This window comes from Hemiscyllium ocellatum, chromosome 33, assembly GCF_020745735.1.
Source record: "Hemiscyllium ocellatum isolate sHemOce1 chromosome 33, sHemOce1.pat.X.cur, whole genome shotgun sequence".
Classification (NCBI taxonomy): Eukaryota; Metazoa; Chordata; class Chondrichthyes; order Orectolobiformes; family Hemiscylliidae; genus Hemiscyllium; species Hemiscyllium ocellatum.
In genome coordinates this window covers 39,977,886-40,122,064 of record NC_083433.1, presented here as the reverse complement: position 1 = coordinate 40,122,064, position 144,179 = coordinate 39,977,886, and positions in this window count along the sequence as shown.

The window sequence follows — 144,179 nt, the reverse complement described above, 5'->3', positions numbered from 1 at the left end:
TCTCTCCCAGCTTTCTCTCTCTCTCCACACTCTCTCTCACGACACACTCTCTTACTCCCCACACACGCTTTCTCCCGTCCACACTCTCTCTCCTGACTCTCCTTCTTCCCACTTTCTCCCACTCCCCACTCTCTCTCGCTTCTCACTATCTCTCTCGCCCCATTATTTCTCTCTGTACACTATCTCTCTCTTTCCCCACTACCTCTCCCTCACCACCATATCTCTCACCCCATCATCTCTCTCTCTACCGAGTCTCTCACTCTCCCCACTCTCTCTCTCCCCACACTCTTTCTCTCCCCACACTCTCTCTTCCCAACTCTCTCTCTTCCAACTCACTCTCTCCCAACTCTCTCTCCCCACCCTCTCTCTCTCCCCCTCTCAACCCTCTCTCTCTCGCTCCACCCTGCATGGCCCCACTCTCTCTCCACTCCCTCTATCTCTCTCTCCACTCTCTCTCTGCCCACTCTCTCTCCCCACTCTTTCCCTCCCCACTATCTCTATATCACAATTATCTCTCTTTCCAACTCTCTCTCACTACAGACTCTCTCTCCCCGACTCTCTCTCTTCCCCACATCTGTCTCTCCCCACGCTGTCTCTCCCCACACTGCCTCTCTCTCTCTCTGCACACTCCCTCTCCACACTCTCTCTCTCTCCACACACTCTCTCTCTCCACTATTATTCTCCCGACTCTCACTCTCCCCACTATCTCCCTCCCCACTCTCTCTCACCACTATCTCTCTCGCCCCACTGTATCTCGCTCCTGCCCCTTTCGTTCTCCACTCTCTCTCCCCTCTCTTTCCCCTCTCTCTCCCCTCCTCTCTCTCCCCTTCCTTCTCCCCCTCTCTCCCCTCTCTCCCTCCTCTCTCTCATCCTCTTTTTCTCCCCTTCTATCTCTCCCCAATTCTCTCATCCCAACTTCTCTCTCTCCCCACTCTCACCCCACTCCTCCTCTCTCCCTAAACTCTACCTCTCCCACTCTCTCCCCACTCACTTTCTCACTCACAGACCTTTGTCTCCCTCACCCTCTCTCCCTCGTTGTCTCTCCCCCTCTCTCCCCTTTCTCTCACTGCTACTCTCTTCTCCCCCTCTCCTTCTCCCACTCACTCTCCACTCTCTCTCTCCACCTCTCTCTGTCCCCTCTCTGTCCCCACCCTCTCTTTCCCCCTCTCTCTCCTCTCTCTTCCTCCACTCTCACTCATCCTCTTTCTCTCCCCACTCTCTCTCTCTACCCACTTCTCTCTCTTCCCACTCTCTCTCTCCCCACTCCCTCTCTCCCCACTCTCTCTCCCCACTATCTCCCCCTCCCCACTATCTCTTCCTCGCCATCTGTCTCTCTCAGCTATCTCTCTCCTAACTCTCTCGCTCCAAACTTTCTCTCCCCCATGCTTCTCTCTCCACATTCTCTCTCTCCCCCACACTCTCTCTCCCCGCACTCTCTCTCTCCCCACACTCTCCATCTCCCCACACTCTCACGCTCCCGACTCTCTCTCGCGCTTCCCAATCTCGCTCTCCACACTCGCACGCTCTCCTGACTCTCTCGCTCTCCACACTCTCTCGCTCTCCCCATATACTCTCTCCCCACACTTTCTCTCTCCCCACACTCTCTCCCCTACACTCTCGCTCTGCCCACACACTCTCACCCCACTCTCTCTCTCCACACTCTCTCCCTCTCCCCCTCTGTCTCCCCACACTCTCTCTCCAACACTCTCTCTCTCCACACTTGCTCTCTCCCCACAATCTCTCTCTCCCGACTCTCTCACTCACCCCACATTCTCTCTTCCCCACAATCTCTCGCACCCCACCCTATCTCTCTCCACTCTCTCTCCCCACTCTCTCTCTCTCGCCACTTTCTCTCTCCCCACACACTCACTCTCTCCTGCACACGCACACTCTCTCTCCCATCACGCTCTCTTTTCCCTCACACACTCGCTGTCTCCCAATTCTGTCTCTCCCAATCTCTCTCACTCTGCCCACTCTCTCTCCATACTCTAGCTCTCCCCATTCACTCTATCTCCCCACTATCTCTCTGTGTCCACTATCTCTCTCCCCACTATGTCTTTCCACCCGCTATCTCTCTCTACCCAAAATCTCTCTCTCACCACCATCTCTCTCTTTCGCCTGTCCCTCTCTCCTCACTGTCTCTCCCCACTCACTCTCTCTCCCCCACACACTCTCTCTCTCCAAATTCTCTCTCCCTCCCGACTCCCCCTCTGAGCACTCTCTCTCCCCCACACTCTCCCTCCCCACAGCCACTCTCTCTCCCCACTCTCGCTCTCCCCACTTTTTCCCTCTCTCACCACTACCTCTCTCTCCCCAGCACCTCTCACTCACTCCCCACCATCTCTCTCTCCCTACTCTCTCTCTCCCCACTCTCTCTCTCCCCACTCTCCCTCTCTCCCCACTCTCTCTCCACACTCTCTTTCACCACTACCTCTCTCTCCCCAGTACTTCTCACTCTCTACCATCTCTCTCTCTCCCCACTCTCTCTCTCAACACTCTCTTTCTCCACTCTATCTCTGTCCCCACTCTCTCACTCCCCACTCTCTCTCTCTCCTCAAACTCTCTGTCTCCTCAATCTCTCTGTCTCCCCACTAGCCCTCTCTCCCAACCTTCCCTCTCTCCCCATTATCTCTCTCTCTCCCCACTATCTCTTTCTTCCCACTAACTCTTGCCCCCATTATATCTCTCTCCCTATTACCTCTCGCTCGCCATTACCTCCCTCTCCCCACTATCTTTTTCTGTCCACTCCCTCTCTCCCCACTCCCTCTCTCCCCACTCTGTCTCTCTCTCCCCACTCTCTGTCTTTTCATTCTCTAGCTCCCCACTCTCTGTCTCCTCACTCTCTGTCTTCCAATTCCCCGTCTCCCAACATTGTCTCTGCCCACTATTTCTCTCTCCCACTACTCTCTCTCCCCACTCTGTTTCTCCCCAACCTCTCATTTCCCCACTCTCTCTAACCCCACACTCTCTCTCCCTGCACTCTCTCTCTACAAACCCTCTCTCCCTGCACTCTCTCTCCAAACCCTCTGTCTCCCCACTCTCTCTCCACACTCTATCTCTCTCCATTCTCTCTCTCCCCACTATCTCTCTCTCCCAGTCCCTCTCTCTCCCAACTCTCTCTCTCTCTCCAATTTCTCTCTCGCCACACTCTCTCTCCACTCCCTCTCTCCCCACTTCCTCTTTCTGCCCACCAAATTACTAATGGGAAGGTCTGAATTACTGACAAAAATGTGTCGTAAACCACAAGAACCCCTCCCTCCCTAAACACACAGATATGCATCCATAAGAACGGATGGATTCTAGAACATTCCCACGCAACTGATCACTCGAGAGCAGACACAGGTCACTCCTTCCCAGTTCATAATATGGAGGGTGGAAACGTTGCTGTCCTGAAGAATTCTCTCCCTGTTTCCTGAAGACAAACGGAATTTGGGAATTTCTATATTTTGGTTTAAATTGAGGTCGATCCTGTTTCATGAAGAAATGTGAATGCAGTGAAAGCATACTCACCCCTTCAACTGCCTGAGGGGCATTCGGAACAGTGTCTCCCTTTACCTCGAACGGGATCGCTTCCCTCGGGATCTTATCATTTGTTCATTTCACTGACGTCCAGCCATTCACAAGCAATGTCCGGGATAGAATGTCCCAGGGAATGTTAGTTATAGAATGTTGGGGAAAGAATGTTCCGAGGAAAGTTAGTTACAGAATGTTCGGGACAGAACTTTCCGTGAAACTCCTTGACCTGTCCATTACCTTTCCTACCTCTCCACCCTACCAACATGATGTACTGTGAACTGGTAATACTAATGAAGTGAGAGACGAAGTTCCAATCACAAGAATGGGAATTAAAGGTATTGCCAGGCCAGCTGAAATGGTTCGATATACCACATTCTCAATCCACCTCACAGAACCAGACCTGACACCATGAACCCAGAGGAGATATCTGTTCACAATGAAGCACTGTGTAGGCCCGGCCAGAGTACTGCTCAGTACAACCCAGCAATCTATCCAGATCATGTCCAATCAGTCCACACCGTGCAGATCATTTCAGGGCACTTATCTTCAATCACAGATAAGACATCTGTGCACTGTGGAAAGCTGAGATAGAGGCAGAAAAGCTCCAGATGCTGGAATCTAAAATAGACAGGCAGGAAGCTGGGAGAGAAAGCAAGCCAGGCACCATCGGGAGGTGGAGAAGTCGCCGTTTCGGGTGTAACCTGTCTGCAAGAGTCCTGAAGGAGGGCTGTCCCCGAAACATCAAATTCTACACCACCTGATGCTGGGTGAATTGCTGTGCTCCTCCAGCAAATATTCAGCATGGGAAACAGTGCAGACCACAGTAGTGCATTTATCTATAAACCCGGATTAGATATCTGTCCAATACGGGAAGATATGCAGACCAAAGCACTGCGTTGATCTATAATCCAGACTAGATATCTATCCAGCACGGGGGTGCGCGCAGAAAACAGCAGTGCATTGATATATAAATCCAGATTAGATATCTGTCCAGCACGGGAAGCTATGCAGGCCACAGCGCTGCATTGATATATAAACCCGGACTAGATATCTCTCCATCACGGGGAGCTATGCAGACCACAGCAATGCATTTATCTATAAACCCGGATTAGATATCTGTCCATAACTTGGAGCTGTGCAGGCCACAGCAGTGCATTGATCTATAAACCCGGACGAGATATCTGTCCAGCACAGGGAGTTGAGCAGACAACAACACTGCATTGATCTACAAACCCGAACTAGATATCTGTCCAGCACAGGGGTGTGTGCAGACCTCAGCACTGTATTGATCTATAAACCCGGACTAGATATCTGTTCATCACCGGGAGCTATGCAGACCACTGCAGTGCATTGATGTATAAACCCGGACTAGACATCGGTCCAGCACCGGGAGCTGTTCAGAACACAGCCGTGCATTGATGTATACACCCGGATCAGATACCTGTCCTGAACCGGGAGCTGTGCAGACCATAGCAGGGCATTAATATGGAAACCTGGAACAAATATCCATCCAACATGGGGACCTGCACAGACCACATCATTGCATTATCTATAAACCTCAAGCAGGTAGTCTGCCCAGTACAGCAAACTGTGTAGTGATCACCCGTGAATTTATCTTTAAACCAGAAGCAGTTACCCTCCCAGCATGTAGGACTGTATACAGCACCCCAGTGCATTGATCTGTAAACTAGGAGCAGTTACCCTCCCAGCACATAGAGCATGTACACTACCCCAGTGCATTGTTCAGTAAAACTGTTAGATCACTGCCCAGTGGGGGGAAACTTGCAACCCATGCTGGAAGTGACAGGATGTGCAGCTCCCATCCATTTACAGCTCCATATCTCCATTGTGTCATGACAAGCAGATGCTGAGGGAATAAACACCACTGCCAGAGAGAGATGGCGGTTTAAATATAAACACATGGGAGCGGTTTAGCAAAGAGACAGAGAGGGGTAGACTGTGAGACAGTGTCATGGAAGGATGTGTTCCCAGGTTTCAGAATATTGAAATGTAGACGCTTCGATAGCATCCTGTAACATGAGCCACTCTTCCCAGGAAAGATGGGAAAAAGGGATATTGGTGTGAGGTCAGATGAGCATTTGTTCTGCAGCTTTGCAACTAGAAGTAGTTTCAACAGAGTCTGTGAATCATTGAGCTGAATTTAACAACAATTTATCTTGTGTGATTTTCATTGAGTGCGACAAAAGGATGGTCTGATCGAGGCTGAGCTGGTTTCCTGGTACTATCTTATCGAACTCACCTTATTAATTACCCACCCACACCATGGCGTCCCACTCATTCAATACCAGTCCGATTCTCCCATCCATCATGGCTGGAACTACTCATCATCGCCCGGATGTTCCTGCATAGTCCGTGATCCCTGGCACTGGTGGCATCTCTAAAAGGCCAATGGGCACACGGTTGAGCTTTCTCAGTTCGGAACTGCCCTGCATTGTTTACCCCGATCATGACAGATAAGGGACAAATCCACGACGGTTTGTCGACAGGGTTACAGAGGTCTTGGTGGATGGGCTAATACAGAAGGGGAGCATTCTCTTGCAAGAGGGGGCCACACCACCAGACCCACTGAGGATGCTCTGAGCTCACCACCCAGCTCAGTGCATTATCTGCGGTCTGAAGAAATGCCCAGCAATACAGGAAAAGCATCAATAACCTACCCCTCTGCCAGGAAAAGGGTCTCCGTCTTCTCCCTGCTCCCACACACTCACTGGATATCTATTAAAGCACCTACCCCCAAACAAGGCTGATGCTCCACCACTCTCACTACTCCATGCAGCACCTTCCCTCTCTCTCTCTGTCTCTCTGTCACCCCTTCCACTACACCCCCACACTAATAACACGCCGTGGATACAACACTGTGGACTGACTCTCCCCAGACACCTCACCATGTCCCCCCCCAACCCCACCTACACCAGCACTATCAGCAGGGCTACCCACTCCCTCCCTCCCTCACTCGTTTTCTCCCATTCCAGGAGAAAGACCCTGGAATTGGACAGAAAGGGCCAAACCTGCTTGTGAAGTGCCCAATGTCCGTTCTCTCACCTCCTCCCCCCGCCATGTGGGGAAGACCTTGGTACGAGCTGGAGAGGTCCGGGGTGCTTCGTGTGGAGATTCTGAAACATTCACGTCCCACCAACCGAGTAAGAACAATGTTCAGTGAAGGGTAGTTTTCACTTTAAACGCACTGACAGTTCCATTGCCCCCGGTACAACTTAGAAGCCGTGGCCCTGATGCCATCTCCCTTTTGTGTCGATCTGGCAAAAATGGAATTCCGACGATCTAGATGAGCAGGAGGGTGGACTCATAACACATCGTCACCACCACCTCCCAGGAAGGGAGCATGGAGGCTCCCTCTTGCACCTCCTCGTGTAAACAGCACAGATACTGAAACTGTTCTGTGATATTTACTGCTCTCCTTACTTGTCCTGATTTCTTCACTAATCTGTGCTTATATACACTCAACGCTCTCTGCTCCTGCACCCCCTTTATAACGGTGCAGCCTGTTTTATTTTGAGTTTCAATGTCCTTCCTACCAAATTTCATCACCTCACACGACTCTGCATTGATCCTCATCTACATGAAGACTGCACCAACACATAATTGTCCTGTTCGAGTTCCACACTATCCTCCACAGACTTCACAGTTCTTCCAGGTTTCGTGCCATTTACAAACTATGATGTTGTCATAGCTTCACTGTCCCCAAGAAACAACTGAAATCCTGCCACACTCACGAGTGTGAGCAGATGAAATACTGCTATATTCCCACGGAGGGCGTCAAATAATGAGATGCTGTCAACAGACCACAAATATCCTGACACACACCAGACACAGTGAGTGAAATATTGACAATTCATGGAGCAAGAGAAATCCGGATAGGCTCTGCTCATCATCATTGACATCGGGGCATTAATGTAATGAAGTTGAAAGTGTGTACTGTACCTTAAAGAGAGTTCTGAACTGAGAGCTTCCAAGCTCCTGTGATATGAGAGGATGGCAGACCCAGAGTGTCAAGGACAACTGAAAATCTGTCACATTTGGCTGTAAAATAAATCCCTGAGTTGGTTGCTCTTTGGCCAACAATTCGAATTTTACCAATCAGTTTAAATTATGCCCCAGGAAACTAAAACCAAATCAAGTTTGAGTTTATTGGTTTTCGAAATTTGAACCAATGAGATGGTCCGATGTAGTGGATATTAAGAATGCAGGCATTTTGAAAATTGCAGACAGAGCAAATGGCATCAACACAGATCCAAGAAATTGGAAAACACTCGCTATCAAAGGTACCTTTTCATATCAAACATATTCACAGTAAAAAGAAAGAAGGTGACCCAGGGAGATCAATAGTCAGAAGAAAACACCGAAAGCAACAGCTGCTGTGTGGTTTGGAAATTAAATTAGTGCAATTTTTAATAAGCACCTTATTGAAACAGTATATTGTTATAGAGCTGGAGTCGGGTAATAGGCAGTTAAGTGTTTGGGGGTCTCAGATTTGTGAATACTTGATGTAAAATGTTCACTTTCAGAGTTATAAACTAAACTGATGTTTTTATTTAAACAGTGGAATTTGGGAGTTCACTGGCATTCATATTTCAACAGTTTATGAGGCAAATTGAGCTTTTCTTGGTGTTTAGAACAAATTACCAGATGAGCTTCACACCGTATGCTAACAATTCCTTTGTGTGTATCTGTGTGCCACTGTGTGGGGCAGGTCTGGCAGTCTCTATGGTGCTTAAAGTGATGCAATGCCACCCTCTGCTGGCCTCATCATTCCACTGGACAGGCATTGGCATACGATGAAAACCAACAGGGATTAATTCAGAGAGGGGGAGGGAGAGGGTAAGTGCTCACAACATCATCCAAATTGATTTTTTTAATTATCCACGTACTGACCTAACGTATTTTAAACGTTGTAGCTGTACACACTTCTACCAGTTCCTCTGGAAGTTCATTCCACACACAAGCCAGCTTCTGTATAAAATAATTACCTCTCATGACTTTTGTAAACCTTTCACCTCTAACCTTAAAATATCCGTCAATCTTGAATCCCCCACTCTAGGAAAAGAAATCAGCCCTTCAGCTTATCTGTACCCCTCATGATTTTATAAACCTCCGTAACGTCAACCTCTCAATCTCATTCTCTCCAGTGAATAAAGTCCCACTATCCAGCCTCTCCTTATAGCTCACTCCCTCCATTCCCAGCATAATCCATGTTAATCTCTTCTGAACCCTTTCCATCTTAATAATGTCAAGATCAATAATATCAAAGTGAATAGTCTAGGTATTTTCTAAGGTTAGGGAAGACCAAAACTAGAGGGTATAGGTTTAACGTGAGTGGGGAAAAATGTACATGTGACCACAGGAGCAGCTTTTTCACACAGAGGGTGGTGTGCCTATGGAATAAGCTGGCAGGATGACCAGACTGGACACAGTACTCCAGAAGAGGTCTCATGAATGTCCTGTACAACCACAACATGACGTCCCAATTCTGATACTTAAGGTCTGACCAATGAAGACATGTGTGTTAAACATCTTCTTAACCACACTATCTATATGAGATGCAAATTTTAATGAACTCTACATGTCGGCCGAGGTCTCTGTTCTACAACACTGCCAAAGGCCCTACTTTTAATTTTACAGGTCCTGCTCTTGTTTGACTTACCAAAACCAATACCTTGCATGAATCCAAACTAAGCTCCATGTGCCACCGCTTAGCCCAGTGTGTGATATTACCACGTCATCACGCTCCCCCTTCAATTTTAAAATGTCCATCCCCTCTCCAGGAGGTCGGCATACTCCAGCCTTGATTTTCACGAAGACCCTGAGCTTGGTTTTCCTTGTGTGGTTAGGGAGAGGAGGGACGGATTGCAACATGAGTCAGTGGGGAGGAGAGTCTGAACAGTAATCAGCTGCCTTGTATCATTTCATGGTTTTAGATTAGATTAAATTACCTACAGTGTGGAAACAGGCCCTTCAGACCAACAAGTCCACACCGACCCTCCGGAGGGCAACCTACCCAGATCCACTCCCCTACATTTACTCCTTCACCTAACACGACGGGCTACTTAGCATGGTCAATTCACGTAACCTGCACATGTTTAGACTGTTGGAGCACCCGGAGGAAACTCGTGCAGATATGAGGAGAATGTGCAAAATCCACACAGACAATTGCCGGAGGCGGGAATTGGATCCAGGTTTCAGGCGATGTAAGGCAACAGTGCTAACCATTGTGCCACCGCGCCGTTTTAGGAAGAGGGTAGTCATACACGTTATGGGTGGGTAATACTGATCGTTGTTTTGGGGCCAGGAATTATGGTCTTTCTTTGTCTTTGGTGTTTAGTAATAAATATCTATTTGAGACCCTTCATTGTGCAGAGTATGTCTGCAGGATTTAATTCCCTAATATTGCAGATTGCAAATAATAGCACTTAACGATGTTTATGGTTTATGAATCAAATACCTTACATTTGTTTAACAATGAGAAGCATTTTGTGTAGTTCAGTAATGTTAACCAAATTTTAAGAAATTCATGCTGAGCTGAAAGCTGGCACTTAAAATATGACCCAAAGTCTGGGCATAGTTTAGATGTTGTGGCATGGGTAGTACCCGTAACTATGAGCCAGAACCCTGGATTTGATTCCAAATCCAATCTTTTGTGGCAGTGTCCCTAGCTCTGGACCAAACGGTCTGGATTCACGTCTTGCCTGTTGTGGAGGTGTGTCACAACATGTCAGAACAGGCTGATGAACAAACTCATAGGAGAATCATGTTGCACATTTAGGGAATTTTGCTGAGTGGTGCTCGTGTTCCTGTCTTCGGGCACAAAGTTCAGGTACAAATCCCACGGAGATGGTTCATAATGCGTTTAGACAAACTGATGGAAATGGTGTTAGAATTGTGTCTTGATGGAGAAGGAAGAGGTGTCTGTAATGAATTTCAGAACTTAGGCTCAGGTAAAACTGAGAGCACAGACATTCTTGTTGCTTCGAATCACATTTCGCAGCAGTAGTGGTTTATAAAATCATAACAACCATGGATAGGGTGAGTAGTCAAAGTTTATTCCCAGGATAGGGGCGTCCAAACGTAGAAGCCATTGGTTGAAAGGGAGAGGGGAAAGATTTGGAATAGGCCTAAGTGGCACCATTTCACGCAGAGGAACGAACTGTCAGAGGAAGTCGTGGAGGCTGGTCCAATTACAACATTTGAAAGGCATCTGGATGCTGAGTTTTTACAGCAATTTCTGCATTTGTTACAAAATAAAGTGTCTTCATTTTAATACAGGTACTCTGAATGCATAAACATTTAAACATTATTAAGTGATGCAGGCATATATAAACACATTTCAAATTGACTATTTTCTGCTAAGGAAAAAGCAGCAACAATACCTACATGGTGCAGGGAATGTGATGCAGGAATAGTTTGGGCAATGTTCAAGGAAACCTGATATGGTCCACTTTGGGCGGGGATGATACTATTGTATGACTCAACTCAGAGAGGAAGAAAATGTGATTTGCCTGAGAAGGAGTGGCCTATACTGCACTCTCTCCCCCTCATTGTTTCTCGTCACAGCAATGTGTGAAAGCTAAAAATAAGTGTGCACGAATAGTCTGAATAGTTAACGTCTGTTTCCCAGGATAAGGATTCCATAACAAGATGCTATAGGTTGAAGACAAGAGGGGAATAACTTAGAAGGGGCCTTCCGGGCAAATGTTTCATGCAGACAGTGATGTGTGCCCATAAAGTGCTGCCAGAGGAAGTGGTGAAGGCGGTATAATTTCACGTTTAAAAAGTGTCTGAAAGACGAGGGATACTGGCTACATGTTGGCAAATGGGACTAGATCAGATTTGTTTATCTGGTCCGAGTGGACAAATTGGTCTAACGGGTCTGTTTCCATGCTGCATGGCTCTCTGATTCTACAAGAGGGATGAGGAGAATTTCTGAAACGACCTTTCAAGTCATTGGAAGTTTGTCGTGCCTCTATGTTCACATTGATTCAAGGCTGAGTTACTTAAACACTTGACGGGAAATTGTGTTAAAGATAGTAGGATATAGACAGGAAGGTGGGGCTGAGACGACAACTTGATCACCTACAATCTTAGTGCCTGGTGGTGAAGGGTCAAACCATCTAATGACCACTCCTGCTCTTCAGTCCCATGTTTCTGTGTTCCATTCAGTCCCCTCAAACCTGCTAGACAGGAGCAGTTGGAGGCCACTTATTGCTATCACCTGGTGCACAGAAACAGGGAAGACCATTCAGCACCTCAGTGTTGTCACAGATGCTTTGAGGTGATTTGGGAACTGTAATTTGAAAACCCAGGCTGGGAAGGAAAGAGGCCTCTCATCTCCCTTTGCAGAGCTTCCACTCTCTGCAAGTTGTGTTTCATTTGTTTTTCACGTTTTAGACCCAGATTAACTGTGAATACAGCTCCCATATCTCACCCAGAAATGGCTCACATCGCTGACTGAAACATTCAATAACCGACTTTCAAGGAAAATAACACCCACTAACCTTCCAATAACAACGTGAGAACATCAGAAACAGGGGCATGACGCTCATTTCCCCCGTAAGCCTGCCTTTCCCTTAACTGAGATCATAGCTGATCTGCTCTAGGTCAGAAATCCTCTTCAATGTCCAAATCTTCTTAGCCCGTAACTCTCTGTCAGGTTAAATCCATCTACCCCATCTTTAAATAGTTTTTCATCTAGCTCTCCTGACATGATGGAAAAATAAATTGCTGACATTCAATACCATCTGTTTGAAATAAGCACCCCCTGCTCCAATACGATGACCTGTTGCTATGAACATATGACATGAACACAAAGTTCCAGAAAACAGTGACTGGCCCTGATTTCAAGGCAGTGCTTGACTGAAGATGACGTCAATGAGTTAAACACAATTGGATTTGATTGGGAATCAGCGTAAACTCCGCACTGATTGGAGTCAATTACAGGAAAATGGAAGGTGTTTTGTGGTGTGTGGATGTCCATTATCTCAGTCTCGGGTCTTCTCTGTGGGATTTCCTCAGGTTAGCTTCCTCTTCACAAACACCTTCTGCTACTTCATCAATGTCATTCCCCCATCATAAGATCAGAAATGGGAATGTTTCTTGAAGATTATTTCATGTTCCCAACCGTCAGCTCCTGAAGCAGTCGGTATCCATGTGCAGCAAGCCCTGGACAACATTCAGGTTTGTACTGTGAAAGTATAGGTAACATTCATGTAACAGTACTGTGAGATGCTGCTTAATTCCACAGGGAATGGAGGAACTCATTCAACATCTCAAGCTCACTTCACAGGAATATGAGGAAGCCATTCAGTCCATTGAAACTACTGAACAAGAAGACGGATAGTCCATTCAGACCCTCCCAACTATTACACAGGAAGCAAGGAGTCCAGTGTTATGGACCAGGCCAGAGCCCCTTAAATATATTTTGACGCGATAGTTTAAAACCGACCATTATGTTATTCTACAGACAAATATAACATTTGGTTCAAATGTAATGCGATTCGTGAAACTGCTCTATGTTAAGCAAAACAGTTTATTTGAGCACTATCATTAAAATATAATCAAAGAAAGAGGAAATTTGAATAACAACACGATTCAAAAATTTAACAGAATAGTAGATACAGTCCTACTACCAATTAACTGCGACAATATAGTCAGATCCATAAACACAACCACTTGGCAAAAAATAGCAAATTTTCACATACAGGAGGGAGAAAAATAAAGCAGCGGCCATTAAAAAAAGGTCAGAGAGAGTAGCAACCAGGAGATACTCACTGCAGCTTATAAATCTAGAGACCTCAATAGTTTCTGATGTTACTGAGAAAACAAAACCAGAGCTCCTAATCTGTGAAAGCTGGCCACGCACATTCAGGCTGCATTAAAATAAACAAGGCCTGTTTACTCAGTGGTCTTAACTAATCATATTGGTAACGATTGTTCAATCTCTCGCTTAAAGGAAACAGAAAAAGATAATATCTCCAAGCTGCAGCATCATCAGACTAGTCAGCACGTCGAGATGTCAAACAGGAAGCAGGGGTAACCCAATCAGGCCCTTCGCCCTGTCCAATCGGATGAGGAAGAATCCATTCAGCCCCTTGAGTCAATGACACAGGAACAGGAGGAGGTCATTCATCCCCATGAGTCACTTACACAGGAACCGGAGGAGGCCATTCAGGCCCTTGAGTCACTTATGCAGGAACTGGAGGAAACCATTCAGCCACTTGAGTCATTGACACCAGAACAGGAAGAGACCATTCAACCCCTTGAGTCACTTACAGAGGAACAGGAGGAGGCCATTCAGTCTCTTGAGTCACTTATACAGGAACAGGAAGAGGCTATTCAGCCCCCTGAGCCACTTACACAGAAACAGGAGGAGGAAAATCAGCCTCCTAATTCACATACACAGCAACAGGAGGAGGTCATTCAGCCCCTTAATCACTTACGCAGGAACAGCTGGAGGCCATTCAAACCTTTGAGTCATTTACACCGGAATAGGAAGAGCCCATTCAGCCAATTGAGTCACTGACACGGGAACAAAAGAGCCAGTAACTTACACAGGGACAGGAGGATGCAATTCAGCTCCTTGAGTCCGTTATACAGGAACAGGATGAGGCAATTCAGCCCCTTGAGTCACTTACATAGGAACTGGAGGAAACAATTCAGTCCCTTGAGTCACTTACACAAGAACAGAAGGAAACCATGCAGCCCTCTGAGTCACTTATACAGGAACAGGTGGAGACTATTCAACCTCTTGAATCATTCACACAGGAACAAATAGAAGCCATTCAGGCCCTTGAGTCATTTACACAGGAACAGGAGGAGGCCAAACAGCGTCTTGAGTCACTTGCACAGGAGCAGGAGGAGTACATACTGCCCCATGAGTCACTTACACAGGGACAGCAGGAGGAGACCATTCATTCCCTCAACTCTCTTACACAGGGACAGAATGAGCTAATCAATGCAGATTCCTAATTAAAAGCTTATGCCTAAAGCATCGATTCTCCTGCGTCCCAGATGCTGCCTGAATTGCTGTGCTTTTCCAACACCAAATTCCCGATTCTGATTTCCAGCATCTGCAGTCCTTACTTTCTCCTAATTGATGCTCTAGCATGATGAACAAGCGGAGGAGAGGCTGCACAGACAGACTGTTACATTATGTTCCCCGTGGCTCCGTTGCTCATGGATATACACTTGGGACTTTAACGTGTTTTTTCGCAGTGAGGAGGGAAGCGAAATGCTTTGTGTGAAATCTCAAGGAGGCAACTTCCATCTCCGAGAAGACAGCATGGTGTTCTCTATGGAGAGCAGAAGCTGATGGGAATGTCTACCTCTTTCAGAAGGGAGGTATTGTGGCTGCTGTTAGGGATTGTGAACAACATGATGTTCAGTGCAGGGTCTCATACTGACTGCGTATTAATGTGGGGGAATTTAATTGAGGCATAGAAACATTTAGGAAAGCCATGTTAGACTGACGAACGGACTCTCTCAGTTCAAATAATGCTGATCTTGTTCATGGTGATCTTGTCTAGTGCATGTCCTGTGCAGTGTAACCTGTATGCCTTACTCTGTCCACGTGTATGATCTGTCTGACCATGCTTACTATGATGTGTTCCACTGCTCATAAATAAAGTGTGTCCACATACTGATGTACACAAGACAATAAATCAAATCAATCAACCCTGGGTAAAGTATTGAATTTCTCACCCGATCAATGCCTCTTCTGGAAATAAGTGATCGCATCCAATCCTCAAGTTTCAGTGCCACCATCTCTATTCACTCATAACGCTACAGATTAAACACTCAGTTTCTTCCCTCTCATTTCATGGTGCAAACATTTGTGTCTGTGGTAAGGAGATTATTCCTTACAAAGGAGATCAAATTTGTAGAGATTGCCCCAAATGCTGTCTTGGCAAGGATTCATAATTATAGGAACAAGGCTTTACTTAGCTTCTTGAATAAGTAGACATAGAGAGCAGTAGACGTAGTCTGTATAGATTTCAGTGAGGCCTTTGATTAGGTTCCACACGATAGGCTGCTCTGGAAGATTCGATCGCACAGAATGCAAGGAGAACAGGCAAACTGCATACACAATTGGCTTGATGTTAGGAAGGAGAGTTTAATAGTGGAAGGATGCTTGTAGGACTAAAGACCTGTAACATGTTTTCTTTCATTTTCCAGATGAGGGCATTGCTGGATAGGCAGCATTTATTGCCCATCATAATTGTCCACAGGGTAGATAAAGGTCAAGCACATGGTTTTGGATCTGGAGTCACATGGAGGCAAGACCAGGTAAGGATGGAATTTTTCTTACCTGAAGAATATTAGTGAACTAGTGGAGAATCTGAGGTTAGTGCTGGGCTTATTATTATTTGTTATCTGTTATCAATGATTGGAATGAGGTTGTAACAAGCATGATGATTAAATTTGCAGTTGACATTAAAATATTCAGTGTCGTGGACAATGAAAAAGGTAATCAAAAAATGCAGCAAGATCCTGATCAACTGGGGAAGAAGTGGGCCCAGAACTGGCAAATGGAGTTTAATACAGATAGGTGTGAGGTCTTGCATTTTGGAAAATCAAATTAAGGTAGGTGCTTCATGTTGAATGGCAGGGCCTTAAGAGGGGTAGTGGACAGAGAGACTTTAAAGTTCAGGTTCACGGTTCTCTGAAAGTAGAGTCACATGTAGACAGAAGGCTTTTTGAACACTGGCCTTCATTATTCAGGGTATTGAGTATAGAAGCTGCGAAGTTATGTTCCAGATATACAAGACTTTGGCGAGGCCACACTTGAAGGAGTGTGTTCAGTTTTTGTCACTTTATTATAGGAAGGATGTGGTTAAACGAGAAAGAATGCAGAAGAAATTTACGAGGATGTCTGAGCTGAAGGGAGAATTTGGATATTCTCGGACTTCTTTAGAGCAGAGGAGACTGAATGGGGAACTTACAGAGGTATATAAGACCAGGATGGGCATGGATATGGTGAATGGTGCCAGTCGTTTTCCAAGATTTGGAGAATCAAGGACGAGAGAGCATCAGTGTAAGGTTAGACGGAAGAAGGAAAGGGAACCAGAGGAGCAACGTTTTTACACAGAGGCTGGTATACTAATATAAAGAGCTGCTAGCAGATGCGTTTGAGGGGGGTATATTAACAACATTTGAAAAGCATTCGGACAGATACATGAATAGAAATGGACTCGAAGGACATGGACCAAGTGTAAGTAAATGGGGTTAGAGTGGATGGACATTTACGACGTGGAGGTCGAACCCATTTGTTAATTAAAGCAAACACCCAGAAAAACTCACTTTGCTGTGTAATGTGTTAAAATATGAGTGACAAAACTCCGACATTACAGTATGTAAAGAAAAATAACAATTTAGTTTCTTAACTTTAATAGTGATCACTAACAGCAACTATTCACAAATACCAGACCCTCTCTTCTTAACTGCTGTCTATCGGACTCCAACTCGGAAAAAACGCTGTTCCTATAACCTACGTATGAAACATTACATTCAATTAATCTCAAGACCACACAGTCTCTGTCTCCTTCGCTGTATTCACTCTTCCAACTGCTGGTATCCATGGGTCATCATCCTTTTTTTTCCAACTGCAACTTGGTTTTATATGAAAAGGTATCTTTGATAGCAAGTATTTTAGATGGCCAGTTACCTTTCCGGCTCCACAGAAGTTGTTCTGCTGTACAATGGCAGTTATTCTTTGTCTAGTGTTCAAAATGCCAGGTGTATTTACTCCCGATGAAACATTGAATTCTCATAATTTGATTGGTTTCCACGTGTCAAAATGATGATATTTAAATCCATTGGCTTCTGGTATCCTGGGCATTATTTAAACTAATTATTATGAACATAGCAATCAAAACTCAGGTATCCATTTACCAGCCTATTGTTACATTTGGAAAGTTTTACCATTAGCTGACAGCTCTGGATGTACATTATATTCAGCAAAACCCGTTCTGTCTTAAAGTGACCAGGCATGCTTTCAGCTGCATAACCCTCTCCCTTCAGGAAAACAAAAATGCAGCATCAAAATGAAAAGATGGCTTCATTTCTATTCCTGTAATTCTGAATCCCAAAATTACGAAATGCAAAAGTAACGAATCTAACTTATACCTTTCATATTAACTCTGCACACATATGTAATATTAGAATAAGTAAAATCTTACCTGCAATTCTGCGATAACACATCTGCTATCACAATTTTACGGCCCACAACATGTATATTTTGACAGTTAAAAGTCGGTACCATAAGACTCCCTCTGCATTCACCTCTCTCTCTCTCCCAGCCTCGTGATCCTACCAGCGACCACTCCCTTTCTCTCTCTTCCTCCTCCATCTTTCACTAGATCACCATCCAACTATCCTCCCTTCGGTCTGTCTGCCTTCCTTACCATCTCCTCCTCTCCATCTCTTACTTTCTTCCCCTCACTCTCTTTCTCGACCCTCTGTCTCTTCCCTCCCAATCTCGTTCTCTCTCCCCGTCCCAATTTCTCGCTCCCCCTCCCTTGCTCTTTCCACACTCCCTCCGTATCTTTATATCACCTCCCCGTCTCTCTCTCTCCTCTTCTCTATCTCTCCCTCCCTCTCTAACGCTCCTTCTCTCTCTCCCTCTCACCACCGCTCCCTCTCTCCACATTCCCCCCGCTCTGCTTCTTGTCTGTTCACCCTGCGTTCTTTCTCAACCCTCCATCTCTCTTTCCCCCACTGCCCCTCTATCTACCCTGTCTCTTGCTCCTTCTTCTATCTTTATCATCTCTACCTCACTCTCTCTCTCTTGCTTCCTCCTATCTCTCTCCGCTCAATCTCTCTACCTTCCTCCCCACTTCTCTAACTCCCACCGCCCTCTCTCACTCCCCTTCCTTTCTTCACTCACTTAATTTCCCTTCCCTCTGCCATCGTTCTTCCATCCGGTCTATATTTTTCCACCGTCTCCCTCTCTCTACACCCACCCTCTCTCTGCATCCCTCTGTCTCTCTCTCACACTTACCCCACACTCTCTCTGAACTCTTTTCCTCCCTCTTCTATCCCCTCTCTCGTTCACTCCCACTCTGTCAATCCTCTCTCCAACCTATATCACTCTGTCCCCTTCTCCCTCTCTCCATTTCTATCTCTCTCCCCTCTGCTTCTCTATCTTTATCCTCTCTCTCTCCATTCCATCTACTTTCCCCCCTCTCTTTCTCGTTCCCAATGCCCTCTTTCACACGCCCTGCCTCTATCCTTACTAACTCTCTCCCCTTCCTCACACATCTCTCCCATGCTCTCTCACTCCCTCCCCCTCTTTGTCCACCTTCTCCCTCCCTGTCTATACGACCTCCTTCTCTCTTCCCTCTCTCTCTACCCCATCTCTCTCTCTCCCTCTCTCTCTCTCCTTCTCCTTCTCTCTCTCATTCTCCCCATCCCTTTGCGTATCCCCAACCTCCTCTCTCTCTCCCGTCTGCCCTTCTCTCTCTTGAAGCCTCTCTCTCTCTCTGTCTCTCCCGCTCACGGTCTCATCTCTGTCCCACCTTCCCATTCCCCCCTCTCCCACTCGCTCGCTGTCAATCCTCTCTCTCTTCAACCACTCTCTCTCCCCGTCCTGTCTCGCCCCCACCTCTCGCTCTACCCTCTAATTCTCTCTCCTCTCCCTCTCTCTCTTTCTCCGCAGTCTCTATCCCCACAGCCTCTCTCTACTTTCCACCCTCACTCTCCCACTGCCCTCTCTCACTCCCCATCTTTCCTTTCCTCACTCTCTCTCTTCCCTTCCCTATCTCTCCTACTTTCTCTCCTCTCTCCATCTCTCTCTCCATCCATCTCTCTTTCCCCTTTCTCTTCGCTCTCTCCTAATCTCTCTCTCTACCTTCCCTCACTCTTTCTACCCCCTCTCCTTCTCCTTCTCTCTCTCTCCACACGTCATATATCTCTTTAAGTATTCCCCATCTTCCTCTCTCTTTCCTCCCCTGTCTCCCTTCCATCCCTCTCTTTACATTCGTCCCTCGCTAACACTACCTGCTCACTTTCTCTTGCCCTTCCCTCTCACTCTCCAGAACTCCCACTCTCTCATCCCTCCCTCTCACTCTTATTCTCCAAACCTCTCCTTCCTTCTCTGTCTACCCTCTCTCTAACGTTTTTGCTCCCCTTGTCTCTATCTCTCCAGTCCCTTTCTCTCTCTTTCTCTACGCTCTCTCCCCCTCCCTGCCTCCCTTCCTCTCTCTCACTTCTTTCGCCCCCTCTCATTCACACCCTCCCTTCTGCACTTGATCTCTTCCCGCCCATCTCTCTCCCGCCTCTCTTTCCCACCCGCACGCTCTCTCTCCACTCTCCCTCTCACTATACAACTTGCCCAGACTCTCTGTGCCCTTTTTCTCTCTCGGACCACTCTGTTTCTCTGCTACTCTCTCTCTTTCTAGCACATCCTCTCTCCCGCTCTCCCATCCTCCCTCCCTCCCTCTTCACCTCTCTCTCCCAGGTTCCCTTTCATTCTATTTCCCCTGCCGTCTAACACTCCCCCTCGTTCTCACTACCCCCTCTCTCCCCATCCACTCTCTCCTCCACTCGCTCTCTCTCTTTCTCCTCCTCTCCCTCTCTCTCTTTCTTGCTCCAGATCTCTCTCTGTGTTTCACCCCCTCCCAGACTTTCTGTTTCTTTATCCTCAATTGCCTCCTCCTAATCTCTTTCACCACTCTCTCCCCTCTCTCTCTCCATACTCCTTGTATCTCTGTTCATCACAGTGTCCCTCTATATTTCTCAATCGTCCACCTCTGTATCTCTTCCCTCCTTCTGTCTCCCCACATCTCTCTTTTCATCCCTCTCTATAGCCTCATGCATCTCTCACCCCCGCATTGGCTTAATATTCCTCACTTTCTAGCTCCCTAAACCTACACTCTCTCCATCTGTTCCCCTTCTCTTTCCAGCTCTCCCTCACTCTCGATCCTCACACCATCTCTCTTCCCTCTCCCTCTCTCTCTTCCTCCCCACACTCTCTCCCCGCTTCTTCTCTCTCCCTCGCTCTCTCTTCCCTCCTGTCCCGCCCCCTCTCTTTTCTTCCTGCTCCCTATAACATCTCTCTCTCTCTCACCCTCTCTCTTATAAGTAAGCTCTTCAGTAGTTTTTCCGAACACAGACATGTTAAAAGAAATGATCGAAATCTTACAATATGAAAACAGGCTATTCGGCCCATCAAGTTAACAATGACACGAGAAACAGCACACCACCATGCACATCCATACCCTATTCTGGTAACTCGGCATTTCGTAAAGCTAATCCAACGAAGTTGAAAATCCCCGGGTACTGTGGGGGAATTTAGTATGGCCACTGCACCTAAGCTGCACATTGTCAGACTGTTGGAAGAAAGCCCAACACCTGGAGGAAACCTCACAGACAAGGGAGAATGCACAAATACCACACAGAGAGTCACCCAAGGATGGAATGGGCCTTATGTGTTGTGAAACAACAGTGTTTTCCACTGAACTAGCGGACCACGCCAGCAATCAGTTCAGAGTGACTGAGTTCTCCCACATTTTATGGAAAATTCACATACGTTCAGATTATGCCAAATTCCAGTTGTGTAACTCTGACATGCCTTACTTTTCCTTTACCTGAGGATTCACACACACACTCGCAAAATCTAAACTGCAGGCCCTTCAGCTGTAACTGTCTTGCACTTCTGCCCTCACCCCTTCCCCTCCTTCCCAGATCAAGTCATCCATTAACTGTGCAGTATGCACAGTACTTGCTGATCTAAAATAAAACAAAGAGTTGCAGATTCTGGAGATCTGAAACAAAACCTGTTCTGATGAAGTGTCCACATATTTGAAATGTAAACTCTGCTTTCTCTTACAGTTCCTTCTCAAATTCCTGTTTATGACTTGCACAAAACCACCCCTGCAGTTTTGCCATCGATATGTAACGACCACCAGTATTTGTTTCACCTTGATGCTTCTAAGCTCCAGTGAAACATTTTCCGTGTAATCTGAGTAATGTGGGCTGTGGTGAGATTAATAGTAGATTCTGCAATATGTTCTCTGAGGCCTTTCTTGATGTTCAGGTAACCTCGCCACTTGTTGGTTCTTCTCAAGAGGACTGATGAGATTCTCACTGGGTCTCACTTACACTCGCGGAGTGGAGAAGGATCTTCTTGAAATGCTGAACATTCCTCTTGATGGCTGAGACTGCTCCAACCTGGCCGGCAACTTTAGAGAAAGCAGGCATGGTCTCTTGTCACGACCTCCACTCTTGGTCCTAGGGCAAGGGGAAGTCCTGCCTGTCCCTCACACCCAGGACTAGCTCCATGCCCATGTCCACAATGTGGGTTTTGTAGGCATTAATGTCCCCCTCCACCCGCATTCTACTTACAGACTCAATATCAGGGGCAGTGCAGGGTAGCTCCACACACACTGTGTTTGTCCCATTGCGCTATGGGCTTTCAAAGCTGACAGTAGTTCCGAGGATGCTGTGTAATCCCAAGCTCTTCAGTGATTTGGGAAGTTTGCCCTGGTTCCTGGAATGCTGCGTAATTTCAGGGTCTCCCTTGAGTGGGGAGTTGGACCTTGTTCCCGAAATGCTGGGTAACCCCCGCTCTCCTGTGACTAGGGGCTTGGCACTGGTTCCCAGGAGGCTGGGGAATTTCAGACTCTCCGCTGAGTTGGGGGGGGGGGAGGGGGGTGAGCATGATTCCCGGGATGCTGGGTTATTCTGGGCTCTCTGATGAGTGGGTTTTTGCTCTGGGAATTGTGCATCGTAAAAAGTGGGGAGAGACACAACATCTCTCTCAACATGAGGGCTCAGACACCATTTAATGTGGGGAGTTTGGTGAGATTCACTCTGCCTCATTGTGGGAATATTTCCCCAAACTCTATTCAGCCGACACTTTGCATAAAAGAAAACCATTACGTATTAAGATTAATCCATAAGAACATAATGAATAGGAGCATGAGTAGGCCATCTGACTTCTCAAGTCTGCACCACCATTCAATAAGATGATGGCAGGTCTTTTCATAGACTCAGCTCGACTTACCCACCCTGTCAGCCTAACCCTTAATTCCTTCACTGTTCCAAAATTTAACTTTGCCTAAAAAGCATTCAGCGAACTAGAGTCAACTATTTCACTCAGTAGGGAATTCTACAGATTCAGTTGAGTATCTTGCCCCTGAATTTAGTCTTAAACCTGAACTCCCTCATTTTGACACTATTCCCCTCAGCTCGAGGTTCGCCCAACAGTGGAAATAATCTCCCTGTTTCGATCTTATCTATCCCTTTCCTAATTTTATGTTCCTGTAAGATCTCCACTTATTCTTCGAAGTACCAATCAGTATAGTCCCTGTCTAATTAATCTCTCCTTATTGTTCCGTGTTCTCAACTCTAGGATCAACATTGTGAAATTCTTCAGCTTCCACTACAGTACCGGTGCATTTTGTCTCAAGTGAGGAGTCCAGAAACTGTGCACAGTACTCCAGGCATGACCTCACCAGTACCCGATACTGCTACAGCATAACCTCCTTGTTATTTTTTTCTTTAACTGCATCCCTGAAGCAATTAAGGGCATTACTGAATTTGTCTTCTTAATTATCTATGAACGAACGTTTTGTGATTCCTGTAGAAGGACAACCAGCTCCGTCTGCACAGAAGCATGCTGCAATCTTTCACCATTTAAATAATAGTCCAGTGTGCTGTTATTCCTACCAAAATGGATGATCTCACATTTGCAAACATTGTACTCCATCTGCCATACCATAACCCACTCACTTTACCTATCTGTATCCCTCTGCAGACGTTCAATGACTCCTGCGCATTTTGCTCTCCCAGTCATTTTCTGTCATTTGCAATCTTGACACACTCGAAATCTTCTATACAATATCTTGATCATTTGATGTCAGATCCTCCATTACAATCATAGAGACGTCACCTTTTATTAGGAGATTTACGCTACCTCATATTCAGTTTTGCATAACATCCCTGAATATGAAATCTGCTGGATGTTCAGTTCCCAATGTTTTCCACACCAGCACGATGTCTCTCTAATGCCATTAAATACTATGCATTCCTCAATCCCTATTGAGAATGTAAAACACATTGAGATAGAGGGCCTTTTATACAGTTTTTTTTTAACCCACTATTCTGTGCTCCATTATCTGCTTTATTCCTCATATTGAACCTGTCAGGCAACAGTCTGACACCATCATACTTATTGAATCAGACCTGATAGTTCATGTTTCACGCAGTCCCTTCACCATTCCTGGGTATATTCTATCCCACCGGCAAGACATATCCACCTCTGTTGGGGACACCGTGGGATACAGACAGGGAAGGTGTTACCGTGAAATTTCGCCATATTTAAAACAGAACCCGGGAAATCTCATGGTAGAAGGTTAAAGGTGGTCAAGGAAATCGCCTCCTGATGGACATCTATTGCCTCCAAATCCACCCCTCGATGATCACTCAATTCCACTCGAAGTTGAAAAAAATCAGAGGAAGCATTGAGGGTGACAAGTACACAGAGTATACACTTGGTGTGGTACATTAATGTCCATTGCTAAGAGTATATCCACAGTCCCAACACTGACTAAGCAGGGCGAGGTCTCGAATACACAGCAGCTAGACTGGGGGAAGTGATGCACGAACCAACAAGAGGGAAACTCTTTCACCAAAGCACTTGACACAGATGGATGTGTCCCTAACAGTATTTGTAGGAACAGAATAGCACACAGTCCTAGCGCAGGGAAAGTATCAGTCTCATATTGCAGATACTGCCAATTTTGTCATGTGCAACTACCTCCTGACAAATAGGATATGTTTCTAAAGCACACAACAAATGGAAATTGGGCATCCATGAGGGACCGTGGGCTATCAGCAGCTGCAGTAAAAATGGCCGTCCCTCCACCATAAAGTCAGAAGTGAACTGTTCACTGTTGGTCACAAAATGTTCAGCACCATTCCCAACTATACCTCTCGCGAAGCAGGCTATTCAGCCAATCAAGAGATTTAAATATGAGCAGAATGAGGCCAGTCAGACATTAGCGCCTGTTACTCTGCAATTGCTTCAGATTTTTTTAATCTCTCATCGCTGTGAGACGGGAAATGGAATGGAATATTTAGTCTTTCAAAACTGCTACACGGGAATACTGGGAGGATTGATTACTGAGTCAGAAGCAGGAAGGAATTACGGATAAATCAGTATTTATTAGGTTAACACAAATTAAAGACTGCAGTCATGCAGTTCCCAGTATTGGGTCCTCAACTATTTGCAAACGATATCAACATTCTAGATAATGGAACAAATCTATTCTAACTAAGATAGGCAGGAAATTGAGTTACCAAGAGATGGTCGAGAATAGTTAATTGGGTATGCAATGGACAACAATCCGCTAGTTACAGAATAACGTAGGAAACCGTGAACCTGCGAATTTTCAGGAAGGATAAAAGGTTATATATTACATAAATGGGAGAGAGATTACAGGAATTAGTGGCATAGTGTTGACAGAGGCATCACTTTGAACCGTTCAGACATGCGAAGCGTTAACACATCTCCCTGATGGAATGCCCACTGATGTTCCCAGTAGCCCCATTGTTCTCAGTACACACCGGGATATTTGATGCTATTGGCTGGCGGTGGGAAGTTGTGACGGGGAGGGTGTTTTCAGCCGTTTATCAAGGTGGTGGCATTTACCCGAGAAGCAGTCCTTCCTTTCTACGTTGAGACCCAAAGAAGACGAGAATGGCTGGCTGCTTCTGGATGAAGAACCTGTAGCTGCTGCTGAGACAGTGGGTATTCACCAACATGATGTACTGTGCACGGTCATACTGCAACATTAATGGAATCATAAACGTAGGGTACAATCTCGAGAATGAGAACATAAAATAAATGAAGTGCATGTGCTAGTATTGGACTGGGTTGGACAATTTTAAAATCATATAACACCAGGGTTATAGTTGAGCAGATTTATATGGAAGCACTAACGTTCAGAGCGCTGCTCCTTCATCGGGGCAGGATCATAAGATACAGAATTTAAAGCGACATGTTACAGTGTGACGCAACGGAAATGACATATTGAAGAAGATCTGGGTTGCTGTTAAGTCTCTCATCTTTTAAAATAATCATGTTGGTTTCAATTTTTTTGCATTTGCTAATCCGAGAACATTATTTAAAGTTACATTCTCAAGTCAATTTTAAAAACGGTGTTATTGCAGTTCAGATAATGCATGTAAGTTGTGACTTTGAAGTCTACCTGTCTGTGTACCCAAATTCACACTGATCCAATTGCTAAAAGAAAAAATTACAGAAGTTTACATGCATTCACGTTTTTTTAACAAATGAAATGTAATACTGCAAGTATAAATTCACCCTACAAACGTGTGTGTGTTTGTGTGTGGGTGTGTGAGGGTTTGTGAGTGTCTGTGACTGAGTGTGTGCATGTGTATGTGTGTGTGTGTAAAGGTGTATCAGTCTGTGAGAGGCCGCGTGTGTGGGTGTGAGTGTGCACATGCATGTGTGAGCATATGAGACAGAACTTGAGTATGAGAGTAGGTCTGCTTGAGAGTATGTATCTGTCGGAATGTGTATGTGTGGGTGTCAGTGAGAGGTTTTGGAGTGCAATAGGGTCAACTGAAGTGTGGCATTAACTTCAAACGGGACTTTGAGTTCATACCACACTACAGGTTACTCCACTGCACTACAGTCTCACACACGCACATAAGGTTGAGAGTGGTGAGGTCAGAAACATGTTTCCGAGGTCGCAAGAGTGCACCAGCAAGCAGGAAGATGGTTTGAACTTCAATGCCAGGAGAATCTGGAATGAGGTGGCTGAGGTGCAGCATGAGTTGGTACCTGGGTCTTCGATGTTGTGGCCATTGGGGAGACATGGACGGAGCAGGGACAGGAGTGGTTGTTGCAGGTTCCAGACTTTAAATGTTTCTGCAAGAACAGAGAAGAAGATAAAAGAGGAAAGCATCGCATTGTTAGTCAAGGAGAGTATTACGTTAACAGAATGAACGATTGAGGACTTGTCTGCTAACGTAGGCTGAGGTTAGAAACAGAAAAGGAGAAGTCACCCTGTAGGGAATTTTCTTTAGGCCGCCGAAAAGTTCCAGGGAAGCTAGAATAACAGGATATTTGTTACGGGGGACTTTAACATTCCAAGTATTGACTAGAAATACCAGCGAAAGATTAGAAATCCTGCCCCGGTACAGTGTCTGGTTGGAGTTGACACGTTATCCCCGTGTTTGCAGGGGTTTCCTCCGGGTACTACAGTTTCCTCCAACTATCCAAAAATATGCAGGTCAAGTAAATTTGCCATGATAAATTGCCCATAGTGCCAGGTGCATTAGTCAGGGTTAAACGCTGGGGAATAGATCTGAGTGGTTATTCTTCGGAGGGTCAGTGTGGACTTGTTAGGCCGAACGGTCTGTTTCCATTTTTAGGGAATGTAATCTAACCTACTTCAGATGGGTCAGTGTTTGTCCAACATGTGCAGGAAGGTTTCCTGACACAGTATGTAGACGCAGTTGTAGACCGGCCAAAATGTGGTGAGAACAAGTTATAATTGATACGAGGAAATGACCCTGGACAGGTGTTAGATTTGGAGGTATCAGAGCACTTTGTTGACAGTGACCACAACTCTGTTATGTTTATTTTAGCGACGTGAAGGGATAACTGAATACCGCGGGGCAAGAGATATAGCCATGGGAAAGACAATTGTGATACTATTAGGCAAGATTTAGGATGCATAATATGGCGAGGAATCTTCAGAGACTGGACACAAATGAAACGTGGAGCTTACTCAAGGAACAGCTACTGCATGTCCTTAATACGTATGTACATGTCCGGCCAGGAGGAAGTGGTTAAGCGAGGGAACCATTGTTGACTAAGAAGTTTGACAAGAGGAAGAAGAAGGGTTATGTTAGAATGAGACGTGAAGTCTCAGCCAGAGCACTTGAGAGTCACAATGTAACCAGGAAACAGCGAAAGACAGAGCGAAGGAGACCGAGGAGGGGGCATGAGAAGTCATTGACCAATAAGATAAAGGAAAAGCCGAAAGATTTCCATAGGCATATCAGGAGTAAAAGAATGAAAAGAGTAAGATTAGAGCCAAGTTGTGGGAAATTATGAGTTGTTTCCTTTAAGATAGGAGAAGATCGAAATGAATATTGTTCGTCCTTACTCACGTGGAAAAAGACCATTCTGTCGAGGACAATTCTGAGATTCAGGCTACTAGACAAGAAGGGATTGAGTTTCACAAGGAGGATAGCGATTCTGGAAAATGGAAATTAGAGAAGTCCCATGGTCGGATGGGAATTATCCTAGGATTCTCTGCGAAGCCAGGGAGGAGATTGCAAAGTGTTTGGCTTTCATCTTTATGTTGTCATTTTCGACAGGAATAGGCTAGAAATCTGGAGCATAGAAAAATGCTGCCCCCTTGTTCAGGAAGGGGAATAGAGACACTCCTGGTAATGAAAGACCAGCGAGACTAACCTCAGTTGTGGGTAAAATGTTGTAAAAGATTATACAAGATACGACTTCTAATCAGCTGGAGAGAAATAAGTTAATTCGGGATAGTCAACACTGTTTTGTGAAGGGCAGTTCGTGTCTCACAAACCTTATTGAATTATTTGAGAAGGTGACCAAACAAGTGGGTGAGGGTGAAATAATTGATTTGGTGTGTATGGCTTTCAGAAAACTGTTTGATAAGTTTCCCCATGGTAGGCATTTGCACAAAATACGAAGGCATGCGATTGACGGCGATTTAGTGCATTGGACCAGAAATTGGCGAGCTGAGAACAGACAGAGGAAGTGATTGATGGGAAATGTTCATCCTGGAGTTCAATTACTAGAGGTGTAAGGCAAGAATCTGTTTTGGGGCCACTGTTGTTTGTCATTTTTATAAATGACCTTGATGAGGGGGTAAAAGGCTTTGTTAATAAGTTTGCAGATGACACTAAGGTCAATGAAGTTATATAGAGTGTGGAGGGAATTTGCAGATACTATCACGTTGCAGCCACGTCTTTGTGATGACCACCAAGCCATTCCTACCAATTTCGATCTGCGCTACAATCTCATTTACCTTATTCCTTATACTGCATACGTTCAGACATAACAACTTCAGTCCTATATTAACAGTCCCTCTTCTCGCTGTCATTCGTTTGTTCAGTGTGCTTAACGTCAGATCGCTAAAGCTTTCCGTGCAACCTCTCTGATTTGTGTCAGTGTTGATTTTCACAACTTCTGCTGAATTCTGCACTTTTACCTCCTGCTTTAATTTGGGTTTTCTAATTTCCTCATTAATTGAAACCCACCATCCCCGGCATTTCTTTTAAAGCCCTGTCAACTTCCCTAGTCATGCGATTTGCAAGGGCTCTGGTCCCAGCACGGTTCAGTTGAATACTATTCCATCAGAATATATCCCTTCTTCCTCAAAACAAAAATGCGTTTATTTAACGCAGAAAACGGGTACAATGACGTTCTGTTCACACAAAAGTATAGGAAGGAGAAAGATATGTGATGTAAAAATGCACTCATGCTTATTGATGTATATAAATTGAAATGCATATTACAAAACAATGGCAGTGATGTGCAAACTTTATCAAACATCATTTGACTCACAGCTGAGATCATGATTTCCCCTCTCTCAGCGACTCCTCTTCACTGATATTCTTTTGCCCAGTCTCTCACACAGTGCCCCGTAGAATTATCAGTTCTTGCTGTTGTTGGTCCAGTGTTTTTTAAATTAATCCACCTTTCCCGGGAAACAATCTATTCGTCAATTGAGTTCTGTTTAGGTTTCAGCAACCCAGCTCTGTGATATTATTGGAGATAAATAGTCTGGAATGACAGCCAGTATCAGCCTAGTCACAGCGTATGGCACAAGAGAAAGGGATTGCCGTCCATGGGATTTTCTAAATAAAATTTCCATCTTCTCTCTCTTTGTCCTCATGGTGTCTCCTGATCTAACTTCACAGTCAACTAACACTCCGTCTTCTGCCTCAGTCTGTCCCTCCCTTTCTCTCCACTCGGTTCATCTCCCTTCACTTTCTTCCTCTCTTTGTATGTTTCTCTCTCAGTCTGTCCACAATCAGTTTCACTGTCTCCAATTTTGTGGACGGCACGGTGGCACAGTGGTTAGCACTGCTGCCTCACAGTGCCTGAGACCCGAGTTCAATTCCCGACTCAGGCGACTGACTGTGTGGAGTTTGCACGTTCTCCCCGTGTCTGCGTGGGTTTCCTCCGGGTGCTCTGGTTTCCTCCCACAGTCCAAAGATGTGCGGGTTAGGTGAATTGGCCACGCTAAATTGCCCGCAGTGTTAGGTAAGGGGTAAATGTAGGGGTATGGGTGGGTTGCACTTCGGTGTGGACTTGTTGGGCCGAAGGGCCTGTTTCCACACTGTAAATAATCTAATCTAATTGTGTAGTTGGAGAGCTCGTGGATGCACTATTGCCCCATCCCCTTCTGTGCTGTAATAATTCTGAGGTTCTCTGACCAACAAGAAAAAAACTTAGGTGCCTGGAGAGACAAGCTGGTTCAGTGAAGGACACAGTGCACAGTCGTCAATTTTCTCTTCCTGTTCTCTGATATTCAACGGTCTCAAAATATCTGTTCAAATAAAGCAGATTGGAATTCAAGCATGCGGGAGGACGGTAATCGGGTGATTTTACAATCAGGATTTAATAAACAAGTTCCACATATCAAACGTGGATTTTCCTGACAACTGCTCCTCCCAGTTCACACTCCCTCACTCCTGCCTGGTATTGACGTAATGTGCCTTTCCCTAGAATCCTGATTTACCCAAGTTTATAGCTCGCTTGAAACTCAAGGAGTTGTGATCACTGTTTCCAAAGTCTTCTCCCACTGAGGGATCAGTCAACTAGCAAGGCTCATTAGCCAGTACGCGGTCCAGTATGGCCCCTCCCCAAGTTGGACTATCCACATCCTCTCACAAGTAAACCTCTTGGATAAATTTAAATTCTTCCCCATCTAAGCTTCTTACTCTAAATGAGTCCCAGTTAATATTGGGAATGTTAATGTCACTCACAACGCAACTCTGTTTTTAACACCCCTTTCCATAATTGGCCTACGTATCTTTTCCTCAATATCTCGTTGGCTGTTGGAGGGACTATACCATGATCCTAATGCAGTAAGAACATCCATCTTATTTTTGAGCTCTAATCATATTGCTGCAGCAGACGTCCCCTCCAATACGTCCCGTCTGAGTGCAGATGCAACATTCTCCATGATTGGTAATACAACACCTCCACCTTGTTTTTAACGTTCCTCTCTATCTCATCTAAAACAACAAAACACTGGGACGTTGAATGGCCAGTGCCGTCCCTCTCTCAACCAAGTCCCTCTAATGGCTGCATGCACTGATTCAGACTCCAAGTTCATCTGCCATCTTGTGTATATCCTTCTAACACAGGGAATCCCAATGATCGGCATGTCTGAAAGTCTGCCTCCTCTCCCAACTATTTGGCCATGTATTTATCTGTACTACCTTTGTATTCCTAACCTCACTGGCACGTGGCAGATTCTGATCTCTCAGAGATTCAAATACTATTTTTATGCAACTCTGGCATTTTTTCTTTAAAATTGATAGAATATACAATGAAATATATAGAGAAAATGAGATTTTGGGACTTTTGTTCAGATATATAAAACGAAGCGAAGCAAGAATGGACATTGGACCACAAGACAATGAGGCTGGCTAGATAGAAAAGGAACTGGGCCATGAATTGAATAGATAGTTCACATTAGTACGCACCACAGAAGCCAGTAGTAACATTACAGAACCCCAAGAGTGTCAAGGGTTGGAGTTGTGTGCAATGGTGCACTGTGAGGAGAAGGTACTCTGGGAAGCTGCAATGCTGAAGGTGGATAAATCACAAAGACTGGAAGGTCAACAATGCAAGTTTCTGAAGCAGATAGTGGAGGAGATTGTGGAAGCGTTGGTGGTGCATATTCAGGAATAAATGCCATCAGACAGAGTCGCAGAGGGCTGGAAAATGAGTGATGTAAAACCTCTGTGTAAGAGGAAAGGCAGAAGACAGGAACTCATAGACCAGTCAACTTGATATCGGTGATTAGAAAGCGTTTAGAGTTAATTATTCACATTGAAATTGCAGAGTGCTTGGAGGTGCGTTATAAAAGAGGGGTGAGTCAGCATGAAGGAGAGGTACCATGTGACAAGTCTGTCTGAATTCTTTCAGAAGATAATGAACAGGTATGACAAAGGAGGGCTGTGATTTAATTGACTAATAGGGAGTCTGCTAAATTTGATTATGTTAGATTGAATCTCGTTAATTTATTAGTTACACGTTGCATAAACAGGGGTACTAAAACAGTTAAAATGAAAAAAAGAACTATTTAAATATAATAAGTATAGAGGGTGCAGTGATGAGTAGTTTCTGCATGACGAGAGCGAGAGTGAACCCCACTGTGGTTCCCAATGTCCATATCTGTAGGAAATGTTGTTTGCTGGAAGAACTCAGCTGCAGAGCCTATGGGCTGGAGTCTGACCTTCTGAAATTATGACATTTCAGGGAGGAAGATTGTTACCAGGATGACATCTTTCAGGAGACAGTCACACATGTTAGATGAACTAAATCAAATTGAGCCAGTCGTCTGGAACATGAGGATATGGCTGTGTTTCAGGCAGAGAGATGGATCCAGGAGGTACAATTGCAGGAGCCATAGCCCCTGTCGGTGTCTAAAAGGTTCCACAGTTTTGTGAATGGGAATGAGGACTGCTGGGAGAATGAACGACAGTGCGAGACAGAGGGACTGGTCTTTTGTTCTGGATATCTTATCTGGGCTGCAGAGGAACTTGAAATGGGCCAGTCCACGTAAATAGCAACGAAATATATGAAACATAGGGCCGAGGTTCTGCTCAGGCATTTGATTCGTTAGGAGCTAAATTAAAGGCAGATCCAAAAATTTATTTATCCTTGGATTGCTGCCTGACTGATGAGCTAATTGGCACCGGAACAACAAGATTAAACAGGTAAACGGTTGGCTCAAAGATTTCTTGGTAGAATCCGATTTGAATTCACGGGACGTTGGCTTCGCTACTGGGGAAAGGAGGAAGTGTTCCCATGTTGTGGTCTTCATCTGAACCGTGCTGGGACCAGGGTCGTAACGAATTGCACAACTAAGGCTAAAGACAGAGGATTAAAACATATGTAGGGTGGGGGACAGAGTATGGAAAGGGTAAGCAATCAGACTTCAGTCACACTGGACAGAGAGATATCAACTGATGGTGTTACATCTGAATGCATGAAATATAGGGAATAGCGTAAACGATCTTGTGGCACAGATGTTAACGGGAAAGTATGATACGATGGGCACTAAGGAGACATGGCTGCAAGGGAATCAGGCTGGTGGGCAAAGGATCTGGGATTGCCTTATTCGCCAGAAATGAAATTAAATCAATAATAAGAAAGTATGTCAGGTTAGATGGTGTAGAATCTGTGTGGTAGAACTGAGGAGCCCAAAAAGTTTAACAAAAGAAACATAGTTGCAGTTATGTCCAGGCCGAGAAAATGCAGTCAGGGGTGTGGTGATTGCTGGATACGGTTCAGGTCTTTGCTCCAGGGAGAAGCGAAGAGCTTTGCGATCGTTCTCGTGAGGAATTTACGTGTCAAGGGATTTTAAATCCAAGGGAAAGAGGCAGGGACTAGATCCTGCAAACTGGAAATTTTGAAACTTGTGTAAAATGTGCGACGAATTACGGTCGTATGTGAGCAGGGACTGAACCGGGGAGAAAAGACTGAGTCAGGATAGAGGAGATGAGTTTTGTGTGACCGGAGCGGCTGAAGCAGCAGGTCTGACCTGGCCGTACTCTTTGTGGATTTTCAGGAGATAGAAGTAAGCTGTGCTTTCAGACGACGATGAGCTTGGCGGCTGTTGGTTGGGAGGGGGGATCTCAAGATGAAATGTGTTCAATTATGGTAGTTGATGCAATGGTCTGATGTGGCAAGGTGGTTCATGGTCCAGGGAGATAGGAGGCAATATGTCAGAGTCGGCACTCAGCCCCACCAACCCAACCTCCACTCCTGGCACCTTCACCTGCAACCACAAGAAATGCAAAACTTGCGCCCACACCCCCTCCTTTACTTCTCTTCAAGGTCCCAAAGGATCCTTCCATATCCGCCACAAATTCACCTGCACCTCCACACACATCATCTATTGCATCCGCTGCACCCGATGTGGCCTCCTCTATATTGGGGAGACTGGGCGCCTACTTGCGGGACACCAGGACCAACCAACTCAACCACCCCGTGGCTCAACACTTTAACTCCCCCTCCCACTCCACCAAGGGATGCAGGTACTTGGACTCCTCCATTGCCAGACCATAACAACACAACTGTTGGAGGAAGAGCGCCTCATCTTCCGCCTAGGAACCCTCCAACCACAAGGGATGAACTCAGATTTCTCCAGTTTCCTCATTTCCCCTCCCCCCACCTTGTCTCAGTCAAATTCCTCGAACTCAGCACCGCCTTCCTAACCTGCAATCTTCTTCCTGATCTCTCCGCCCCCACCCCACTCCAGCCTATCACCCTCACCTTGACCTCCTTCCACCTGTCGCACCTCCATCGCCCCTCCCCCAAGTCCCTCCTCCCTACCTTTTATCTTAACCTGCTGGACACATTTTCCTAATTCCTGAAGAAGGGCTTATGCCCGAAATGTCGAATCTCCTGTTCCTTGGATGCTGCCTGACCTGCTGCGACTTTCCAAAAACACATTTTCAGATCTGATTTCCAGCATCTGCAGACCTCACTTTCTCCTCAAAGTAAAAGTCAGTCGACCAGACTACAGCAAAAACACCTTTTCCGCACAGCCTTCATAAGTCAGACAGGGTTGGATCTAATTGCAGAGAGTGCAAACAGTTCAAATGGTGATAGGTAGGAATGGGGGATGCGGATGCAGAAAACTGAGGCAACCAATTTAACATCGACAGTTTTCAATGAATAGATTGAGTGCAGGTAAAAGACCAGCGTGATGAGTCCAGGTGGAGGGATTGTGTTGGAGTTGGGCGAAGGGGTCTGTCGGCTAGGAAGAGGACTCTTGCCAAAATAAATTGTCACGGAGGCAAAGACGGTGGAAGAAGACTTCAACTTCATGTCGGATCCGAATTTCATTAAGCTGGTGGTAGATGGATAAAGCTGAGACGTTTGCAGAATCTAGAATATTCAGCATCAGAGAGTTTAAAGTTAGTCAGGAGGGTGAAATGTATGACAGGCGGTCAGTTTGCAGGGAGTGGATAGAATCAGCAGGAAAGACAGGGATGGGGAGGATAATGTGCATCTCTAATTTATTGCATCGTGTGGACCTTGATGCCTGAAAGGAAAGGGAAAAGATTCTGGTCAAAATGATGAATGAACAGGAGGATGCAACAGAATTGTGGAGTGGTGCAGCCTTCAGCCACTGTAACACGATGCGCTGAGACGCAATGATCTTGTGGTGATGTCGCTAGACTGATATTCTGAAGTCCCCGATCGTGTTTTCAGAACCGTAGCTGCAATCTCACCTTGGCAGATAGTGGGATTTGAAATCAACAAATATCCGGTATCAGGATTTGAGCAATGGCCAGGAATCCATTGTCGATTGTTGGATAAAGACCATCTGGTTCACGAATATCCTTCAAGGACGGAAAATGCCAATCTTATCAAGTTTGACCGACATGTAATTTTAGACACGCACCATTATGGTTGATTATCAACTGCCCTTGGCCAGATAGGCATGCCAACAAATGCTGGTATAGCCAGCGATGTCCACATCGCATGAAAGAATATAAGAAAATGCTGTTGGACAGAGAAATTGTTGAAATCAGAGGCACTGGTATTGCATGATCATAACTCAGAAAGTGACTGATTGAAAATAATCTGAATCAAAAAATTATTGAAACAACATGAATTCACTGGAGTTACAGTCTACCAGCAAGGGCTTACCTTCCTGAACTTTAGACCAAACTGTGAAAACACAACACAATCACTCCATCTGGACTCATCAGGCTGGTCTTTTACCTGCACTCTACCAATTCATTTTTAAACAGGACACATGTATCCATGGTTTTGGAAGGCATTGGCAAGGGCAATCTTTACTTGTTATCACCAATAGCACTGGGAAAGGTGGAAGGAAACTGCTTTCTTGAACTGCCTCTGTTTAAGTGGTGCAAATACGCACAGGCATCTAAGGGGATTCCAAGATATTTTTAACAAATGATTGTGAAATAACAAGATATTAAACCCCAGTCAGAATACTGTTACTTGAAAGAGAACGTGCAAAGATTTGTTTTCCCATTGCTGAGTGAGGAAATTACCAGCCAGGAATATACTCCACTTTCCATCCACCACAGTTGACTGAGGGTACTTAATTTCACCTGATAAAATACTAATTTGATGGCAAGGGACGTTCCTGTGTTCTGACCCGAAATGGCATTGGAGCATCAGTTAAAACAATAAATAGCTCAAGACAGAATATTGCTTGTTTGAACAAAGTGCTCACTGTCCTCACAATGTGTGAACGTTAGAATCTGAGGAGAGGGTTGTCCTTTCTTTATTAGGCTGTTTGTTTTATCGTTGTGACACAGAGACTGAAAGAAGGTCCACATTGTACCATGGGGGTCAAAACCACCCCGTGGATTTGGTTCTAGGTAACATACCAGGTCAGGTGTTAGAATTGGCGGTAGGTGAGCACTTTGGGGACAGTGACCACAATTCGGTGACTTTTACTCTCGTGATGGAGAGGGATAAGTCTGCACTACAGGGCAAGAGTTATACTTGGGGACGGGAAATTATGATGCGGTGAGGCATGACTTAGGATGCGTGGCTTGGAAAAGTAGACTTCAAGGGAAGGGTGCAATCGATATGTGGAGCTTGTTTAAGGAGCAACTATTGAGTGTCCTTGATAACTATGTACCTGTCAGGCAGGGAGGAAAGGGTCGTGTGAGGGAGCCGTGGTTTTATAAGGAACTGGGATTGTTAAATGGAAGAGGAAGGCCTATGTAAAGAGGAGGTGTGAAGGTTCAATTGGGGCGATTGAGAGTTATAAGGTAGCCAGGAAGGATCTAAGGAGAGAGCTAAGAGCAGCAAGGAGGGGACATGAAAAGTCCTTGGTTGGTAGGATTAGGGAAAACCCAAAGGCTTTCTATAGGTATGTCAGGAATAAAAGGATGATGAGGGAAGGTATAGGTCCAGTCAAGGATAGTAGTGGGAAGTTTTGTGTGGAGGCTGAAGAAATTGGGGAGACACTGAATGAATACTTTTTGTCAGTATTCACACAGGAACAGGACATTGTTGCCGATGTGAGTATTGAGTCACAATTAATTAGAATGGATGGCTTTGAGGTATGTACGGAAGAGGTGTGGGAAATTCTGGAAAGGGTGAAAGTAGAAAAGTCGCCCAGGCCTGATGGCATTCATCCTAGGATTCTCTGGGAAGCAAGGGAAGAGATTGGCCTTGATTTGTATGTCCTCGTTATCTACAGGAATAGTGCCAGAAGACTGGAGGATCGCGAATGTGGTTCCCTTGTTCAAGAAGGGGAGTAGGGATAAGCCTAGTAACTATAGGCCGTTGAGTCTTACCTCTGTTGTGGGCAAAGTCTTAGAGAGAATTATAAGATATAGGATTTATGAACATCTGGATAGTAATAATGTGATCAAGGATAGTCAGCATGGTTTTGTGAAGGGCAGGTCGTGCCTCACAAACCTTATTGAATTCTTTGAAAAGGTGACTAAGGAGGTGGACGAGAGTAAAGCAGTAGGTGTGGTGTATATGGATTTTAGTAAGGCGTTTGATAAGGTTCCCCATGGTAGGCTACTGCAAAAAATACAGAGGTTTGGCATTGAGGGTGAGTTGGAGGTTTGGATTAGGAATTGGCGGGCTGGAAGAAGACAGACGGTGGTAGTTGATGGTAAAGGTTCATCTTGGAGTACAGTTACCAGCGGTGTTCCGCAAGGATCTGTTTTGGGGCCATTGATGTTTGTCATTTTTATAAATGACATGGAGGAGGGGCTAGAACGTTGGATGAGCAGTTTGCAGATGATACGAAAGTCGGTGGAGTTGTTGACAGTGAGGAAGGATGTGGCAGGTTACAGCGGGATATAGATACGCTGCAGAGCTGGGCAGAAAGGTGGCAAATGGAGGTCAATGTAGCTAAGTGTGAAGTGATTCACTTTGGTAAGAGTAACAAGAAGATGGAGTGCTGGACTAATGGTCAGATACTTGGTAGTGTGGATGAGCAGAGGGGTCTTGGTGTCCATGTACACAGATCTCTGAAAGTTGCCACCCAGGTAAATAGTGCTGTGAAGAAGGCATATGGCGTACTGGCTTTTATTGATAGGAGGAATTGAGCTCTGGAGTCCTGAGGTCACGTTGCAGTTGTATAAGACTCTGGTGCGGCCGCATCTGGAGTATTGTGTGCTGATTTTGTCGCCATACTATCGGAAAGACGTGGAGGCACTGGAACGGGTGCAAAGGAGTTTTACCAGGATGTTGTCTGGTATGGTAGAAAGCTCTATGAGGAAAGGTTGAGGCACTTGAGGCTGTTTTCATTGGAGAAAAGAAGGTTTAGGGGTGACTTGATAGAGGTGTACAAGATGATTAGGGGTTTAGATAGGGTTGACAATGAGAACCATTTTCCACGTATGGAGTCAGATATTACAAGGGGGCCTAGCTTTAAATTAAGGGGTAGTAGGTATAGGACTGATATTAGGGGTAGATTCTTTACTCAGCGAGTCATGAGTTCATGGCATGCCTGCCAGTAACAGTGGTGGACTCTCCCTTTATATGGGCATTTTAACGGGTATTGGATAGGCATATGGAGGAAAGTGGGCTAGTGTAAGTTAGGTGGGCTTGGATCGGTGCAACATCGAGGGCCGAAGGGCCTGTACTGTGCTGTATTTTCTATGTTCTATGTTCTATGTCCATGATACATCCGACAGTGACAGACATACTTTATGTTCCTTTCCTGTTGGACATTGATCAGCTCAATCCTATCATCCACTGATGGCCAATAACATCACAGGAGCCAGCAGATTCCATTATCCCTGTTTGAAAAAGGGAATGGCGTGGACCAGGAAGTGGGAGAAACTGGGTAATTTGTGTCACATACAGTGCGAATGGCAGAAGAAGATGTGAAGGGACATGGTCAGTGGAAGAGTGCGAAACAGCAGAAGGTAAGGTTCTAGGGAAGTAGGTGTGCAAGGAAAGAGTAGGAAGGAGGAAGACGTGGAGTAGCAGATTAAGTTTTAGTGACATGGTAAATTTTGCCTTTGTAAAGTGACATACGGCAAGAAAACATTGTCTCTGTAAAATCAGGATCTGGCTTCCATTGAGAATTAAGAAACCATAATTTGTTCTTTGTTTTTGATCAATTGATTATTGTTCAGATTGTACATCTAATCGGTATTTCTGCGTCTCGATCAAGTGCAGAACAAATGCTTTCTCCCCTAATACGGTGTCACAATATTTTTGACCGGATTTTACGCGATGTATAGCAGTGGGCGTTTGTTGTAATAAATTGTTTTTAATTCGAGGTTGACATGCTAATATGATATGGTCTCCTGCCGTTTGTCCATAATGTACAATTTAATTGAATCTTTATCCTCTTCACACTCGCCCTTATGAACAAATAATGAATGAGTCCGTGTCCATTCTGCTAGAAGAAAACTTCCTTAAGTGATGACTAATGCAGGGAATGTTATAAAGAAAATTGCCACGAAAAATGCAAATATTGAAATTTAAGTTGCCAAATTCCAGTCCACCAAAATTATGAATAAAGCATGCAGAGGGGCAAAGTATGAAAGGTGAATTCAGCTCTGTGTCGAAAATGCTATTTGTGGCTCTCTCACAAAAGATCTAAAGCGCATCACTCTGCAAATTCACGAAAATAAGAATAGCAAGAGACCGTTATTCCGATTTCTTCGTCTGTGAATAAAATCTGGGGAACAGGAAGGAAAGCAATGTTTGAGATATTCATAAATGATGGGGTCAGTGGAATGATAAATCATACTGTGGATGACACAAAGAAGCGTTAGGCGGTTCACAACGAGGAGTGAAGTTTTCGGTTGCAGGAGGGAACAAGCGGATTGTTCAGATGATATGATCAATGTCCAATAAACTATATTACTGATAAATGAAAGATAATGAACGTCTAAAGTCATCAGACAAGCGAGTACTCAAACTATGAAGGAGGGAGGCTACATTTGCTTGTTTTTCTTTTAAGCAGGGAAAGTTATGGTGGGAACCTGATATAGGTGTAAAGACCATAAGGGGTACGGGAAGGATGAAAAAACAGCAGATGCTCACCTCACTCGAAGTGTCAAAACCAAGAGGACACTCTTTTAAAGTGAAAGGCAGGGGATTAGGATAGGATTTGTGGAATCTGTTTGGAACGGGGATATAAAAATATGTGTTTGGAGTGCGCTTGTTCGATGGGTGATTGAGGCAGATAACCTCACAAACATTTAGAAAGTATTCGGATATGCACTTGGTGGCGCAGAGTCGATAGGCTTCTTTTTCAATGTATGATTCTGTGTGGTGGCAACCGTGATAACTCGGATATATTTTGAATCAATAGCCAATGACACTTGCTGATTTTTTTTCTCCGTTAGACTGTATTCATAAGTGACTATATTACAAACCAGCATCATCTCATCGATTATCAGCAGTTACTCAAGTAATGGCAGCCCAGCTATCTCTGGGAACATGCAGGATAATTCACATTCTCAGTGCAGGTCTTGTCAAACAAATGGACATATATTATTCCAACCACTTTCTACCATTATTTTAACTACAGAAACTAACACGGATACAGCTTTTTCTTTCATTATAATATGGACTTTAGTTGTAATGGTATTATTTCTCTGAAGCATAATAAATTTCTTGTCGTGCATTCGCTTTGACAAACAATACGTTTTCCTGTGTTTTGCTGCAAATTGTTCATCACAACATTCCCCACCGAACCTCTTTCCCCTTTAATATTTTCATGTACAACAGTTTCCTGACCTCAAACACCTCACTTCCCCATATCCCGCACACCCTCCATCCTTATTGTTAATCCATGATAAACCTGTGCCTTATCTCTATCATTTATTCCACCTTGCACCTCGCATCTTAACTAATATGGATCCTTGCCTCACCGTGGTCATCAGACAGACCATGCCTGTTGGCCTAGTCACCTCTAACTTCTGCTCACTTTCTGACCTGCTGCTTTTTTTATACTGTCATTGTTTAGTAGTTTAAATTCACATGAATTGCAATAGCAAACGTCCCTACAAGGATGTTGTTGCTCCTGTAGTTAAGACGTAATCTTTCTTTTTTGCACATGTCCGACCTGTTCTAGAAGAGATCCCAATGATCCAAAAACATGAAACACCAAACCCTGAACAAGCGTTTTAACTGCGTGTAAAGATATTCTATTTACTTATCCTCACCTCTTTACGACATGGTACGGGAAGTAATCCAGAGCAAACAAAGGATTGTTCTTTCTCTCACACACACAGACAGACATACAAACAGAGACAGATACCACATTAATTTGCAAAATAATATCAATAACTTCATCTATAATCAGAATGATAACCGAAATGAAATATTTAGTGAAAGGAACGTTGAGAGAAATTGGGCTTATTCAGGATTCAAGTTTGCTAACTGAGTTGTAAAATTGATTTTAAAATGTCCAATCACCATACTAGCTAACTTCATCAGTAAGCCTCCGCTGAGGTGTCGGTGTTATGGCCCGCTTTCCATTTATATGCTTAGGTTTCCTTGAGTTGGTGATGTAATTTCCTGTGTGGGTGATGTCATGTTCTTTTATTTGACTCAGAAGGTGGTTGGTGGGGTGTACATCGATTTCTGTTTTGGATTGAATTCTCTATGGAATGCCATGCTTCTGTGTATTCTTGTGAAAGTTCCTGTTTGGCTGGTCACAGGATGGATGTCCCAGTCAAAGCCATGTGCTTCTTCACCGGAATGTAAGGAGACTCGGGATTGTGAATCATGTTGTTTTGTTCATGAATGCTGGTGGAGAATTTTCCACCTGTTTGTCGGACGTATTGTTTGTTACAGTTCTTGCAAGGCATTGGGTTTATGCTTCCTGGAGCAGAAAAAGACAAAGATGTGAACTTATTGCATTGCTCAAAATTTTGCAAAACAAAATAGTTGTAGAGTAAAACAAGAGTACTCTGACTCCTTTAGTAAATTTTGCAGCATCGTAGAGTTCCGATTTCAAGATTGTCAGCAAAAGAGCGAGGTGAGAGATCAGGAAACGCTACTTTGTTGAGAATGTTTTTAGGTATTAGAATGGCTTGCCTACGAGAATTGGAGATGAAGATTCAAAAGAGAACTGGTTATATACTTGCAAGTTATAAATTACAAGGGCGGCTAAGATAGGGCTGCCAAATGGGAGGAGTTTGGGAGACATTTTGGGAAGTGTTGTATACACAATTGCCAACGGCTTCCTTCTGTAATTTAACGTATTGTACTCTATGGTGTACAGAGGCTCGTGAAAGTCAGTATCTGATCATTTTCCATTGTCGATGCTGGCATATATCTGATCACTTGTTGCAGCATAATCATTTAATATGTAATCTTTCCAAGGTCAGCTTCATTATGAAGTCTACTTATTACTCAAAACTTTCCATACTGGGAAAAAGGCTCTACCTGTCCACCATATCTCACCCTCTGATTATCATGTAAGTCTCTATTAAGTCACTTCTCAACCTTCTTCTCTATAAAGAGAATAGCCTCAAGGGCCTCAGCCTTTCCTCGTAGGACATTCCTTCCATACCGGGCAACATCCTAGTAAATCTCCTCTCCACCCTTTCTAAAGCTTCCACATCCTTCTTATAATGCGGTGCCCAGAACTGTACACAATACTCCAAGTGTGGCCGTACTAGAGCTTTGTAGAGCTGCAGCATAACCTCCTGGTCCCGGAACTCAATCACTCTATTAATAAAGGTCAAAACACTGTATGCCTTCTTAACAAACCTGTCAATCTGGGTGGCAACTTTCTGGGATCTGTGTACATGAACAATGAGATCTCTGTTCATCTGCACTCCCAAGAATCTTACCATTATCCCAGTACTTTGCATTCTGATTACTCCATCCTAAGAGTATCACCTCACACTTGTCCACATTAAACTCCATTTGCCACGTCTCAACCCAGCTCTGCATCCTATCTATGTCTCTCTGCAACCTACTACATCCTTCGCCACTATCCACAACTCCACCGACCTTAGTGTCGTCCGCAAATTTAGATAACCCACTCTTCTAAGCGCTCATCCAGATCATTTATAAAAATGACGAACAGCAGTTGACCCAACATCAATCCTTGCGGTACACCACTAGTAACTGGACACCAAGGTGAACATGTCCCATCAACTACAACCCTCTGCTTTCTTTCAGCAAGCCAATTACTGATCCAAACTGCAATGTCTCCTACAATCGCATTTTATATAATAGCCTAATGTGGGGAACCTTATCGAACGCCTTGCTGAAATCCATATACACCCCATCAACTGGTTTATCGCATCTCTCTGCTTGGTCACTGGTCGGTAATCACCAGAGTTGTTTCTACTACCCTTTTTGAACAAGGGAACCATATTTAATACCCTCCAATCCTCAGGCACTATTCCTGTAAACAATGATGATTTGAAGATCAATGCCAAAGGCTTGGCACTCTCTTCCATTGCTTCCCAGAGGATCCTAGGATAGATCCCATGCGGCCCAGGGGACTTGTCTATTTTCACACTCTGCAGTATTTCTAATACCTCTTCCTTGTGAACCTCAATCTCTTCTAGACTAGATGCAAGCATCTCTGCATCTTCCTCGCCAACATTTTCATTTTCTGAAATGAACACTGTCGAAAAGTATTTACTTAATAATTCCCTTACATCCTTTGACTCCGCACACAACTTCCCACTATTATCCTTGCTTGGCGCTAATTTAACTCTCGTCATTCTATTATTCCTGACATACTTATGGAAAGCCTTAGCATTAATCCTGATCCTATCCACCAACAACTTCTCATGTCTCCTGCTTGCTCCTCTGAGCTGTCTTCTTAGTCTTTCCCGACTTCCTTGTAACCCTCAAGCCCCCTAACTGAGTTTTCACATTTTGTCCTAATATAAGCTTTCTTCTTCATGACCAGGGATTCCATTTCCTTAGTAAATCACTGGTCATGCGTTCTGTATCTTCCTCCCCGCCTGACAGGTACATACTTATCTAGGACACAAAGGAGCTTTTCCTTGAATAAGTTCCACATTTTTAATGTGCACATCCCCTGCAGTTTCCTTCACCATTCTACGCTTCCTAAATCTTTCCTAATTGCATCGCAATTTCCCTTCCCCCAGCTGTAACTCTTGCTCAGTGGAGTACACCTGTCCCCTTCCATCACTGAAGTAAACCTGACAGATTTGTGATCGCTGTCTCCAAAGTGCTCACCTACTTCTAAATTTAACACCTGGCCGGCTCGTTGCCCAGTACTAAATCTAAAGTGGCTTCGCCCCTTTTAGGCCTGTCTACATACTGTGTCAGGAAGCCCTCCTGCACACACTGGACAAAAACTGACCCATATATCGTACTCGTACTGTTGTGATCCCAGTCAATATTTGGATAATTGAAGTCCCCCATGACATCTACCCTGTCTCTCTCACTCCTAACGATAATCATCTTTGCTATCCTTTCCTCTGGGACTAATCGGAGGCCTATAGAAAATTCTCAGCATGGTGACTTCTCCTTTCCTGTTTCTAACCTCCGCCATTACTACCTCAGTTAATGAGTCCACAAGCATCATTTCTACAACTGTAATATTGTCCCTGATCAACAATGCCACACCTCCACCTCTTTGACCATCTTCTCTGTTCTTAATGAAACATCTGAATTCCGCAACATTCCTGCCCTTGCTCTATCCCTGTCTTCGTAATGGCCACAGCATTGAAGTCCCAGGTGCCAACCCACGCTGCCAGTTCATCCACTTTATTTCGGATGTTCCTTGCGTTGAAGTACACACACTTCACATCCAGCAGAAATTTTCCAGCACATTCAACCACCTGATCAACCAACCCTGCTTTAGATCTGTTTACATGTTCAATGCTGGTTCAAGGCCCGTGTCTCAGTTGGTCAGCGCGTTTGTCTGAAATATTGGTAGTCCTACCACAACCAGACACACAGACTGAAATATTTCATATCATGCATTGAGACCAACAATGTAACGACACTGCACCTACGAGGACCTATGCTTGATTCACCCTGAATCCGCACACAGGAAGACAGGAACATGCAGCAGGATGCAGTCCCACTCTTCAATACCAGTAGAATACGTCAATTGCAGCTTCAAACATTGGCTTCTACCCAGCCTTTTGGCACAAGTTACAGAAACGCCTTGCTCAGGAGTGGCTCTGACGGTGCAAAAAGGTCAAAGCCGTTCTGTTTAATTTGGTAACGGCTGCAGAGGTTTAATCCTGTTCTTACAGCGATTTTTAACCAAACCTCCTATCTCAAAAATGAGGACTGGTAAAAGTTTAAAGCAGGCAGAACAAACAAAATGTTGAAAGTATAGGTTGTATCTCTTCAGACAGATGGGATTCCCTATCGTCTGTAACAGAAAAGACTTGGGTTTAGTGAAGTAATTGTCCAATTAATTCACTGTCTGTCAGAGTGACTGGGAATCAAATTGACCGCGTAATAGATCAGGTTCAAATATTAATGTGGTAATATAGAATTTGAAATCCTGGAAAATGTGCGCAAATAAATTGCAATGTACTGAAGGAAAAACAACTGTGAATTGGAAGATTTCAATGATGTTATTTGTGATTGGGAGAAATGAACTGTCTCTTTGCAAATTCAGATTGCAGATGAATCATGCTCAGTATGAAATGAGAAGCTAATCGGCTAGCCAGCTAGATTAGTTGGTAGATCATGAGATTCCTGTCTTGGGTTCGATCCCGAGGCTGATCGCTTTCACTTTCGAATGATATCACAGATCTCCATTCCATTGCTAATGTTACTCTTTCATCTTGCTTTCGTTCACATGCCAATTTCAGAGGGTAATTTGTCTTCATTTCACTGGAAGTGGCAGAGACATGTTTATCAGTGTGGGCGAATAGTGATGGGTGATGTCACTTTCAACGATGTACGTTCTGCATCAATCAAAATGTTCAGAGTCGTCTCACAAAAATGACCAGTTGCTGGCGGTACTGTCCGTGACGGCAGAATATCTAATGGTGCTGAACTAAAATTAACTGAATCGAAAGATTTTGATGGAAACCTTCGAGAACACCGCATGACCGTTTTCCAGTTCACACAGAAAATGATCTTGTGAGCCTTTGCGGATATACAAAATACACCTTATTGCTTGCTGACCTTGTCAGTAAATCTTATACCTATTCCTGCTGTTGTGCTGAAAGGGAATATAAGTCCAATTAATTGCTGTGTAGTATTTATTTTTATGTTTTCTTCCTTGTTCTGAATAAGCGTGGATATTTCCACCACAGATGTTAACCAGTTTTAAGAGTGCAGTCAGCCGAACCTGATAGTTTCTGTTGAGAAGAAGTATCAGTTAGTGCAAAAGTGGCCCGTTTCAGAGCTGAGCAAAAACATTGTTGATCCCTCTTTACAGGCAACATGCTATTGAAATGTGGTGAATGGGGCTTTATTGCAGTGGCTTCAGCAAACCTCGTTTTGAAATTACTCGGCAATCACTACTCTAGTCGTGAAAAAGAGTACATTTCCAAATAACTGCTGCGTGAATTTCTTTTCAAATTTCTCGGCCGCATTGGTCCTGAATATATACCGATGTCAGCTACAATGTTATGACCTTCACTGAGTCCCGATACCCCAGATAAATTTGTCCCAGCCTAAGTTCACATCACACAAAACATCCCTGGTTCAAAACCTGGCAGAAACATGTGTTCCATTCTTACAGTCGGTAGCCTTCTGGATTGATGTGAACGGAGCATTCATAGTACATAGAATATAGAGAAATAAAGCGCAGAACAGGCCCTTCGGCCCTTGATGTTGCGCCGACCAGTAATCTATTCTCAGGTCGTTCCCCTACACTATCCCATCATCATCCATGTGCTTAACCAAGGATGTTTTAAATCTCCCTAATTTGGTTGAGTTGACTATATTGGCAGGTAGGGCATTTCAAGCCATTACCAGTCTCTGCGTTAAGAACCTGCCTCTGACATCTGTCTTAAATCTATCACCCATCAATTTGTAGTTATGCCCCTTTGTATAAGCTGACATCATCAAACCCAGGGAAAAAATCTTTCACTGCATACCCTGTTTAATACTCCAATCACCTTGTCTGTCTAGATCAAATCCCCCATTAACCTTCTTCTTTCCAATGAGAACAGATGCAAATCTCTCAACCTTTCCTCATAACATCTTCCCTCTAGACTGGGCAACATCCTGGTAAATGTCTTCTAAGCCTTTTCCAATGCTTCCACATTCTTCCCGAAATATGGCGACCAGAACTGTACACAATATTCCAATTGTGGCCGCACTAGCGTTTTGTATAGTTGCAGCATGATATTGCGGCTCAAGAACTCAATCCCTCTACGAATGAGACCTAACACACCATATACCTTATTGCCAGCACTATCAATCTGAGTGGAAATTTTCAGGGATCTATGTACATGGACTCCAAGATCCCTCTGCACATCCACACTTCCAAGAATCTTTCTATTTACGCAGTACCTGCCTTCCTGTTATTCTTCCCAAGCGCATCACCACACATTTAGCTGCATTGAACTCCATCAACTACCACTCATTGCCTTCTTTCAGAAAGTAAGTTTCTAATCAAAACTGCTATTCCACCCTCAATTCCATGCCTCTGCATTTTAGCCAACAGCCTACCGTGTGGAATCTTACCAAAGGCTTTACTTAAGTCACTGTAGACCACGTCAACAGCCCTAGCATAATCCACATGCTTGGTCACCTTCTCAAAAAACTCAATGAGGTTTGTGAGACACGACCTACCATCGATGAAACCATGTTGACTATCAACATTAAATTATTGCTTGCCAGATGAGCATAAATCTTATGTCTTATAATCCTTTCCGAAACCTTTTCTTGAATAGATGTAAGGCTAACTGTCTTTAATTACCTGGATCATCCTTAATGCCTTTCCTGAACAAGGGGACAGCATTTGCAATCCTCCAGTCCTCCGGTACTAAACCTGTTTAAAATCTGATTGAAGATTTGTAGCTCGGGTATCCGTTGTTGTGGTTCTGCTCGCCGAGCTGGAAGTTTTTGCTGCAAAAGTTTCGTTCCCTGGCTAGGGAACATCATCAGTGCTGTTGGAGCCTCGTGTGAAGCGCTGCTTTGATGTTTCTTCCGGTATTTATATTGGTTTGTTCTTGCCGCTTCCGGGTGTCAGTTTCAGCACTGAAACTGACACCCGGAAGCGGCAAGAACATCCATCAACAGACACATCGACCCGGACCCCACATACAAATCACTGCAGCTGAAACTGACACCCGGCAGCGGCAAGAACAAACCAATATAAATACCGGAAGAAACATCAAAGCAGCGCTTCACACGAGGCTCCAACAGCACTGATGATGTTCCCTAGCCAGGGAACGAAACGTTTGCAGCAAAAACTTCCAGCTCGGCGAGCAGAACCACAACAACTAAACCTGTAGACAATGACGACTCAAATATCAAAGCCGAAAGTTCTGCTATCTCTGTCCGACCTTCACAGAGAATCCTCGAATAAATCCCATCCGGGCCAGGGGACTTGCGTACTTTCACTCCTTCAAGTCTGATAACACCAGTTCACAACTAACCTTTATCACTTCTAGTCTAATATCTCATACCTCATTCTTCTCCTCTACAATATTCTCCTTTTCCTGAGTGAAAACCGACGAGAGCTGTTTGTTCAGCACATCTTCAGTCTCCACAGGGTCCACACACAACTTGCCACTTTTGTCTTTACTAACCAAGTCATCCTATTATCACTCTCATACCTATAGAAAGCTTTAGGGTTCCCCTTTATTCTATTCGCTCAAGAATGCTCGTGTCCATTCTTTACTCTTCTTAACTCTATATTTAAATCCTTCCTAGCTGATCTGTAACTCGTCATCGCCTCATCTGAACGAGATTGCCTCATCAACACATAATCCTCCTTCTTCTCCTTTACAAGAGATGCAATTTCTTTCGTAAGCCATGGTTCCCTTATATTATCACTTCCTTTCTGCGTGACAGCGACATTCCTGTCAAGAACACGCAATATCTGTTCCTTAAACCATCTCAGCATTTCCATTGTCTGCATCCCCTGCATTTTGCTACACTGTTCTATGCATCATAATTCGTGACTTATTTCATTATAATTGCCCTTGCCCCATCGATAAATCTTGACCTGTGGCATGTACCTATCCCTTTCCATCGCTAATCTAAATGTTACTGCATTATGGTCACTCTCTCCAAAGTGCTCACTAGGAGAAATTGAGGATGGGAGATGATGGAGGTCTTATGCCAGAATCGAGGATTCTCCTGCCGCTCGGATGCTGCCCGAACTGCTGTGCTTTTCCAGCAGCACACTCCCAACTAAAGTTCTCTCCTCCTAATTCCAGTGTATGCATCGAAGTATGCACCTTCCATGGCTGTGTTGTGTAAGGGCGCCATTACCGGGCACTGATCATTTCTCCAACAGTCATACCATATTTGCTTACCACTTGAAGGCGGCCTGGTTCAGTGTCAAGGAGAGCTCTCATTTGCTGGTGTCACAACGAATCCTGGATTCTGATGCACGGTCTCTCTCAAATTTTTCCCACAGTAGGTTCTGAAATGACTCATTTGGACGCTTCCTGCCGTTTCTTAACCCGTGTGAATCAAAACCAGAAATCCTCAATGACATTTTTCACATTTCCATTATTTGTTGAAGGAGACTGGCCATTGGCCCTCACAATCCGATGAAAGTTCGAGCGCATTGTTTACCGAATCTAATGGCGACTCTCAATCTTCACGTTCTTCCGTTCCATTGTTGTCCGGTTCTATTTTATGTTACTTGAGCACTTTCCAGGAAGTGGAGATGCACTAAGGTTCCACTATATTTGGAAACACAATTTGGAATTGCCTCGCTGCCTTTTGTGGAAGGAGTTCGTGACCCAGACAACTCGCACTGCCACACAAACAGCCTTCATGCTTCAGTATGCCTGTAAATTGGTTCTCCTTTTAAGATTTGCTTCTGCACCACGTTAAAAGCTGTCAGTTTTTGGTTTTGCTGAAGAACTGAGATGCTAACACCATTTGGGAGGCATTGTTCTGCAACCAAATTCTTTCACGGAGAACTCGGGAATGTATCAAGGAGAAATGTCAGTTGCATAGAAAATGGCGTCAGACTTCATTTGTGGGTGGTTTCGAAACATGTATTTCCAGAAAACTAGCCAAATGCGCTGACCAAGTAATGGGCGCCATAATCTTTGCAAATGGTCTATTACAAAGGTGTCAATCACTGGAGCGTCTCAGAGAAGCCAACCACTGAAACAGACCTGTGATCCAGCTCCTACCTGCTGAACTGATATCCGATTTTAATGTAGCCGTATTTGCCAACATTTGTCTCTTATATACCCATCCAGATGCATTTGAAATGTTGTGAGAGGATCAGATTCCGCATTTCATCAGATAATTCATTCCACACACGCAAAGCTTTCTGTGTGAATACCGTGTCCCTCAGGTCCCACTTAAATCTTACCACGCTCACTTTAAACCTTCCCTCTATAGTTTTGAATTCGTCTGCCTTATGAGAAACATACACCTTGGCATTCCTCAGCACTGAAGCTCTAGTGAAATTCTCCTAGCCTGTTCAGTTTCACGCTACAGTCCAAAACCAATATAACTTGCAGCACCCTCTTAAACAGTCGTGGAAAATGTGGGGCACTAGCCTTGTTGAGCCGCGTGGGCGAGTGGACTAAAACACTGGAATTGATCAAAGTTTGTGCGAAGATTTGTAGCTCGGGTGCTTGTTGTAGTGTCGTTATGAGTCCTAAGGGTCGCAGTAGTCTGGCTGTCAGTTCTGAAACGCTCCTGATGTATGGAAGTGTGGCTAGTCCTTTTGGTTATGGCATGTCCTCGTTCCGTGGTCTATCTCTTAGGCATCTGTTGATAAAGTTGCGCGGGTATCCGTTTTTGGCGAATACCTTGTATAGGTGTTCCTCTTCCTCTTTTCGCAGTTCTGATGTACTGCAGTGTGTTGTAGCTCTTTTGAATAGTGTCCTGATGCAGTTTCGTTTGTGTGTGTTGGAGTGGTTACTTTCATAGTTTAGGACTTGGTCTGTGTGTGTTGCTTTCCTGTGTACCCTTGTGGTGAATTCTCCGTTCGGTGTTCTCTGCACTATCACGTCTAGGAATGGGAGTTGGCTATCCTTTTCTACTTCTCTCGTGAATCGGATTCCTGTGAGTGTGGCGTTGATGATCCGGTGTGTTTTTTCTATTTCCGTGTTTTTGATGGTTACGAACGTGTCATCGACATATCTGACCTAGAGTTTGGGTTGAATTAGTGGTAGGGCTGTTTGTTCTAACCTTTGCATAACTGCCTCTGCTATGAGTCCCGAGATTGGTGATCCCATGGGTGTTCCGTTGATTTGTTCGTATAAAATACCATGCAAGGACTGCACAAAACACTATATAGGACAAACAGGAAGACAACTAACAATCCGCATACATGAACACCAACTAGCCACGAAACGACACGACCAGCTATCCCTAGTAGCCACACACTCAGACAACATGAATTCGACTGGGAAAACACTGCTATCATAGGGCAAGCCAGACAGAGAACAGCCAGGGAATTCCTAGAGGTATGGCATTCATCCACAAACTCCATCAACAAACACATCGACCTGGACCCAATATACCAACCACTACAGTGGACAGCTGAAACTGACACCCGGAAGCGGCAAGGACAGACCACTATAAATACCGGAAGAAACATCAAAGAAGCGCTTCGCAGAAGGCTCCACAGCACTGATGATGTCTCCTAGCCAGGGGACGAAACGTTTGCAACTAAAACTTCCAGCTCGGCGAACAGAACCACTACACTGGAATTGAGTTTCGGTCTTTATCTAGGCTTTGTGGTTTGAATCCCATTGCTACCGCAACCTTTCTCTTCCATACTGCATTTGTACACACGTCCATTTATTCGTGAAAAGTGTCTCCACTTCACTGGGAGTGCCACAGACAAGGTTGTCGCTGCAGCCAAATATGCATGAATGATGTCCCTTTCAACGCGTAATGTTTCAATCTAACCATGCAACAAATAAACTGCTCAGAGGAACGAAATGAAAATGATATTTTTCTAGGGTCAGTGAAGGATCCATGTCAAATGAATTTGAACAAGAAGTAAATGATTCAGAAGGTTCTGATACAAACCGAAGGGAATTCTGTTTGAACGTTTCCCAATTCACTCGGAAAACTATTTTCTTGTGTGCCGATGTGTGTTTACACAACGAACAGTTGGAAATCGGGAGTGGGGTTGGGAGTTCGGCAGAATTGTGAGGTTTCCGTTCTGGACAGAAGTTATCTGGGCTAACGAGAAGTCAAAAATTTCCAGAGGCGAGACTGATCCAGGATCACATCGTCTGCTTCGGTAGCATAAATACAAATTCTTGGAAACTTTCAGAAGGTCTGCAGCATCTGCGAATGAGAGCAGAGTTAATATTACAGTGCCAGTGACGCTATTGTTTTTCCAGGTCCATCTCCACCTGCCTTTCTGATTCCACCTTTTATTTGAATCTGAACTCTCTTCCATCTTCACCCTCAGTTTCTCTTTTATTATTTCTACTCCTAACACTATCCCAGTGTCTAGATTTGTTTCAGACTTGTGCCATCTGCCAAACTGCCAAGTTCTGACTGGAGGTCATTGAGTCAAACAATTAACCCCCGAAGAAGCAGAGGCCACAGACAGTAAGATATCGTCACTTGGACAGGTCTTTCAGCCCCTGAACCTTGCTCTGCCAATCGATCATGTTTGATGTGGTTCTCAAACCCATTCTCCAGTATTCTAACTGTAACACGTGATCCACCTCTTTCACAGTGATGATCAGAATCTGGCTCCATCCGCAGTACGTAAAACTGTTACACCGTTTATGTGTTTGACCGAGCTCGTTTTCAGTCCCACATTGGAATTCCGATCTCTTCTTAGTAAAGCAATCGCTGCTGGGGGACAACTCGATTCGAGCTGTAGCCCCACTGTGTTTGTATGGAGTCGTGATTATCATGTTCAGCTCTCACGGAATCGATCGCTGCTTCAAATAGCCGTGGTGCAAAACGAGGGTTAATGTGGATGAGCTCATTGCTTGCTGCTCTTGCCAGCAAACCTTGCTCACGATGATCCCGAACATGTCGACTGTTGTGGTGAAAGAGAATGCAAATCCAATTAATTGCTGTGAGCAATTTTGTCAGATTTCCCATCTTCTTCATCCTGCATATGCAAGCATGTTTCCAGCACATGAATTCATTATTTTTAAGTCGGCGATGCCACTTCTTTTTGCAGAGGAGATGTATCAGTTTGCCTTCTATGCAAAAGCGGCCCGTGTCAGATCCAGGCAGAAACATTGGAGTCTCCTTGTTACTTGCGACAGGCTTTAGGTCTGTGGTGTCTAGGGCTTTCTTGTAGTTCCCATCAGAAAACCCTCTTTTGAATTTTGCCCCTCATCACTGCTATCGTGTTGAAACGGAATACAGTTCCAATTATTTGCTCTGTGTGTGTGTGTGTGTATATATATATATATATATATATATATATATATATATAACCCTGGACAACACTGATCTACTTTGAACTTGTTTGCCGTATCTGCTGTAGTGGCGAAAATGAATAGAATTTCAATTAAGTGATCTAGGTTTCTCCCCTCCTGGGTCCTCAATATCCGCGAATGTGTACAACACTGATGACCATCCTGTTTGAGAGTCCAGTAACCCTGCACCCATCCTTTCTGTAAAAGTAGTACCGCATTTCCATTCTGTGTGAAGGTGGGTCTATTCAGTATCAAGGAGATCCCTCACTTACTGGTATCACAGTGAACATCGAATTGATTCTCTACGCTCTCTGCTAAATGTATCACAAAGTAGCCTCTGACAGGCCTCATTGGTCTGCTGTGTGCCGTTTCGATGTCGGAATAAGAATCAAAAATCCTCAATCATGTTTTGGAGCAGTTCACATATTCAAGTATCTAAGCACTATGAGGATGTCCGGCTCATTCAGTCAACGCCCTGAATAACTGGGTTTATACACTCAGACTAGCCTCTGGACTCGTGGCATTATACACTCACTGATATTAATATCTGCTCTGAAATCTCAGCCACAGAACATAGAAAAATACAGCGCAGTACAGGCCTTTCGGCCCTCGATGTTGCGCCGATCCAAGCCCACCTAACCTACACTAGCCCACTTTCCTCCATATGCCTATCCAATGCCCGTTTAAATGCCCATAAAGAGGGAGAGTCCACCACTGTTACTGGCAGGGCAATCCATGAACTCATGACTCACTGAGTAAAGAATCTACCCCTAACATCAGCCCTATATCTACCACCCCTTAGTTTGAAGCTATGCCCCCTCGTATTATCTGACTCCATACATGGAAAAAGGTTCTCATGGTCAACCCTATCTAAACCCCTAATCATCTTGTACACCTCTATCAAGACACCCCTAAACCTTCTTTTCTCCAATGAAAACAGCCCCAAGTGCCTCAGCCTTTCCTCATAGATCTTCCTACCATACCAGGCAACATCCTGGTAAACCTCCTCTGCCCCCGTTCCAGTGCCTCCACATCCTTCCCATAGCATAGCGACCAAAACTGCACACAGCACTCCAGATGCGGCCGCACCAGAGTCTTATACAACTGCAACATGACCTCAGGACTCCGGAACTCAATTCCTCTACCAAGAAAAGCCAGTACGCCATATGCCTTCTTCACAGCACTATTTACCTGGGTGGCAACTTTCAGAGATCTGTGTACATGGACACCAAGATCCTTCTGCTCATCCACACTACCAAGTGTCCAATCATTAGCCCAGTACTCCATCTTCTTGTTACTTTTAAATGTTGGAAATGAACCTGAGGAAATGACAGACAGGCTGCCGAATGACATTGCATCCATCATCTTTCCTTTATATCACAGAAGAGCAGGAAAATATAAACGGGGGAGGGGCGATAGGCAAGCTAGGCACATGCGGCTCTCGTGAACAATTTCCCTGACAGCTTATTCCATGCACGCATCTCCATCTGTGTGAAAAAGTTCCTTATGTCCCTTTTAAATCTTTCCCATTTCAAAGTACACATATGCCTTTTCTTGGACTCCCCAAGTCCGAGAAAAGAACTTCTCTATTTATCCTACCCATCCCTCATGACTTCAAAAACTTCAACAATGTCACGTCTCAGCATGACATTTTTTCGGGGAAATAGCCGGAACCTATTCAGCCCCTACCTGTGGCTCACATCCTCCAGTCGGTGCGCCATCCTTGTAAAGCTTGCATGAGAAATTTCAATATTCACACCATCCGATAGGTTGCAGGGTCTCCAGAATTGCACGCAGTATTCGAAAAGTGGCCGAATCAATGTCTTGTACAGCCCCAACATCTGAACTTCTAAGCACAATCGACTGAACAATGCAGGCAGGTATAATGATCGCCTTCGCAATGTTCTAGGTACTTGCAACTCCATTTCTAATGTGCTATGAATCTGCGCTTGTACGAAGATCTCTTTGTACTACATTGCACCAATTCTCCCACTTAGTACTGCACGCCTCAAACTCCTACATTTAGTACTGCACTGCCCCAATTCTACCATTATTCTACTCTGCTACAGTTCCCCAATTAGTACTGCACTGTCCAAATTCTCCCATTTAGAGCTGCACAGGCCCAGCTCTCCCTTTCAGATCTATATTCTGCCAAATCTCGCATTTAGTGCTACACTATCCCTTATCTTCGATTTAGTGTGACACATCTCCAAATCTCCCTTTAAGATGTAGACCACCACAAATCTCCCGTTTCCTGTTACTCTGTCGCAAAACTCCCAGTTAGTGCCACACTGCCTCAAATATCCAAATTATTGCTACACTGCCCCGATTGTCCCGTTTCGTTCTACTCTGGCTGGAGTCTCCCATTTATTGCTATGCTGCGCCAACTCTCCCAGTTTGTGAAACGCTGCCCAAATACGCCGTTATGAGCTACACTGCCCAAATTCTCCCATTTAGTTCTGCATGGCCCAATATTCACGTTTGATGAAGCACTGCCCATTTGACATTGAGATATCTCATTTGATGGTGCAGCACTGCCTCAGGCTGAACCTCTGACGGTGAGGCACTACATCCGCCTTACCCTCTGACGGTGAGGCACTACCTTCAGCTTACCCTCTGAAGGTGAGGCACTGCCTCGGGCTGACCCTCTGACTGTGAGACACAACCTCAGGCTGACCATCTGACAGTGGGTCATTGCTTCAGGACTAAAATTGCAGTGGTCGTTCAGGAGTGCGCTAATCACCGAGCTGCAATACCCACAGTGCTTATCCTCTCATCGTGAGGACCTACTTTAATTATCTAATCCCAGATAAGATCTCCAGGCATGGGTCACTTCCTCAGTTCTGGCCATCTGCCAGGAGAGTGTTACTCAGTCGGTGCTGGTCTTCGGACAGAGCTTCTGTACTACCTCTGTCCTCACCCTCCAGTAATGTGGCAGCCCTCGGTTCTGGCGTCATTGCACTGAGGCACTAGGGGAATGCATTAGTAACAATATTCAGCCAGTGGCTCTTTGCAATGTACTTGCGGGGAGCAGTACTAAGGTACTCAGACAATTTCGGAGGCTTGATACGGATGAGTGCTTCCGTTTTGGAGGTTCAGAAGTGAGGAAGTGTCTTATTGTCTAAGATTCACTCCTGAGCCAGCGGGTTGTCACAATGTCAGTGCTGTCGGATTACCTGAGAAGTGAGAGAGTGCCCTAGCCCCATTCTCCCACTTAGGGGTGCGCTCTTCTAATTCTCTCATCCATTTAATGACACACTGTGCAATTTCTCCCGTTTACTGCCAAACTGCACCAATTACCACATTATCTGTTGCACTGTTCCAAATGCTCTTACTGAGATAAACTCTTGTCAAATCCCGCCATTTCATCATTCCTTGCATTGATTCTCTAATTCATTGCTGCTCTGTTGAATTCTTAAATGTATGCGTGGATAAGGTGCAATGAAGGGTTTGTTTCTGTGCAGCACATTTCTATGATTATATTGAGGGTTTCACTGCACTGAAACAACTCTCCCATTTATCAATCCTGCACAAATCCTGAAGCTGCATCAACTATCCCTTTGTGTATTAGCATGCCCCAGTTCTCCCATTTCAAATTCAGCAGCAACAGCCTGAATTCTCCAATTATTGACCTTCTGTATCAGTTCATTCCATTTAATTGTTCTTTTCCATATTTGGGTGCCCTGCGCATTTTTGTTTTCATTTCGTGTTGCACTAATCCGAATCTCTAACTTTCTGATGCTTCCAACGTTTCTTGTTTTCACTGATTCCCTGCACCAAATCTCCCATGAAGATAAGAATTGCTCCAATTCTATAACATATTGGCACTTCCAACAATTTTCTAATATCCCAATAAATGATGCAAACCAATTCGCCCATTTCCTGGTGGTAACTCCATGCAGTTTTCCCATTCCCTCATACCCGAATACTAATTCTACAACTTCCTCATGCGACAATAATAATTCTCCCATTTCCACATGCCCTAACACGAATTCTCTCATTTCCTGATGCCCTAGCCCAAATTTCCCATTTAGGAATGCCCTAATGTAATTTTCTCAAGCATGAATTATCTAATTTAGATGCACTATACACCAATTATTCCATTACCTACGTCTCTACAAAGATTCCCCCATATAGTGGTCCACTGCTGGATTTCTCCAATTTTGGCTTTTGCGGCATCAAATCTCCAAACCTGCACAAATGCACCTTCTAGTCATAAAAGAAACAAACTTTCACATTGGGTGTTGTCTTGCCCCAGCTCTCCAATTTGGTTGTTTCCTGGTATATATCTTCCACATAATTGTACCCTGCCCAAATTATTTTCATCCAGTGGTCCCCTGTTTCGAATCTCCACTTTCCTGCTCTTTCCAACATTCTCCTATGTACTGATTCTCTGCCAGAGTTCTCTCGGTCACGTCTGCTCTGTTCTAGTTCTCTATGTTATTTGTAGCCCCACACTAATTCTCCCATTCAGTATCGCCGTAAAACAATTCTCATATTCACTAATACCCCAACTCAATTCTCCCAATGACGGGTGCGCTGCTCAAACACGGTGTGTCATAACACATCAGAACAGATTGATTAAAATTCAACCTGAACGGTCAGTTGTTCCCTTTATTGAATCTCCATCATTACTTCTTTGTAACATTTGTCCTATTTCCAGATTCACAGCCCGTGTTCTCCAATTTCCTCCAGTTCTCGAAGATGTTAGCAATCAGTTCCAATTCTTTCATTTCCTGATGCCCTGTGCCAGTTCTCCAGTTCAGGGCTCTCCAATACCAATTCCCCCATTTACTGACATCTGTAAGAGGGTCTCCATGCAGTGACGCCCAGTACCAATTCTCAGATTTACTGGTGCACAAGCTCAGTCTCCAATTCAGTGTTGTCCTGTCCCAATTCTCCCATTCAGATTTGTACTTCCCTTGTTTTCCCATTTAGAGCGACACTGGCCAAACTCTCCCATTTTCTGCTTCACTGCCCCAGTTCTCCCGTTTAGTGCAACAATGCCTCTTTGACATTGTGAAATGTCCTATGACGGTGTGGCACTGCCTCAGGCTGACACTGTGACAATGAGACACGGTCTCAGGCTGACTATCTGACAAAGAGGCACTGCCTCTGCCTGACCCTTTCATGGTGAGGCACTGTCTTAAGCTGACTCTCTGACGGTGAGGCAATGCCTCAGGATGACGTTCTGTTGGTGAGTCATTGGCTCAGGACTGAAATTGCCCTCCTTCTTCGGGAGAATCCTTATCCTCGAGCTGCAATACCCTTCATCGTGAGGATCTCCTTTAATTCTCTAGTGACAGGCATGTAACCAGGAATGGGGAACCTTTTTGGTTCTGGCCATGTGGCAGGAGGGTGCTTAACATTCGTTGCTGGCCTTCTAATAAGGTTTTTGCAAGACCTCCGTTCTCACCCTGCAGTAGTGTGGCAGCCCTCGAAATTTGTCTTACTACACTGAGGCACTAGAGGACTGCATTAGGAACAGAGCAGCAATATTCAGCCTGTGACTCTTGGTACTGAAGGTGGGGGGAGCAGTACTGTGGTGTTCGAAAAGTGTCGGAGTGTTGGTACGGGGGAGGGCTTCCTTGTTGGGAGGGTCAGAGTTGGGGAAATTCTTATTGTCTGAGTTTCAGTCCCGAGGGAGTGACGTTTCACGGAGACAATGCAATTGCATTGCCTGAGAACTCACGGAGTGCACTAGCTCCATTCTCGCATTTCGAATGCTCTCTTCTAATTCTCTTATCCAGTATTGTCCTACCTCGGTGACTGCTATACTTCACCAAATCTCCCAATTACTGCTACACTGCACCAATCCCCCCCCCCCCATTATCTGATGCCCTGTTCCAAATTCTATCAGTGAGGTAAACCCTTACACAATTCTTTAACTGCGCCGAGTTAGTGGTGCCATACTCCAATTTGCTAGCAACCTTCCACTGTGCAGTTTTTCCATCTCGTGGTTCGTGCAAAGATGCTCCCAAATGTAGCTTCACTTCCGTGCACCAATGTCCAATTTTCGAATCCTGCAGAAACCCTCTTTCAGTCAGCAACTGCATCTCCGGCCGCATTGAATATAATCCAGCACCATTTCTCCACTTCCTGCACCAATTCTCTAATTGAGTGACACTGGCACCAATTCTCCTATAACTGACATCTTCCATCAATTGTCCCATTTAGTTGATTCCTGATGCACTTTTTCCATGGTATGGCTGCCCTGCTAATTTTTTTTTTCATTTCGTGGTGGACGGACTCGAATCTCTAATTTATTGATGCTTGCAACATCGCTTCTTTTCACCGTTTCCCTCTCACTATTCTCCCACATAGACGTGTTCTGCACCAATTCTGGAATGAATTCGCAATTCATAACATTTGTTCTAATGTAATGGCACTGTGCAGTTATCCCATTTACTGACACCCACCATTTTTTCCAGTAACTGCGACATCCCGATGCTGCCTCAGTACAGAATAAGTTAAAGTAGAGGCGGTGATTGATCCTTGGTTGTGTCTGTAATGTGATCCCCCTCCAGCACTGTATCTATATCTTGTTTGCTGATGTTTGGAGCCCTCTCATTGCTCTTTGCTCTGTGCACTGTAAGTGATCTTACCTCACTGCAGGATTTATTGAAGGCTCCAGTTCACCCTGCCCTTTGTCTCTCTGGCTGACAACCCGTCCTGAATGTAGTGATGGACGAGACGCCCAGCAGCTGGGAAGTCTATTGAGTCAAGAACTTACTGAGTAACTACAGGAGACGAAGAAATAGACAGAATGAGAAATTGGATTGATGCAGTGAGGATTATACAGGTGGAATAGCACTGTGACCCACAGAGATCTTGAAAATCCCAGTCTCCATCCTTGACCTGTGCTGATGCGTCTCTCTGGAGTGGAGAATTCTCTTCACTCAGGAACTGGAGAAGCTGCAAGAGTGAGGGACACTGACAGAGGTTACAATTAGACATACACAGTGAGGGATACCACATGAAGAGATACTGAGTTATATCACCAGAGTTCAGGATGATTTCAGGATAAAACAAGTGTGGAGGAAGAACGGGTTTGGCTTCATGATGCACTAGTGCCGTCCTCAGGGATGAGCAATCAGTGAGCAGCCGAAGTGATGGCCTAATGATGTTATTGCTAGACCATGTACCCCAAAGCCACCTACCACTCTCTGTGTAAAGAAACAAACTCTGAAAACTCTCCATAACCATCCTACATTCGCCTTAAAGTTACAGTCCCTTGTGATAGTCATTTGTGACAAAAGGAAAAAAAAGTCTTTCACTATTCACTTTCTCTGTGCCTCTCATCAATTTGTTCGCCTCTACCAAGTCACCCCTCACCCTTCTTCATTCCAATGAGAAAAGCTTTAGCTCCCTCAAACTTTGTTCATAAGACATGCTCTCCAGTACAGCCAGCATCCTAGCAAATCTCCTCTTTACCCTGTCTCAAGTAATGAGGGGACAAGAACTGAATACAATATTCCAAGTTTGCTCTAACCAGGGCTTCATAGACCTGCAACATAACCTCATGGCTTTAAAACTCAACCCCACAACTAAAGAAAACCAACACAACATTTTTCTTTTTAACAACCCTATCAACATATGTGGCAACTTTGAGGATCTCTGGACTTCCACCCCAGGGTCCCTCTGTTCCTCCACACCGCCCAATATCCTGCTTTTACCCCATGTATTCTGCATTTATTTTCGAATTTCCAGAATGAATCATTTGATACTTTTCCAGATTGAACTCCATTTGCCTATTCTCAGCCCTGTCAATGCCCCGTTGCAACCTACAACAGACCTCCACACTATCCATCACTCTACCAACCTTCATGACATTGGCAAACTTACTTAACCACTATTCCATTCCCACATCCAAGTCATTTTTAAAAATATCACAAAAAGCAGAGTTCCCAGAACCAATCCCTGCACAACACCACTGGTTACTGATTTGCCGGCTGAGTGCTTTCCAGCTATCATCACCCTCTGTCTTCTATGAGCCAGGAATTCTGTATCCAGACAGGCAGGTTTCCCTGTATTCTCATGCTTCTGTACCTTCTGAGTGAGCCATAAACGTGTTTCGACACATTCTCAAAGAATTCAATGAGATTTGTGAGGCATGATCTGCCCCATACAAAGCCAGGATTACTGTCTCTAATTAAACTATGGTTTTCCAAGAATTATAAATCCTGTCTGTCAGAGTCATCTCCAATAATCACACCACAGGCAGACGAATGTGAGGTCTGTAATTCCCAATATTATCCCTATTTCCTTTCTTGAACAAGGGAGTAACATTTGCCACCCTCCAATTTTTTGGTACTACTCCAGTGGACAGTGAGGGTGCAAAGGTCATCGCCAAAGACGCAGCAATCCATTCACTGGCTTCGTGCAGTAACCTTGGGAACATTCTGTCTGGGCCAACAGACTTACCCATCCTTAGGTTTTACAAACTACTCAGTATATCCTCCTTTTTAAAATCAACCTGTTCACATACATCAGTTCTTTTCACCTTAACAAATGACAAGGTCTTCTCAGTAGTGAATATTGAAGCACAGAATGCATTAAGGACCTCCAATACCCTCTGTGAATCCAGGCACAAGTTCCCTCTGCCATCCCTGAACGGCCCTACCCTCACTCTGACCATGCTGTTGTTCCTCACAGAAGTAGAGAATGCCTTACGGTTTTCCTTAATCCTTCTCAACAAAGCCTTTTCATGCCCCCTTCCAGCTGTCCCAATTCCATTCTTCAGTTCCTTCCTGGCTACTTTTAGACTGTCCCCAGAGTGTGGAAACAGGCCATTTGGCCCAACAACTCTATACCAACTTTCCGAAGAGTATCCCACCCAGATCCATTTCCCCACCCTATCACTCTACATTTGCCCTGAATAATTTACCAAACCTACACATCCCTGAGCACTATTTAATATGGCTGATTCACCTTACCTGCACCTCATTTGGCTGTTGGCTGAAACTGGTGCACCTGAAGGAAACCCGCACACAAATGGGGAGAATGTGCAAACTCCAGACAGACAGTCACCTGGGGATGGAATCAAAATCGGATCCCTAGTGCGATGAGGTATCACGACTAACCACTGAACCACCTTGGTGCTCCATGTAACACTTAAAAGCTCTGTCTCATCCTTGCTTCCGCAATCTTATGTAAGCTTCCTTCTTCCTCTTGATTAGATTTCTACATCCCTTAGAACCTCATTAAATGTTTCGCTAAAGTCGATCTGGACAATTTTCACTGCTCTGCCTTCATCTATCTCTTAACTATCTCCTCGAAGTGTCAAAGCGGTTGGTGAAACACAGTTTTCCACTCACAGAGCCAGGCTAACTATCTCTAATTAGTCTTTGACTTTCCACTATACGTAGCTGTTTTCTCTCAAAATCTCCTCCAACAATTTACCCATCACTGGGTTCACTGGGCTGTAATTTCCTGGCTTTTCCCTGCAGCCCTTAAGTAATGGAATAGCAATATCCTCCCTCCAGTCTTCCGGTACCTCACTGCGTCTATTGATAAGATAAAGATCTCTGTTAGGGACACTGCAAACTCTTCCCTAGCTTCCCACACAAAAAAAACTAGTTTCGACCTCATGAGCTACTGAGGATTCGTCGACTTTTATTTGTGTTTAGATTGCAGCACTTTCTCTTCTCTGTTGAGGATTCTTCCCAAGACTTCATTATTTATTTCCCCAAGATCCCGAGTTTCCACGGCTTACTCCACAAGATTCTTTTATTTAAGATCTCACCCATCTCCTCTTGTTGCACACGTAGGCGACCTTATTGATATTTAAGGAGCCCTATCCTCTCACAAGTTACCCCTTAGCCCCTATAGAAACTTATATCGAGGTTCTGAAAATTCAAATAGAATATATACCCCTCAACTATATATATATATATATATATATATAATATCAGCAAATTACTGCGGATGCTGGAATCTGAAACCAAAAGAGAAAATGCTGGAAAATCTCAGCAAGTCTGGCAGCATCTGTAAGGAGAGAAAAGAGCTGACGTTTCTAGTCTAACTGAAGGGCCAGTTCGACTCGCAACGTCAGCTCTTTTCTCTCCTTACAGATGCTGCCAGACTTGCTGAGATTTTCCAGCATTTTCTCTTTTGGTTTCATATCCCCCATAACAAACGCATCCCTCCTACATCCTTATCTATTTTTCCATTTATATTCACACCAGCAAATAAAATACAACAGGTTCAACAACAAATGCTTTTTTATAAAATGTGTTTCTAAGGTTCCAATTATTGTTTATTGACTAACATTTCTAACACATTTCAGTATGCTACTGACTTACTGTCAGTCTAACACTATTTGGTTTCAGAAAGGCTGCAGAAACAGTTGTGGGAACTCTTGTTTATCAATCTGAAAAAGGTAGCTTACAGTGTCAGCGGGTAATAAAGAAGGCAAATCGAATGTTACCATCTGTTACGAAAGGAATGGAGTCTAAAAATATGAATTCTTGCTAAAACATTACAAGATACGAGTCAGACCACACCCAGAATGCTATGAACAGCGTGAGTGCCGAATGAAAGATATTCTTCTGTTGGAGGCAGGTCAGAGAAGGGACACTCGGTTGACCGTGGAAATGGATGAACTTTCCAATAAGAGGTGAACTAGATTGAGGTTGAACCCATTGAGATTTAGAAAAAAATTAGAGAGAAATAGAATGTAACAACAAAGACTCAGAAGGGCTTTGATCGGGTAGATGCTGGGAAGTTAGAACATAGAACAGTACAGCACAGAAATAGACCCTTCTATCCGCAATTTCTGTCATGTCCATGGTGCTATTCTCAACTCATGCCATCTGCCTGCACGTGGTCTGTTCTCTGCCTGTTCATGTTTCTGTCTGAATGTCACTTCAAAACTTTACTCATATTTCGGTTTCTACAACCTCCCTCGTTAAAGTCCACTCTCTCTGTTAAAAAAAAACTTGCCTCACACATCTCGTTTAAACAGCTTCCTTTCTCACGTTAAATCCATGCGCTCTAGTATTTGAAACTTGCATATTGGAAAAGAGATTCTGACTATCCACATCATCTATACCTGTCCCAATGTTATATACTTGTACCTGGTCACCTGTCAGCCTCTGATACTCTCGCAAAACAATCCAACTTTGTTTAATTTCCTCTCTCACTTAACACTCACTGTCATTTCCTTTCATTTCAATTACGTGAGAATCTGTAACCAGGGGCATAAGATCCCACCAAAGGCTCATCCATTTAAGGTGAAGATGAGGAGGAATGTTTTCACTCACAGGGTAGTCACAGGGGGCTGTCGAGGCTGGGTCATTATGAATATGTACAGCAGACTTGGTCAGATTTGAATTAATCAGGTAAAGAAAGGTTTTTTGGAAAAGACACGAAAGTAGAGTTGAGGATCATCAGATCGGCCATGATTTCAATGAAGGGCAGAGCATACTCAGTGAACCAAATGGCCTAATTCCGCTCTTATATCTCATCGTCTTAACTCAAATACCGTATCTACATTATCACATTAAAGGTCTCTGCTCAGAAAACTCCTTTATAATGGGATTATTAGATATTCATTATTAAACAGCATTTGATCTACAATACAGAATTTTGTTGAAGGCTCCTTGATATGAGTTTATACGAAACTATGTCGTATACAATCCAGGATTCCATCCATTACAGCACTGATACTCGTTCGTTATCCAGTCGGGATGGAGGCAACCGTCACATACGAATACTGTACTGTCCTTATTACAAGTACATTCAGCAACCTGACTATGACCATATTAACATTACCATCGCTGTCTGGTGCCTGTAAAATAATTCCTCCTAATTGTTACTGCTGCTTCCTTATTCTAAGCTCCATCCAAATACACTCCAATTTTTTACCTTGAATTCCACATAACTGTCTCATTAATGCATTAACCTCATCCTTTCTACACAACATGTTGGCTTTTTGCCTATCCTGCCTCGATCCCAGAACCCCTTGAGTATTCACTTCCCAGCAATGGTCATTCTGCAGCTACATCTCCGGAATGGCGATTCCATCATATTTATTCACTGTCATTCCATCTGCCTTACGGTGAATGCAGGAGGTAATTCCATAGTGGGGTGCTGAACAGATGGACAGAGATTACAGAGATGGAGTGGCTTACAGGGGACCAATGATGTTCGAGTTAAACAGCGTTATATCTGGTCAAGAATGTCAGCAAGACTTAGGGGTTATGGGATTGGAGGAATTTACAGAGTTAGAGGGAGCTCGATTAGATTCTGGAGAAAGGTTTATGGATGGATTATAGGGAGAGGCAGGCAGACTGAGAGGCACAGACAGTGGGTGTTCCAGGGAGTCGTGTATTGTGAATACTAACAGAGATAAGAAACATTGTAGTGACTGAAGACATTTACAAATATAAGAAGGCTTCTAGTTTCTGAAGGCTCCCTATATCAGCAGTCAATGTAGAATGCCAGGTTGCTGGATTAGAAACAGTTACACAAATGGGGTGGGTTGCACAAACAGAAAGGGGTTCCTGTGGTCGGGGGGATTGGGGAGGAGGGGGAGGTTTTAATAAATTAAGATCAAAGAATTGGAGAAGGATAAGGAGATTACAAATGGGTGCAGAGATTGGGTGAGCTGGCATTGAAAGTGAGTCTTATTGGTACTGGAGAGTGATTAAGATTGGGGTTGTTGCTAAGATCGGGAAATCGGTAGGGACTTCATGGGATTACCCAACAAGGGAAGCCTAAAGGGGATCCATAGATTGAGGGTGGTGTTAGGACTGGAAGAGGTTACACAGAAAGGGAGGGCTTTAGGGGCTGTAGATGTTTATGGAGAATAGTGACGGGGCTGGAGCAGTTAGCAGAGACATGAAAGTTTTAGGACAGTACTAAGATACACAGGCTTTAGATTATGCAACAATGGGAAGCTTATTGGGGCTGGATGAGCGAAGAAAGGTATGGACAGCAGTGGCGGCTGCTGATGATTACAGATTATAGACAGACCTGCCGATTAGAGAGAATGTGGATTTCAGATTCTGAAAGATATTGTAGGAACAGGAATTGACTTGCAAATGGACGTTTGCAGTTATAGAAGGTAGTGAAGAGACTGGAAGTGGTAAAAGGTGTGGGGAGGATTGGGGAGGCAGTTAGTGGTTAGAGATAGGGAGGGATGCAGAGACTGCAGGGGATCACACAGACAGGGAGATTTCAAAGATCCGGGAAAGTAACAGAAATAGAGAAAGTTAAAAATCACATAACACCAGGTTATAGTCCAACAGGTTTAATTGGAAAACACACTAGCTTTCAGAGCGACGCTTCTCCATCAGGTGATTGTGGGGGGTTCGATCGTAACACAGAATTTAGTGCCAAATTTACAGTGTACTATAAATTCTGTGTTATGATCGAGCCCTCCACAATCATTTGATGAAGAAGCGTCGCTCCAAAAGCCAGTGTGCTTTCCAATTAAACCAGTTGGACAATAAACTGGTGTTCTGTGAATTTTAACTTTGTCCACCCCAGTCCAACACTGGAATCTCCAAATCAGAAATAGAGAATGTGGTGTGCCTGAAGAGGGTTCAGCGATCAGGAGTTTTCAAGTTTCAGGACAATGTTACAAAGACTGGGACAGTTGTTGGGATTGGAGAACCATACAAAGATAAGGATGGCTTTCGACAAGGGAGGACATTTTATGACAGAGATGGGGAGAGTTTCACAACTAAGGGGAGTTAGGAAGGTTAGGAGTGTTGAAAGTTCTTGGAGCAGCTTTGACTGTAAAGTTTCTACAGAGAGAGTGAGAGTTGTGGAGACTTGAACAGGTGACATAGATAGGAAGGGATTTAAGAATACGGAGGACTTTTCAGAGAAACGGAGGAATGTAGGGATGGGACATGATGATAGCCACCGTGAGAATTACGGAATCTCATGAAGGTCATGGAAATACATTGTGTAGTCACATGAGGAAGACGTTGTAGGTATATAGATTTGGAGTAACTTAAAGCGATTCCATTCACAGGGACCAGCAGAGTTTACAGAGTTTACAGAGAATGAGTCTGTTTTAGACAGGGAGAGTTGTCGTCATCATTAGGATTGTGGAGACTAAATTACATGATAGGGACGGTAGAACTGGGTGGTATCCACAGACATGGAGGATGTTAACAGGTGGTAGAAGTTCCTAAATTCAAGAGTTCCTTGGTAGATTACACAGATAGTGAGATTCTCAGGTAGCAGCCTGACATAGTTACAACGACAGAGAGGTATTTCAGGTTTGGAAGGGATTAAACAGGTTGGAAAAATTCTGTGGACTGAAGCATTTTTCACAGATAAGACAGCGTTGTAGGAGTTGGCGAAGTTTACCCAGATAGGGACGGATGGAGAGGTTATACGCAAATAGATAAACATGAAGAGTGGTATTGGCAGGAGGATCTTACAGGGATAGACAGACTGTCAGGGTTTACAGAGATGAAGGAATTTAGAATCTACTAGAGAAGTTTAGTGACTGAGGTGTTAGGGATTAGATAACGTGACAGAGAGCAATGTGTGGACTACAGGAGATTCCAAACAGAGGAAGAATTATCGGGACTGGAGGATATTGCAGAGCACACTAGTACAGCATGTGCCAGGATTGATGCCTGGGTTTCCCTGTGCTGTCTCAGTGAGGACCAAACAGCAGAGGTGAAAGCTGGACCTTCACAAGATAGTGGGAATGAAGACTAGAATGTAGTTGTTCCTTGTCCAGCATTGTGTTTATATCCTGTCTTCCGGGTCTGAATATAGAAGTCGACTAACTCCTCCCTGTCCTATGTATTGTGATAATTCTGAACTGGCTGCAGGATTTACTGAAGGCTCCAGATCTCACTCTCCATCTCTCTCTGGCTGACCAACCGTCTTTGATGTGATAATGGACGAGACAGGAATTAAGTATTGGGCTCAGTCAGGAACATTCTGATTACCTACAGGAAACAGAGAAATAGACAGAATAGGAAATTAGAATGATGCAGTGTGGATGACTCATGTACAGTAACACTGAGGCCAACAGAGAACCTCCCTGGAGTGGAGAAGTCTGTTAGCTCAGGTTCTCAGACCAGCTGTAGGAGCAAGAGGCGCTGACCGAGGCAACAATTAGCCCCACACACTGAGGGATACCACATGGAGAGATACTGAGTGATACCACCAGAGTGAAATAAGGTATCAGGATTACACAATGGTATCAGCAGAAGTGATTTTGATTCAGTGAGCATTGCTACCAATACACAATAAGTGATATGCACTTTTAACTTGTGATTTCTTTCTGTGCGCCATCAGGAAGACGTGGTCACAGGGTGAACACAAATATGGGGCATTAATATTCACAGCTATGCAACATTGTGTAAAGCCAAGAAGAATGGGAAGCAGGATGGGGAACTCTCGCCTTTAGGGATAAAATTGGGATTACGAGGGAAATATGTAGCCTCAGGTTATGAATAATTACAAATCAAGATGCTGGGTAATAAGGGTCAGATAACAAAAGTGGAAGGGAACTGTTGAAGCCACATCACAGCATTATATTGTTATACATTGCATTACGAGTTAATTATTTGAATTTGTAACAGAGACACTGTGATAATTGTGAGAGGATATTCAATATTCCTCTCACATTCTCATTGGTGGTGGGTGACAGACGAGGCTGACTCTCTCTCACTCTCAGCAGGAGTCTGTAGGTGGCCCTACAGACTGATGTACCCTTCCAAGGACTCTGTTACACTTGGGAAAGAAGGTGGCCATGGGAAGGGGGTGCTTGGGTCATTGGACTGGTAGTGCACACCTTGTGATGTTTTCTCCTGGATTCCCCTTTAGCTGGTCAACAAGTTTTGAAGTTTTCGACACCTCCCCAATGCTTCTCCACAATTTGGACATTCCTAGTATAGGGAGTACCAGGAGTTACCAGATTTGACTAAGAGTTGCTTAGAAGCCAAAACAACCGATCAATTCCGAAGAAGGGAATGCTTTAGAAATATGGAAGCATTATTTAAAGGGATCGTTATGGGTCTACTAGCAGGAGGAGCGCAGTAGGAAGAGGAATCATTGTCAGCGTTTAATGAAATGATAGGAACAGGGAGACTACAAGGTGCTGGAGGTGGTGAGAGTGTTACAGAGAAGGGCAAGGGCCTGACCCGTGTTATAAAGCCAGTACGATCTGCTGCGGCTAGTGGTGTATGCAGAGGTAGGGATGGACGTATGTATTTTCATTTTTTCATTCATTCTGCTAATTTCCCAGAGGGTAGCACAAAGTCAGCCATATTGCCATGGGTCTGGAGTCACATGTGAGATAGACCAGGTAATAATGTCAGATTCCTTCCCTGAAGAACATATGTGAACGAGTTCAGATTTTTTCCAGATAATCAACAACGTTTTTATGATGGCCTCACTAATGTCCTGTCCAGAAAAAGCATGACATCACAACTCCTATTCTCAATGTTTTGACCAATGAAGATAAGAATCACAAACACCTGCTTCACCAGCCTGTCCACCTGTGATATCATTTTCAAAGAACTGTGTACCTGCAACTCTGGGTCTCTGACTGACAACACGACCCAGGTTCCTAACAATAGCTGTACAAGTCCCGCCATGGTCTGCTTTGCCAGAGTGCAACACTGTGCATTTCTCCACCTGCTATTCCAAAACTCACTGGCCGACTCTCAGGTAATCATCTTCATTGTCCACTTTACCATCAATTTCAGTCTCACTCACAAACGTGCTAACCATGGCTCCTGTATTATCATCCAAACCGATTATATAAATGATGCACAACAGTGCACCAACACCAAAACCCATGGCATACCATTGGTCACAGGCCGGCAGCTTTAACAGCAGCCCTCTACGCACACTCTCTGTCTCCTACCCTCAATCATATTTTGTATCCAGATGGTGAGCGCTCCCTGGTTATGTGTGATCTAAACTTTTTAACCAGCCTGCCGTGCAGACTCTTGTCAAAGGCATTGCTGAAGTTAATGTAGGCCTCGTCTACTGCTCTGCCTTGACCTACCACATGTCTACTTCCACAATTCAGTTCGTGAGACATAATTTTCCATGCAAAAAAAAACATGCTGACTATCGCAAATCCATCCTTGCCTTTCCAAATGCATGATGATCCTTCATCTCAGAATCTCCTCCAACAATTCACCCACCTCTGCCACCTGCCTCACTGGTCAGTAGTGCCTGCTGATGAAAGAAATGTCTCTTCGAGGGACTCTGTAATTTCCTCTCGAGCTTCTCACAAAGTGCTGGGATACATCTGATCGTGTCTGAAGATTTTATCAACCTTTTTGCATACATACAGCACCTCCTGTGCTCCAAAGTGAACACTGTTCAAGATATCACTATGTAATTGCCGAAGTTCCCGAGCTTCCATGTCTTTCACCACAGTAAATCCTAATGGAAAATATTTGTTTTGGAACTCGTCCATCAGCAGTGATTCCACAGAGACACTCTCATTGATATTTCAGGGGCCCTATTCTCCCTAGCAAATCTTCAGCCCTTCTTGAAACATGTCAAAATGCTTCTGAAATTTCAAATATCCCTCGACAGCTTCTAGCCTTCGCCACCCTTATCTATTCTGCCATTTATGGTCACACCAAAATATAGAATCGAACAGATTTAAAAATATTCCCATTTTATGTAACCAGGCGTCACCTATTGCATAGACTGGGGGTATGCTACGCAGTGGACGGGTTCACACTGATAGGGGTAGTTTTAGAGAGTAAAGAAATTTAAGAATTAATGGGGGTTGCAATGGTGAGAGCAGGTTTCAACAAGTTGGAGAATATAGACCTGAAGGAGGTTACACAGATAGCATGGTTTTTGGGTCTGGTGGACGCTAAACAGTAAATAGGTTGTAGTAATTGGAGGCATTTACACAGATACGTTCAGTACTAGTAATAGGCAGAATTCACAAAAAAAAGGGGAGGATTGTAGGGTATGCAGGGCACTACAGACATGAGAAGAGTTGTGTCAAATTGGACACAGGCAGGAAAGTTTGAGAGGTTTGGAGCAACCCACCATGATCGGCAGGAGCATGGAGACTGGAGATGTTATCGAATTGCAGAAGTTCAAAATCACTGCAGGCAGTCAGAGATCATGAGAGAATGACAAGGTCTGCTGGAGGTTCCGCAGAACGGGACGATTGCAGGGGCTTGATGATGTTGTATATGGAAGTAGCGTTGTCGGAACTGAACCTGGGAACCAAGATAGAGAGATGAGCAGGATATTACAGAGACATGAAAGCTAGTGGTCTTTGGTGGAAGTTCCACATAGAGGATTGTTTTGTGGAACTGAAGATTTGAAGGGGCTGGAGTGGTATGCAGAGGGATGGAGAAATGTAGTGACTGGAAGATACAGAGATGGTAAGGGCTGTAGGAAATGCAATAAGTTGGAAGGGGTGTAGAATCTACAGGAGTTCACACACACAAGGAGGATTGTAGGAATGTGAAGAGTTTACAGAGGTAGGGAGATTGGCGCATTCTCGGTAATTATTGGTTTGGAGCACTGTCCAGACTGGGAGGGGATTCAGAATGGGGGGTGGGGGGGTGGGGTGGGGGAAGAGCAGAAGGAAGTGGTCGCAGAAAATAAAGCACCATGAACATGTCACTTCGGTGCTTTGCACTGAAGTTCGTCAGAAAGACAGTTGCCCTCATGAAAATGTACAGATCCTCAGGGAAATAGGAAAGGGACCATATTGAAAGGATGGTTCATTTGCCTTATGGGAGAAAGCCTAACAAGCAGACTGTGTTTGGCAAAAGTGGAGAATGGGAAGTTATATTTCTTTCACTGGCCCAAACCTACTCTAGGTTTGTTCCCACACAGCTCAAAGGAATGTAATACGATAACAAAGGGCAAGGTCGTTGGGACTTCGAGAGATACGAGCGGAAAGCCAGATTGGAAGGGATGGAGAGAATGAAAGAGAAGGGAGATGTTCGAGAGCTGGAAGGGTTTCCAGGGAGTGGACACTGTCAGGACTGGAGAACATGGTCAACCACGCAGGAGATCCCAAGCTCTTTATTGGTCATTTACAAGGGAGCTGCTCTCATCCAGTCTGGTTACAAGCCCCAAATTCAAACAACATGAGGTTTCCCAGTTTCTGGTTCTAACGGCCAAGTGGACTCAGCCCATAACCAGTTGGTGAGGTATTTAAACAGTTATACATTCTCCAGAAGCACTGTTTCCGAGCCAATATAAACTTGTAAATACGAACTCTCCTAAGCAAATACCACGTGCACTCAGATTCCCTGGTTATTCAATCCTCTGAGTGAAGATCTGCAGTCAACAACAGAATCCACGAAATTCTATTCCCTAGGCCAGGATCAAAGGTAAAAGTTTCATTCTGTCAAAATGGAACTCCTCAATTCCTGCATCTCACGTAACTACCTGAACAGCACCAGTTCAGTATCAGGCACACAGACAGACCTGGGATTCTGACGCTCTGCTCACCCATTCTGGCAAAGATCTCCAGAATTAGAACATCATGATCAGTCCAATGGTCCAGTCAAAAAAAGTTGTGTTGTTCAAATTGTACCATCCTTCAGGTTCCATAATCCCTTCTCGGTCCAATCCCACAGGTTCGATGAATTCCACTACCTCTAACCTCCTGCAGTATCCACGTCATTACGATGGCCAAAAGAGGTTTTGGTAATTTTGAGTTTTGATGGTCATAAATGAGATCACAGAGGTAAGGGGGTTTGTAGCGACTTGAATAGGTTTCACAGTTTGAGTGTCATAGCGACTGAAGGAATTTATCAAATAGGGAGGTTACAAGACTGGACGATTCTGAAGAAAACCTTCAAAGGTATGAATGAGATAAAAGGTCAGCACAACATCGAGGGCTGAAGGGACTGTATTGTTCTGCACTGTTCCATCTCCCAAATACGCAGGGTAACAATGGCAGGAAGAGGTTTCAGAAAGCTGGAGAGGATGGGGTCTGAATGAAGAGACACCAATATGAAGGGTTGCTAGGAGTCTTCGAGTTCACAGAGAAAGCAATAGTCTGATCTGGCGCTGATGGCCCAGACTTGGAGGGTTTCACAGGAAGGGAAGATCATAAAGTGAAAAGGAGGTTACAGAAATGTGGAGAGCTGAAGAGCCTGCGGGGATTTCATGGAGATGGGGAGGTTGGGTGGAAATGGAGTACTTTACAGGGATAAGGATGCTGTTAGGTTGGGGTGGTTTACACAGACAGGGATTGTATAAGGAATGGAGCAGATGGCAGAGATAAAGACGGCTGTACAGATTGGAAAACCAACAGACATATGGAGGATAGTCGTGACTGTAGATGCTTATAGATACAGGAAAGCTTAGGTTCTGCAAGTTATTTAGACATAGAGGATGTGGAATCGGACAGATCTTCCAGGAGATAAAGAGAGCGATTTTGGTTGGAGATAGCTTCGCTGGTACGTGAGCATTAGTAACAGCCTACAGTTTGGCCAAATGAGAGAAGAATTATAGGGGAGGGTGCAGTTTACACAGATATGAGTGGAAGAGCTGGAGAAGGCTATAGAGATAGGTAGATGGATGGAGAAACTGGAGCGGCTTGCATTGACAGGGTGTGTGCTGGCAACGAGAGGATGTCACATAGATAGACATTCTTGTAGGAACTTCATTGGGAGAGTCACAGGGACTGGAGTGAGTTCTGCAGTCGGGAGTGCTGCAGGGACCTGAGAAGATTATAGGGTCTCCACAGATTGATTGATTGAGGGAGGTGAGGTAGATATGTAAACCTTAAATCCAATCTATACCATCTTCATTTTCCAGACGAGAGTCTCAATATCCCTCATCAGCCAGAAATCCATAAATCTGCCATTTTTTCCCTTCACCCTAACAGGGACATACTGGCACTGGATGCTTAATATTGCAGTTTTAAATGCCTCCCATTTGCCAGTCATTCCATTTCCTTCAACAAGACTCACCGAGTTGATAGTCGCATGATGTGGAGGAGCCGATGTTGGAAGGACATGTACAAAGTTAAAAGTCATACAACACCAGTTTACAGTCCAGCTGGCTTATTTGGAAGCACTAGCTTTCGGATTATAGCTTCATCAGTTGGGTTGTGGAGCACAATCATAAGGCACAGAATTTATATCAACAGGGTGGCAGTGTCATGGAATGTAATATCAAACAAATTTAGTTTATGTCTTTCATCTTTTAGGATTTTCACCTGCGCTTTGAAAGCAAGAGCTTTGAACTAAACCTGTTGGATTATAACCTGGTGTTGAGTGGTTTTATATTCACCCAATCGGTCAATTCTGCTTAATGGCCCCAAACCTGGCCCTGTTCCAGTTTCAAAACTCAATCTGTGGACCTGTCTGATGTTTTACCATAGATACGTTAAAACTAAGACAGCTGTGGTCACTGGACACAAAGTGGTCTCTCACAGACTATTCAGTCACTTGCCTGACTTCGGTTTCTGAGCGGAGGTCCAGTGTTGCACCTGGTTGAGTACAGTTAGGCCTTGTTAGAGTTACATCTTGGTGTAGGAAAGTTTCTTGAACACATTTGACAAATTGCACTCCGTGCAGGCCTTTTAATCTCTGGGTGGCCCAGTCAATACTGGGAAAATTAAAATCTCCAACCAACATAATTCTATTATTCCGACTTTAATCTCCAATCTCTCTACACATTTGCTCCTCTAGTACCCGCTGGATATTTGGGGGTCTATAATACAGTCGCAACAGAGTGACCACTCCTTCCTGTTTTTCACTTCTAACTATGTAGACTATTTTGATGATCCCTTAAGTGTATCCTCTCTGAGCACTGTTATTATGACCTCCCTTATCAAAAAGAGAACTCCCCCTCCTCACTTGCTTGTCATTCTGTCCCGCCTGTTCCTTCTGTATCCTGGAACACTTAGCTGCCAGTCCTGTCATTCTTTCAGCCATGTTTCTGTTATGGCTATAATATCCCAGTTCCCGCAGACAACCTAGAGCTCTGAGCTCGTCTGCCTTACCAGTCAGGCCTTGTGTGTTGAAATAAATGACATTTAAACTAGAAGTCTTTCCCCTCCCTTGACTGTTCCCCTGGATATCCAAAATAGCAAACATACTCTTGATGGATGATGCATTTTCCCAGATTTTTCGATGACCCCTCTCCAATTCAAAGTCCCAACCCTCTGCCAAAATAGTTTAAACCTTCCAGGGAAATACAAACAAATCTCCCCCCAGAAATACTGGTGCACCTCTGGTCCAAGTCCAACCCGTTAACCTTGTACAGGTCACCTCTACCACAGAAGAGATCTCAATGGTTCAAGAACTGAAAAACTTGCCCCCATACACCAGCTCCTCAGTCACACATTCATCTGGCCTCCCTTTCTATTTATTTCCTCAATGGCACGTGGCACACGGAGTAATCTGAAAACCACTACACTTGAGGTCCTGCTTTATAACTACTCATTTCACAGTATACCATCCCTTTGTCCACCTGTCATGTGGAGAAATGTGCACAACGACCTCTGGCTGTACACCACCACCACCCCTACACCCCCACTTCAGAATGTTCAGCAACGACTCAGAAACATCTTTGACTCTGGTACCCGGGATGCAGCGCAACATTCTGTGTCTCTTCTGCAACCAAAAAATCACCTGTCTGGCGCCTTCAAAGTGAGACTCCCAGCAGTATCAAGATCATTAGAGAGGTCCTGCCAAACATATACCAGGAGGATTTGGAATGTGGGAGAATGTTAAAATACTACAGTGCGAATGCTGTTCATCTGAAATACGTAGAGGGTCGATAGGGATGCGAAGTGGTTACAGAGACAGTGTTGGAGAAGGAACAGAGAATAGAAGGATCCCCGGCAGCAATCCCACCGCCGAGTGGGAGGCCTGCTTTCCGCCCTGTTATACCGATGCTCACTAAGATAGCACAGGACTGGATTGATAACTGTGAACTCCTGATGCTGTCTTAGTACAACAAAACATTCGGTAGGGATGGTGATTCAGCCTCAGTTATGTCTGTACTCTGCTCTCCCTCCAGCTCTGTATCTATATCTGGTCTTGTGAGATGATGTTTGGAACCCTCGCGTTGCTCTCTGTTTTGTGCACAGAGTGATATTACCTCGCTGCAGGATGTATTGCAGACTCCAGATTTTCCTTCACTTTCTCTCTCTGGCTGACCACCCATCTTCAATGAGGTGATGAACGAGAGACCCAGCAGCTGGGAAGTCCATTAGCACCAGATCTTCCTGACTATCTAAAGGGAATAGAGAAATAGACAGAATGGGACATTAGACTGATGCAGTGAGTGGTACACATGGCGAATGGTACTGAATCCCTCAGAGTTCTGGAAAATCTCTGTCTCCATCCCAGTCCTCAAGTGGTCTGCACGGCATAACACCAGCAAAGCGTTTGCCTTTCAATTACCCTCTGAAATGGCCGAGCAAGCTACTCAGTTCAAGGGCAGCTAAGGCTAGGCAAGAAAGCTGGCCAGCCAGAGACACCTACATCCCATACCTGATTTTAGAAAATAATCCATTATGATGGTCCCGCTGGGACCAGTGTCCTTGACAGTCATGTCGATAGTTTTATGGACAGAGCTTCAAACAAACAGAAAGGATGCTGCCACAGGGTTGAAGTGAAATGAGTTTTCCAATTCCAAAGAGAAAGCAGGGGAACAGCGTTGGAATGTAGCTGGAGACAAGCAGAAAGGAACAGGAAGGGACAGAGTTTAATTAAAATTGTACACCAGGAAATTGTGGGAAAGAATAAACTAGTTTTTTTTTTAAAATGGACAATGTCTCTGCAAAAAGGTAGATGGATTTGTGACACAGAGATAAAATAGATATAGACACCAGAGAGATATGGTTACAGGGCGAACAGAAATATTCAATGATTCACAACATTGTGGAAACTCAGGCAAAATGGGTAACGCTAACAATAATGGATACCAAAGGCATTACAGAGAAAACATTTGGCCGCTGATCACGAAGTTGAATCATCTAAATTCTGGCTACTACTTGCCAAGGACACAAGCAACAGAGCAGTTTTAGCCAACGAACAGCATCTCATTGCTCATCCCTGCATTAAACAGGAATTCTTTGGCATTTTTAACAAAGGCATTTTGACATTTGAGTGGAACTTCAATGTTCGTATAATCCTAACAATCACACATATTGGAAGAGGAGTTTGGAATTATTTTTCTCAGTGTTTTTTGAATAACACATTACGCAACTGGCAAGAGACGTCACTATCTCTGATCGACTGTTGTGTGTTGAAACTTAGTGAGTGAATAATGTCACCTGGGGAGAACCTCTGGGAAATTGTGATAAAGTGCAGTTTAAAGAAATATGAAGTTTTAAAGTGAATCACACAAAGTACAAGCAACATCTAGAAATAAAAAATGTCAATTACCTCAGTTTGAGAGGAGAACTGATCAAGGAAAACAGGCTAAAATGACTGAAACATTTGCCTGTAAATGAACAGTGGAAAACATTTGAAGGAACAGTGAAAAACACTTAACAAAAGGACATTCTATTGAAACAGACAAAACCTCAGCAAGAAATTCCCACCCTCCCTCACTCAGGACGAAATAGATCATATTGCATTATGAGGCTTAGAAGATCACCAAAATGTATTTAAAATCCTGAAGTGATAGAGTGTTTTAGGAGTAAATTTTAAAGGATCTGCTAGCAGGAGAGGGCAGTGGGAATGGGAATCATTATTAGGATTTATTGACATGACCGGAACAAGAAGAGGTGAAGGAGTTGAATGTGGTGAGAGTGGTCAGGGCCTGAACGGCGTTACAAAACGAGTATGAATTGCTGCAGCTGGAGGTATTTGCAGAGATAGGGAGGGACATATGTATTTTTTTTATTCATTCATAGGCTGAGAATGTCACTGATTGAATCCGCATTCTTTGCCCCACTGCTAATTACGCAGAGGGCAGCTCAGAGTCAGACATATGGTTGTGTGTCTGGATTCATATGTAGGCCAGACCAGGTTAGAATGTCAGATGCCCTTCCTTAAAAGTCATAACTGAAACTGATTAGTTCTTCCTCCTGATCAATAATACTCTTATGCTGGCCTCACCAATGTTTTGTACAGACACAACATGACAATCCAACTCCTAACATCAACGCTCTCTCCAATGAAGGTAACCATTCCAAACACCTGCTTCACCTGTGACGCCACTTTCAAAGAACTGTGTACCGGCATCCCTTGTGTCTCTGTTTGACACCGCTACCCAGGGTCCTAACATTAACTGTACAAGACCAGCCCAGGTTTGCCTTAGCAAAATGCAACAGCATGCTTTTCTCCACCTGCTAATTCCGAACCTCACTGTCCCAATAGTACTGTTGATCCCATTGCACTCCTATTGATCCCATCCCTCTTCGTTGTCCACTTTATCACCCATTTCAGAGTCACTCACGAACTTGTTTGCCATGACTCCTGTATTCTCATTCAAACCGGTTATATAAATGATGAACAACAGCGACCCACCACCGAAACCCATGGCATCCCATTGGCCATAGGCCTGCAGCTTGAGCAGCAGCCCTCTACGCACACGCACTGTGTCCTACCCTCAGTCATATTTTGTATCCAGATGGTGGGTGCTCCCTGGTTATGTGTAATCTAAACTTATTAACCAGTCTGCCGTGCAGACTCTTGTCAAAGGCATTGCTGAAGTTAATGTAGGCATCGTCTACTGCTCTGCCTTGCCCTACCACATGTCTACCTCCACAAACCCTCAATCCAGTTCGGAAGACATGATTTTCCATGCAAAAAGACATGCTGACTACAGCTAATCCGTCCTTGCCTTTCCAAATGCATGATGATCCTTTATGTCAGAATCTCCTCCAAAACTTACCCCCCCCCCCCCGCCATCGGTCTCACTGGTCGGTAGAGCCTCTCGATGATAAAAATATCCCTTCGAGGGACCGGTAATTTACTCTCGAGCTTTTCACAAGTTGCTGGGATCGTGTCCGAAGATTTTATCAACCTTTTTGCATTTGAATACATCCAGCACCTCCTGTTCTCCAAAGTGAACACTGTTCAAGATATCACTCTGTATTTACCCAAGTACCCGAGCTTCTATGTCTTTTTCCACAAGAAATCCGAATGGAAAATATTTGTTTTGGACCTCGTCCAACAGCCGCGATTCCACTTAGACTTTCCCAATGAACTTTCATGGGCCCTATTCGATCTAGCAAATATTCAGTCCTTCATGAAACTTGTCAAAATGCTTCTGAAATTTCAAATATCCCACGACGTCTACTAGCCTTCCCCATCCTTATCGATTCTGCCATTTATGGTCACACCAATATATAGAATCTAACAGATTTAAAAATATTTCCCTTTCATAAAACCATGCATCACCCATTGCATAGATTGGGAGTGAGGTACACAGTTGAGGGGTTCACACTGAGGATTGCAGGGACTTGATGATGTTGAACATTGAAGTAGTGTTGTCGGAACAGAACCTGGGAACAGAGATAGAGAGATGAGCAGGGGATTTCAGAGATATGAAAGCTAGTGGTCTTTGGTAGAAGTTCCACATGGAGGGATGCTTTGTGGAACTGAAGATTTGAAGGGGCTGGAGTGGTACGCAGAGGGATGGCGAAATATAGTGACTGGAAGATGCAGAGATGGTGAGGGCTGTATGAGATTCAATAATTGGGAAGGACTGTAGAACCTAGAAGGGTTCACACTCATAAGGAGGATTGTAGGAATGTGAGGAGTTTACACAGGTAGGGAGATTGGAGCATTCTCGATGATTATTGGTTTGGAGCAAGGTCCAGACTGTGGGGGGATTCAGAATGAGGGAGGGGAATAGCAAAAGGAAGTGGTCGCAGAAGATAGAGCAAAATGAACATGTCACTTCGGTGCTGTGCACTGAGATTCATCAGAAAGACAGTTGTCCTCATGAAAATGCACAGATCCTCACGGGAATAGGTAAGGGTGCATGTTGAAAGGATGGTTCATTTCCCTTATGGGAGAAAGCCTAACAAGCAGACTGTGTTTGACAAAAGTGGAGAATGGGAAGTTATATTTCTTTGACTGGCCCAAACCTACTCTAGGTTTGTTCCCACACGGCTCAAAGGAATGTAATACGATAACAAAGAGCAAGGACGTTTCGGACTTCAAGAGTTACGAGACGAAGGCCAGGTTGGAAGGGTTGGAGAGAATGAAAGAGAAGGGAGATGTTCGAGACCTGGAAGGGTTTCCAGGGAGTGGACACTGTCAGGACTGGAGAACATGGTCAACCACGCAGGAGATCCCAAGCTCTTTATTGGTCATTTACTCAGGGAGCTGCTCTCACCCAGTCTGGTTACAAGCCACACATTCAAACAACATGAGGTTTCCCTGTTTCTGGTTCTAACGACCACGTGCACTCACCCCTTAACCAGTCGGTGAAGTATTTACACAGTTATACATTCTCCAGAAGCACTGTGTCCGAGCCACCATAAACTAGTAAATACACACTCTCCTAAGCAATTACCACGTGCACTCAGATTCCTTGGTTATACAATCCTCTGAGTGATAATCTGCTGTCAACAACAGAATCCACGAAACTCTATTCCATGGGTCACGAACAAAGGTAAAAACTTCATTCTGTCAAAATGGAACTCCTCAATTCCTCCATCTCACGTAACTACCTGAACAGCACCAGTTCAGTATCAGCCCCACAGACAGAATGGGCAAATAGATTCACATATGAACTCACATCTCCCAGCCTGGGATTCTGACGCTTTGCTCACCCATTCTGGCAAAGATCTCCAGAATTAGGACATCATGATCAGTCCAATGGTCCAGTTAAAAAAAAGATGTGTGATTCCAATTGTACCATTCGTCAGGTTCCACAATCCATTCTCGGTCACATCCTACAGGTTCTATGAATCCCGCTACTTCTAACCTTTTGCAGGATCCACGTCCCTTTCTACATTAGTACCATCCTCCAGGTTCCCGAGCCCTTTCTACTTCTGTAACATGGACGTACTCTACTAATCTTCCAGCCTCTGCAGTTTTCCCCAGAAAGTCACTGGAACAAAAAGTGGATGTTGCAGAGAAAGAGAAAGATGTCAGGACTGGAGGGTTTTGCAGATATTAGAGACATTACAGTGGCCAAAAGAGGTGTTGGTAATTTTGAGTTTTGGTGGTCATAAAGGAGATCCCAGAGGTAAGGAGGATTGTACGGACTTGAATAGGTTTCACAGTTTGAGTGTTGTAGTGACTGAAGGAATTTACCAGGTGGGGAGGTTTCAAGGCTGGACCATTCTGAAGAAAACCTTCAAAGTTTTGAGTAAGTTAAATGGTCAGCACAACATCGAAGGCTGAAAGGCCTGTACTGTTCTGCACTGTTCCATGCCCTAAATAGGCAGGGTTACAATGGCAGAAAGAGGTTTCAGAAAGCTGGAGAAGATGGGGTCTGAATGAGGAGACACCAATATGACGGGTTGCTAGGAGTGTTGGAGTTTACAGAGAAAGCAATGATCTGATCTGGAGCAGATGGACCAGAGTTGGAGGGTTGAGGGGACTGGAGGTGGTTTCACAGGAAAGGAAGATTATAAAGCGAAAAGGAGGTTACAGAAATGCGGAGAGCTGAAGAGCCTGCACGGATTTCATGGAGATGGGGAAGCTGGGGAGAATGGAGCACTTTACAGGGATAAGGATGCTGTTAGGTTGGGGTGGTTTACACAGACAGGGATTGTTTAGGGAACGGAACAGATAACAGAGATAAAGACAGCTGTACAGATTGGAAAAACAGACATATGGAGGGTAGTCGTGACTGTAGATGCTTATAGATACAGGAAAGCTTAGGTTCTGCAAGTTATTTAGACATAGAGAATGTGGAATCGGACAGACCTTCCAGGAGATAAAGAGAGCAATTTTGATTGGAGACAGTTTCACAGGAAAGCGAGCATTAGTAACCTCCTACAATTTAGTCAAAATGAGAAGAATTATAGGGGAGGGTGAAGTTTACACAGATAGGATTGTAAGAGCTGGAAAATATTATAGAGATGTGTAGATGGATGGAGAAACTGGAGCGGCTTGCATTGACAGGGTGTGTGCTGGCGTGAGGATGCCACATAGATAGACAGTCTTGTAGGAACTTCATTGGGAGAGTCACAAGCATTGGAGTGAGTTCTTCAGATCAGGAGTGCTGCAGGATCTGAGAAGGTTGTAGAGTCTCGACAGACGAGATAGACACATAAACCATAAATCCAATGTATACCATCTTCATTTTCCAGACGAGAATCTCAATATCCTTCATCAGCCAGAAAACCTTCCATCTTTTCCCTTCACCCTAACAGGGACATACTGGCACTGGATGCTTAATATTACACTTTTAAATGCCTCCCATTTGCCAGTCATTCCATTTCCTTCAAACAGACTTACCCAGTTGATATTAGCATGATGTGGAGGAGCCAATGTTGGAAGGGCATGTACAAAGTTAGAAGTCACACAACACCAGTTTACAGTCCAGCTGGCTTATTTGGAAGCACTAGCTTTCGGATCATAGCTTCATCAGTTGGGTTGTGGAGCAAAATCATAAGGCACAGAATTTATATCAACAGGGTGGCAGTGTCATGGAATGCAATATCAAACAAATTTAGCTTATGTCTTTCATATTTTAGGATTTTCACCTGACCTTTGAAAGCTAGAGCTTTGAACTAAACCTGTTGGATTATAACCTGGTGTTGAGTGGTTTTATATGCACCCAATCGGCCAATCCTGCTTAATGGCCCCAAACCTGGCCCTGTTTCAGTTTCACACCTTAATCTTTGGACCTGTCTGATTTTTTTATCATAGATACGTTAAAATCAAGACAGTTGTGGTCACTGGACACGAAGTGCTCTTTTACAGACTATTCAGTCACTTGCCTGACTTCGGTTTCTGAGCGGAGGTCCAGTGTTGCACCTGGCTGAGTACAGTTAGGCCTTGTTAGAGTTACATTTTGATTTAGGAAACTTTCTTGAACACATTTGACAAATTGCACTCCGTGCAGGTCTTTTAATCTCTGTGTGGCCAAGTCAATACTGGGAAAATTGAAATCTCCAACCAACATAATTCTATTATTCCGACTTTTATCTCCAATCTCTCTACACATCTGCTTCTCCATTATCCGCTGTATATTTGGGTGTCTATCATACAGTCGCAACAGAGTGACCACCCCTTCCTGTTTTTCACTTCTAACCGTGTGGACTAATTTTATGATCCCTTAAGTGTATTCTCTCTGAGCACTGTTATTATGTCCTCCCTTATCTAAAAGAGAACTCCCCCTCCTCACTTACTTGTTCTTCTGTACCGCCTGTTCCTTCTGTATCCTGGAACACTTAGCTGCCAGTCCTGTCATTCTTTCAGCCATGTTTCTGTTATGGCTATAATATCTCAGTTCCCAGAGACAACCTAGAGCTCTGAGCTCGTCTGCCTTACCAGTCAGGCCTTGTGTGTTGAAATAAATGACCTTTACACTAGAAGTCTTTCCCCTCCCTTAAGTGTTCCCCTGGATATCCTGAATAGGAAACATACTCTTGCTGGATGATACATTTTCCCCCGACTTTTCGGTGGTCCAATGCTTATTCAGAGTCCCAACCCTGCGCCAAAATAGTTGAAAACTTCCAGGGTAATACGAACAAATCTCCCCCCAGAAATACTGGTGCACCTCTGGTCCAAGTCCAACCCGTTAACCTGGTACAAATCATCTCTACCACAGAAGAAATCCCAATGATTCAAGAACTGAAAACCCTGCCCCCATACACCAGCTCCTCAGTCACACATTCATCTGGCCTACCTTTCAATTTATTTCCTTATTGGCGCGTGGCACTAAGAGTAATCTGGAAACCACTACACTTGAGGTCCTGCTTTTTAACTTCTTAGCTAACATACAATACTCATTTCACAGTATACCATCCCATTGTCCACCTGTCATGTGGAGCAATGTGCACAATGACCTCTGTCTTTTCACCCTCCCTGTTCAGAATGTTCAGCAACGATTCAGAGACATCTTTTACTAGGTTGTTTGCCTAGAAAGGCGCGCAGGACATGAACCCGAGGCCCTACAGAGGTAGAGCCTCCCACCCGCCCACCTCCTCCAACCTAATAATAAGACTCGTTGTGGTAAGAAGGTAAGTGCTGCATTTTGCTTATTCTCGTGTTTAGACCTAGTTTTTTTTTAAAAAGGGTACTTTTAGAGGGATGGCAGTGAAGGCAGCGCAATGTTCCTCTTGCAACATGTTTGAGGTGTGGGATGCCATGGTCGTCCCTGCTGATTACACTTGCAGGAAGTGCACCCATCTCCAGCTCCTCCAAGACCATGGTAGGGAACTGGAGCTGGAGTTGGATGAACTTAGGATCATTCGGGAGGCAGAGGGGATCATAGAGCGGAGCTTTAGGGAAGTAATAACTCCAAAGATTGCAGACAGATGGGTGACAGTGAGGGGGACTGGGAGGAAGCAGCCAGTGCAGAGACCCCTTGTGGCCGTTCCCCTCAAGAAAAAGTATACCGTTTTGGATACTTGTGGGGGGGCGGGGGGACGACTTAACAGGGGTAAGCAATGCGGTCCAGGCCTCTGGCACGGAGCCTATCCCCGTTGCTCAGAAGGGAAGGGTGGAGAAGAGCAGAGCAATAGTTATTGGGGACTCGATAGTTCGGGGCACAGATAGGCAGTTTTGTGGGACCGAGAGAGACTCACGTTTGGTATGTTGCCTCCCAGGTGCAAGGGTACGTGATGTCTCTGATCGTGTTTTCCGGGTCCTTAAGGGGGAGGGGGAGCAGCCCGAAGTCGTGGTCCACATTGGCACCAACGACATAGATAGGAAGACGGATGAGGATGTCAGGGAGCTAGGTTGGAAGCTCAGAGTTAGAACAAACAGAATTGTTGTCTCTGGTTTGTCACCCGTGCCACGTGATAGAGAGTTGAGGAATACGGAGAGAGAGCAGTTAAATGCGGGGCTACAGGGATGGTGCAGGAGGGAGGGATTCCGGTTTCTGGATAACTAGAGTTCTTTCTGGGGAAGGTGGGACCTCTATAAACAGGATGGTCTACACCTGAACATAAGGGGCACGAGTATCCTTGGGTGGAGGTTTGTTAGTGCTCTTTCGAGGTGGTTAAACTAACTCTGCAGGGGCATGGGAACCTAGACTGTAGCTTTAGGGTGCAGGACCTTGAGTGTAGGGAGGTTAGGAACATGGCATCAATCTCGATGGAGGGTGCCTGTAAACAGGAAGGTGGCTTGAAGTGTGCATACTTCAATGCGAGAAATATACGAAATAAGGAAGGTGAATTTGCAGCGTGGGTTGGTACCTGGGATTTCGATGTTGTGGCTATTACGGAGACATGGGTAGAACAGGGACAGGATTGATTGTTGCAGGTTCCAGGGTTTAAATTTTTTAGTAAGGTCAGAGATGGGGGTAAAAGAGGGGGAGGTGTGGCATTGCTTGTCAAAGATAGTATTACCGCAGTGGAAAGTACGATGGATGAAGACTCGCCATCTAAGGCAGTTTGGGCTAAGCTTAGAAATAGGAAAGCTGAGGTCACCCTGTTGGGAGTTTTCTACAGGCCTCCTAATAGACCTAGAGACGTAGAAGAATGGATTGCGAGGATGATTCAGGAGAAGAGTGAAAGTAATGGGGTGGTTGTTATGGGGGGTCTTTAACTTTCCAGATATTGACTGGGAAAGCTTTAACTCGAGTACGTTAGATGGGTCGGTGTTTGTCCGATGTGTGCAGGAGGGTTTCCTGACACAATATGTAGACAGGCCAACAAGAGGTGAGGCCATACTGGATTTGGTTCTGGGTAACAAATCAGGCCAGTTGTTAGAATTGGAGGTAGGTGAGCACTTTGGGGATGGTGACCACAATACGGTGACTTTTACTCTAGTGATGGAGAGGGATAAGTGTGCACTACAGGGCAAGAGTTATAGCTGGGGGCAGGAAAATTATGATGCACTGAGGCATGACTTAGGATGAGTGGCTTGGAAAAGTAGGCTACAAGGGAAGGGTGCAATCGATATGTGCAGCTTGTTCAAGGAACAACTATTGATAAGTATGTGCCTGTCAGGCAGGGAGGAAAGGGTCGTGTGAGGGAGCCGTGGTATTGGAATTCCTTGTTAAAGGAAAGGCGGCGGTCTATGTAAAGATGAGTCGTGAAGGTTCAATTTGGGCGATTGAGAGTTATAAGGTAGCCAGGAAGGATCTAGAGAGCTAAGAGCAGCAAGGAGGGGACATGAAAAGTCCTTGGTTGGTAAGATTAGGGAAAACCCAAAGGCTTTCTATAGGTATGTCAGGAATAAAAGAATGACTAGGGTAGTAATAGGTTCAGTCAAGGATAGTAGTGGGAAGTTGTGTGTGGAGGCTGAAGAAATTGGGAGACACTGAATGAATACTTTTCGTCAGTATTCACTCAGGAACAGGACATTGTTGTCGATGTGAATAATGAGTCACAATTAATTAGAATGGATGGCTTTGAGATCTGTAGGGAAGAGGTGTTGGAAATTCTGGAAAGGGTGAACATAGATAAGTCCCCTGGGCCCGATGGCATTTATCCTAGGATTCTCTGGGAAGCAAGGGAGGAGATTGCAGAGCCATTGGCCTTGATTTTTATGTCCTCGTTGTCTACAGGAATAGTGACAGAAGACTGGAGGATAGCAAATGTGGTTCCCTTGTTCAAGAAGGGGAGTAGTGATAACCCTAGTAAGTATAGGCCGGCGAGTCTTACCTCTGTTGTGGGCAAAGTCTTAGAGAGAATTGTAAGGGATAGGATTTATGAACATCTAGATAGTAATAATGTGATCGAGGATAGTCAGCATGGTTTTGTGAAGGGCAGGTCGTGCCTCACAAACCTTATTGAATTCTTTGAGAAGGTGACCAAGGAGGTGGACAAGGGTAAAACGGTAGATGTGGTGTATATGGATTTTAGTAAGGCGTTCGATAAGTTTCCCCATGGTAGGCTACTGCAAAAATTACGGCTGTATGGCATTGAGGGTGATTTGGAGGTTTGGGTTAGGAATTGGCTCGCTGGAAGAAGACAGAGGGTAGTAGTTGATGGTAAATTTCATCTTGGAGTGCAGTTACGAGCGGTGTTCCGCAAGGATCTGTTTTGGGACCATTGCTGTTTGTCATTTTTGTAAATGACCTGGAGGAGGGACTAGAAGGTTGTGTGAGCAAGTTTGCGGATGATACGAAAGTTGGTGGAGTTGTTGACAGTGAGGAAGGATGTGGCAGGTTACAGCGGGATATAGATAAGTTGCAGAGTTGGGCAGAAAGGTGGGAAATGGAGTTCAACGTAGCTAACTGTGATGTGATTCACTTTGGTAAGAGTAACAAGAAGATGGAGTACTGGGCTAATGGTCGGATACTTGGTCGTGTGGATGAGCAGAGGGATCTTGGTGTCCATGTACACAGATCTCTGAAAGTTGCCACCCAGGTAAATAGTGCTGTGAAGAAGGCATATGGTGTACTGGCTTTATTGGTAGAGGAATTGAGTTCCGGAGTCCTGAGGTCATGTTGCAGTTGTATAAGACTCTGGTGCGGCCGCATCTGGAGTATTTTGTGCAGTTTTGGTCGCCATACTATCGGAAGGATGTGGAGGCACTGGAACGGGTGCAAAGGAGGTTTCCCAGGATGTTGTGTGGTATGATAGGAAGATCGTATGAGGAAAGGCTGAGACACTTGGGGCTGTTTTCATTGGAGAAAAGAAGGGTTAGGGGTGACTTGATAAAGGTGTACAAGATGATTAGGGGTTTAGATAGGGTTGACCATGAGAAACTTTTTCCACGTATGGAGTCAGATATTACAAGGAGGCATAGCTTTAAATTAAGGGGTGGTAGGTATAGGACTGATGTTAGAGGTAGATTATTTACTCAGCGAGTCGTGAGTTCATGGAATGCCCTGCCAGTAGCAGTGGTGGACTCTCCCTCTTTATGGGCATTTTAACGGGCATTGGATAGGCATATGGAGGAAAGTGGGCTAGTGTAGGTTAGGTGGGCTTGTACTGCGCTGCGTTTTTCTATATTCTATGCTCTATGTACCCTGGAGGCATCACAACATTAAGGCATCTCTTCTGCAACCAAAGAATCTCCTGTCTGACCTCCTAAAAGTGAGTCATTAGTAGGACCTGGCAAACATACACCGGGAGGATTATCTGCAGTTGGATCTACATTTGGAAAGTGGGAGCACGTTGAAGTGATACAGTGAGAAGGGAGTTCATTTCATGTGGAGGGTGTATAGGGAAGGGAGGAGGTTACAGAGACAGGAACTGCTATAGGAGTTACTAATTAATAAATACACCAGTCCACGAGACATGCCATCGATATAGTATTGGAGAGGGAACAAAGAACAGTAGGATGCCAGGCAGCAATCACACGGTCGAGTGAGAGGCCTGCTTTCCGCCTTGTTATATCGATGCTCACGAAGACAGCACAGGCTGGAACGATAACTGTGAACTCCCGATGCTGTCTTAGTACAACAAAACAAACAGGAGGGATGGTGATTGAGCCTGTGGTGTATCTGTACTCTCCTCTCTGTACAGCACTGTATCTATATCAGGTCTTGTGAGCTGATGTTTGGAGCCCTCTCATTGCTCTCTGCTATGTGCACAGAGTGATCTTACCTCGCTGCAGGATGTATTGCAGGCTCCAGATTTTCCTTCCCTTGTCTCTCTGGCTGACCAACCATCTTCAATGAGATGATGGACGAGACACCCAGCAGCTCGCAAGTCTATTAGGTCCGGAGCTTCCTGACTACCTACAGGAAACAGTGAAATAGACTGATGCAGTGAGGGGTACCCATGGAGAATGGTACTGAGTCCCACCGAGTTGTGGAAAATCCCCGTCTCCATCCCTGGCCCCTACCTCACGTGGTCTGCACGGCATACCCACAGCAAAGTGTTTGTCTTTCAATTAACCTCTGAAATGGCCGAGCAAGCTATTCAGTTCAAGGGCAGCTAAGGCTGGGCAAGAAAGGCTGGCCAGCCAGAGACACCCGCATCCCAAACCTGTCACTCCAACTGCCAGGTGACAAATGGATGAAGCGATAGTTTCAGTGATAGTGAGGTCACAGAGAAAGGGAGATACTCATGGTTAGAGGACGTTACAGAGTTGTCGAAAGTTGCAGGATCTCGAGAATCAGCTCAGCAAGACCTCAGGTTTGTACATTTACAGCTAGACGCTATTGTGTTGTTGAATTTCAGATCCAATGAGAAAAACCTATGATTCAAATTGTAAAATCCTACAGGTTCTACAATCCATTCTCAGTTCCATCCTGCAGATTCCACAACGCATTCTGGATCCCATCCTACAGTTTCTACAACGCATTTTTGGACCCATATTGCAGGTTCCACAACCCAATCTCGGACACATCCTACAGGATCCACAACCCATTCTGGATCCAATCTTGCAGTTTCCACAACTCATTCTCGGTCCCATCCTCCGGTTCTATGAATCCCACTACTTCTAACCTCCTGCAGGATCTATGTCCCTTCCTACATTTGTATACTCCTCCAGGTTCTGCAACCCTTCCTACCTCCATAACATGGCTCGGATTCTACAACTCTTCCTTTCTCTGCAATGTTCCCCAGAAGAGCTTACGAGGTTCATGAACGTTACCTAAAAAGGGACGGATATCAGGACATGAGGATTATACAGATATTAGGAGAGTTGCATTGGTAAAAGGAGCTTCATTAAATATGAGTGTTCATGGTGATGCACGAGTTTGAGGATGTGAAAAGACTTGTGGAGACATGAAGGTTTTACAGTTTGGGAGTAGTGTAGTGACTGGATCAGGATATTCATAGGCATTGGAGTGGGTTCTACAAATCAAGAGTGTAGAAGGGACCTGAAAACATTACATAGTTAGGGAGGACGTAAAGTCTCCACAGACTGATAGTGTTGTTGCAACATGAAGACCTTCTGTCGATCGGGATTGCCGTAGAAGATGCAGGAGCTTATGGAGAGTTTTAGAGTTGGAGTAGTTTACAAGGAAGGAGGTTTCTCAGGTTACAGATAATGAGGGCTGTGTGGACTGGGAAAGCTAAGGACGTGTAGAGTTTTCCCGTCTGGAAGAGATTACAGTGATGGGGACGTATGAAGAAACTGGAGAATACTTCATGGAGAAGATTACAAAGATAGGGAGGGTTGGAGGGATTGAAGATGAATGCACATGTAAGCAGGGTTGTATTGGTAGCAGGAGCTTCAGGGATAGGGACTGCTGTAAGTGTTTACACAGATAGGGAAGGTTGTATTTACTGGAGAACGTTACATTCTACAGGGAGTGTCAGGGAAAGATTAATGGAAGATTGGAGATCAGAGACTATGTATTACGGGGGGGTGAGTGGAAGAAATTACTGACATCAAGATGGCTGTAAGATTGGGATGAGGCTTTACAGATAGTCAGTGCTGTAAGGCTGGAGGGAGGTTTATAATACTGAGAGTTGTCAAGACTTAATCACTTTATTGATATAGAGCAGGTCTGAGGACGTTACTGTCGAAAAGAAGTTGAGTCAATCCAGAGGGGTTTACCAAGATATGAATGGTTCTCGGAGTTGCAGGGTTTAATAGTGATGGGGAGCGTTGCAATAAATGGCAATGATTATAGGTAGAACTGTAATGACAGGAAAAGATGAGAGTCGAACAGAGCTTTGTAACGACAGGAGATGCTTTCATAGGCATGGAGTATTTGAGAGAATGCAGGAGATTGCAGAGATACGGGGAGTATTGGGGATGAGGCAAGGTTCAAGAGAAAGATGGTCAACAGCACAGGAGAAAGATCTGAACAGAATCTGAATAGAATCTCCAAGGTGTGGAAACAAGTCATTCGGGCAAACAAGTCCACACCAACCATTTGAAGGGAATCCCACCAACCCCCATCCCCTTACACATCCATGTAACCATTTGTCATGTTAAACACAACTAACCTACACGTTACTGAGCATCATGGCCAATTTATGATGCCGAATCCACCCAAAATGAGACTGTTTTTGACTGCAGGAGGAAACCAGAGCACCAGGTGAAACCCACACTGACGGGGGAGGAGGGGGTGAGGGGTGAAATTGGGCACCGTCCAAGCTACACACAGGCAGTTGCCAAGGCTGGAACCAAACCCAGGTCCCGGGCGCAATGAGATTGCAGTGCTAACCATTGAGCCACCGTACTATCCTATATCTAATGAGACAGAGCATTGCAGAGATTGGACCGGGAAACGAAGTTCACGAGGGTTATTGGAACAGGAGGAGAATGTAGTAAGTAACAGGAGAAGATTACAGAGAAGATGGCCATTCGAGAGACTGCAGGAGGTTACAGCAATAGAGAAGGCTATGAAGGCTTTAGACAATTACAGAGGAAGGGACGTTTGGGGAGACTAGATGAAGTTAGTAATACTCAGAGTTATGCACACTGAGTGAGGTTACAGAGTTAGCAAGGATTCTATGGATTAGCTAAGATTATAGACAGATGCAGTTGAAGGGAACGGAAGTTGTTATAATAATTAAGAGGATTTTGCAGACACATGGATGGGTATATTGGCTGCAAGATGTTCAAGAGGTAGGAAGGCTAGAAGTAGCTGGAGGTGGTCAGAGGTAAGGCACATTATAGTGATGGAGGCTGTCACAACGATAGAGACAAATTAGAGAGTGGACAATGTTTCAGATCGAGTGAGGTTTCAAGTGGCTTGAGAATGTTACATTTTAGCAAGTTGGCAGGAAAGGCTGTTGGAATTGAAGGACTCTGTAGAGCCAGGGAGGTGTAATGGATGGTGGAAGGTTGGAGGGAGTGAGGTCCTGTAGCACGGGATGGAGGAATGCTGTAGGGACTGGAGAAGGTTACAGTGATATCATGTGTTGGAGAGGCTGGAAGAAGGTACACAGATGGGAAGTTTGGTAAGGGCTCGATGTTTCAGTCAGAGTAGACTGTAGGCACTGGACAAGATGACAAGTATAAGGATTTTTTGTAGTTTACTGGAGATAGTGACCATAACTTTGAGTATCAAAGTCATTACGGAAAACGATCAGGATAGTGCAGAAATGAATTGTCCAAATCTGGGGAAGCCCCACCCCTCTATCAGGAAACCCTCTGATTCCTGAAGAAGGGCTCATGCCCGAAACGTCGACTCTCCTGCTCCTGGGATGCTACCTGACCTGCTGCGCTTTTCCAGCAACACATTTTCAGCTCTGTTCTCCAGCATCTGCAGTCCTCATTTTCTCCACCCCACTATCATTAGACTATCACTGTTATTATGCGTTATCACTGCCATTGGCCAGGATCTGGCAAACAGGACGCTGGAAGGAATTACTTGCAGTTGGGTTCATATTCGGAAAGAGGAAGTATGCTAAAGTGATACAGTGAGAATTGAGGGCCAATGTGTTCCCTGAACATGGAATGACAAAGACAGTAACTCCAGCGAATACTGGTCAAGCAATATCATGAGTTTGATAAAGGAAGTACAGAGCAAAAAAAAACAGTGAAACCCTTCACAAGTATAGAGTATGCAAGGGGTCCTGAAAAATGAAGGGTAAACAATGGCCATGGAACATCCCTGGCAGATATAGTTAAGGAAAACCACCAGATAGAATTAGAGTAAGAGGATTCCCAATTTAAGAATGGGGCCTGTTAGACACCAAAGGGACAATCTGTGCATAGAGCCAGAGGAAATAGGTGAGTTCTTCAATGAATACTTCCCATCTGGAACTTTCACACAGGAGAAAGGCATTGTAGCTGGGGATTTCAATTGGGATGGTGAGGATCGAGAACATGTGAAGGTCAGTAAGGAGGAGGTATTCAATGTTTTCACAGGCATAAAGGTGGAGAAATCCCCAGTGCCCAATTAAATGTATTCTGGGTTGCTTTGGGAAGTAAGGGAGGAGATTGTTGTGGCCCTGACAGATATATTTAATACTTTGCTGGCCACAGGTGAAGTACCAAATGGCTGGAGGATAGCTCATGTGGTTCCTTTGTTCAAAAAGGCAGCATGGATAGTCTAGGTAATTACAGATCAGATACTTTGACAGCAGGGAGAGGGAAATTATTGGAAGATATTCTAAGGGGCACAATGAATCAACATTCAGAAAGGGGGAGTCGATTAGAGATATTCAAATTAGATTGAGAAAGATTATTTCTGACGAATTTAGTTGAGTTGTTTGAAAAGTGTCCAAAAATATTCATGAGGGAAATACAGATAATGTGGTTTTCCTGGACTTGACTAAGGCCTTTAACAAGGTCCCACATGGAAGGCTGTTCAAATAGCAAGATCCCATGGGATCGCAGGCAACTTGACAAACTGGATCCAAAGTTGGTGGACGGATGTTTTTGTTTTTGAAATCTGTGACTACTGGTGTGCTAGAAGGATTGGTGCTGAGTCCACTGTTTTTCATTATTTATATAAATCATTTCGATGTGAACATATCAGCGATAGTTGGTCAATTTGCAGATGACACCAAAATTGATGCTCTCGTGGATAGCAAGTAGTTTTGCCTCAGGCTACAATGGGATCTTGATCAGATGGGTTGATGGGCTGATGAGTGGCAAATGATGTTTAATCTAGATAAATGTGTGGTACTGCATTTTGGAACTTGAAATCATGGTAGGACTTATACAGTTAATGGTAAAGTCCTGGGGAGTGTTGCTGAACAAAAAGATTTTGGAGTGCAGGCTCAAGTGGAGTCACAGTTAGACAGAAGAGTTTAGAAGGCATTTGGCCAGTGCTTTGACTGTATGAATTGGGAGATCATGGTGCTACTGTACAGCACACCAGTTCGGCCACTTATGGAGGACTGCATTCGATTCTGGTCTCCCTCCTATCGGAAAGATGTTGTGAAACTTGAAGGGAACAGAAAAGATTTGCAAGTCTGTTGCCAGGGTTTGCGTTATATGGAGAGGGTGAGTAGATTGGAGTGATTTTTCCTGGAAGGTGAGGGACATGTAGAGGGTGCACACCCAAGTTCATTCCCCCAAAACTAGAGGGCATGGATTTCAGGTGAGAGGGGAGGGATTTAGAACTTATCTAAGGGCATCGTTTTCACACAGTGGATGGTGCATGCGTCAAGTGAATTCCCACGGGGAGATGGCGTGGTGGAAACTGTTACAACTACAAGATTTAAAAGGCATTTGGATTGGTACATGAAAATGAAGGGTTTAGATCGACATGGACCAAATGCTTTAAAATAGGACTGGCTTAATTTGGGATATCTCATCGGCAAGGACGAGTTGGACTGAATGGTTTGTTTGTGTGCTGTACATTTCCGAGACTCTATGACTCAGTCGGAACACACACGAATGTCCGTTTAGTGCATCGTTCCCGAAAATACTAACCTATGTTGCCATATGTTATCGAAATGTCTTCATTTCAGCATTCTTAAACCTGTGAACACATCATTTCACAATACTGTCTCTGAATCTCTCTCCCTCTGTCTATTTCCCAAACCCGTCCCATTTAGATTAGATTCTCTACAGTGTGGAAACAGACCCTCCGGCCCAACAAGTCCACACCACCTCTCCGAAGAGAAACCCACCTCAACCCATTCCCCTATCCTATATTTACCCATGACTAACACACCTCACACTGTGGGCAATTTAGCATGGCCAATTCACCTGACCTGCATACCTTGTTGGTATTTAAACTGATTCCCCGCCATCCAGGTTTAATTGTCCAGTCTCAATGGGAATAACAGTCCAATATCTTTCCCTGGCCTTGAATGTTGCTCACCCGAGAGCATCAGCTTCCAAAATTAAGAAGCTTTGAAAGAATGTTCAAAAAGCATTGCTTGCGTTTTTATTGAATTCCAGCTGTCCTGTCCTGTGTTCCTTGTTTGACACTGGGGTTTCAACAGTTTTGAGGCACATCTTTATAACTTCCGCTGTGCCTATCCACTGAACACCTGTGTAGCCAATCTCTGTTGATCATGAGGACATGAGAACATGCGTAATCTCCTCAAATGTGACTGATTTAAACCAGGCTTCTCATCTGAGTGAGCTTTGACTTATTTTAGGTTTGGCACATCAGTGGAAATGCTGAAGACAATTTCCTGGAGGTTGTGTTTTAAACTGCACTGGAATTTCAGGAAGACTAGAGGCGTGGTGAGCCAAATATAGATGAATCATAGGGAGTGTAGTTACAGCACCTGGTCTGCAACATGACCTACAAATGGAACAGAGGCTGCAGAGAGGGGAATCTCTGTAAAATCGAATGAGGGAATCACAATCAGATCAGCGATGTTCTTAGCGAATGTTGGAGAAGGATTGAATGGCTCACTCAAGTAACTTATTCATATATTTTTGATTGTAACAAACCAATTACCATTCTCTCCCGATGTCCCATATTGGTGGGAAGTGAGTCACTTACTCCTGTTCTTGGGGAACAGGATTCTTGGGCCTCACTCGCATCCAGAGTTCCCCATGTACCTGATGGAGCAGTCGAATGACTGCATCCTGCCCCTGTCTACTAGTCTCGAACAGTTGAGTGACCGCCTCCTGTCTCTGTGTCCTAGCCTCGAGCAGTTGACCGACTGCCTCTTGCTCTTATACCGCAGACTCGATGAGTTGAGTGACTGCCTCCTGTCACTGTGTCCCAGCCTCGAGCAGTTGACCGACTGCCTCTTGTTCCTGTACCCCAGTCTCGAGCAGTGGAGTGACTGGCTCCTGTTCCTGTGTCCCATGTCTCGAGCAGTGGAATGACTTCCTCCTGTTCCAGTGTCCCAGTCCAGAGCAGTTCAATGACGGCTTCCTGTTCCTGTGCTCTAGTCTCCAACAGTTGAGTAGCTGCCTCCAGTACCTGTGACCCAATCTCGAGCAGTTGAATGACTGCCTTCTGATCCTGTGTCCCAGTTTCGAGAAGTTGAGTGACAGCCTCCTGTTCCTGTGTCCCAGTCCAAAGCAATTGTATGATTGCCTCCTGTTCCTGTGTCCCAGTCTCGAGCAGTTGCATGCCTGACTTATGTTCCTATGTCCCATTCTTCTGCAGCTGAATTACTCCCTCATGTTCATGTGTCCCAATCTCGAGAAGTAGAATGACTGCCTCCTGTCCTGTTTCACAGTCTCGAGTAACTGAGTCACTGCCTCCTGTTCCTGTGTCCAGTCTCAAGCTTTTGAATGACTGCCTCCTGTTCCTGTGTCCCAGTGTCAGGCAGTTGAGTGACAGCCTCCTGATCATGTGCCCCAGTCTAGAGCAGTTGAATGACTGCCTCATGTTCCTGTGCACAAGTTGTTTGAATATCAGGCTCAAATACCTGTGTACCTTTCTGCTACCCATGTGGACTGGAATTGAGGGACTGGATGACCTCTTCACATTCCTTACAACTTCTAGTGACTGAAAGCCTTTCTCCTGTTTCTGCGACACATCCTAGAATTATGAATGATAGATTTGTGATTTTTTTCTCTTGGTAATAGAACTACAAACTTACTGCGAGAGCTTTAGTATGAGACATCTAAGAGGCTGAATGTCCTCCTCCTGTCCCTCTGCAACAGACTGAAGGCGTTGAATGGCTTCCTCCTGCTCCTCTTTAACAGACTCAAGAATCTGAATGGCCTCCTTCTGTCGCTCTGTAATGGGCCCGAGAGGCTGAATGGCATCCACCTGTCCCTTTGTAACAAACTCGAGAGGTTGAATAGCCTCGTTCTGTCCCTCTGTAACAGACCTGAGACATTAAATGACGCAGCAATCCGTGTACAATGATCAGTCAGTAAACTGTATCTGATACAGCACCGTCCCTTCTCAGTCACACAATCACAAACAGCACAATATTCTCCAGGTGTCCGCTCAAACACATCTCGTACAGCTGCAGTAACGCTTCTATATGTTTTGATTGATTCCCTTTTCAAAATGTACCAACATTTCAGCTTTCAAACTCTGCAAATAGTAAAAGGCTAGTTTTGGCTCAATGGTATCCTCCAATCTCTCTACAGCTGGTCTGTTATTTTCCCCCATAGCCACCTTATGCAGCTGATCTATTATTTTAACTTTGTCTTCTATTATAAACAGGGAGAATCATACACAATCCTGCAGTGTTCTGACACTAATCCCATATACAAGGAAAAAAAAGACGAATATGATTAAATGATTTATGGTCCATTCCTCAGCAACCCTCACACCAGTTCCATTCAGACCGCGTAAAATATTGCCTTTTATTGTCATATGAAATGTTCTGTAAGGAAGGGGTTAACTGAACCTGTTAGTTCAGTGATTGTGACTAATGTCAGTCTCCATGGACTGTAATTATTCCAGTGAAAGTTTTGCATCTGTTAAAAAAAGGCTCCATTCAATTGTTATTCCACAGTAAGAGTCGGAGCATCACTGACAGCACGAACAGGGATCTGAAGCTCCAGAGAGCGTGGTGGAGATACTGGACGCAACAGTGGAACCGAATCAGAGAACATTCGACTAGAATGTTTCAACAATGGATCAGAATTTGGGAACATTAGACTGGAACGTTCCAAAAATGGATCAGAGTATGAGGACATCAGAATTGAATGTTCCAACAATGGATCGGAGTCTGAGAACTTTAGCCTGGGATGTTACAACGGTAGACAGGAGTTTTTCCTGGACTGTTTGGTATCTTTCTACATATTACAACTGGTTACCTTTATCACACCGAACCTATTATGCACTTTTGATTATGCAATATTTTTATTATCCTATCTTGGCTATCGTTGGTATCCCTGGTAAGTCTCACCGTACAGTTCTTACTTCTATAAATAATACCTAACTGTATTTTTGCACTTTTCACAGTCTCCAGACTCATTTATTTCCGGCTTAGTCTCTGATTCGAGATATTCACTCTTGAAACCATTATTAATTGCTCCAGTGTACTCGTTCATTGACACTCTCCCTTGTTTTCTGGCAGTGTCCGTCATGGGTCTCTCTATTGACCTATTCAGTTCCAGCTGTGAACGAAGATTCAAATTACCAGTACCTTTGTTGTTTAAAGTTTGGCAGCATAGTTGTCACTGTCTTCTGTTCTGTTTACAAGCTCCTTTTTATTCCTCTGACTGCATGCCTTTCCTGGCCAATATCTGAGACTGAAACAGAAGAAACACGACTGTTGTGGTCCCTTTGGCCATGAACTGATTCTTGATACCATAACCTGACCTTTCCTAATTATTACCACTAACATCTTGAAAATATACTTCACTGGCTCATCCCGCCTGCTGCTTGAACCTTGAGCTATGGACTACAGACTTAATGATGGCAAAACTCTGCTGCCAACATTCCCAGCTTCAAAACTGCTGAAGCAAATCTGCGTTGATACTCCACAGCTTATGTCCGAAATCAAACTGTGCTGCTACTACTCCTTTGACAATTTTACGCTGTTCTTTTTTTTCCCCAGAGTTTGTAAAAGCAGCAATTCCAAAGAGTCTACTTTTGAAAGATTTTCGGGCCAATTTGATTATAGCTAACTTAGACTGCCTCAAGCAAAGGCCTTTCAAGTTTAAAAAAAACATTTGCACATTGAAAGGAATAATTGTTCCAGCACAGATTTGCTCTGGTTTGATCTGGCTGTTCACTTACTGCAGTCAGTCAGTTTTGAGGCTGCTGGTCCAAGAAACAGCAACATGGAAGTAGGTGTTCCATACTGAATCTCTAACATCTCGCAATCTTCTGTAAGACCCTGTGTTTGCTTTCACTTTTTATGTCAAGTGGTGTTCATGGGGATTGTTGAATTATTTGGAACGACATAATTAAGTTGGGATAGTTTGTTGCATTTTCGGATAGGTTAAGTTATTCGATATTATATTCTCTTTCCTTTGTGTTTCATTTGGTAATCTTGCAAATAAATTCTGTTTCATTTAAAACTAAAGTGTTTGACTAGCTGCAAAATATCGGCAATACATGTTTATCACCCTTGAGAAAAGGGAGCAAAGTCAAGTTTCGGGCTATTTCCTTGAACTGTTTTTAGGTGTGTCCGGCTTGGTCTATAACAACGCCAAATTCCCAACCATCCATCATTCATGTGCGCTCTGATCTCGACTGTTGTTGAGTCTAGCAATGCCTTTATGTTAATGCTCTCAAACCACGTCATCACATCGGTCCATGAAATGTCCCTCAGTCTTGCTCTGTGTATTACACAAGTTTCTTCCAGTTGTTGAAATTTAAACTGATTTCCTCCATGCACCTTCCCCATCAATCCCCATTTTTTACCTAAACCAAGCTCACCCCACCCCGCCACTTTCCCATATTATTTCTCTCTCGATCGATCTCTCTCTGTCACTCTCTCTCTTTCTATCACACAAACATAGACACACAGACAGACAGACACACACACACACACACACACACACACACACACACACACACACACCAACCCTTGTCTCACACTGGTACAATGGAGATATTGAGACAGATCTTTGTTGGAACTCCATCTACTGTCACTCACAGCAATGGATTTTGAATTTCGCCATGCTGGGCTGTTATCAAGTGAAAGTATATATAACATAGAACATAGATGCTGTGCCGAACATTTGTCCTAACTTAAGCACCTATCCATGTGCCTATCTACTTGCCGCTTAAAGGTCACCAATGATTCTGACTCTGCCACTCCTACAGGCAACGCATTCCATGTCCTCACCACTCTCTGGGTAAAGAACCTACCCCTGACATCCCCCCTATACCTTCCACCCTTCACCTTAAATTTATGTCCCCTTGTAACACTCTGTTGTACCCGGGGAAAAAATTATCTGACTGTCTACTCTATCTATTCCCCTGACCATTTCATAAAAATCTATCAAGTCATCCCTCATCCTTCGCCGTTCCAATGAGAAAAGGCCGAGCACTCTCAAGCTACCCTCGTACGACCTATTCTCCATTCCAGGCAACATCCTGGTTAATCTCATCTGCACCCTCTCCAAAGCTTCCACATCTTTCCTCAAGTGAGGTGACCAGAACGGCACACAGTACTCCAAATGTGGCCTTAAATGTGGTCCTGTACAGCTGCAACATCACCTCACGATTCTTGAAATCAATCTCTCTGCTAATGAATGCTAATACACCATAGGCCTTCTTACAAGCTCTATCCACCTGAGTGAGAAATTTCAAAGAGCTATGAACATATACCCCAAGATCCCTCTGTTCCTTCCCCTTACTAAGAACCCTACCGGTAACCCTGTATTCCGCATTCTTATTTGTCCTTCCAATATGGACAACATCACACTTGACAGGATTGAACTCCATCTGCCACTCCTCGGCCCAGCTCTGCAACATATCTAAGTCCCTTTGCAGCCGCCAACAGCCCTCCTCACTATCCACAACTCTACCAATCTTCGTATTGTCTGCAAATTTACTGACCCACCTTTCGACTCCCTCTTCCCAGTCATTAATAAAAATTACAAACAGCAGAGGACCCATAACTGATCCCTGCGGAACTGCACTTATAACTGGGCTCCAGGCTGAATATTTACCATCTAGCACCACTCTCTGACTTCGACCGGTTAGCCAGTTCTCTCTCCAACTGGCCAGATTTCCGACTATCCCATGCCTCCTGACTTTCCGCATAAGCCTACCATGGGTAACCTTATCAAATGCCTTACTAAACTCCATGTACACTACATCCACTGCTCTACCCTCATCCACATGGTTGGTCACCTCCTCAAAGAATTCAATAAGACTTGTAAGGCAAGACCTACCCCTCACAAATCCGTGGTGGTTGTCCCTAAACAAGCAGTGGCTTTCCAGATACTCGTAAATCTTATCCCTCAGTACCCTTTCCATTACTTTGCCTACCACCGAAGTAATACTAACTGGCCTGTAATTCCCGGGGTTATCCCTATTCCCTTTTTTGAACAGGGGCACAACGTTCGCCATTCTCCAATCCCCTGGTACCACCCCCGTTGACAGTGAAGATGAAAAGATCATTGCCAACGGCTCTGCAATGTCCTCTCTTGCTTCCTACATAATCCTAGGATATATCCCGTCAGGCCCGGGGGACTTGTCTATCCTCAAGTTTTTCAAAATGCCCAATACATCTTCCTTCCGAACAAATATCTCCTCTAGCTTACCATTTCGTTTTATACTCCCCTCTTCAACAATATGGTCCCTCTCATTTGTAAATACTGAAGAAAAGCACTCATTCAAGACCTCTCCTATCTCTTCCAACTCTGTCTCTGTGCGAAACATTTACCTCTTAGATCCCTTTTAGCGCTCTCCCCTTGAATCTGTGCACTTTGGATTTGGGCCCCTTTTCCCTGGAAAAGTCCATGGCAGTTCACTCTGTGCACGGCGGTCATTATTTTAAAACCTCTCTAAGGTCATCCTCAGCATCTTACACAATTGGGCAAGAATTCCCAGCCTATCCAGGCTATTCTTATATCTCAAAACCTCCAGTCTCCATTACGTCATTTTACATATTTTTGCACCGTTTCCAGTTTGTAACATGCATCCTATAGCACGCCAACAAGAATTTTACTCAGTATTTCAAATGTGGTCTTACTATTCTCTTGTACAGTCACAACATGATATCCCAATTCCTCTAGTCAGACCTCGGACTGATGAAGGTATGCGTACTTATTGCCTTCAAAAACATCCTGTCTACCCGGAACTCCATTTTCAAGCAACTATCTTCCTGCACCCCGGGACTCTCTGAACGACAACATTCCCCAAGGCACAACCCTGTTAACTGTGTGACACTATTCTGGTTTGTCTAACAAAATGGAACAGCTCAAATTTATCTGCATGAAGCTCCATCTGCAAATCGTCAGCCCACTAGCCCAGTTGATCATGATCGTATTTTCCTTTCAAGTGACGTTCTTTACTATACATGGTGCCAGCAATTTTGGCATTGTCTCCAAACTTACTATCTATGTTTCGTATATACTCATCCAAATCATTTATTACACCCAAAAACAGTGGACCCAGCACTGGTTCCTGTGGCACACCATTGGTCATAACAAATGTCTCCCAGCAAGCTCTGTCTCCTACTGTCAAGCAAGTTTTGTATGTAATTGTCTATCTCTCCCTGATCCCCTGTGAGCTAACCTTCTAAACCAGTCTAGCACGCGGAATTCTGTTTGGGAATACCTAAGTTCCATGTCGACTACGTATGGTGATTTAACTTCATCTATCTTCACGATCATCTCTTGAAAAATTGCACTCAATTTTTGAGGCCCTATTTCCCACGCACAAAGCTGTGCTGGCTGTTCGAGATGAGTCCTTGCCTTTCCAAATGCATGTAGCTCCTGCCTCTCAGAATCTCCTCCGAACATATACCCACCCCTGAAATCAGACCTACCGGTCTATAGTTTCCTGGCTTTTCTTTGCAGTCTTTTTAAAAATAATGTCGCAACAGTTAGCTGTCTTCCAATCCACATGCAATCATCCAAATAAAATGTGAAAGAACTATGGATGCCGTAAATCGGGAAGAGCAACCAGAACATAATGGAGAAGTTCAGCAGGTCTGGCAGCATCTGTGCAGAGAAATCAGAGTTTACGTTTCAGATCTAATGAAACTTCCTCAGACCACTGAGGAATGAGAAAAACACCTCCGCAAGGGGCCCCGCAACTTCCTCTCCAGGTTCGTACAATAACCTGGGATACATTCGAACAGGTCCTGGATATTTATCTACGGTTATGCATTGTCAGACCTCCAGCACTACCTCTTCAGTAATGTGGCCTCGTTTCAAAACCTCACTACATGGATTTAATTCCCTGAGATCCCTCGCTTCCATGTCTTTCCCCTCGGTAAATATTGATGTGATGTATTCACGTGGGCCCTCACGCATCGAGCAAGAACAGGCTGTAAGACAGAAGAGTGTGGGGAGATTGAGTCCTTGTAAGGAGTGCGAACCCAGCATGGTCAGTCTTTAATGTACCATGTTGTTGAACTGTTAACTCTGCTTATGTGTTCTTCCACTTCTATCGGAAGAGTGATAATTTTTACATTTTAACTTTTTTTTGTAATCTTTCTGCGTTGTACAAAAATTCTGTAACTTGGGGGAGCGAGGGGAACTTTGTACATTAGATTGTGTCATATGTGATGACTTTTAAAACTTTCACTGTCCTCATGTGACAAAAATCCAATTAACCTTATTCATCTCCTGTGGAACCACATATAGATGGCTGCTTGTTTTTTTTAGAGAGCCTATTCACTCCTCAGTTGCTCTTTTGCCTTTAACGTATTTGTAGAATTTCTTTACATTCTCCTTATCCTTATCAGCTAAAGTTATCGCATGGGACCATTTTGCCCTGCTGATTTCCCTAGTAAGTGTTCGCCTACAATCCATACGCTCAACTGATTCCCTTGATCCCCACTTCCTATTCCTGGCATATCCCCCCTTACTTTTCTTGATAGAGCCTCAGTATCCCCTGTCATGTACGCCTGCTAGCATTGTCCTTCACACCTGCAGAAACATAGAACATAGAAAAGTACAGCACAGAATAGGCCTTTGGCCCACGATGTTGTGCCGAGATTTAATCCTAATGTAAAATATAGTAACAGCCTACGCACCCCTCAAGTCACTGCTGCCCATGTGCATGTCCAGCAGTCACTTAAATGTCCCCAATGACTCTGCTTCCACCACCACAGCTGCAACGCCTTCCATGCATTCACAGCTCTCTGTAAAAATCTACATCTGACATCTCCTTTGTACCATTCTCTAATATTTTCAAACTATGATTTCTCATACCAGTCAATCCTGCCCTGGGGAAGAGTCTCTGGCTATTGACTCTAAGTATTCCTCTCATTATTTTGTACTCATCTATCAGGTCTCCTCTCTTCCACCTTCTCTCCAAAGAGAAAAGTCCGAGCCTATTCAAATTTTGTTCATAAGACAAGCCCCACCCGTCCAGGCAGCATCCTGGTAAACCTTCTTTGCATACTCTCCAAAGCCTCTGTGTCTTTGTCATAGTAGGACGACCAGAACTGGACACAATATTCCAAGTGTGGCCTCACCATGGACTTGTAGAGCTGCAGCAAAACCTCATGACTCTTAAACTCTATCGCCTGATGATGAAAGCCAAATCACCATATGCTTTCTTAACAACCCTATCTACTTGGGTGGCAAATTTGAGGGATCTATTTAATTGTACACCAAGATTACTCTGTTCCTCCACACTGCCAAGAATCCTGTCTTTAATCCTATATTCAGCATTGAAGTTCGACCTTCCAAAATGCATCACTTCGCATTTATCCAGGTTGAACTCCATCTGCCATTTCTCAGCACAGCTCTGCATTCTGTCTATGTCGCGCTGAAGCCTGCAGTAGCCCTCTATCCTATCGACGACACCTCCAACCTTCATGTCTTCCTCAAATTTACTAACCCACCCCTAAATCTCCTCATCCAAGTCACTTATAAAAACTACAAAGGGCCGAGGCCCAAGTACAGAGCCCTGCGGGACGCCACTCAACACTGTCCTCCAGGCAGAATAATTTCCATCTACATCCACTCTCTGTCTTCTGTCAGCCAACCAATTCTGAATCCAGATAGCCAAATTTCCCTGTATCCCATACTTCCCGACTTTATGAATGAACCTACCATGTGGAACCCTATCAAATGCTTTGCTGAAATCCACAATACACCACATCCGCTGCTCGACCGTCGTCGACCTGTCTTGACACCCCCTCAAAGAAATCAATCAGATTCGTGAGGCATGACCTGCCCCTCACAAAGCCATGCTGATTGCCTTTAATCACACTATGCTTTGCCAAATAGTCACATGCTGTCGCTGAACTCTCACTACCTCACCTTTGAAAGACTCCAACTTGACAGACTTCCCTTTACATGTGGGCAGCTTCCCCAAATCACCTATTGAACGTTCCTGCCTGATATGATCACAATTGGCTTAGCCACTGTTTATAACATTAACGTGTGGACCATGCCTATTGTTTTCCAGAACTGTTCTCAAACTAATAGAATTACGGCCAGTGCTCCCAAAGATCTCGCACTCTAACAGCTCAGTCACTTGCATTACCTTATTTCCCAAGAGGAAATAAAGGTGAGACCAGGATCACGGATCGTGTGTGTGTGTGTGTGTGTGTGTGTGTGTGTGTGTGTGTGTGTGTGTGTGTGTGTGTGTGTGTGTGTGTGTGTGTTTGTGTGTGTGTGTGTGTGTGTGTGTGTGTGTGTGTGTGTGTGGATGTGTGAGCTTTGTGGTATAGATGTGCGTATCTCTTCATCTGAGTCTCTGAGCATTTGGGTTTCAGCACTTTTATGAATGAATCCAATGAAATGGGAATCAAAATGTCCCTCCTCATCACTCACTCTCTCCCTCTGTTTGTCTCAAGCCATTTGTATTTAAACTGTTGCAATATCACCCTCCGCTGGCACCCCCATGCCACTGCAGAAGGTGTGAAAAGGCATCAAAGGCAGTGACTCTCACATTTGAATTGAATTTGCTTCAATGTCACGTGCACTTTAATAAATGCAACGGAAACTTTTCAATGTTTTCAGTTATGGCGCCAACTTAAGTACAAGATACCTAGGTACAGATTCTTAAGCAATTGATACAAATTTGGAAGAATCATAAATGAAAATCTAGCAGAATTATAAAAAGAAAAATAAAGTACAGAATCGAATTACAGACCTTTTAACTACAGTCTGTACCAGCATTGTGTCTCCAGGTCACACTGGGACCAGTCTCCCGACCACACCAGATTCAGTCTCCAAAGCACGCTGGGTTCAGCTCCTGAGCACACGAGGCCCAGTCTCCAAGCCGCATTGGGCCCATTCTTCAGACCACACTGTGCCCAGTCACCAGACTGCATTGAGCCCAGTCTCACGTCTGCACTGCACCTCGTCTCCAGACCGCACCTGGCCCACCCTCAAGGCTGCACCAAGCTCAGTGTCCAGATCAGACCAAGCCTACCCTCCAGATGACGCGGGTCTCAGTCTCTAGACTGCACTGTGCCCAGTCTCCAGGCCAACACAGGGCCCAGTCAGTGGATCACACCTGGCCCAGTGGCCTGACTGCACCTGGTCAAGTCTCCAAATCTTACCATGCACAGTCTCCAGTCTGTACTGGGCCCATTCTCGAGATGGCACTCGACACAGTCTCCAGACAGCACCGGGCCCAGCCTCCAGACCGCACTGGGACCAGTCTCCAGACTGCAACGGGCCCAGTCTCCAGACTGCACCGGGCCCAGCCTCCATACCGGACGGGTCCCTGTGTCCAGACCTCGTCGCCAGAACACATCGGGCCCAGTCTCCAGACTGTAGCAAGCCAAGTCTCCTGGCTGCGGTGGGACCAGTCTTCAGGCCACACATAATCAAGTCTCCAGACAACACCATTCTCATGCTCCAGGCTGTACTTGATACAGTCCCCAAACCGCACCAGGCCGAATATCCAGACCACACAGGGCTCAGTCTCCAGACAGCAAAATTCCCAGTCTCCAGGTCAAACCCGCAGTGTCCAGCCCGCACCAAGCACAGTCTCCTGACTGCCCTGGGACTAGTCTCCAGGCCGCACCAAGCCTAATCTCCAGACCACACCAGGCCCAGTGGCCAGGCTGCACTGTCCAATGTCCACACCATATCGGGCCCAGTCTGCAGACCTCACTGAGCCCTGTGTCCAGACTGCACTCGGCCCAGTCTCTAGCTCACACCAGGCCCAGCCTCCGAACCACACCAGGCCTTGTCTCCAGACTGCACCAGGCCCAGTCTCCAGATCGCATGGGGCCCTGTGTCCGGACTGCACATTGGGCCTAGACCTCAGACAAATCCATGTCCAGGATGCGCTGGGCGCAGTCTCCAGTCAGCACCAACCCATCTCGCGACCATACTAGTCTCTATTTCCAGGCGGCACAGGTTCCAGTCTCCAGTCCACACTGGTCCCAGTCGCCAAACCACACCCAGCCCAGTATCCACTGCGCACTGGGCTCAGTCTCCGGACAGCAGCGGGCACAGTCTCCAGGTCAAACCAGTCCCAGAGTACATACCGCACAGGGCCATCCCGTGCCCACTCTCCAGCTCGCACATGGCCCAGTCTCCAGTCTATGCTGGGCCTGCTCTCCAGACTGCACCAGGCCCAGTCTCCAGGCCGCACTGAGCCCAGGAACCAGACTGCACCAGGGCCAGTTACCAGTATGCACTGGGCCCAGTCTCCACTGTGCACAGGGCCAAGTCTCCAGACAGCATTAGGCTCAGTATCCAAGTCAAACTAGGTCCCGTCTCCAGATAACACTGGTCAGTCTCTAGGCCACCTCAGGCCCACTCTCCAGCTCGCGCATGGCCCAGTGTCCAGACTGCACAGGTCCCAGTCTCCAGACTGCACTGGGCCCAGGAACCAAATGGCACCAGGTCCAGTTACCAGATCACACTGGGCCCAGTCTCCACAGCACAGTGAGCTCACTCTCCTGACAACACCGTGCCTTCTGTCCAGACACCACCAAGCCCTGTATCCAGGCTGAACTGGATTCAGTCTCCAGACGATGGCGGGCCCAGTCTCCATGCCACACACACGACCCAGTCTCTAGACCTCACTAGGCCAGGTCACCAGATCACATGGGGCCCAGTGTCCTGATGACACCGGACCGAGGCTCTAGACTGCACCAGTCTTCGTCTCCAGACTGAGCTGTGCCGAGTCTCCAGACTGCACCGGACCCAGCTTCCAGACTGCACTGGGCCCAGTCTCCAGACTGCACCAGACGCAATCTCCAGAATGCACAAGCACCACTTTCCAATCCACAACAGGCCCAGTGTCCAGGCTGCACTGGGGCAAGTCTCCAGGCCACAATGGGTCCAATATCTAGACTGCACCAGGCTCAGTCTCAGACCACACAGGGCTCTGGCTTCAGACCACAAGTGAGCCAGTCCCCAGACAGAATTCCCAGTCTCCAGGATGCACTGGGCCCAGTTTCAAAACCACATCAGGCTTAATGTCCTGACTACAGATCCCAGTTTCCAGACAGAAAAAAAATCTAGTCTCCAGCGGGCCCAGTCACCAGACTGCACCAGATTCAGACTCCAGGCACGACTGGGCTCAGTCTAACTACGGCACCCATCCCACTCGCCAGACCGCAACAGTTCCAGTGTGTGAAGTACACTAGGCCCTGTCTCCAGACCACATTATACCCATTCTCCAGACCATACCGGGCGTAGTCTCCAGACCTCACAGGGCCATGTCTCCAGACGACAGTGAGCCAAGCCTACAGACTACACTGGGTCCACTCTCAAGTCCACACTGGGCCCAATCACCAGGCATTACAGGGCCCAGCCTCCAGACTGCCCTGGCCCAGTCTCCAGGCCTCACTGGGAACACTGTCCAGACTTCATGGTCCTCAACCCCATACCACACTGTGCTTCAAACTTCGAGGCCCCACCTCGCCACATCAACTACCGTTCTGGGATTCTCTTCCTCTACACCCATCGGAGTAACTTTGAAAATGTGGAAGTTTGGGAAGCAGAAAGCCCTTCAGAAAACAGAATAGCGAAGAAACACAATGAGTGTGCGGAGCAGAGACGTTTTGGCCGGAACATTGCTCCCCTGCTGCCATCTTTAGGACATGTCACAGCTGTTTCCTTACATAAAGAATGACTTTGGAACCTCAGAACATTTTTACCGATATCTGGTAATGGTGTTCCTCAGGTATGAATGAAAGGGAATGGACATGCTCATTGCTGCCCTGTATGCTACCATTGAGTTTGTTTCAGGACTTTACATACAATTCTCACGATAATTTGGAAGAGTACATGAAAACATATTGAAAGGTAGAGCATGGGAAATGAACTCACCTGAACCTCTTCCAAAGTACTTCACTCAGAGTGGAATGGAAACAATTTTAATGCTGTGGTCTGCATACCTCCGAGTGCTGGACAGGTATCTAGGTCTGGCTTACAGATCAATGCACAGCTGTGGTCTGCACAGCTCCCTGTGCTGGACAGATATCCAGTCCGGGTTTATAGATCAATGCACTGCTGTGGCATTCATAGCTCCCCGTGCTGGACAGATATCTAGTCAGTGTTTACAGATCACTGCACTGCTGTGGATTGCACAATATTCTGCACACAAAAGATTGCTGTGTTGGAATGAGCCGAGCCTGATCTACAAAGTGCTCTGCGCTGAACAGATATTTCCTCTAGGCTCATGATCCTCTGTGGTGGATTGAGAATATTATGTAACTCACCAGTTCAGCTGATCTGGCAATGCCTATAATTCTCATCCTTCTGATTGGCCCCTCCGTCTCTCACTCCATGAATGTTGCAGTGTAGCCATGCACAGTACATTATGTTAGCAAATACCCACTGTCCTACGTTATATTCCAACTGACAAGTGGTTGTCCATTGCTTATCCAATTAGAAATTCTCTACCTTCTCTTCATAATTTCAGTTTTTGCCCATCTTAGTGTGAATACATTTGTTCCATTGATCTAAAACGTTGATATAGTTTGAAAATAGTTGAGGCCCCAGCACTGGCCTCTGTGACACTGCAGTCGGTAAATTCTGTTAAAATGATAAAGACTGATTTATCACTAATTTGTCCCTGCTCCAAACTCAGTAAATAGTCCTCCCAATATTCCTGTGTACGAACTTTGAAAGTTGAAGGAACCCTTCCATTTCCTGTGTAACAGGTCTGAGAGATTGAAAGATCCACTCCAATTGCTGAGGAACAGCTTCCAAAGGCTGAACGGACTCATTCTGTGCCTGTTTAAAACTCTTGATAGGCTGAATAGCCTCGTTCAGTATAGATGCAGTTGGGAATGCTGCAGAACATTTTGGAAGCCGACATCTGACATTATGATGGAGGGAATGTCATTGATGCTGCAGCTGCTGCTTTCCCACGGCGCCTCATCGATACAGTTTCCATTTGCTCGGTCCTTCAGAAGTAAGTCCTACTTCACAGGAGGTAGTGCCACAGAACACAGTGGCCACTATCTTCAATATGAGGTTGAGAATTTCCGTCCTCCAGGACTGACTGCTGTATGCTCTTACAGATACTGTTAGGGACAGATCCATCTGGGACAAGGAGTTCCCCAGGATATTCGGCACCCAACATTCTTTACCCGACATTCCCCGGAACATTATGTACCCAACATTCTATAACTGACATTTCCTGGAATATTCCATCCCAACATTCGATAACTTATATTCCCAGGAACATTCTATCCCTGACATTATTTGTGAACGGCCGGACGTCAGTGAATTGATCAAAATATAATATGCCGAGGGAAGAGATCCTGTTCAACTGAGACGGAGACACTGTTCCGATGACCCCCAGGTCGTTAAAGGTGTGAATACGCTTTTCCTGCATTTACATTTCTTCACGACACTGGATCAACCACAATTTCGACGAAAAGACAGAAATTCCAAACTCCGTTTTTTTTACCTTATGTTACTGGGAGAGAATGCTTGCAACTCTTTCACCCTCTGTGTTAGGAACCGGAAAGAAAAGACATGTGTCTGCTTTCGAGTGAACGGGTATGTAGGAATATTCTAGGAACCACCTGTTCTCATGGATGTGTCTCTGCGTGTTTGAGGAGGGAGGGTTTCTTGTTTTTTATGAAGCATTTTTGTGAGTAATTCAGACCTTCGCAGTTCTTATTCCAGCTCCAATTATTTTCATAAATCTCTGAATACAGTGACACATTCGAAAATCTTACTGCATCCCCAATCAAACTATTCAAATTGCCTCCATGCTGATGCATAATGTGTTTGTTTTCCTTCCTCACAGTTAACGTAGTGACGATCTACATCCTGCTTAATAAAGATTGTGGATTGTCTCCATGTGTCAGACGTTACCTGGGGGCAATGGCAGTGGCGGATCTCCTGGTCATTATCCTCGACCTGATACTGAGACACATTCCCATTGTTTATAAGGAAAAGTTTTTTTTCCTGTTGGACATCCCTGTATGTAATATCCATGCCGCCCTGCTTTATGCAGCCACTGACTGCTCTGTTTGGTTCACCGTCACATTCACGTTTGATCGGTTTGTGGCCATTTGTTGCCAGAAGCTGAAAAGTAAATATTGCAGTGAGAAAACGGCAGCTGTGGTTCTGGGAGCAGTAACTGTGCTGAGCGGTTTAAAGAACTTTTTCTGGTATTTTATGCTCTCAGCTTCGTATTGGCTGGGGAACGACCCCTGGTTTTGTAATGTATCATATACAGTTTATTTCTCCCGTGCCTGGGTCATAATCGAGTTCCTCCACCACGTTCTAACTCCTGCTCTCCCATTTCTCCTGATTCTGCTGCTCAATGTTCTCACCGTCAGACACATTTTAGTGACAAGTACAGCCCGCAGAAGACTCCGGACTCACACCAAAGGGGACGCTCAGTCTGATACAGAAATGAGAAACCGAAAAAAATCCATCATTTTACTTTTTGTGATCTCGGCCAATTTCATTCTGTTATGGTCAACATTAATGGTGTATTATATATCGTATCGAATGTGGGGGATTGCATATCAGTCTTTGGATCTACATCCCTTTGTGCGTGAAATGGGCTTCATGCTGCAGCTCACCAGTTGCTGCTCAAACACCGCAATTTATGCTGTGACCCAGACTAAGTTCAGACAGCAGCTGAAGAATGTGCTGAAATACCCCTTCACCCAAATCCATCAATCGATCAAATTCACTCATTAATCAATCTATCCGGGATTTTCTCATTTCAGTTCAATGTTTCAGAGATGGAGCAGCCTGTCGCTATGGTAACAGACTAAGGGTAGAGCAGTTTTCTCCATACTTATCCCACAGGATGGGGGATTTACAGAGATACATTTCAATGTTTCTCACAACTAAGTAGCTAGTAAGAAAAGGCACCAAAGCAATGACTGTATGCCTCAGTTCAATTTGTAAACAATAAGATTGGATTACTTACAGTGTGGAAACAGGCCCTTCGGCCCAACAAGCCCACACAGACCCGCCAAAGCGCGACCGACCCTAACCCATGCCCCTACATTTACCCGTTCACCTAACACTACAGGCAATTTAGCATGAATATTTCAGCTAACCTGCATTTTTTTGGATTGTGCGAGGAAACCAGAACATCTGGAGGATACCCACACAGACACGGGAAGAATGTGAAAACTCCACACAGAGGGTCGACGGAGGCGGGAAACATGTTCATTAAAAAGTGCCGAGCAGCAGGGTTAGCGATGTTGTTGTTTGTCTTTGTGTTGAAGAAGCTGAGGTGGAGAGAGACAGCTGGCCCGCAGAGAAGGGGAGGGGATGGAGCACTGTCTCAGAATTTGAGTTTACGTCACTCTCGTCCTTGCTTTCACCTCTGGATCCCCCTACTCTGACCTGGCCTTTGGCAGAACTCATTTCTCTGCTTTTGTCCCTCTCGCTCCATATCTCCATCCCAGTATCACACTATCCCTCTCCTTCAGCACCTCTTTCTCATTCTCTCTATCCTCTTCCCATTTACGCAGTGAATTCCAATGTACGGGGATGAGCGCGACATACAGGTGTGTGGAGGAGCGAGAATGACGGTTGGGGAGTGTGCAATGGAATAGTGTGACGATGGGAGACTGTGCGGTGGAGAGATGTGTGGTCGTAGGGGAGTGTGCAGGGAAGTGTGCTTGATGGTAGAGGAGATTGCAGGAGAGTGAGCCTGTCATGGGTGTGTGCAGGGGAGTAAGAGTGACCGAAGGGCTGTGTGCTGGGGAGTGAATCCTATGGTGGGGGAGTGAGTGTCACAGTGGGCGTGTGTGCAGGACAGTGAGAGCAACAGTGGAGGAGTGTGTGGGAGTGAGAGTGATCATGGGGAATTGTGCGGGTTTGAAGCGTGACCGTGGGGGAGTGTGTAGGGAGTAAGCATGATGGTGGGATAGTGCACGAGAGAATGATGGTAACGACGTGGGAGTGTGAAGAGGAGTGACCGTGACACTGGGGGAGTGTGTGAGACAATGAATGTGACAATCGGTGAGTGTGTTGGAGAGTGGGTTTGGCGGTGGGGGAATGTATGGAAGAGTGAATGTGAGGGTGACAGAATGTGCGGTCAAGTGAAGGCTACGGTTGGTGAATGTGCAGAAGAGTGAGATGATGGTGGGGGAGTGTGTGGGGGACTGAGCATGAAACGGGGGAGTGTATGAGTCAGTGAACGTAATGGTGAATGAGCGTTTGGAGGAGTGTATGTGACCGTGAGGTAATGTGCTGTGGAGTAACTCAACAGTGAGCGAGGGTGGGGGGAGAGTGTGTGGCGTTTGGAGAGGGCAGTAGAGTGAACAAATGGTGGTGGATTGTGGGGCGAGTGATTGCGGTGTTGGGGGACAGTGCAGTGGAATGAGTGTGACTTTAGGGGTGTGAGCGGGGCAGTGAGCATGATGGTGGGGCATCTGCGAGGGAGAGAGTGTGACAGTGTGGGAATGTGCAAGCGAATGAGTTTGACAGTGGGGGAGTGTGCAGGTGGTGGGTTTGACGCTTCGAGAGTGTGTGGAGGAGTGAGTGTGACAGTCTGGGAGTGCGTGGGGGACTCAGTGTGTCAGTGGGCCATATGAGGGCAAGTGAGTAAGAAAATTGGGAGTGTGTGCAGGGGAGTGAGTATCACAATTGGAGGTAATTTGGGTCAGTGAAAGTGATGGTGGTGCAGTGTGCATTAGAGTGGGTGTGACATCGGGGGAGAGGGCGGGAGTGTCAGGGTGATGGTGGAGTAGGAGGCAGGGAGTAAGCATGTTGGTGGGGGTCATTGCAAGGCAGTGAGCATGATGATGTTGGAGTGTGTTGGGGAGTGAAGGACGGTGGGGAAGTGTGCAGGGGGCTGACCGTGACGGTGGTGGTGTGTGTGGGGCAGTGAGTGTGATGGTAGTGGAGTGGGTGAGGCAGTGAGAGTGACAGTGGGGAAGTGAGCGGGGGATATGTGGGACGATATGGGAGTGTGCAGGGAGAGTAAGCAGGATGGTAGCGAATAGACAATAGACAATAGACAGTAGGTGCAGGAGGATGCCATTTTGTCCTTCGAGCCTGCACCACCATTCAATATGATCATGGCTGACAATCCTTAACCAGTATCCTGTTCCTGCATTATCTCCATAACCCTTGATTCCACCATCCTTGAGAGCTCTATCCAACTCTTTCTTAAATGAAACAAGATACTGGGCCTCCACTGCCCTTTGGTGCAGAGCATTCCACACAGCCACCACTCTCTGGGTGAAGAAGTTTCTCCTCATCTCTATCCTAAATGGTCTACCCCGTACATTTAAGCTGTGTCCTCTGGTTTGGCACTCACCCATCGGCGAAAACATGTTTCCTGCCTCCAGAGTTTCCAATCCTTTAATAATCTTGTATGTATCAATCAGATCCCCTCTCAGTCTTCTAAACTCAAGGGTATACAAGCCCAGTCGCTCCAGTCTTTCAGCGTAAGGTAGTCCAGCCTTTCCAGGCATTGACCTCGTGCACCTATGCTGCACTCCCTCAATAGCCAGAATGTCTTTCCTCAAATTTGGAGACCAGAACTGCATACAGTACTCCAGGTGTGGTCTCACCAGGGCCCTGAACAGCTGCAGAAGAACCTATTTGCTTCTATACTCAATCCCTCTTGTTATGAAGGCCAGCATACTCTTAGCCTTCTTCACTGCAATGTGCCAGGAAGTGAGCATGATGGCAGGTGAATATATGGGAGACTATGCACGATGATGGGGGAGTGAGCGTGTTGATGAGGGAGTGTGCAGGCGATAATCATGATGGTGCTGGAGTGTGCGAGAGAGTGTGAGTAATGATGTCGCAGTGTGTAGATGAGTGAGCGTGATGATGTTGGACTTTCGGGTGAGTGAGTTTGATGGTGTGGGAGTGTTTGCGGGAGTGGTAAGGAAACACTTACCACACTTTTAGAAGAGACCATCACACACACACCAACCACCATCAATAACAGTACAATAACAAAACATCATGAAGTTAGTGGACCTGTGCCTCAGCACCCACTTCACTTTCAACAACATAGTCTACAAAAAAATCAACGGCACACCCATGGGATCTCCGCGATCAGGATTAATAGCAGAAGCAGTAATGCAAAGACTAGAACAAGCATCTCTACTAACCATCAAACCAAAGATCTAGGTCCGCTACGTAGATTTTGTCATCACAAAATGAAACAAGATAAAGAGACATTTAACATAATCAACAATACCCTCACAGGCATAAAGTTCACCAAGGAGGAAGAAACCGACAATAAATTCGCATTGTTGGATGTCACAGTCGAAAGAAAGGACAACGGAGAACTACAAACCTGCGTATACAGAAAACCGAAAAACACTGACCAAATACTTAACTACACCAGCAACCATTGCAACACACACAAACAAAGCTGTATCAGAACACCTTACCAACGAGCCACCACACACTGCAGCACAGACGAACTTTGGAAAACAGAGGAGAACCACGTAAACGACGTATTCAAGAAGAACGGATACTCAAAAACTACAGCGCACAGATTCCTCAAGAACAAACCATGACAAGCAGACCAAACGCAGCAAGAAATCCAAACACCTTACCATACATCAAAGAGGTTTCAGATATGGCAGCCAGACTACGAAGCTGCTCGGAATCCTAGTGGCACACAAACCCAACAACACTCTCAAACAAAAACTAGCAAATGTAAAAGACCCAGTACAACCCATGGATAAAACCAACGACATCAACAACATTCCATTCAAGGACTGCCACAAACACTACGTAGGACAAACAGGCAGAAAGTTAGCCACCAGGAAAAACGAACACCAGCTAGCCACAAAAAAACACGTACTTCCCTCCCTCGTAGCCCTACACACGGATGGAAAAAAAACAACGTTTCGACTGGGAAACACATCTATCCTGGGTACAGGCTAAGCAAAGACATGCCAGAGAATTCGTAAAGGCCTGGCACTCCAACCACAACGCCATAAACAAACTCATAGACCTAGATGCCATCTATCAACCCCTCAGAAAAAGAACAGGAAGTGACATCACCATAAACCCCAGGAACCCGATCCAGGAGAAAGATATAAATAGAAGGCAGGACACAACAGCTTCGCTTCACTTGGAGGTCGCCACTGATGATGTTACCTCGCCAGGTAATGAAACGTCTGGATATCAAACCTACAGCTCAGCGAGCAAACCTACGCCCTAAACCCCTCTTTTGTGGGGAATGAGCGTCACAGTGGTCGAGTGTGTGGGGGAGCGAGTGGGAGTGTGTGGTGATCGAGTGTGATGGTGGGGGAGTGCGCAGAGGTGTGAACATGATGTTAGATGAGTTTGCCGGGGGTGTGAGCTTTAGAATGGGGAAGTGCGCGGAGGTTTAAGGGGGAATGTTGATGGTGTATGCAGGAGGGTGAGCTTGACGGTGGAAGAGTGTGTTACGGAGTGAGTGTGACAGTGGGGGACTGTGCAGGGTAGAAAGCGGGACAATAGGGGCTTGTACGTGGAAGTGAGCATGATGGTGCTAGAATGTGTGGAGCAGGAAGTGCGACATTGCGGGAGATTGCAGTGCAGTGAGCATGATGATGTGGCACTGTGTGGTGGAGTGATCACGATGATGTGGGAGTGTGCAGGGGAGTGAGGGTGACAGTGGCGGAATGCACAGGGGAATGTGTGCTGGTGGAGTTGTGTGCTGGGAAGTGATCGTGATGGTGTAGGAGAATGTGGGGGAATAAATGTGATGGTGGATGTGTGTGTGGAGGAATGAGTGTGACGGAGGCGGAGAGTGGGGAGAGTGAGCGTGATGGTGGGAGACTGTGTTGGGCCAGGAATGTGATGGTGGGGAAGTGTGTCGGGGAATGCGCGTGTTGTTGGGTGGGTATGTGGGGGAGTGGGTGTGATGGTGGGCGAGTGTATGTGGGAGTGAACGTGATGGTGGGCAAGTGTGTGGGGGAGTGAGCATGATGGAAGGACAGTGTACGAGAGAGTTTGCGTGATGATATGGGAGTGTGCAGGAGAGTGAGCATGACAATGTGGGAGTGTGTGGGGGAGTGAGAGTGATGGTGAGGAGAGTTTGGCGAGACAGTGTGAGGGTGGAGTAGTATGTGGAAGAATGAGTGTGACTCGGGGCGAGTTGGCGGGGAGAAACATAATGTTAGGTTTGTGTGCTAGGAATTGATCGTGACAGTGTGGAAGTGTGTGGGGGAGTGATCGTGATGGTGGGTGAGCGTGTGGGACAGTGAGTGTGATGATGGGTGTGTGTCGAGGCACAGAGGCAGGCGGTGTGGGAGCGTGTGGGAGAGTGAGCATAACAATGGGAGAGTGTGCGGGGGAATGAGCTTGGCGGTAGGGAAGGATGTGGGGCAGTGAGTGAGATGGTGCGTGAGTGTACAGGAGAGTGAATGTGATGGTGAGGTTGTGTGCTGGGGAGTGAGCGTGAGTGAGTGTATGGGGGAGTGCACATGACGGTGGGCAATTGTGTGGGAGAGTGAGTGTGATGTGGCGAAGTGAGTGTGATGAAGTAGGAATACGTGGGAGAATGAGTGTGACGATGTTGGAAAGTGAGTGTGACATTGGGAACGTGTTTGGTGGAGTGATTATGACAGTGGGGAATTGTGCGGTGGAGTTAGCGTGACGGGGTGAGTGTGTACAGGGAGTTAGTGCAACAATGCATGAATGTAACAAGGAGGGTGTGGGGCAGGGGGCGTGACCAAGTGGAAATGTGCAGGAGAGTGATCATGGCAGTAATACAGTGTGTTGGGGAGTGAGAAAGACGATCGCGAGTATGCAGGGGAGTGGGCATGACGGTGAGGTACTGTGCCGGGGTGTGAGCATGATGGTGTGGATGTGCCCAGAGGAGTGAGCGTGACGGTGGGGGAGATTGCAGGAAAGTAAGCGTGATGACGTGGGAGTGTGCAGGGGAGTAAGCATGATGGTGGAGGAGTGTGCGAGAGAGTGAGCGAGATGGTGAGAGAGTGTCCACGGGAGTGAGCATGATGATGTGGGACTCTGCAGGTGAGTGAGCATGTTGGTGGTCGAGTATGTGGGAGAGTTATCAGGATGATGGGGAGTGTGCGGTGAGTGAGTGTGACAGTGTAGTAGTGTGTGGGGGAGTGAATGTGACGGTGGGGAATATTGCAGGACAGTGATTGTGACAAAGTGTGAACATGTCGTGGATGATTGTGATGATGTGGGAGTGTGTAGGGTAGTGAGTGTGATGTTGCGGAGTGTGGGGAGCATGAGTGTGAGAGTGCGGTTGTGTGCTGGGAAGCAATCGTGCCAGTGTAGGAGTGTGGGGAGTAGTGAGTGTGATGGTGGGCGATTGTGTGGGGGCATGAACGTGACGGTGGCAAAGAGTGGGGGAGTGAGGGTGATGGTGGGAGATTGTGCAGGCGAGTGATAATGGCAATGGGGGAGTGAGCGTGACGTTGGGGGAGTGTGCATTGGATTCAGTAGCATAGAAGGGAAGTGTACTAGGGAGTGAGGGTGATGGAGGGGGATTGTGTGGCGAGTGAGTGTGACCTTGGATGAGTGAGCAGGGAGTGAATGTTATGGCGGGGCATTTAGCGAGGAGTGAGAGATACCATAGGGGACTGCATGGGCGAGTAATTGGGACAGTAGGGGAGTGTGAAGGGGAGTGAGCATGATGGTGGAGGATGTGCGGGGAAGTGAGAGTGATGATGGCGTATGTGCAGGATAGTGAGCGTGACTCTCGGGGAATGTGCGGGTGAGTGAACTTGATCATGGAGGAGAATGCAAGGGAGAAAGCAAGATAGTGTTGGAGAGTGTGGGCGTGGGCATGAGAGTGGCAGTGTGTGCAGTGGTGTGTATGTGACAGCGGAGGAATGTGTGGCGAAGTAAGTGTGACTGTGGGGGAGTTGTGGGGGAGTGAGCATGATGATGCGGGACTATGTGGGACATTGAGTGTGAGAAAGCGGGTGTATTTGGGGGAGTGAGTTTGACTGTGGGTTCTTATGCGGGGTAGTGTGTGCGTGTGATGATGGGGGAGTACCGGAGAGTGAGAGTGACGATGGGAAACAGTATGGTGGAGAAAGCGTGATTGTAGGGGAGTGTATGAGGGTGTGAGTGTGATGCTCAGAGACAATGTGGGAAAATAACAGTGACGATGGGGAAGTGAGTGGGGGAGTGAGCGTGACGATGTGGGAGTGTACAGGGAGTGAGTGTGACGTTGCAGGGATGTGTGGGAGAGTGAGTGTGATGTTGGGGGAGCGTGTGGTGGCGTGACTGTGACGGTGCTGTTGTGTGCTGGGAAGTGATCATGACAGTGTAGGAGTGTGCGGGATAGTGGATGTGATGGTAGGCAATTGTATGGGAGAGTGATTCTGATGGTGGGGAGTGTGGGGGTTCTGAGAGTGATGGCGTGTGAGTGTGTAGACGCGTGATCGTGGCAATAGAGGTGTGTGCGGGAGTGTGAGCATCACAATGGCTGTGTGTGTGCGTGGCGAGTGAATGTAACTGCAGAGGAGTGTACCGGGAGTGAGTGTGATGTTGGGGTAGGGTGTGTGAAGTGTTGCGAGGGACAATAGGGGAATGTGCAGGCGAGTGGGCGTGACAAGGGCGTTGTGTGCAGTAGGAGTGTGCATGAGAGTGGGGGGAGTGTGTGGGTGAGAGAGCATGATAATAGGGAAGTTCGCGGGGGAGTGAGTATGATGATGGTGGAGTGCATGGGGTAGTGAGCATGAAAAGGGGGGGTATCCAGTGGAGTGAATATGACAGTGGGGGAGTGTGTGGAGGAGTGAGAGTGACGACGTGGGACTGTGTGTGACACTGAGCGTGACGGTGGGCTAGTGTTTGGGGTAGTGAGCATTTCAGTCGGTTTTTATGCAGGAGAGTGCGTATGATGATGGGGAAGTGCCGTAGAGTGAGAGTCACGATGGGGGACTTGCAGCAGAGTGAGCGTGATGGTGGGTGAGTGTGTGCATGAATGTGATGCTGGGGAGGAATGTGAGAGAATAAGACTGAAGTTTGGGGAGTGTGCAGAGTAGTGAATACGACAGTGGGTGTGTGCAGGGAAATCAGCGTGAAGGTGGGGAGTGAGAGTGAAGTTGGTGCAGCATGAGGGAGTGAGTGCGACAGTGGGATAGTGTCAGGAGTGTGAGTGTGACGGTGGTAGAATGTGAGGGGAATGGTTGTGACGGTGTGGTGTGTGAGGGGATTGAACGTGACAGTGGTGGAGTGAGCATAATGGTGGTGGATTGTGAGGAGCGTGAGCGTGATGGTGGGGTTGTGAGCGTGGAAGTGAGGGTCACGGTGGGGGATTGTTTCAGCGGTGAAGCAGGCTGTCGCTATCGTAACAGACTGAGGGTAGTGGTGGTTTGTCCAACTTTATTGCACGGGGGGTTGACATAGACACTCATTTCAATGTTTACATCAATTCAGGGGAAAGTGTGAAAAGGTACCATCCCACTGACTGTATCATAGAACATAGAACAATACAGCACAGAACAGGGCCTTCGGCCCACGATGTTGTGCCGAACATCGATCCGAGATTAAGCACCCATCCATGTACCTATCCAATTGCCACTTAAAGGTCGCCAATGATTCTGACTCTACCACTCCCACGGGCAGCGCATTCCATGCCCCCACCACTCTCTGGGTAAAGAACCCACCCCTGCCATCTCCCCTATACCTTCCATCCTTCACCGTAAATTTATGTCCCCTTGTAACACTCTGTTGTACCCGGGGAAAAAGTTTCTGACTGTCTACTCTATCTATTCCTCTGATCATCTTATAAACCTCTATCAAGTCACCCCTCATCCTTCGCCGTTCCAACGAGAAAATGCCGAGAACTCTCAACCTATCCTCGTACGACCTATTCTCCATTCCAGGCAACATCCTGGTAAATCTTCTCTGCACCCTCTTCAAAGCTTCCACATCTTTCCTAAAGTGAGGCGACCAGAACTGCACACAGTACTCCAAATGTGGCCTAACCAAAGTCCTGTACAGCTGCAACATCACTTCACGACTCTTGAATTCGATCCCTCTGCTAATGAACGCTAATACACCATAAGCCTTCATACAAGATCTATCCACCTGAGTGGCAACTTTCAAAGATCTGTGTACAGAGACCCCAAGATCCCTCTGTTCCTCCACCTGACTAAGAACCCTACCGTTAACCCTATATTCCGCATTCTTATTTGTTCTTCCAAAATGGACAACCTCACACTTGGCAGGTTTGAACTCCATCTGCCACTCCTCAGCCCAGCTCTGCATCATATCTAAGTCCCTTTGCAGCCGACAACAGCCCTCCTCACTGTCCACAACTCCACCAATCTTCGTATCATCTGCAAATTTACTAACCCACCCTTCGACTCCCTCATCCAAGTCATTAATAAAAATTACAAACAGCAGAGGACCCAGAACTGATCCCTGCGGAACTCCACTTGTAACTGGGCTCTACTCTCTGACTTCGACCGGTTAGCCAGTTTTCTATCCAATTGGCCAAATTTCCCTCTAACCCATGCCTCCTGACTTTCCGCATAAGCCTACCATGGGGAACCTTATCAAATGCCTTACTAAAATCCATGTACACTACATCCACTGCTCTACCCTCATCCACATGCTTGGTCACCTCCTCAAAGAATTCAATAAGACTTGTAAGGCAAGACCTACCCTTCACAAATCCGTGCTGGCTGTCCCTAATCAAACACTGTCTTTCCAGATACTCATAAATCCTATCACTCAGTACCCTTTCCATTACTTTGCCTACCACAAAAGTAAGACTAACTGGCCTGTAATTCCCGGGGTTATCCCTATTCCCTTTTTTGAACAGGGGCACAACATTCGCTACTCTCCAGTTCCCTGGTACCATCCTCGTTGACAGTGAAGACGAAAAGATCATTGCCAACGGTACTGCAATTTCCTCTCTTGCTTCCCACATAATCCTAGGATATATCCCGTCAGGCCCGGGGGACTTGTCTATCCTCAAGTTGTTCAAAATGTCCAACACATCTTCCTTCCTAACAAGTATCTCTTCTAGCTTACCAGTCCGTTTCACACACTCCTCTTCAACAATACGGTCCCTCTCGTTCGTAAATACCCAAGAAAAGTACTCATTCAAGACCTCTCCTATCTCCTTCGACTCAATACACAATCTCCCACTACTGTCCTTGATCGGACCTACCCTCGTTCTCGTCATTCTCATGTTTCTCACATACGCATAAAATGCCTTGGGATTATCTTTGATCCTATCCACCAAGGATTTTTCATGCCCTCTCTTAGCTCTCCTAATCCCTTTCTTCAGGTCCCTTCCGGCTATCCTGTATCCCTCCACTGCTCTGTCTGAACCCTGTTTCCTCAAACTTATGTGAGCCTCCTTCTTCCTCTTTACTAGACATTCAACCTCCCTAGTCAACCAAGGGTCCCTCACACGACCATTTCTTTCCTGCCTGATAGGTACATACATATCAAGTTCACGTCGTATCTGCTCCTTGAAAAAGTTCCACATTTCCACCACATCCTTCCCTGACAGCCTATGCTCCCAACTTATGCTCCTCAAATCCTGTTTTACAGCATCATAATTTCCCTTCCCCCAATTGTAAAATCTACCCTATTGTGCGCACCTATCTCTCTCTCCATAACCAAGGTGAAAGTCACAGAACTGTGGTCACCATCACCAAAATGTTCACCCACTAACAAGCCCATCACTTGTCCCGGTTCATTACCGAGTACCAAATCCAATATGGCCTCCCCTCTGGTTGGACAATCTACATAGTGAGTTAGAAAAGCTTCCTGGACACACTGCACAAACACCGCCCCATCCAATCTACTTTATCTAAAGAGCTTCCAATCAATATTTGGGAAGTTGAAGTCGCCCGTGACTACAACCCTGTGGCTTCTGCATCTTTCCAAAATCTGTTTCCCAATCTGTTTCTCCACATCTCTGCTGCTATTGGGGGGCCTATAGTAAACACCCAACAAGGTGACTGCACCTTTCCTATTTCTGACTTCAGCCCATACTACCTCCAAGGGCAGATCCCCCTCAAACTTCCTTTCTGCAGCCGTTGTACCATTTCTAATTAGCAATGCCACCCCCTCCTTTTTTACCACCCTCCCTAATCTTACTGAGACACCTGTAACCAGGAACCTCCAACAACCATTCCTGTCCCTCATCTATCCACGTTTCCGTGATGGCCACAACATCGTAGTCCCAGGTACCGATCCACACCTTAAGTTCACCCACCTTATTTCTGATACTCCTTGCGTTGAAGTATACGCACTTGAGCCCATCTCTGTGTCCGCAAGTATTCCCTGCCCTGAAGCCCTCCCTCCTACACCATCCTAGCAGCCACGTGTTCAACTGCACTCTCTCCCTATTCCTTGCCTCACTGTCACGTGGCACCGGCAACAACCCAGAGATGACGACTCTGTCTGTCCTAGCTTTTTGCTTCCAGCCTAACTCCCTGAGCACTTGAATGACCCCCCCACCCCTCTTCCTACCTATGTCGTTGGTGCCAATGTGTACCACGACTTCTGGCTGCACACCCTTCTCCTTAAGGATTCTGAAGACACGGTCCGAGACGTCTCTGACCCTGGCACCCAGGAGGCAACAAACCATCCTAAAGTCTCGCCCATGTCCACAGAACTGCCTGTCCGTCCCTCTAACTAGAGAGTCTCCTATAACTAGCGCTCTCCTCCTCTCCCCTTTCCCTTCTGAGTCTCAGAGCCAGACCTCACGCCACAGACCCCGTCACTGCAGCTTACACCTGCAAGGCTGTCCCCCCCCCAAAACAGTTTCCAAAGCTGTATACTTATTGTTTAGGGGAACGACCACAGGGGAACCCTGCACTGCCTGCTTCTTCCCCTTCCCACCTCTAACTGTTACCCAGCTACCTCTGTTCTCTGGCGTAACTATGTCCCTGTAGCTTCTATCAATCACCCTCTCAGCCTCTCGAATAATCCTCAGTTCATCCAACTCCAGTTCCAGTTCCCTAACTCGTTCGGTGAGGAGCAGGATCTGACTGCATTTCCTGCAGACGAAGTCGGCAGGAGTATCGGTGGTCACCCTTACCTCAAACATCCTGCAGGAGGAACATTCCACTGCCTGCGCTGCCATGACTGTACACTTTGTCTCCAAAACAAGAACACTGAGTCAATAACACTGAGTCGCTAAACTGTGGACATTAAAGTTAGGTTAGAGGAGGAGGATGGGAGGGAGGTCCTACGAAGTAGGGCCTGGGTTCTAGAACACACCCACTCAAATACCAATCACTTACCTTCCCGACCAGCTCTGCGCTCCAACCTCACTTCCGCCCAGCTCACGCCGCTCTCTGCGGTGAAAAGACCGTTGGCGTCGAGGTAAGTTCTTTAAATACCAATCACTTACCTTCCCGACCAGCTCTGCGCTCCAATCTCACTTCCGCCCAGCTCGCGCTGCTCTCTGCGGTGAAAAAAAGAGAAAAACTCAATTTGTAAACACTTCAATTTGTAAACAATAAATGTGTTCATTAAAACGTGCTGGGCAGCAGAGTGAATGATATTGTTGTGTCTCTTTCTATTGGCGAAGCTGAGCTGGAGAGATAGACTCAGTCTCAAGCCTTAGTCTTCAGGGAAGGGGACAGGACACAGGTTGTTGCTCGGGAACACAACAGGAATGGAGACACAGGCTGTTGTTAGGGGTACACAACGAGGATGGAGACAGAGACTGTTGATGGGGAACATTGTGGGGATGGGTTCACAGGCCGTTGATAGTGGATCAGAGTGGGAATGGATTCACAGGCTGTTGTTAGGGGAACTGAAAGGGATAGGTTCACAGGCCGTTGCAAGTAGAAGCAATTGGGGGTGTTCACCGGCTGTTGTTAGGGGAAAGTGGAATGGGTGTGGGTCACAGGCATTTAGTAGGAGAACAGAGTGTGGGTGGTTTAACAGGCCATTGATATTGTTGGGGGGAAGCAGAGTGGAGCAACAATCAAAGGATGTTGCTCAGAGAAGAGTTGGGGAGACGCATTCACAGACCATTGCAAGGACAACAGAGTAGGTATGAGGTTACAAGTCGTTGATGGGAGAACAGAGTGGGGATGGGTTAGCAGGCTGTACATACTAGAACAGTCATGGGTATGGATTTACAAGCCATTCCTTGGACAACAGATTATGAATGGGGTCACAGGTCGTTATTAGGGGAACTGAGTGGGAATGAGTTCACAGGCAGTTCTAAGGGAACAGAGCAGGGATGGGTTCACAGGCCGCTGCGAGGGGAAGGGAGTGTGGAAGTATACACGGGCTGTTGCTACTGGAAAACAGCGGGGATGCGGTCAAACGCAGTTGCTCAGAAAACACTGTAGGAATGGGGTCTCAGGCCAATGCTAGGGAAACAAAGTGGGGATTGAGTCCCAGTTCATTGTTTAGGGAATATCTGGGGGATGGGGTTGCAGACATGCTGCTTGGATAACAGAATGGGGATGGGGGTCACGAGCTGTTAGCAGGGAACAGAGTATGTGGGTTCACACGCCGTTATGAGAGGAATAGAGTGGGGAAGAGTTCACAGGTTGTTGTTATCGGAAAACAATGTGGATGTGGTCTGAGTTAGTTGCTAGGGAAACAGCACGGGGATTGAGTCACAGGCAATTTCTGGGAAAACGGAATGGGAATGGAGTCACAGGCCATTGCAAGGAGAACAATGTGGGGGGGGGGGGGGATGGGATCACACACCATTGCTTGGAGAGCTGAGTTCGGGATCGCGTTATAGGTTGTTGAATGGAGAATAGAGTGGATTGGTTCCACAGGTTGTTGTTCAGGCAATAGAATGGGGATTAGTTCACAGGTCTTTGCTAGGGACTCAGAATGGGATGTGTTTACACGCCGTTGCTAGGGGTAAACAGTGTGAATGGGTTCACAGCCGTTGTTGGGAGAACAAAGTGAAGATGGGTTCACAGATTGTTGCTGTTAGAAAACAGTGAGGGTGGGGTCACAGGCAGTTGCTCGGAGAACACAGCGGGGAAGGGGTCACAGGCCGTTGCTAGGACAAAAAGGCGTGGCGATGGGGCCATAGACGATTGCTCTGGAAACAGAGTGAGGAATGATATACAGGCCAATGCTCGGGGAACAGCGTGGCGATGGGTTTCCAGGCCATTGCTAGAATGGAGTGGAGAAGGGTTCACAGGCCGTTGCTAGGGGAACAGTTGGGACAATTGGGTCACAGGCCATTTTTCGGACAACAGAGTGGGGATGTGCTCACTGCTTTGTGCTTGGAGAAAAACTTGACAATATGTTCAGAGACCATTGCCTGGGTCATAGTCAGTTGCAAGGAGAACATCGCTGGGATGGGGATCACACGCAGTTGCGAGGGAAACAGTGTGGGTTTGAGTCACACGTCAACAGTGTAGGGAAGGGGTCAGAGGCAGTTGCTATGACAACAGAGTCAGAATGGGTTTACAGTTCGCTGATGTGAGCACAGAGCAGGGTTGATTTTACAGACCATTGATAGTGGAACAGAGTGGGAATAGGCTCGCAGCCAGTTTCTAGGGGAGCAGCGTGAGATAGTTTCACGGGTCATTTCTAAGGAACAAAGCCGGGATTGGCTCACAAGTAGTTGCTAGGAGAACACAGTAGGGATGGATTCACAGGCAGTTGCAGGAGAACAGAATGGGGATGGGGTCACAGTCAGTTGTTCGGGAAACAGAGTGGGAATTGTTCCACATGTTCTCCTAGGGGAGAAGAGTCAGGATAGTTTCTCAGGGTGTTGCTGGGAAAACAGAATCAGAATGGGTTCAGAGGCCATTACGAAGATAACACAGTGTGGACGTGTTCACAGTCAATTGCTAGGAGAACAGAGTGTGGATTGGACGATCAGCTGTCGCTGGGTTAACAGAGAGAGCATGGGTTCACAGGCCGCTGTGAGGGGAAGAGAGTGGGGAAGTGTTCACAGGCTGTTGCTTTTGGAAAACAGTGGTGATAGGGTCACGGGTCAGTTTGAGGAGAACTGAGCATGGATGAGTGCATAGGCTGTTGCTGGGGTATCAACGTAGGGCCAGGTTCACAGGTTGTTGATAGGGGACCAGGTTCGGTATGATTCATAGGTAGTTTCTAGAAAAACAAAGCCTATATGGGGCGACAGGTTGGTCTATGGGGAAGAGAGTGGGCAAGGCTTCACAGCCTGTTGCTCTCAGAAAATATTGGAGATGAGGTCACAGGCAGTTACTCGGAGGAGACAGCGGGGATGAAGACTCAGGCTATTTCCGGGAGAACAGAGTGGGTTTGTGGCACAGGCAGTTGCGAGGGCATCAGCGTGGATAAGGGTCCACAGTTAGTTGATGGGGGAATAGAGTGTGGCTGGTTTCAAGGCTGTTGCTAGGGGTCAGAGTGGGGATGGTGTCACGGGATGTTTTTTGGAGAACAGAGTGGGGATGGGTTTCACAGGCAAATGCTAGGAGAACAGTGGGGATGATTTCACAGGCCATTGCTAGGGAAAAGTACACGGATTGTTTCCCAGACAGTTGCTAGGAAAACCACCGCGGGGATGGAGTCATAAGGCGATGCTAGGTTAACAGACTGCTTCTTGGTTGACAGAAACATGAGCAGAACGGTCGTGGGGATGGGATCTCAAGCCATTACTAGGACAACAGAGTGTGGATGAGTTTACTGGTCATTGAATGGAGAACCGAGTAGGAATAGGTTCACAGCCAGTTGCTAGGGGATCAGGGTGGGGAGGGGTTCACAGGAAGTTGCAAGGGGATCTGGGTGAGGAGGGGTTCACAGGCCGTTGCTGAAGATCAGAGTGGGTAAGGGCTCACAGGCTATTGCTAGAGGAAAACGGGGAGATTGGTTTGCAGGTCATTGCTTGGAAAACATTTTGAGGATGATATCACAGATCGTTACTAAGCAAACACAGTATGGATATATTTACGGGCCGTTACTAGGAGAAAACAGAGAGAATGTGTTACGAGGAGAACACAGTGCAGATGGGTTCATAGGTTGTGACAAGGAGAAGCCAGTACGAGTGATTCACAGGGTGTTACTGGGAGAACACTGTGCGGATGAGTTCACAGGCCTGACGAGGAGAGCACTTTGTGGTGGGTTCACAGGGTATTAATAGGGGAACACAGTGCGGATGGGTTCGCAGACCGTTCCTGGGAGAAACGTGTGGCAATGGCTTCATAGGACGTTACTAGGAGAACACATTGTGAAAGAGAGTGGGGACGGGGTTACAGTATGCTGCTAGTGACACAGCGGAGCTATGTAATCACAGGATGTTGTCTTCAGAACTTCACAGGAGGGTCTCAGAGGCCGTTGCTAGGATGACAAAATGAGGATGGGTTCAGAGGCCGTTGCTATGGAACAGAGTGTGGATGAGGCCACAGGCGGTTGCTTGTAGAACAGATTGTGGTTGGAGTTACAGGCATGGGAACGGAGTGAGAATTGGTCCACAGGTCGTGTCGAGACAAATAAAGTGGGTATGGGGTCACAAGCTGTTGCTGGGGAAACAGAGTGGAGATGGGATTACTGGTAGAGGCTAGAAAACGAGTTTGGACAATAGACAATAGACAATAGATGCAAGAGTAGGCCATTCTGCCCGTCGAGCCAGCACCACCATTTATTATGATCACGGGTATTCATCCTCAATCAGTATCCTGTTTCTGCCTTATCCCCATAACTCTTGATTCCACTATCCTTCAGAACTCTGTTGAACTCTTTCTTGAAAATATCCAGAGATTTGGCCTCCACAGCCTTCTGGGACAGAGCATTCCAAATACCCACCACTCTCTGGGTGAAGAAGTTTCTCCTTAACTCTGTTCTAAGTAGCCTACCCCTTATTTTTAAACTGTGTCCTCTGATTCAGAACTCACATATCAGCGGAAACATGCTTCCTGCCTCCAGTGTGTCCTATCCTTTAATAATCTTATACGTTGCAATCAGATCCCCTCTCCGCCTTCTAAACTTAAGCATATACAAGCCCAGTTGCTCCAATCTTTAAGCCTAAGATAGTCCCGCCATTCCGGGAATTGATCTCATGAATCTACACTGCACTCCCTCAATAGCCAGAATGTTTTTCCTTAAATTTGGAGACGAAAACTGCGCACAATATTTCAGGTGCAGTCTCACCAGGGCCCTGTATAGCTGCGGAAGGACCTCTTTGCTTCTATACTCAATTCCTCTTGTTATGAAGGCTAGTATGCTATTAACTTTCTTTACTGCATAGTGTACATGCATGCTTGCTTTCATTGACTGATGTTCAAGAACACCTAGATCTCGTTGTCCTATCCGTTTACCTAACTTGACTCCATTTATGTAGTAATCTGCCTTCCTCTTCTTGCCACCAAAGTGGATATCCACACATTTGTCTAAATTAAACTGCATCTGCCATTCATTCGTCCATTCACATAGCTTGTCCAGGTCACCCTGTATTCTCCTAACATCCTCCTCACATTTCACCCTGCCACTCAGCTTTGTGTCATAAGCAATTTGCTAATATTACTTTGAATACCTTCATCTATATCATTAATGTACATTCTAAAAAGCTGCGGTCCCATCACTGATCCCTGCGGCACACCACTGATCACCACCTGCCATTCCAAAAGGGAACCGTTTATCACTACTCTGTTTCCTGTCAGCCAACCAATTTCAATCCATGTCAGTATTTTGCCCCTAATACCGTGTCCCCTAATTTTACTCACTAAACCCCTATGTGGGACTTTATCAAAGGCTTTCTGAAAGTCCAGGTATACAACATCCGCTGGATATCCCTTGTCCATCTTCAGAGTTACATCCTCAAAGAATTCCAGAAGATTAATCAAGCATGATTTCCCCTTCATAAATCGATGCTGAACACTGACCTATCCTGTTACTGCTATCCAGCTGTGTCGTAATTTCGTCCTTTATAATTGACTCCAGCATTTTTCCCACTGAGGTCAGACGATCAGTCGATAATTCTGCTTTCTCTCTCCCTCCCTTCTTAAAAAGTGGGAAAACCCTAGCCACACTCCAATCCACAGGAACTGATCCTCAATCAACAGAATATTGGAAAATGATCACCAATGCATCCACGATTTCTAGAGCCACCTCCTTCAGTACCGTGGGATGCAGACCACCATGACCCGGGTACTTATCAGCCTTCATACCTAACAGTCTCTCCAACACCATTTCCTGCGTAACATAAATTCCCTTCAGTTCAGGTCCTTCAGCCACTATTACATCTGGGAGATTGCTCATGTCTTCCCCAGTGAAGACAGATCTAAATTGCCAATTCAACTCTTCTATCATTTCTTTGTTCCCCGGAATAAATTCACTCGTTTCTGTCTTCAAGAGACCAATTTTAGTCTTAACTATTTTATTTTTTTTTCGCAAACCTAAAAAAGCCCTTACCTAAAGCTCTTTTATATTTTTGGCCAGTTTACCTTCGTATCTTATTTTTTCTTTGCGTATTTCCTTTTTAGTTATCCTTGGATGGAATGGAAGGCCGTTGCTCCGAGAACAGAATGGGGATGGAAACTCAGGCCATTGCTAGAGAAGGGATAGTTTCGCAGATCATTGCTGGGAGAACAGAGTCAAGATGTGTTCACAGGTCGTTACGAGGAATGGATGAATTCACAGGCCTTTACCAGAAGAACAGAGCAGAGATGCTGTAACAGACAGTTATGACATGAACAAAGTGGCGATTGGTTAGAGAGTCTGTTGCTCTTAGAACAGCATGGAGAGGGGGCCACTGGCTATTGTGAGGAAACCAGAGTGGGCATGGGTTCATCGGTTGCTGTTAGGAGATCTGAGTGGGGACGCGTGTACAGGCCATTGCTAGAGGTACAGTGAGGGAATGGGTTCAGAGGCCATTGCTAGGACAACAGAGTAGGGATGGAGTGACAGACCATTGATGGGAAAACTGAGTGGGGATGTAAATACCGGCCGTTGAAAGGGGATCAGAGTAGGGTTCACTGGCAGTTGCTCATAGAACAGGGTGGGAATGGGCCACATGCTGCTGAGAGGAGAACAGAGTCGGGTTTTAGTCACAGATTGTTTCCAGGGGAACAGAATTGGGAAGCATGCACACACTGTTTCTATCGAACTGCCTGGGGTCGCAGCCAGTTGCTATGAGAACACAGCAGGGAATGGATCACAGGCCATTGCTGGTAGAGCAGACTGAGGATGGGCTTACAGACCATTACTCGTGGAACTCAGTACGGATGAGTTCACCGGCAGCATTTGGCTGAACAGAGTCAGAAAAGATTCACAGCTTGGTGCTAGGAGAACAATGTTGGAAAGGATTCACAGGTTGTTGCTAAGGGAGGAGAGTTGGACTGCGTTCGCAAGCTGATGCTTGGAGCAAGCCTTGGGAATATATTCTGAGACCATTGCTGTTAGAACAGTGTGTGGCTGGTGTGAGAGGCCATTGATAGGAGAACAGAGTGAAGAGGAGTTACAGGCTGTTGTTGGAAAGACAGAGTGGGGATCGCTTCATTAGACACTGGTAGCCGTATAGTGTGAGCAAGGGATGCCAGGCCATTGCTTGGGGAATACAGCGAGGACGTGTACTCAGGCTGTTGCTGCTGAACAGAATGGGGAAGGGATCACAGGTCGTTGCAAGTGGAGAAGAGTCGGGATGGACTTACAGGGCGTTGCGAGGGGAACACAGCGGGCTTGGGTTTCCTGGTCATTGCAAGGGAACAGAGTGAGGATGTCGACTGGGGGAAAGAAGGCGGGATGCTTCACATATTGTTACTGGTGAACAGAGTGGGAACGGGATTAAGGTCGTGGCTGGCTATCAGAGTGGAGTGGGTTTAAAGGTCGGCGCGAGGAGAACACAGTATGGATGGGGACATAGGCGATAGCTAAGGAACAGAGCGGAGATGTGTTCACAGGCGTTGCTTGGGGAAAAGAGTGGAGATGAGTTCTCAAGCAGTTGCACGGGGAACAGAGCAGAGATGCGTTCACAGGCAGTTGCCAGCTGAGCAAAGTGGGGATAGATATTTAGGCTCGTGCTAGAAGAACATAGTATGTTTGGTGTCACAGGCAATTGCGAGGGGAACAAAACGGAGATGCGGTAACAGGTAATTTCTAGGAGAACAGATTGGGGATGAGGTAACCGGCGGTTGCCAGGTGAACAGAGGGGAGCACAGGCCATTGCTAGTTGAATAGATTGGAGATAGTAAATACGCCGTGGCTAGCGGAATAATGAGGGTATGGATTCTCGTGGTGAAGCTAGTTGAAGAGAGTAGGAATGTGTTCACAGACATTAACATGGAGAAGAGCGTGGGGACGATCCACAGGCCTTTGCGAGGAAAATGTGTGTGGATGAAGTCACACCCTTTTGCTACGGGATGAGAATGGAGATCGGTTCATGGTCTGTTGCAAGGAGAAAAGAGTGAGGGTGTGTTCATCTGCATTCACGTTGGAACAGCCTGAGGATGGGTTAGCAAGCCGTGCCTCGGAGAACAGAGTGGGGATGGGGTTACAGGCCGTCCTTAGGGAACAGAGTGAGGATGGGTCCACAGGCCGTCCCTTGGTAAATCGAATGGGGATGGGGTCACAGGCAGTTGCTAGAAGAACAGAGTGAAAATGGGTCCACAGTGTGCCGCGGCAAATATAGTGGGAAGAGTTTCACAGACAGTTGCTCAGGGAACAGAGTGGGGATGGAGCCACAGAACTGCATGGGATTCTCTCACAGGCGATTGCGAGGACAACAGAGTTGTTTGGGATCACACATCGTTGCGTTGGAAGAGAGTGGGGATGGGTTCACTGGCTGTCACAACGAGACGAGAGTGGGAATGGGTTCACAGGCCGTTGGGAAGCGAACAGAGCGAAGGTGCGGTCACAGAAAGTTGTTAGGGAAACAGAATGGGAATGGGTTTACAGGCGTTTGCTCGGAAAATAGCATGGGGAGGAGGTCACTGGCTATTGCCAGGGAAACAGCGTGTGGATGGGTTAACAGGCTGTTGCTAGGGGATCTGAGTGGGGACGCGTGCACAGGCCATTGCCTGTGGGAATGGGTTCACAAGTCTTTGCTAGGAAGGCAGAGTGGGGATGGAGTAAGAGCTCGTTGCTGGGAGAACAGAGCGGGGATGGAAATACAGGCCGTTGTGAGGGGATCATTTCACAGGCAGTTACTAGGAGAAAACAGTGTGGATCGATTCACAGACAATTGCTAAGGGGAATGTGAGGAGATGGGGTCACAGAGTTGCTCAGGGAAGAAAGTGGGGATGGAGCCGCAGATTATTGTCAGGGAACAGACTGGGGAAGCTTTCACATGCTGTTGCTGTGAAAACAGTGGAGTTGGGGTCAGAGGTAGTTGCTCCGAGAACACAGTGGCGATTGTGCCACTGGCAATTGCTCGGAGGACACAGCGGGGATGGGGCCACTGGCAGTTGTTATGAGAACACAGCGGGGATGGGGCCATAGGCCATTGTTGGAGGAACAGAGTAAGGATGAGTTCACAGGCCGTTGGTGGAAGAACAGCGTGTGGATGGTTTACAGGGTGTTACTAGGGGAACACAGTGTAGATGGATTCACCAGCAATTGCTAAGGTAACAGAGTCAGAATGGGTTCACTGGCTCGTGCTAAGGGAACAAAGTCGGAATGCAAGGTGAAAGGCTTGGGAATGTATTCAGAGACAATTGCTGTTAGAACAGTGTGTGGATGGTGTGTTAGACCGTTGATAGGGGAACAGAGTGAGGAAGGAGTTACGGGCTGTTGCTAGAAAGAATGAAATGGTATCGGTTCAAAAGACATTGCTTGCGAAACAGTGTGAGTATGAACAGTGTGAGTATGGGATTCGAGGCCATTGCTTGGGGACCAAAGCAGCGATGGGTTCAACGCTGTTGCTGGTCAACAGAGTGGGGATGGGATCACGGTAGGTTGCTAGGAGAACAGAGTGGTGTTTGGTAACTGGCCAGTGCTCAGCGAACCAAGTGTAGATGGGGTCAATGCAATTGCTAGGGGACCAGAATGGGTATGGGGTAACAGAGTGGGGAGGGGGGAGTAGGCCATTGCTAGTTGAATCGATTGGAGATAGATTTAGATGTTTTTGCTAGCTGAAAAGTGTGGGTATAGATTCACATAGGTTCTAGGTTAAGAGAATGGGGATGTGTTCACAGACTGTTACCTGGAGAACAGCGTGGAGATGGTCCAGAGAGCATTGCGAGGGAAACTGTATGTGGATGGAGTCATAGGCTATTACTACGGGATGAGAGTGGGGATTGGTTCAACATGTGTCTTAAGGAGAAAAGAGTGAGGATGTGTTCACAGGCCGTTGCGTTGGAACAGATTGAGGATGGTTCACAGACTGTTGCTCGGAAAAGAGAGTGAGGATGGGATTACAGGCCGTTGCTAGGGAAAAGAGTGAGGATGAGAACACAGGCCATGCCTCAGCAAATAGAATGGGGATAGGGTCACAGGCTGTTGCTGGGGAAACAGAGTGGGGATGGATTTAGAGGCTCAGTGACGAGGAGATGGTGCTGTTGTGGAAATGTCACTAGATTACTGATCCAGACCGGGATAATGCTCTGGCCGCTGGTGGAAGTTCAAAACAATTCACAAAATATCGAGACATAAAATCTGGTGCCAGTAATATTGACCTTGAATCTAATGTCCATTGCAAACATCTGTTCCTTCCCCAGTGTACTTTCAGGAAGTGAATCTCCCGTGCTTCCTGGTCTGGCCTACAAGTGTCTCCAGATGCACAGACACGGGATAGACTCTACAATGGTGTCTGGAACGGCCAAGCAAGATACTCAATTGTATCAAATTGTTCTGAGTTCTTAAAGGATAAAACCAGGCAGAACACGGCAACAAGCTTGGTTTTGGAAAAGGGAACGGGAAACACAGTCCTGTCGAACAGACATATGCTGCCTTCCTAATGTTTGAGAGCTTGTGACAACAATGACAGAGCTTTCCCCCAGACTGCACAGAAACATCAGGAAGGGAGCAGGGCATTAGACACTTTTAGCTTTCCTTGTTCTAGCTCATGGAGACAAGTTCACTTTTATAACCCTAGTTAATACATTCTTCAGAAGCTCATCAATTCATGTCTTATGCTGCTCAATGATTGACTGTCCAACCCATACAATCTCAGAAGCACTGGCTCTGTACTGTCATAAATACAGCACGATCTACATTAGTTCCACTTTCCAAAATGAGGCCCATAGCCATGTATGTTATGGCACTTCAAGGGCATGACCACGTATTTATTAACGGTTGTGAGGTTACCTGCCCTCTCAGGAAGTGCATTCCTGACCCCAACAGGCTCTGGATGAAAATCAATCGTCAAATCCTCACTAAACATCAAACCCTTCACTTTAACATGGTACTCCCTTGTTCTTCGCCCTATGACTGAAAGGAACAGCTGCTGTCTGTCCATGCTGTCCATGTCCCTGGTAATCTTATCCTTCTGAAGTACATCCCTCTCAGCCTTCTCTGCTCCAAAGTAAACAGCCCGAGCTAATCTACTCCATCCAAGGGAACATCCTGGCGAATCTCTACTGCACCCTGTCCAGTGCAATCACATACTTCTTGTTTTGTGGCTCCCAGAACTGTACATAGTATTCCATTTGACCACACCAAAGTTCCACATAGCTCTTGTAATCCGTGCCTCCGTGAATAAAGGCTATGTTTATGGTCGCTATGCTTTGTCAACTTGTGCATTAACTTACTTAATCACATTGAGGGATGTTTCCAGCACCCTCTGAGCTTACTAGTGTGCTGCTATTCATTGAGTCCTCCCCTGTCTGGTTCCTTCTTCCAAAGTACACCACCTCATATTTATCAGGGTTACATTCCATTGGCCATTGATCCACCCATTTGATCATTCCATCTGTATCTTCCTGTAATATAAGGCCTTCCTCCTCACTGCCAACCAACCAGCCAAACTTTGTGTCAAACGCAAATTGATTTATCACACTCACCCTAACCCCTTCCAAATTCACAGCTGCATCATTTATGAATGCTACAAACAATAAGGTTAAAAATCACACAACACCAGGTTATAATCCAACAGTTTATTTGCACGCACTAGCTTTCGCAGCACTGCTTTTTCATCGCGTGATTATGCTATTCAAAATGTCGTGCTTAAATAAACAGTTGGACTATCATCGAGTGTTCTGTAATTTTTTATCTTTGCCCATGCCCGTCCAACACTGGCATCTCCGAATCACAAATAAAATGGGACACAGCACTGATCCCTGAGGTACACGATTGGATACTGGTCTCCAGTCAAACAAACAGATTTCTGACAGCAGACCTTCTGTCTCCATCACTAAGTTGATTTAGATACAACTTGGCAAATTACTAATGAGTCCTACCTTTTCCCTGGATATTCTGCTCCACTTGACGTACCTGTAGAATATCTGGGAATTCTCCCTAATCTTTCCTGCCAGCAGGGTTCCATGTCGCTGTGCTCGTCAGTCCCCTTCAAATGAAGAATTGCCTTCTAATTGCAGTCTGAAATGGTGTATCCTTTACCTGAAATAATTTGTCTTAAATGTAGAGTAGACAGCCAGAGAAAGCTCCTGTTTATTTCCACCTTGCCATATGTTGAGTGATTTCTCTAAATGTCACTATGATCACCTCTCATTCTTTGAATCTCGAAAGAACACAGGTCGAGTTTCCACATCAGGCAATCTCACCATCTGAGGGATTAATCTGGAGAATGTCCATTGCACATCCTCCGTGGTCAGTATATCCTTTCTCAGATTGTGTCACCAACACTGGACTCAATACTCTAAGTACAGTTACAGTAGAAAGCTATGAAACTGCTTCAACATGATCTTCCAACAATGTTAAGGTTATCTTAAATGAAGGCGAACCTGACTTTAACTTTTCACTTTTATATATTCCTCCAATTACCATTCACATTACTTTATTTATGAATTCACTGCATGAGTTCTTATAAAAAAAGCCTTCTGAAAATCGAAATATTCCATTTCTATTTTGCAATAAACAAGTTCAAATCATTCTGAAGTTTGTCAAGTATGAAGACTCTGTCAGTACATACTGATTCTCTCCAATGTTGCTGTTAATTTCTCAATATCCAATATCAGATCCTACATAATAGATTCTACCAGCTTCCCTACAGATGTCAAGTTAATTGGTCTGCAGTTCTCCACATTATCTCTTCTTCCCTTTGCAGATGCTTGAATGCTTGGAACACATTTACTAACTTCCAGCCTCTGCAGAATGGACAGGAAAATAAAACAGTCATTGACAGCACAATTAATGCGTCTACTGCTGATTTTTTTCTAATATTTTGATACGAAATACAACTGGCTCATCAGACTTAGCAATGCTCAACCCAGCTACAATACTACTATGCTAGCCTTCAACTACTGCCTTGGTACTCATATGAATTGACTTTCTGTCTTTAGTTGCACAGGTTCCATGCGATCATTTGGTATTGATTTTATGGATCTTCCTCCGTGATAAAAGATGCAAAGTAATTGGTTACTTTCTTGGTCATTTCCCTATTCTCCACAATAACCTCTCGTCTTCTGATTACAAAGTTCCACATTTGACCTTACTCTTATTTTGTTTTCTTTGCAATACAGATTGTAGATTTATGTAGTCTTTGTGTTCTTCTTTCACAGAATCATTAAAAGCCCACAGTGCAGAAAAGGCCCTTGGTCCCAGCAAGTCCGCCCTGCCCCTCCGAAGAGTAACCACCCAGACACATTCCCATCCAATTTTACATTTTGCGACTGATGCACCTAATCTACACATCCCTGAACACTTTGCACAAATAAGCATGGCCAATTCACCTAACCGGTAATTCTTTGGACTGTGGGAGGAAACCGGAGAACCCAGAGGAAACCCACGCAGACACCAGGAGAATATGCAATCTCCACACACAATTTCTGAGAATTCTCTGGTTGCCACAATGTCTAAAATTCTTCTGAGCTCACTTCCTATGACTAATATAATCTTTAATTTATTATGTTCGCCTTCATTAAGTCACTTGCCCTTTCTTTGGTGATTCTACCTTAAAGAAATAGACATATTTTTCAGAAGTTGCAGGATTTCTCTAGATCTCCTGGTCCTGAACAGGCGTATCCAAGAACACAGCAAGAGGCGAGAGAAGATATTGCGGGGGCCCTGGCTGATCTTTTTGCATCACTACTGTCCACGGGGGTGGTCCCAGAGTACTAGAGGGTCGTGAAAGTTGTGCCCTTGTTCAAGGAGGGCTGCGAAGAAGAACCTGTAAACTATAGACCAGTTACCTTAACAACTGTGACATGTAAATTCCTTGAGAAGGTTCTGAGAGATAACATATGCACGCATTTGAAAAGACATGGTTTCATAAGGAGCAGTCAGCACTGCTTTGTGCATAGGATATCCTGGTTCACAATTCTTTAGAGTTCTTTTGAGGAATGGACCTCAAAAGCTGGTAGGGTGGTAGACGTAGTCTATGTAGATTTCAGATAGGTCTTTGGTAAGATTCCACATGATAGGCTGCTATCAAAGTTTCGATGGCATGGAATTCAGGGGGATCTGGCAAATTGGACACTCAATTGGCTTATGGGAGAAAGCAGAGTTTAATACTGAAAGGATGCTTGTTGGACTTGAGGCCTGTGACGAGTGGAGTGTCTCAGGGCTCGGTCATGGGCATATTACTGTTTGTTATCTGTATCAATGATTTGGATGAGAATGTGCAAAGTATGATTAGTTATTAGGATGATGACAATAAAATAGGCAGTACTGTGAATAGTGAGTAAGGTTATCACAAATTGCAGCAGGATCTTTATCAGCTGGGGAAGTGGGCCGAGAAATGGCAAATAGAGATTAATATATATGGGGAGTTGCATTTTGGAAATTCAAATCCAGGTTGGAGTTTCGTGGTGAATATTAGACCCTGAAGGAGTGTAGAGGAACAGAGGGATCTTGGAGTTCAGGTCCGTGGTTCTCTGAAAATAGTTGTACGTAGACAGGGCAGTGAAAAAGGCTTTTGGCACACTGACCTTCATCAGTCAGGACATTGAGTATAGAAGTTGGCGAGTTATATTGCAGTTAGACAGGACGCTGGTGAGGCATGCACTTGGAGTATTGTGTTCGTTTGTGTTCACTTTGCCATAGGAAAGCTGTGATTAAACTGGAAAGAGAACAAATGAAATTTACAAGGATGTTGCCAGTACTCGACGGTCTGAGTTGTCGGGAGAGTTTGGACCTGCCAAAACATTTTCCTTTGAATGTAAGAAACTGAGGGGAAATCGTATAGAAAAGTATAAAATCATGAGATGCTTGGATAAGGTGAATGCACTCATTCGTTTTGTCAGTTTTGGCAATCAAGGTCTAGAGGACATCAGGTTAGAGGTGAAAGAATAAAAAGGATCATGAGCGCCAACGTTTTTATGCAGAGGTTGGTACACATATGAACTTAGCAGACAGTGGTTTGGTTGAGACATGCACATTAACAACATTCAAAAGGCTTTTAGACAAATACGTGGATAGGAAAGATTAAGAAGAATAAGGGCAAGGGCAGGGAAATGGAATTAGCAGGATGGACATTTTGGTCGATATGGACCCCTTTGGTCCAAAGGGTCTGTATCCAAGCTGCAGGGCTCCATGATTCTATGACTCTAACAACCATTGCGTGTCTACCACTTCACGCTTAAACATTTGATATTGTATGCAGGCGCCGTGTAAAATACAACATATTAACGTCTCTCGTCCTCAGAGCAAGGTTACTAATGAGTCCTTCTCACCACACAGCACCAAATCGAAAATAACCTGCTCTCTTGTTTGAGTCACAACATACTCATCAACCAACCTGTTATACGCTTATGGAATTTATTCTTCATAACATTAGCAGTTACTTAGTTAACGCAGTTTAGATGCAATTTAAGATCATTCAATAATACTGTAGCACCCACCCTATTTGCATCTCTAATTTCCAGAGTATACAATGCACAGAATTTGCACGAGAGCATTGGTTTAGATACATAATACACCAATGCTTGCTTCTCCTTCCTATTTGTAAGATCCACCCAAACGGATTCTGTGAAATCTGAGGGACAGGGTCTGTGGTGTTATTAGTGATATACTTGGACAAGAGATTCGGGGAGGGTCACCTCGACGCTGACATGATCTGAAGAAATGACCAGCATCACAGGACAAGTATCAATATCCTCCCCACTCTGTCAGGTTAACTGTTACCGTACTCTCTCTGCTGCCTCACACTCACTACCTGTTATAGCACTTACCCCCTAACAAGGCTCACACTCTATCTCCAAATAAGGCTCACGCACTCACACTCTCACTATTGAATTCAGCACCTTCGCCCAACCCCCTCCCCACCCCGCGCGCTCGCTCGCTCTCCCTCCACTATACTCCCAGCACTAAAAACACTGCATGGATACAACACTGTGGACTGACTCCCTCCGGACACCTCACCATTGCCCTCCCCCTCCACCTACACCAGCTCTAAGAGCAGGGCCACACACTCCCACCAACATTCCCTCCCCGCTGTTCTCTCATTCCAGTAGAAACGGAATGTAATAGGAGAGAAAGGGCCAAGCCAGATGGTGGAGCACCCGATATCTGATCCCTCCTCCACCCCTCGTGCCATGTGAGGAGGACACTGGTATGAGCCGGAGTGGACCGGAACATGTCGTGTGGAGATTCCGTGACATCCATGTCCCTCCAACTGAGTAAAAAAACAATGTTCAGTGAAGGGCAATTCACACTTTAACCACTCTGTCTGTTCTCACAATTTTCTCCCTCCCAAAACAACAAATATCTCATTGCAGAGAGATACAGGCACAAAAATATTCAGAGACATATGTAAACACGCTAACATACTGACACTCACAGTACATACACAGAGATAGAACCGCACACAAGTAGTGGCATTCGGAGACATAGACAGTCGCACACAAATAGGCACAAGCACAAGTATAACACGCAGGACAATACACAGATAAACCAATGTCAGCACATAAATACACAAACACACAAACACATGAACAAACACACACAAATGCACATACGGACGCACAGAGACACAGGCACTAGTGCTTATAAGACAGAGACAGACAGGTTTTTCATGAATAAGCCTGTCATGAGGTACAGAGAGTAGTCAGGAGGATGATGTTGAGAAATCTCTAAGCCAGTTTTAATTGGCTTTCAGAGTCGCTGGGCCGAATGTCCTACTTCTGCGTTTTTAATGCTCGTCTGGTGTCATGATATCAGTTATTCTCTTCCTGGGACAGGAGCAGAGAATGAGTTTAATACATATTTGATTGAAAAGGGTCAGTGGTCCTATTGGACAGGTTTAGAGGGCTGAATGGTTTATGTCTATGCCTAATTATTCTGGCCTTGTGTTTCAAAAGAGGTGGTGATTTCATGTTAGGTTAACACAGTTTAAAATAACGGGTCCCACACTGAAATAAGGTCGCCCCTTTCACTTTAGTATTGTACTACCTGTGGTGTCCTCATCCTCAGGGAGCAGTGAAGACTCGGTTTTTGAAGATATTCAAGGTGAGCGCAACTGATCTTTGCTGGACTGGAGAGTCAATATTTATTGGGAACAGACAGGAGATGGATGGTCAAACACAATCGGATCAGTCATGAGCATTCTGACAGGTGGTGCCGAATGGCCAACTGCTGCATCTACCCCATGTGTTGTTCCCTCAATCCACCCTTCGATGCTGTTATAGAAATATAATGCTGGCCCTACCCAATATGTTGTTCCCTCAATCCACTCTCGATGCTGTTACAGGGATATACTGCTGCCATTACCCCACGTATTGTGCCCTCCATTCAACCTTCGAAGCTGTGATAGAGATTGGGGGCCTTCTCATTCAGCCAGTCATTATCGTTACCATGAGACTGGAGACCATTCTGCCTATTTAACGAGTTACAGAGGAAAATAGAACTAATCATTTTAGCGCATTTAGTACATATTACGGCACAGGACGCCATGTAAACATCTGAGCTGCTACACAGGAAGCTGTTGCTAACAGGAAATAGAGAGTAGAGATAAATGCTTATTTTCACATTACAAAGCTCTAACTGGTGGAGTGCCTCAGAGATCACTGTGGGATAATCAACGATCAATATCTGGAGGAAGGGACTGAATATAACAAAGCCCAATTAGCTTAAAGACCAAGCTGGTCATCCTGTATGTCATCAAATGGAGGTCGTGTGTCATCAATGTGATATAGGCAAAGGGAGGTTCGTGAGCAAACCTTGACCAGATATAGCATAATGTGAGTTGTCTATTTTGGATGGAAGGATAAAATAATGTTAAACAATTTAAGTGGAGAGAGATGGCAGAACTCTGTGATACAGACGGTATTCATGATCCCGGTACACGAATCATATGTCGTTAGTCTGCACTTGCTGTAAGTGGTATGGAAGATAAGAGGAATAATTGTGTTTCTGGCAAAGGGTACCAGGTTTAATCAGGAATGTTTTACTGCATCTGTACTGGTAAAAGTGAGAAGTGCAGATGCTGGAGATCAGAGTCGAACAGTGTGAGGGTGGAAAAGGCACAGCCAATCAGGCAGCATCCGAGGAGCGGGAGAATTGGCGTCATGGGTATAAGTCCTTCATCAGGAATATGCCCGAAACATCGAGTCTCCTGTTCATTGGGTGCTGCCTGACCTGTTGTGGTTTTCCAGCATCACATTTTTCGAGTCTGCATCTGTATAGGAAGTTGCTAAGACCACATCTGGCACATTATGTTCAGTTTTGATCCCTGAAACTCAAAAAATGTTGTAGAAGCTTATCAACAATATTTTGTTCACACTTTCCTGGAATGAAAGCCTTTTGTTCTGAAATGTTATCGGTTTTGGTCTTAAATAAGAAATCTTTTTGAATCATACACAATTTTGAGAACAATCAGCTGGATACATATTTTCTCTTCTCAGGGAGACAAAAACTATGGAATAAATTTTAAGAATAAAATGTATTGATTTTAGCACAGATATTATGAAGACATCAAACGATTTTTAAAAATTAAGCATATGCATACCAACATATCAACAAATTATAAAGCAAGAATTTTCTCTTTTGCAAAAGAAAGGCACCGTGTATAACAACAGCAATGATGCTCTTGCATATTGTCCATGATGATCCATTCCAGAGAATGTTAACAATGAGCACACACAGCCCAGTTTGGTGTTCAGTTGACATGATTGCATGTTTCAACACGGAGAGGGAGAACAATGTTCCCTGCCGGAGAAGCAGCAGCTGATTGATCCCTCTATCTTCTTTTTTTACACCTGACAACAGTAAATCTCTGAGTCACCTCTATCTGATGAGTCGTGGAGTATCCCTGATGAGAGATTCATTGGAATCTCTCTACTGTCTGAAGCAAAGGGAATTCAGCTAAATCCAACTATTCTGGGGAGAAGTCACATCACATGTAGCTTGTCTGTGCAGAATGTGCGGCATGGCGGCTCAGTGGTTAGCACCTCTGCCTCCCAGTACCAGGGTCCTAGGTTTGATTCCAGCCTCGGGCGACTGTCTGTGTGGAGTTTGCATATTCTCCCCGTGTCTGTGTGGGTTTCCTCCAGGTACTCCGGTTTTCTCCCGCAGGTCAGGTGAATTAGCCATGCTAAATTGCCTGTAGTGCTCGGTGCATTAGCCTGAAGGAAATGGGACTGGGTGGGTAAATCTTCGGAGGGTCGATATGGACTTGTTTGGCTGAAGGGCCTGTTTCCAAACTGTAGGAAATCTAAGCTTTTTGGGTGGCACAGTGGTTAGCACTGCTGCCTCACAGCATCAGAGACCCAGGTTCATTTCCCACCTCAGGCGACTGACTGTGTGGAGTTTGTACGTTCTCCCTGTGTTAGCGTGGGTTTCCTCCGGGTGATCCGGTTTCCTCCCACAGCCCAAAGATGTGCGGGTCAGGTGAATTGGCCATGCTAAATTGCCCGTAGTGTTTGGTAAGAGGTAAATGTAGGGGTATGGGTGGATTGCGCTTCAGCGGGTCGGTGTGGACTTGTTGGGTCGAAGGGCCTGTTTCCACACTGTAAGTAATGTAAAACCTTCAGAGGACAGAATAACATTTGGGACAGTCTATCGTCTATCTATTTGTTATGAGTTCAACAATTATGAAACTCTGGAAAGCTTTCATTTTTCAGTTTTGTCTTAAGATGTGTATGTTTCACAATTTTCTAGAAGTTGAGCAAGGCTGATATTTATATCATTAGCCATTTTACTAAACTTTGAAATTTGTTGTAAGTGGAGCAGTGTGAATGCAAAAGGAAACACTGACCCTGCAACATTGATTGGAGCATGAGTGACAAATTCTAAAAGTTCAAGTTGGAGTTCCCTTCCCCAGAAGTTTGTGGTGCCTGGATGTTACATTTATTCAAAGTT